The sequence below is a fragment of the Hyperolius riggenbachi genome, chromosome 5 (genome assembly GCF_040937935.1).
Source record: "Hyperolius riggenbachi isolate aHypRig1 chromosome 5, aHypRig1.pri, whole genome shotgun sequence".
NCBI classification, from domain to species: Eukaryota; Metazoa; Chordata; class Amphibia; order Anura; family Hyperoliidae; genus Hyperolius; species Hyperolius riggenbachi.
In genome coordinates, this window is record NC_090650.1 from 275,062,702 (window position 1) to 275,206,880 (window position 144,179).

Below are 144,179 nucleotides of genomic sequence, written 5' to 3' on the forward strand. Positions count from 1 at the left end.
CAAATCAAACACCAATGCTACGGAAGACACAGAGAACTGAAGCTATCACTGGAACTCACTAAAGATTTAATATATTTTTTTACATTTTTTTATTTTATTTTATTTTTACTTGCAAGAGAGGTTGTACTTCATTACCAAATAACTGAAAACTGAGGTGGAAGCCAACCACTTCAAAACAAATTTACTGATCTGATAAAATTGGTGGCAAACAGGACTTTTAGAACTAAACAAGTCTCCAGTCACAAGTCTATAAAAAGGATTATCTGTACTTATTGTCAGAAGTTTCTTCAACATGAATCAACTTTTGTATGGCTCCATTGCAAATCAGACAGATCCATGAAAAATTAATCCTTTGGTTGCCATGAAAGAAGATTAAGAAGCATATCACCTCGGCATTGAAAATCGTGGCTAAAATAATTGACTGTAGAGACTTGAAAAGAGAAGTTTCAGTCTGTCATCATCTGACTTCTCACATGGCAGTGAATGTAATGAACACATACATTGTCATTTTCGTTCAAGCCTGTGTGCATATGGTTTGCATGTTGCAGTCATCTGAGATGAATGCTGTGATAATAAAAAAACATAAGCTCGGAAGTGAGCTCAATGAAACATGTGACTGTTACCACACAGAAGGCCTTGTTTAACATAGACATTGAGCTAAGAGGCATTGCAATGAAGTGACATGCAGTCACGGTCACAGTGATGAAAGGGATATTGTGATGTGTGTGGTATGAAAATAGCTCAAAAAGCAGACACCATTTCCTACTTTAGTTCATTTTTAACCTTAAAAATGAGCTGTGTTTTTGTAAATATTATTTAAATGCTATCTAGATTGTAAGCTTATTAGAACAGAACCCTTCCCTAATGTTTTTTTTTCTTTATTTGCATTAATGTATGTACTACTGGCATATGCTGTCATGTTATTAGACTGCAGTTTTTATTTATCATTGGTGTATGTATGCATTTATACTTAGCAAGCACAAAGTATGGTATGTATCTGTGTTACAAATCAGTTTTTTATATCACGCTGTACAGTGACACAGAAGATGTTTCGGTCATGTAAATCATCAATGCTAAACTCCTTCTAGTGCTGGATGATTTGGAGAGGAGCTAGTCTATTTCTGGGTCTTTATTGCTGTCTGTGTACCTGTGGCAAGGAAAGTTTTACGGTGGATACACTTCTTCAATGTGAATATAGTTGAATACAATATTTTCCCTTTCTGCAAACCGCTATTGACTAGGAACCATACATGTGCAGGAGCTAATCTTAACGAGCCTGACTATAAATCTATTAACTTCATCGGCGGTATGATTATTTCTGGAATGTAGGGTCTAAAACTGGTGCAATGTTTTAGCAGGCTTTTAGACCCTAAAATTGGGATAGAATCATATCGCTAGAGAGCCTGCAGCAGCCCCTGTACTTACTCACCTCCCTGGGATCCAGCGCTGCAGCTCTCCCTCCATCCTCCGGGTGGCACTGTAGCCCTGTAGTGAGATTACCATCTGTCTTCATGATGACAGACAGCGATCTCACCAAAGGGATGCAGAGCCTTGGAGGACAGGAAGGAGAATGACTGCCGGTGTCTGGATTCCAGGGGAAGTGAGTTACCCTGAGTCAAACTCATGATTACCGCTCCTGGCTGCTTTTTTCCATTCCAAGCCTGATGCAGGGATACCGCCAGAGAGGTTAACTTGCAGCTGTGTAAAGGTAGTGAGTAAATTAAGGACTGACCAGTGGCCAAATTACAAGGGAGAAGCAGGGGGCCCCAGAGCTGTAAGGGGTCCCCAACTGCTACTTCACTCCCTCTGAAAGGGGCCCATCCTTCAGATCAGGTGTTTTTGTGGCTAAACTCGTAATGGGTAGGCACATTACAATTAGAGATGTTGCGAATATAGAATTTTCCATTGCGAACTTCCCCAAATGTTCGAACAGGCGAATCTGGCGAACTGCTATAAAGTTCAATGGCAAGGTTAATTTTTAGACCTACAAAGACTGTTTCTGGCCACAAAAGTAATGAAAAAATTGTTTCAAGGGATCTTACACCTGGACTGTGGCATGCCGGAGGAGGATCCATGCAAAAAGTCCCACCAAAAATTATGGAGTTGACGCAAAGTCAGGTTTTAATTCCTAAGAGGCAAGAAATCACATTATGCACAGCTCTGGGTGTCAGTGGGCTGTGGAATGTCTCACACAGAGAAATGCAATAGTACTATCAGCAATAGTACTACAGTGAAATAACAATGCACTGGAGTGGTTCTCTGACTGCAACTTAATGAGGCAACAGTAGTAGTGTGCACAAAGCTCTGGGTGTCAGTAGGCTGTGGAGTGTCACTCACAAAAAAACGCAGGAGACCGATGTGCTAGTCCTCTAAAGGGATGTTTGGAGTGCTTTCACAGCAAGTGAAGAACAATAACACAGGCCTAGCTAATGCTTTCCCTACTTATCTGCAGCAAGTCTGACCCTGCTCTCACTAACAGTCAGCAGCCAGCAAGGAATTAATCCAATATGGCCACCACAACTGCTTTTTGATAGGGGGGTAGGTGGTCCAGGAGGGGGTGCTAGCTGATTGGCTGCCATGTGTCTGCTGACTGTGAAGTAAGGAGTCAAAGTTTAGTGATAATGTATAGGGGCGAATCAAACAAGCCAAATGTTCGCTGTTCACCGCAAATGTCAACAGTGGATGTTTACAGAATACTGCTCACCGGCGAACAGTTCAGGCCATCTCTAATTACGATGTCCACACTTGTTTTATGTCTGTTGTTGTAGGAGGGGCCCCAGGCTGTGATGGTCACAAGGGGTTGGCAAGGAAAAGAATGTGAACATTTGGGGGTCCCATTAAAGTTCTGCTGAAGGCCCCATGATTTACAGTTACACCCCTGGGACTGACTATAGAAAATATTGATTCTTTGCAATTAAAGCTATCAGTTGAAAAGGAATGATTCATTCCATTACCGCATTAACAAATCAGCTTTCTAGTTGGCAAAAATGTACCACTTCTCCTGATAATGTTTCTTCTTTTTGTCAAGACTAAATGACATACATTTCTCAATACATAGTGGGAGGAGAAAAGGGAACGGAAACCCACCAACACAGTCAGTACTGGAAAGAGGAAAGATCTGCTCAACCGGTACAGTAAAAGTCTAATTTTTATTGAAAAATGGTCATGCTGGACATAGCAAAAATAGCTCACACGTATTGAAGCCTCACAATCGCTCCTTAGTCATTGCTTAAAATGCTCTCCATTTTTAGCTATGACTATGGAGCGATTGTGAGGCTCCGATACGCGTGAGGTATTTTTGCTATGTCCAGCATGACCATTTTTCAATAAAAATTGGACTTTTATTGTACCCGTTGGAGCGGATCTTTCCTCTTTCCAGTGCTGATGGTGTGGTGTGGCTGCCCGTGGTCCTGCTCCTGGCAGCAATGGTGGGGTGGTGAGCGGTGTTCACTTTTTCTCTACACCAACACAGTTACCTGATCGTGTTTCTGATCAATAAACTATCCTAAATAATTTGCTTTTAGTTAATTATATAAGTCACAGTGAAAATATTACTGCCAGATTTGAGAGAAGAGGACCACTGTGAATTGTAATACTGATAATGAAGTATATTTTAACGGTTTCCTTCTGGATTTGTGTCTATGATATGAATTTGATACTGTAATATTTATTTATTGTATTTATAAAGCGCCAACATATTACACAGCGCTTATATGTTCAGATATATTTCCAGTTTCTTTACCTACCCCACCTGCTGCTTCCTGTGCAGCTCAGGGAGGAGGTTAGGATTAGCACTGTCTTTATAACAGAAGAATGGCTGGTGCCCCCTCCCAGCTGTTCCCTGTGACCTTAAAGGGACACTGTAGGGGGGTCGGGGGAAAATGAGTTGAACTTACCTGGGGCTTCTAATGGTCCCCCACAGACATCCTGTGCCCGTGCAGCCACTCACCAATGCTCCGGCCCGCCTCTGACTCATTTCTGGAATTTCAGAATTTAAAGTCTGAAATCCACCGTGCCTGCGTTGTCGTGTCCTCGCTCCCGCTGATGTCACCAGGAGCGTACTGCGCAGGCCCAGACCAGTAGGCGTGCAGCGCAGTAGGCTCCTGGTGACATCAGCAGGAGCGAGGACACGCCAACGCAGGCGCAGTAGTTTTCAGACTTAAAAGTCTGAAATTCCAGAAGTGAACCAGAGGCGGGGCCGGAGCATCGGTGAGTGGTTGCGCGGGCACAGGATGTCTGTGGGGGACCATTAGAAGCCCCGGGTAAGTGTAACTCATTTTCCCCCCGACCCACTACAGTATTCCTTTAATGTAGGTAATGATGTGATAGGGGAGGAGTCTGGACAGCTCATACATAGCTGTTCAGTCCAGTACAGCATAACTGACATAAGGACAGGAAGTCAGAATTGCAAACCCAGTCAGCTAATTAAAAAAAATGAATTATCCAAACACTTATTTGAAACATACAAATCGTTGTGCATTATAAATTATAATATACCGAGTATACACAAATTGCATTAAAACCCTGAACCTGGACTGGATCTTTTTAACAACATTCTGTTTTAAAATAGCTTCTGTAGTGACAAATAATAAACATATATTTTAGAACTAGAGTCATCGTGTCCTTTACATTTAGAAGCTAGTTTATTCAGTCTATACAACATATGGTGCTTCTTTGCACAAAACAGTAGAAGTCTGTGGTATCACTTCTGAGAGCGCTTCAAACAGTGTCATTTCTGTACTTTCTGTCTTCTGTCTGTTCTAATGGGCATGACATGCAAAAGTAAAACAGAAGTGTATTACTATCTTGTGATAACTCCGCTGGAATGAATAATGGCCTCCCATACAAAAACAAAGACAGTTTTGTTTCCACCATAAGCCACTCCTTGCTATTGGTTGTTCGCTGTAAAATATCTTGACATAAGCCTTCCTGCCAAGTTTAGACTCCATTAATCATGCACGACTTTCCAATAACAAAAAAAAATCATAAAAATAGATTTGGGTAAACGCATTTTTGTTTAGGCATCAAAAGACTGCAGATGGCTGAAATCTGAAATTATCTGAAGCTGGGGAAAAAAAGTAAGGCGAGTAATTAGATGTATTTAATTTAGCAAACTGTAAGTCTGTGGGAAAATATGTACTGACACAAGATTGATTTAATACGTTATTTACGTGATTCATCTGTAGTTGTCTTGCTGGTGTGGACATTCCTCCTTTGTTGGATTTAGTGTAGGCTGACAGAATGAAAGCCTTTTCTCTAAGTCCCATCCTTGAGCAATTACTTTATATTAAATTATCTCCCAGCTGCATGCATTTAATGAATAGATAACTTTTATTTGCAATCGTTTCTATTCTCCATTGAATCCTGTTCATTTCTGTAGCTGTGTTTACACAAGGCCTGAACTGGGAACACGTGGCATAATAAGTATATTTATTTCTCAATATAAAAAGAGTTGTGCATTTAAAGAGGTAGTGTGTACAATACAGTGACTCACGTTGAATTCATGAGAACTATACTAAGAATAATTGTATGGTATGAAGTCCTGTATTACATCATTTGTGACATTAGGGGCCAAATCCAAATCCCCTTTTCACCTGAGTTTTTTCCAAGGTGATATTTTTACAACCTAAAATAAAATATGTCTTTTAAGCCACCAGCAAGCAAACAAATACTCAAAATAACTTTTGCATTAATTTTTGACCTACTTTTTGGTACTTTTTCCATTGCAAAGTGCTAAAAAGTTATTTTAAATTGAAGATGAAAAATTATCTCCTATGAGAAAATTCAGGTGAAAAAGTGAATTGTATATGGGCCCAACTGTCTTAATTTGCGCATTGAGTCAGAGGCGGACATAGGCCCGTGCAGGCCGTGCAGCCGCACAGGGGTCCCATGTACTCTAGGGCCCATGCAACTGCACCAGTTAGGGCTAGTGTTGGGCGAACAGTGTTCGCCACTGTTCGGGTTCTGCAGAACATCACCCTGTTCGGGTGATGTTCGGGTTCGGCCGAACACCTGATGGTGTTCGGCCAAACTGTTCGGCCATATGGCCGAACTAAGAGCGCATGGCCGAACGTTACCCGAACGTTCGGCTAGCGCTGTGATTGGCCAAACGGGTCACGTGTAGTGTTGGGCGAACATCTAGATGTTCGGGTTTGGGCCGAACATGGCCGCGATGTTCGTGTGTTCGAGCCGAACTCCGAACATAATGGAAGTCAATGGGGACCCGAACTTTCGTGCTTTGTAAAGCCTCCTTATATGCTACATACCCCAAATTTACAGGGTATATGCACCTTGGGAGTGGGTACAAGAGGAAAAAAAAATAGCAAAAAGAGCTTATAGTTTTTGAGAAAATCGATTTTAAAGTTTCAAAGGGAAAACTGTCTTTTAAATGCGGGAAATGTCTGTTTTCTTTGCACAGGTAACATGCTTTTTGTCGGCATGCAGTCATAAATGTAATACATATAAGAGGTTCCAGGAAAAGGGACCGGTAACGCTAACCCAGCAGCAGCACACGTGATGGAACAGGAGGAGGGTGGCGCAGGAGGAGAAGGCCACGCTTTGAGACACAACAACCCAGGCCTTGCATGAGGACAAGAAGCGTGCGGATAGCAATTTGTGTTTTGTCGCCATGCAGTCATAAATGTAATACAGATGAGAGGTTCAATAAACAGGGACCGGAAACGCTAACCCATCACAGATGTTCATTGTTCATGTTACTTGGTTGGGGTCCGGGAGTGTTGCGTAGTCGTTTCCAATCCAGGATTGATTCATTTTAATTTGAGTCAGACGGTCTGCATTTTCTGTGGAGAGGCGGATACGCCGATCTGTGACAATGCCTCCGGCAGCACTGAAACAGCGTTCCGACATAACGCTGGCTGCCGGGCAAGCCAGCACCTCTATTGCGTACATTGCCAGTTTGTGCCAGGTGTCTAGCTTCAATACCCAATAGTTGAAGGGTGCAGATGGATTGTTCAACACAGCTATGCCATCTGACATGTAGTCCTTGACCATCTTCTCCAGGCGATCGGTGTTGGAGGTGGATCTGCACGCTTGCTGTTCTGTGTGCTGCTGCATGGGTGTCAGAAAATTTTCCCACTCCAAGGACACTGCCGATACCTTTTGGGCACTAGCTGCGGCTTGTGTTGTTTGCTGCCCTCCTGTAAAAAATCCCCCATAGACTTTCATTGCCTCCCTATTTCACTTTCCAAAATCTCACATCTTTTCAAAGGGCAATGGCTCAGCAGTACCAAATTTTCTAGCATTGTAGGGACCCTTAGGGGGATCATGACTGGTGAGTTTTGCCACTGCTGAGCCATTGCCCTTTGAAATGGTGTGAGATTTTGGAACGGTAAATAGTAGGCCCAATGAAAGCCTATGGGGGATTTTACCAATTTTGGACCCCTGTAACTCTGGTTTGCAGAGATGTAGGGACCCCATCTTTGGAATCCAAGTCTAACAATATGTCTTCTACCTGCATGAGACATTTCGTGAAATTCAGACGTTGCTAATGGCCATAGCTGAGATTTATGTACGTCACCATCACTACCATTGAAATAGCCCAAATAAACAGGTTTTTGTGACCCTAGGCTATGACCTCTTTGGCCTAGGGGCCCAAAACTTACCAGTCATGTTCCCCCTAAGGGTCCCTACAATGCTAGAAAATTTGGTACTGCTGAGCCATTGCCCTTTGAAAAGATGTGAGATTTTGGAAAGTGAAATAGGGAGGCAATGAAAGTCTATGGGGGATTTTACCAATTTTGGACCCCTGTAACTCTAGTTTGCAGAGATGTAGGGACCCCATCTTTGGAATCCAAGTCTAACAATATGTCTTCTACCTGCATGAGACATTTCGTGAAATGCAGACGTTGCTAACGGCCATAGCTGAGATTTATGTACGTCACCATCACTACCATTGAAATAGCCCAAATAAACAGGTTTTTGTGACCCTAGGCTATGACCTCTTTGGCCTAAGGGCCCGAAACTCACCAGTCATGTTCCCCCTAAGAGTCCCTACAATGCTAGAAAATTTGGTACTGCTGAGCCATTGCCCTTTGAAAAGATGTGAGATTTTGGAAAGTGAAATAGGGAGGCAATGAAAGTCTATGGGGGATTTTACCAATTTTGGACCCCTGTAACTCTAGTTTGCAGAGATGTAGGGACCCCATCTTTGGAATCCAAGTCTAACAATGTGTCTTCAACCTGCATGAGACATTTCGTGAAATTCAGACGTTGCTAACGGCCATAGCTGAGATTTATGTACGTCACCATCACTACCATTGAAATAGCCCAAATAAACAGGTTTTTGTGACCCTAGGCTATGACCTCTTTGGCCTAGGGGCCCGAAACTCACCAGTCATGTTCCCCCTAAGGGTCCCTACAATGCTAGAAAATTTGGTACTGCTGAGCCATTGCCCTTTGAAAAGATGTGAGATTTTGGAAAGTGAAATAGGGAGGCAATGAAAGTCTATGGGGGATTTTACCAATTTTGGACCCCTGTAACTCTGGTTTGCAGAGATGTAGGGACCCCATCTTTGGAATCCAAGTCTAACAATATGTCTTCTACCTGCATGAGACATTTCGTGAAATTCAGACGTTGCTAACGGCCATGGCTGAGATTTATGTACGTCACCATCACTACCATTGAAATAGCCCAAATAAACAGGTTTTTGTGACCCTAGGCTATGACCTCTTCGGCCTAGGACTGCATTGAACGCGACCCAGGCATTGTGCGCATTCTGGACAACACCAATTACTGGGTTTATACCCTTCTGGATCCACGGTACAAACACAATGTTCCAAAACTGCTTGAAGAAAGAGTCCGACAGGTCAAAATGGAAGAATACCAGCAGGCCCTTGTGGAGACTTTAAAGAGGAGATTGACATCCTCCCCCTCCTCTAGCCAGTTGTACGCCGACAGACTGACTTCCGCAAACCCAGGACGACCAGGAGGGCAGCAAACAACACAAGCCACAGCTAGTGCCCAAAAGGGAATGGTATCGGCAGTGTCCTTGGAGTGGGAAAATTTTCTGACACCCATGCAGCAGCACACAGAACAGCAAGCGTGCAGATCCACCTCCAACACCGATCGCCTGGAGAAGATGGTCAAGGACTACATGTCAGATGGCATAGCTGTGTTGAACAATCCATCTGCACCCTTCAACTATTGGGTATCGAAGCTAGACACCTGGAACAAACTGGCAATGTACGCAATAGAGGTGCTGGCTTGCCCGGCAGCCAGCGTTATGTCGGAACGCTGTTTTAGTGCTGCCGGAGGCATCGTCACAGATCGGCGTATCCGCCTCTCCACAGAAAATGCAGACCGTCTGACTCAAATTAAAATGAATCAATCCTGGATTGGAAACGACTACGCAACACTCCCGGACCCCAACCAAGTAACATGAACAATGAACATCTGTGATGGGTTAGCGTTTCCGGTCCCTGTTTATTGAACCTCTCATCTGTATTAAATTTATGACTGCATGGCGACAAAACGCAAATTGCTATCCGCACGCTTCTTGTCCTCATGCAAGGCCTGGGTTGTTGTGTCTCAAAGCGTGGCCTTCTCCTCCTGCGCCACCCTCCTCTTGTTCCATCACGTGTGCTGCTGCTGGGTTAGCGTTACCGGTCCCTTTTCCTGGAACCTCTTATATGTATTACATTTATGACTGCATGCCGACAAAAAGCATGTTACCTGTGCAAAGAAAACAGACATTTCCCGCATTTAAAAGACAGTTTTCCCTTTGAAACTTTAAAATCGATTTTCTCAAAAACTATAAGCTCTTTTTGCTAATTTTTTTCCCTCTTGTACCCACTCCCAAGGTGCACATACCCTGTAAATTTGGGGTATGTAGCATGTAAGGAGGCTTTACAAAGCACAAAAGTTCGGGTCCCCATTGACTTCCATTATGTTCGGAGTTCGGCTCGAACACCCGAACATCGCGGCCATGTTCGGCCTGTTCGGCCCGAACCCGAACATCTAGATGTTCGCCCAACACTAGTTAGGGCCTATTATTATCCTCTAGACAAAAAAGTCCTGGATGGGAATGATCTCGCATCCAGGAACTAGAAAGGGGACAGGATTTTTTTTTGCAGAAAGACGGCGGTCTCTGATAAGAGATCGTCGCTTTTTCTGCGGGGGACTTAGATCGGTGAATGGGAACTATATTCCCATTCACTGATTGGGGGGCTAACGGCAGGCGGCAGGAGCGTGCGCAAGAGTGCGTGCAGGAGTGCGCGCGGTGCCGCTGCAGCACCACAGCCTATCTGGACGAACATGCTCGTCCAGATAGGCTGAACTGGTTAAAATAACTTTTCAGCACTCTGCAATTATAATTTAAAAAGTATCAAAAAGTAGGTACAAAAAATACTGTCAAAATTATTCTGCGTATTTCCTTGCTTGCTGGTGGCTTGAAAGGCGTTTTTATGATAGAATGTGAAAATATCACCTAGGAGAAGACATAGGAGAAAAAGTGAATTGGATCAGACTGAGGCCCATAGTGTTTTTTTATTTAGCTTAAAGCAAATCTGAAGAGAAAACAAAATTGATGAAGTAAGCAATCATACCCATCGAATAATTCCTCTTGTACATCATCTTATTATCTTTTGGGAGATACCTATGTAATTTCCCATTAAAAAGTGACTTGCTGGTTGAATAAAAGTAAATGTAATTCAACATTTGCCAGGGGTATGAATAATTATGTATATACTGTACAATGGAATTGCTGTAATTTGGAGATAATGTGCATACCAGAATTCTATTTATATTACCAAGCAGAAGAGCAGCACATCTTAGAGGCACTGAAACTTGTTTACATTGTATGTGAGGCACTTTATTGAACTGAAAAAACAGGCCAGTACCGTGAAATGCATTTTGCTTGTGTGCTCGACTGAATTTGGTTCTTCCTAAGAGGTAAGGCACATTGAGGTTAATTCATTAAGCATATCACGCTGAAACAGCACGAGTTAAATCTCCTTGAGCGCGTTAATGAAATTAGCATGACTTATTCTAGCACATGCATGCTACACGCGCTACTGGCAACAAGAGCACTGCCAGCAGTGCACGTCGCATGCACACGGTAGAATTAAGTTGCGTTCATTTCATTTATGTGCACAATAAGATTTAGTCTGTGCTGTTTCAGAGCGATACGCTTAATGAATCAAGCCCATTTTCCCTCCTAATTATAAGTTATATCAATTGCACCTTATATATCTAAGGCACCTCCACCAGTGTTTTTCAGATTTTTTTAGCAAGAGGCTTTTAGGTTCCATTTGCCCTCCCTGTACAATCCTAGGCATTAACTGGGTATTCTATAAATTACATTTATAACTAAAAGTGCACATAAAGAGTTCCACTTCTTCATAAGTTTAAATTGTTTTGCAACCAGAGTAAGTGATACCATTTCTGGAAAGACAAATAGGAGTAAAAAATGCCATTCACAGATTTACTTAGAGAGAGTGAAGCAAATAAATAAACTGAAATAGGCTCAGAATATGGAAGAACTGATTTTGATTTTGATTCCACAAATGTGAGTTTTATTACCTTTTCATTAGAACGAGTGTTTTTGCATGTGTTTTCAAGTTTCAAAGCACCCATCAAGAGAGACACTGTGATCAGCCTCTTTCTGAAGTGTAATGCAGGGCCATGTGCTCAGTGCACATGTAAATAGGGATAAGCGAGAATGCATCTGGCAGATTCGTGAACATTTTTGATGGTATCAAGAATTTTTGTTAAACCTACAGTAATTTTGACAATGTCAATGGACCAACTTAAAAGGTTAATAGCAAAGCCGCTATATTTGTTAGAACCACCAAATTTTCTAGGCATGTGTAAGAGAACAGTAGCAACAAGGGGAAAAAATTCCAAAAGACCTTTGGAAGACCACACATACCAATTTCCTTCTGGTAGCCACTGCCTACAAAACTCTAAAGGACGAAGAAACTCGAAAGGATTATGATTACATGATGGATCACCCCGAGGAATACTACAGACACTACTACCATTATTACAGTAGGAGATTGGCACCTAAGGTGGATGTGAGGATCGTTATCCTGGTTACAGTGGTTGTCATCTCAATTTTTCGGTGTTACAGCCGGAGAAGCAGCTATAATGAAGCCAATACTGTAAATACTTAGCAACAATGCCAAAGTATCAAACCCAGGCCACTGAAATTGCAAAGCAACAAGGTTTACTGAACCATGCAAAGGAGAAGGGGAGAAATAAGAGGTCTAAAGAAGAAATCAGAGAAGAAGACGATGAGATAATAAGGGACATTATTAAAAACAAAATAGACATCAAAGGAGGCTATCAAAAGCCCCAACTATATGACATTTTACTGTAAGATTCTTTCCTTGCGTTGAAAGACATCCATGGCTATAATTACTAGGTAATGCCCAGTGGTGTTGATCCAGGGATTTTATCTCATTGCCATCTGGAGTCGGGAAGAATTTTTTTTCCTTTTTGGGCTAATCGGACCATGCCTTGTAAGGGTTTTTCGCCTTCATCTGGATCAACAGGGATATGTGAGGGAGCAGGCTGGTGTTGTACTTTGTTTTCTGGTTGAACTCGATGGACGTACGTCTCTTTTCAATCCAAATAACTATATAACTATGTAAGTGTTATTGTCGATAAATATCTGTTCTATTGGATCTTCAGGCATCAATGGGGTATCTCCTGTACACACAAATCTTGACTGTGATAACTCTTAATAGCATTTTTGGCTGGGTGTCATCTAGTGTGTGTACCTAGCTTGAGCATGAAGTACAATCTACTCACAGTTAATTCTTCCAATGTAAATATTGCAGTACATAAGGCAGTATTTTCAAATCAAGCACAAGTAATATAGGTGTATTTAATTATTTTTCCGAGCCTTATATTAAGTTAATTTGAAAAGACTTAAATAGGAACTCCAGTGAAAATAATGTAATTAAAAAGTGCTTCATTTTTATAATAATTATGTATAAATGATTCAGTCAGTGTTTGCCCATTGTAAAATATTTTCTCTCCCTGATTTACATTTTGACATTTACCACATGGTGACATTTTTACTGCTAGCAGGTGATGTCAGTGGAAGTAGCTGCTGCTTGCTTTTTTGGCAGTTGGAAACAGCTGTAAACAGCTATTTCCCACAATGCAACAAGGTTCAGACAGGAAACTGACAGGACCATGGTCCTTACAGTTCCCCGTGGGAGGGGTTTCACCACAATATCAGCCATACAGAGGCCCCTGATGAACCTTTTGTGAAAAGGAATAGATTTCTCATGTAAATATCAGCTACTGATTGGGATGAAGTTCAATTCTTGGTCACAATTTCTCTTTAAGTCAAATACACTGCTAATTTTTTTACGTTTTACTCTTTGAAGAATCTTCGGATCTCAAACTATTTCACTGCTGTGCCCTGATGCTTAAATTTCTCATTCAAAGATATTTGGAAAACCTGTTTCAGTGATAAGCTAGTGCACTGGCTTTGCTTTAAAATACTAGAAAAAGAAGTGATATAAAACTCCTCACATCATCAATAGTAAATGCTGCACATTCCATTCATAATGCTAGTGGGAATACTGTAGTGAGAGGAATATGGAGGATGCTTTTTTCCTTCTTTTTTAAAGTTCCTTTGCTAAGTAAGATGCTGATCTTTTGCCTGTAGTAGTGTCTGGTCCACATGCTTCAGACAAACATGCAGCAAGTTGAACGCCTGATCTACATACTGGTTCTGGATCATGTAATTATAAAGAATTAGGGATAGTGGAACAATACAACAGGGTGACAAATAGCATTATTTTAAATGGAATTAAGATAATAACATCCATAGCCCTTTACTACAAACTTACTTAATTTTTTTATCTAAAGCTAAAAAACGTAGAAAGTTGGGAGCTACCGTATATTCCGGCGTATAAGACGACTGGGCGTATAAGACGACCCCCAACTTTTCCAGTTAAAATATAGAGTATAAGACTACCCCTCTTCCAACGCACACCAAATTAAAATTAAAATAAAAGAATTGTGTACTGGTGCTGTGTATGAACAGATACTGGTGCTGTACTGTATGTGTTACCCAGTATATAACAGTATATAGTCAATTAACTTGTTGCATTGGTCAACTCTCCTTAAGTAGACTGGTCAGCTCTCCTTGTCTACCTGTTTATCAGAGCGGTATGGAAGAATAGATTGCGCTCAGCAGGGAGATCTGAGAGGCGGTAACAGGATAGGGCGTAACACCCGGCATCAATGACACCCGGCGTATAAGACGACCCCCAACTTTTCAGAAGATTTTCAAGGGTTAAAAAGTAGTCTTATACCCAGGAATATACAGTATTTATTAAAGCTGACATTTATTTATGTTCAGATGCATAGCTGCATGTTAGTCATGCTGCTAGTCAACAATTTGCTAGTATGGGTCGCATGATGTTTAAAGGAACCCTGAGCAGCAGAAAGAAATGAAATTGGTACTTACTTGGGGCTTTCTCCAGCCCACCGTAGGTCGGGAGGTCCCCCAGCATCCTCCTGGCTCCTCTCCCGGTCCCTCCGCTGCATACAGAACTGGCGCGCATGCGCAGTATAGAGATGGCCCGAACCTCTGATTTTCAGTTCGCCGACAACGAACGCGAACTTCGGTTTTTTCCGTGAAAGACTTCAATGGGGAGGCGACCTTTGAAAACTAGAAACACTTATGCTGGCCACAAAAGTGATGAAAAAGATGTTTCAAAGGGTCTAACATCTGAGTTTTTGCATGTATGAGTGGGATAGATGCCAAAAGTCCCGGGGAAAAATCTGGATTTGATGCAAAGCAGCGTTTTAAGGGTAGAAATCACATTGAATGCTAAATTGCAGGCCTAGAGCGCTTTAAAATATATTGCATGTGTATACATCAATCAGGGAGTGTAATTAGAGTACTGTTTCACACTGACACACCAAACTAGCTGTGTAACGCACCGCAAACAGCTGTTTGTGTAGTGACGGCCATGCTGGACTGGTGCGCACCGTGGTGAGAGTGCAGGCCGTGGCGGTTTTCAAGCCCATATGGTCGCCGGGCTGGGGTAGCTCAATGATAGTACAACAGTGACTGTCCAGCTGATCAAATTTGGTCTGTCCACAATGAAGCAACAACCTTATTATCTTTGTGCCACCACCCGAGACACGCATATAGCCGGCGGTCATTGCTTCATTGTGATACGCAAGCCCCTTCACCACGGCAAGGTAATGATCACGAAGGGGAATTGGCACATATACATACGTTTTGTTTTGTTGTTGCAGCTGCAGTGCAGCCAGAAAAATTAGGCAGGCATGTACACATACCAGAAAAATTAGTATAGCGGCTGCTGCTAGCAGCCGCTATACTAATTTTTCTGGTATGTGTACATGCCTGCCTAATTTTTCTGGCTGCACTGCAGCTGCAACAACAAAACAAAACGTATGTATATGTGCCAATTCCCCTTCGTGATCATTACCTTGCCCTGCTAGCAGCAGCCTAAAAAATTCAGGAATCCGACTGGTGTCCTGGACCCTGTAGGTGGTGGCGGAGAAGGTAGTCAAGCGGCCTGCGGGCAGAGATGCTGTGTGGGGAGCGACTTAGTCTTGGGGCAGGCAGTCACACAGCATGCAGGCAGAGATGCTGTATGTGGGGACTGACTTAGTCTTCGGGCGGGCAGTAGCCCTTCGGGATTCATGCCTCATTCATTTTTGATAAAGGTGAGGTACTGAACACTTTTTTGACTTAGGCGACTTCTCTTCTCAGTGACAATGCCCCCAGCTGAGCTGAAGTTCCTTTCTGACAGGATGCTTGAAGCAGGGCAAGACAGAAGTTGGATGGCAAATTGTGACAGCTCTGGCCACAGGTCAAGCCTGCGCACCCAGTAGTCCAAGGGTTCATCGCTGCTCACAGTGTCTACATCCACACTTAAAGCCAGGTAGTCGGCTACCTGCCAGTCCAGGCATTGGTGGAGGGTGGATCTGGAAGGGCTAAGGTGAGGCGTTAAACAAAAAAATGTCCACATGTCCGACATCACCATGAGATCGCTGGAGTATCCTGTCCTTGCCTGCGTGGACATGGGAGAAGGATTACTGGCAGTGGTACCTTTGTTGCGTTGTGCTGTGACATCACCCTTAAACACATTGTAAAGCATAGTTGCCAGCTTGTTCTGCAAGTGCTGCATCCTTTCTGCCTTCTGGTGATTTGGAAATATCTCCGCCACTTTGTGCCTATACCGAGGGTCTAGTAGCGTGGCCACCCAGTACAGCTCATTCCCCTTGAGTTTTTTTTATATGGGGGTCCCTCAACAGGCTGGACAGCATGAAAGATGCCATCTGCACAAAGTTGGATGCAGACGTACTATCCATCTCCTCTTGCTCTTCCTCAGTGACGTCAGGTAAATCCTCCTCCTCCCCCCATCCACGAACAATACCACAGGAACATTGAGCAGCACAAGCCCTCTGCGCCGCCTGCTGCGGTTGTTCTTCTGATGCAGCCTCCTCCTCCTCTCCCAAAGAAACACCTTCTTCATCATCCGAGTCTGACTCCTTCTCCCCACACGACTCTTCCTCCTCCTCCTCCTCCTCCTCCCCCTCTGCGCTGCCGCAGGTGTTGAGGAAACATCTGGTTCTGATGAGAATTGATCCCACAACGCTTCCTCCTGTAACTGTTCCTGTTCACGCTCCTCCACAGCTTGATCCACCACTCTACGCACGGCACGCTTCAGGAAGTAAGCGTACGGGATCAAGTCGCTGATGGTGCCTTCACTGCTACTCACTAGGTTGGTCCCCTCCTCAAACGGCCGCATGAGCCTGCATGCATTTCGCATGAGTGTCCAGTTGTTGGGCCAGAACATCCCCATCTCCCCAGACTATGTCCTTCTACTGCAGATGTAGAGGTACTGGGTGACGGCTTTCTCCTGTTCTAGCAGGTGAGAGAACATAAGGAGGGTCGAATTGCAGCAAGCCGGGCTATCGCAAATCAGGCGTCTCACCGGCAACTTTTTTCTCCGCTGAATATCAGCAAAGTGTGCCATGGCCGTGTAAGACCTCCTGAAATGCCCACACACCTTCGTGGCCTGCTTCAGGACGTCCTCTAAGCCTGGGTACTTTGACACAAATCTTTGAATGACTAGATTCAGCACATGTGCCATGCAGGGTACATGTGTCAGCTTTCCCAAATTCAAAGCGGAAATGAGATTGCTGCCGTTGTCACACACCATGTTGCCGATTGCAGCTGGTGCGCGGTCAGCCACTGATCCACCTGTTTGTTAAGAACAGCCAGGAGAGCTGGTCCAGTGTGACTCTCCGCTTTGAGGCAAGACATGTCTTGGATGGCGTGACACTGTCGTACCTGGCATGCAGCATAGGCCATGGGGAGCTGGGGCTGTGTAGCTGGAGAGGAGTTCACAGCACCAGTAGAGTTGAACTGCCACTTAGTCAAGGAGGCGGAGGATGACGACAGCGAAGAAGATGTAGCAGGAGGAGGAGAGGAGGTGGCAGGAGGCCTGCCTGTAAGCCATGGAGGTGTCACAAGTTGGTCCGCTGCACAGCCACGTACTCCCTGCTTGTCAGCGGTCACCAGGTTGACCCAATGGGCTGTGTAAGTAATGTACCTGCCCTGACTGTGCTTGGCAGACCAGGCATCCATGGTCAGATGGACCCTTGACCCAACGCTGTGCTAGACATGACACCACTTGCCTCTCAACTTCATGGTACAGTTTGGGTATTGCCTTTTTAGAGAAAAAATTGTGGCCTGGTATCTTCCACTATGGTGTCCCAATGGCCACAAATTTACGGAAGGCCTCAGAGTCTACCAACTGGTATGGTAACAGCTGGCGAGCTAACAGTTCCGCCAAGCCAGCTGTCAGACGCCGGGCAAGAGGGTGGCTTCTTCCGCTCAAAGATTTCCCTCACGGACACCTGACTGCTGCTGTGGGCAGAGGAGCAGGAACCGCTGAAGGTCAGAGGCGGAGTGGAGGAGGGTGGCTGTGAAGGTACAAGGGAGAAAGCGGCTGAAGAAGATGATGCACCTGAAGGAGGAAGAGGACAAGGAGGGTGGCTTTTCTTTTGTGTGCTGATTTTCCTCTGGTGCTCTTCCCATTGCAGTTTGTGCCTTTTCTGCATGTGCCTTCGTAAGGCAGTTGTCCCTACGTGGGTGTTGGCCTTTCCGTGACTCAATTTTTGGAGGCAGAGAGAACAGATGGCATTGCTCTGATCTGAGGCAGACACATTAAAAAATTCCCAAACCGCTGAGCCCCCCTGGGGTGATGGCATTATGCAGCTGATGTTGAAGGGCATGGTGGCTGGCTGTCCATAGGTGGCGATACATGGCGCTGGACACTGCCACCAGCTGTTTCAGCCCACGAGTTACCCTGCTTCTTTCAGCAACTCATCTCCTTCTACTCCTCTCTGACTCCCCCTCTGAACTGCCCCCTTGGTCTTCTCGTCTCTTAGGAACCCACGTGGCATCGTATCATCGTCATCATCATAATCATCCTGCCCAGCTTCGCTTGCCTCAGACAGCTCCAAAACTGCACCAACAGTAGGTACTTCATCATCCTCCTCCTCACACGTTACGTCCATAGTGTCGCCTAACTCAGACATATCAGGTGGTGTAACTTGCTTAGCGCCTTCATCTTGTTGTAACAATAATGCAGTGATGGGTATTACAAATGTGCACCTGTCACACACACGTACCGTAAACAGGTACAGTGACTGGTGGTAATAAATATCACACTGCATGCACTCACGTAGCTAGGTGGGTGCACTGAACAACAGGTAGATATATGCAGTGATGGGCATTAAATGTGCAGCTGTCACACACACGTGCCGTGAACAGGTACAGTGACTGGTGGTATTAAATATCACACTGCGTGCGCTCACATAGGTAGGTGTGTGCACTGTGAACAACAGGTAGGTATATGCAGTGATGGGTATTATAATGTGGACCTGTCACACACAGACAGGTACCGGACAGGAACAGTGACACTGCGTGCGGTCACGTAGGTAGGTGGGTGCACTAAAGTGAACAACAGGTAGGTATATGCAGTGATGGGTATTACAATGTGCACCTGTCACACACAGACAGGTATCGGACAGGCACAGTGACACTGCTTGTGCTCGCGTAGGTAGGTGGGTGCACTGTGAACAACAGGTAGGTATATGCAGTGATGGGTATTATAATGTGCACCTTTCACACACAGACAGGTACCGGACAGGCACAGTGACACTCCGTGCACTCACGTAGATAGGTGGGTGCACTGAAGTGAAGAACAGGTAGGTATATGCAGTGATGGGTATTACAATGTGCACCTGTCACACACAGACAGGTATCGGACAGGCACAGTGACACTGCTTGTGCTCGCGTAGGTAGGTGGGTGCACTGTGAACAACAGGTAGGTATATGCAGTGATGGGTATTATAATGTGCACCTTTCACACACAGACAGGTACCGGACAGGCACAGTGACACTGCGTGCGCTCACGTAGGTAGGTGGGTGCACTGAAGTGGGCAAAAGGTAGTTATATGCAGTGATGGTTATTACAAATCTGCACCTGGCACAGTAGTAATTACAACCAAGGGCCCAAAGGCCAGCTGCGACTGACTGACAGGGCAGTATATAATGCTAGTGGGCCACAAAAAAAAAATAGATCACAAGAACAAGATTAGCTCTCAAAAGAGCTGTTGAGGGTGCTTTTTTAGCAATAAGAATCAGTAAGGAGCGAGCTAACAATCCTACAAGAGCCTAACTAAGCTTCCCCTATAGGTCTCTGCACTGCAGCTCTCCCTTCTCTAATTACTGCAGGCACACGAGTGAGTGAAAAGCCTGACGCTGCTTGCCTTTTATAAGGGGGGGGGCTCCAGGGGGGAGTGTAGCCTGATTGGCTACAATGTGCCTGCTGACTGTGATGTAGAGGGTCAAAGTTGACCCTAATGATGCACTATGGGGGCGAATCGAACTTCCGGAAAAGTTCGTGGTTCTCCGCGAACGCGAACCACGGAAGTTCGCCGGCGAACAGTTCGGGCCAATTCTAGCGCAGAGCAGGAAACATGGCAGCGCTTCCGAACAAAACTTATACCTGAATGATTTAACTGCATTGATGTGCGGACCCCAACAACACACCTAGCACTCACTACAGGCAAAAGGGGGTGAACTTATACCTGAATGATTTATCTGCATTGATGTGCAGATCCCCACTAGACTGCATTACACGCTTAGCACTCACTACAGGCAAAGGGGGGTGTTAGCTTCAGCTTCTCTAGCGCAGTACTGTCACGCCGGCCACCGTGATGACACGCAGCGGCTGGCGTGATGACGAAGAGCGTCACCAGTAGGGAAGTGGGAGCCCGACACTTGGCCCCGGGTGTCGCCGGTGCTGTATGTGGCGAAGGGACCAGGAGAGGAGCCAGGAAGATGCCGGGGGACCTCCCGACCTACTTTGGGCTGGAGAAAGCCCCAGGTAAGTACCAATTTCGTTTCTTTTTACTGCTCTGGGTCCTTTTAACCACCTAAAGACTGCTCTACGCCAATTGGCATGAATGCGGCGGTAGCCCCAGGACCGCCTAGAGCCAATCGGTGTGCAGTACTGGGGGCCAGTTTGCAGGGGATCGCACGCATCCCTGCTTCACTAGGAGATCAGTGAACAAATGTATCAGCACACCGATATGGCATAGAAGTGACATAAATGTAGCCTGGAGGGCCCATGAGAGGAGTGAGAGTCCAGATTACACCAAGCCGGTCGCAGTTCATTTCCTTGAATGTAAGCATGGAGCATGCCAGCTCAGAGGACAGGTTATCGAACAGGTCAAGGTCTCATTGAGGGGAGGAGACAGAGCCACTAAATTACTACAGAGGGAAGCCTTTTGGATTTATGAGTTGGGCACTGTACAGCCAGGAGGATTAAACAAAAATAATCCATTAACTTGTTTCATTAACCACCTTAGCGGTATGGATGAGCTCAGCTCGTCCATTACCGCCAGAGGGTGCCGCTCAGGCCCTTTGATGAAATAAAAAGCAGCACACGCAGCCGGCACTTTGCCAGCCGCGTGTGCTGCCTGATTGCCGCCGCTCTGCGGCGATCCGCCGCGAGCAGCGGCGAAGGAGGGTCCCCCCAGCCGCCCGAGCCCTGCGCAGCCGGAACAAATAGTTCCGGCCAGCGCTAAGGGCTGGATCGGAGGCGGCTGACGTCAGGACGTCGGCTGACGTCCATGACGTCACTCCGCTCGTCGCCATGGCGACGAGGAAAGCCAAACAAGGAAGGCTGCTCATTGCAGCCTTCCTTGTTACTTATGCTTGCCGGAGGCGATCGGAAGAACGCCTCCGGAGCGCCCTCTAGTGGGCTTTCATGCAGCCAACTTTCAGTTGGCTGCATGAAATAGTTTTTTTTAAATTAAAAAAAAACCCTCCCGCAGCCGCCCTGGCGATCTCAATAGAACGCCAGGGTGGTTAAGGAGAGATAGTATGGACTAATTGAAGCAACATAGAACATTATTCTAGAAACATACTCTGATATACATTGTTTATGACTGTTGTCTTCCTAGTAGGTTAATATTTATCTTCGTACACATGAACACTCTTTAATTTATCTATTTTTTGTCTTGCCGTATATGTTGAACATTGAATATGCCAATATTTTATTACCTATAAATGTGTAAATATAATAACCCCCTTTTTTGCTTTATCTTTCAGCCATCTCAGAGGTTCCCTGGTCCATCATTCATAAGATTACATCCTGGTGGGTAAGTGTGTCTCAGCGAGGGGGTGCCGGGGCGACATAATAAACAGCTTTTGGACTTATGTGCAGGGCCAGCGTGTTGAGTTGTCCATGTTACCTATGCATGCATGACTTATTGGACACACAATTTTGCAAGAGCGATCTGTTTGTTCACGTTAACTCAGAGATACGCATCAGCTCAATTTATATGGGCTATGAGCGTATCATTTATTCTATAAGTGAGCGAGTATGTGTTTACAGATGTTGCTTAGCAACAAGTAACACAGTCTTTGTGCGGTGTGACCTATACGTCACGTAGGGGCAGACGCTGTGTCTCTACATGCTAAGTATGGGCGGAAGTTGATATTCCGTCATGCAAGGGCGGATGCATTGTATATGTGGGTCGGCGCTCTTCTACAAATATGACGCAAGGGGCGGGGCCCAACAGCGTGCGGAAGCAAGTTGGGATCACGCTGAGTAGCATCTCCATAGATCTCCGCCCCTCTGCCAATAGGAAATGAGGGGTGTGACTGCACGGCGCAGCTAACGGAGGGACTACCAACCAGGGCTCTAGACAACGGCTGTTTGTCGCCAAGTACATTCAAATCGCTGGGGCAATTATCCACATATTGATCACAGGATGTGAACGGTGAACCTTCTGACAGGTATGAAAATGCAGGCACAGTAGCGCTGAGCGCACTGAACAGTATCATCATTTTGATAAGTATACTGATTGCAAGATAGGATTAATATTGAGGCATGTTTTGATGTTTAAACAATGGAGATGACATCATTGCTGAATTTCACTATGGGTGGGGTGATTAGGGATTAGGTTGGTATATAAAGTCTGTTAAATCCTAATGTGTTTGTAACCACACGCCTTGAAGAAGGGGGACCCTGCGTGGCCCTCGAAACAATTGTCGGTTTTTACCTTTGTGGGAACGCATGGCTCAATAAAAGAGCGTGAACTAAGCCATATCGGTGTGCTGATACATTTGTTCACTGATCTACTGGAGACACAGCCTATATCTCAGTATCAAGCACCCGGCTCATTTTCTTTGATGGTGTGCCCTGCAGGATTCTTTCTATTGCTTCACTAGGAGACTGTTAGATGGCGAAACTGCCATCTAATAACAGTGTATAGCGCTGCGATCTAAGACAGCGCTGTACTGGGGACAGCCGTGTGACTCGGCTGCCCCCCGGGAGACACTGCAGTGATTGGCTGTCATAGGCTGAAGCCTATGACAGCTGATCACAGTGATTGGCTGGCGGGGAGGGAGGAAGGGCTGGGGAAAAAATGTAAAAAAAAGGTAAAATTTATTTATAAAATAATGAAATAGATATTTATAAAAAAAATTAACATTGGGGGAGCGTTCAGACCCCACCAAAAGAAAGCTCGGTTGGTGGGGAGAAAAGGGAGGGGGAATCACTTGTGTGCTGAGTTGGACGGCCCTGCAGCGAGGCCTTAAAGCTGCAGTGGCCTATTTAGTGAAAAATGGCCAGTTTTTTAGGGGAGTTTAAGCCCATGGTTTTCAAGTGGTTAAAGAGAAACAATTAGCCATAATATGCCCCTCAAAAAAACACATATGTAAGTAGATAAATACTTGCACTACTTACATAACAGATGTATTCTAGTGTCCAGGTTTAGATTTCAGAGAACTTTATATAGTAAATGAGGAGAATTCTGTTCCTGGCAGGGGCCATCTTGTGTCCTCCAGCTAGATTCCCCCCACCCTGCATCCCCCTCCACCCCACACTGATTCTGAGCACAGCAGAGAGGAATACATGCAGAAGGCACAAACTCACCTACTAATAAATCCAAGCGCTGCTGATCCCATCTATTCTCTGCACTAAGACCGGCGGTAGTGCAGATAGTATCGAAGGGAACTGCAGTGCCTGGAACCATTATTAGGTGATTCTGTGTGTGCCGCCTTTATCTTTCCTCAATGTGCAGTGCATGACAGGAGACAGCCTCTGAGTGAGAGAGGTGAGTCACAGAGGCTTCAGCCAACCAGGCTGATTCAGCATGCCATATCACTTCTCTTTTCCATCTGTGCACGAAGTTAGAGCCTGGGGGCATGGGGAGAGAAAACCTATTTGAAAAAAAAAAGTACAAATGATTTTGAACTTTTGAATTGCCTGGTTAGCATCCTTTTTTACCAATGTACCAGCCTGCAATAGAGAATTGATTTTGTATTTTATGTCTGAAAGTTACTCTTTAAAGGGAGGGTCCATGGAGTTGGTTAAAAAAATAAAAATACTAATCCACCCACCTGGGGCTTCCTCCAGCCCGTGGCAGGCAGGACGAGCCCTCGACGCTGCTCCGGAGGCTCCTGGTCTTCTCCGATGGCTCACCCGACCTGGCCAGGCCGGCTTCCTGGTCGGGCTTCTCCTTGCGCTCCAACGTGCGTCTCACGCTGTCGCGCTGATGTCTTCGAACGTCCTACGGACTGTACTGCGCAGGCGTAGAACTACTGCGCCTGTGCAGTACAGCCTGGAGGACGTCCGATGACGTCAGCGCGACCGCGTGAGATGCATGTTGGAGCGCACAAGAGCCTGACCTGGAAGCCGGCCTGGCCAGGTCGGGTGAGCCACCGGAGAAGACCGGGAGCCTCCGGAGCGGCGTGGAAGGCACATCCTGCCTGCCACGGGCTGGAGGAAGCCCCAGGTAAGTGGATTAGTATTTTTATTTTTTTTAACTAACTCCGTGAACCCTTCCTTTAAAGGATCATGTCACCAAGCCAAGCAATGAGATAGATTTGAATTCCATGTGAGGCTGCAGTAAAGATGCAACTTTAGAATTAACCCAGTATAGATTTTTTTTTATTAAATATGCAAAAACATTTTTACAATATTGCCAAGCATTTCTAAAATAAAAATCAATGCTTTCCAGTGTAATTACTTGTATCATTATAGACAAGTTTAAATATAAACATTCATTAAAAATAAAATATGTAGAAGTCATTTGTAAATGTATTCAGATTTCCTACTATCCTGGAAAGGCTGTCTAACACTTAATTTTGTTTCTAAGAAGTAGGCACCATGGAGATTGTTGTTTAATGTTATTTGTAATCTTTTATATGAAGAACACTTTCATCTTGTGAGATAACAAGATTTTGTCTTATTGGCAGCGATTTTCCAGTTGGCTTACTGCCAAAGATTTCAGATCCTCTCTAGAAAAAAAATATTTCTTTTACAACTGCCAATATTTTGTCTGACTTTATTTGAATTTAATTTGCGTATTTTTTTCTTATTTTTTTCAATCCAAATACACATTTTTTAAAAATAATATTTCATCTAAGTGGTACAATAATCAGAATTTGTCTTTCATATTTTTAATCTACTACCAGTACTGCTGTTGAAATCTAATAGCTAAGAATAATTCAGAATAAAAATACAAAAACATTTATGTATGCATAATTTTACTGCATGTTTACATCTCAGTTTTTAATAATGTACTGGTTAAAGTGTAACTCCACCTTGTTAAAAAGTACTAGTAACTTGACGTATAAAAGACAAAGCCAGTAATTTCATGCTCTGTTTTAGGGCCAGTGCACACCAAAAATCGCTAGAGTAATCGCAAATGCTAAGCGTTTTTAGAAATTATTTTTTCTAAGCGATTCCAGGCATGTGCCTAGCAATTTTCTAGTTATGCCTAGCGATTTTGTGTGTGTTTTGGTGAAGATATTTTTTATTTTTTGTACAATTTGAGCTGGAAGTTAACAGCTTTTGTTAAAAAAAAACTCTTGGAAAATCGATCTGTTATAGTGTTTTTTGGATAAATTGTCCACTTTTCCTATACTTAACATTGAGGTTGAATCACCTCAGAAATGCTGCAGGACATGTGTTTGCGTTTGGGAAAAAATCACATCACTCTGGTGTGATACATCTCATACAAATACATTAGCCAAGTGTATTTTTCAAAGCGCTAGTGTTTTAAAAAGCACTCAGAAGAGCATTCGGTGTACACCAGCCCTTACTGATACAGGACTGGTGGGGTCTCAGGTTTAATTACTCACCTTAATCACCGTAATTCATTCATACTGGTGATCACTCTGGCCCCCTCAGAAATGCGGCAGTGGCATTTTTGTCTCCGATCTTTGCTGAGGCTCTAGCCACCCATCTGCATTGTGGCAGCCCACCCCCAGCTTGGCAGCCATGGCCTATTTGGTGGCTGCCAAGCTGGGGCGGGCTGTAGCAATGCAGGCAAAGGTTTCTGAAGAGCTTTGGAAGACTTTGGAAACATGGCTATGAATACATTCCTGAAGAGGAAGGCAGAGCATCACCTGTGTCCAAATTAGGGCAGATCGGGTAAGTAATTAAATCTGAGACCTCCCTCCGATCCACCATGACAGATTGTCATTTCTAGTGGAGGTGCTTTTTATGGCAACAATGCTGCATATGTCACAGAATACAGAGATCGCTCCTGGTGACCCAGAATTACCAGGAAGGTAAAAGAGGCTAAAAGAGACCTAAAAGCCCTCTTATGAAAAATCGATGCTGTATATAATTTTTCATTCTTAAAACAGAATATTAGTATAAATGAAGAAACAGTACCTGGCACCAAATGCAGCAGGGCGGAACAACCGGAGCTGGGGAAAGATGCACATTCAAGATTCTTAAGATATCCAATGGAGAGAGAAGAGTGGGGCACCACTTCTTTAAACCCCTCAGTTGTGAAGTGGTTAAAATCCCTGTTTTGCTGGCTTAACCAGCTTCTTCATTGGCAGAATGTACCATTCTGCGTCTGAAGAAGCTGATTTAGCCAGCGAAACAGCAGTCAGGCACTTGATACCCCCACTGCTCTGTATCTGCTCTTGACCAACTGGAGTAAAGGGATTTAAAGAAGTGGTGCCCCTCTGTTCTCTCTCCATTGGTTAAAACAGAATATATTTGTAATAATTCAGCTTAAATGATTAACTGTGGTTTCCCATGATGCATCACTGCATCATTTCTTTATGCCCCTGAAAGCCAGGCACATATCCAGAACTGCTAATGTTTATAGCTGATATTATATAATATATAGCTTATATATTATAATATTATATACTAGCTGAGCTAAGCACGTTTAAAAACTGGCTCTAGGTCTCCTGCCGCATACGCACCCGCCGCACGCACACCGGCGCGCACCTGTAACGCGCACGCACATGCCCCGTCTGCCCCTTGAAGCCGCACGTCACTCCCCCTCAGTGTCTCCGCGCACATGCGCAGTTTGTTTAAAGCAGGGACACACACACACAGGGACACACGCTGGATGCAGAGACAGTTGGCTTTTATTAGATAGGATTATTATTATTATATATTTATATGTCAATGATATTTTAACCTTTTTGCCATGTAATGATTTTAAAATACCCTTTTCAGTTCAGTTTCCAGACAGTTATTCTATAGGTATACTAAATTAAGCTTTACTGAACCCATTATTATTTTTTATTTATGCAGCACAATCATCTTCTCTGCTACTGTACAATATGGAAAACAGTGAGTAACAATATTTCAACTATTTATATCTAAAACAGTTGGAAAATCAAAGAATATAGGTATACAAACACATATATACTGTAAATAATAGAAAATTTAATAATGCTATTCAAGAAATAGAGCTGGCCCGAACGGTTCGCCGGCGAACGGTTCCTGGCGAACTTCCGGGGTTCGCGATTGCGGACAACCGCAAACTTTACCGGAAGTTCGATTCTCCCCCATAGTGCATTATGAGGGTCAACTTTGACCCTCTACATCACAGTCAGCAGGCACATTGTAGCCAATCAGGCTACACTCCCTCCTGGAGGCCCTTCCCCCTTATAAAAGGCAGGCAGCGTCAGGCTTTTCACTCACTCGTGTGCCTGGTAATTAGAGAAGGTGGTGGTTTATTGATGATCTATTCTGGATTTAGGAAGGTACAAGTGGTGAACTGCAGGAATATGTTGGTTGGCTCAATGACAATGACCTGGGCATCCATCTCACGGCAAAAAGCGATGCAATGGAATTGGATTTCCTTGACATCGTTATTATGAAAAAAGAAGAGACAGTGGGGACAAATTTTTTTTTTTAAAAAACAGACAGGAACTCCCACATACCTATTGGTAGTTGCCATCACCCGAAATGGTTGCAGAATATACCTAGGGGGCAATTTTGTCGGATCCGCAGGAATTGCATGAAGGATGTTGACTATATTATGCAAACAGGAATGCTAATTGAGAAATTTGTGGAGAAGGGGTATGAACGGAGGGAGTTAGAAAGAACAGCTGGAGAAGTCCTTCAATGCAGTAGAGATGGGTTTCTGGCAGAAAGGGGCACACAGAACAAACAGAATGATTTTGAACATGCCATCATCCTGGATTACAACTCCCAGTATAGGGAAGTAGAGAAAGTGATTGGAAAGCATTGGGGGCTGTTGAGAACTGATCCAGTGTTGGGGGCTGCACTGCCGGTTAAGCCACATTTCATTTACAAACGGGCAGATAACTTGCAACGGAAACTGGTTAGAACATACATAGATGGCCCAAAAGTCACTAACAGGACTGATATGTGGGGACAGGTGGGTTTTTTCCCATGCAGACAATGTACTGTATGCGAGAGAGCACAGGGAATTAAAACACAGACTGTATTAAGCCACATGACAGGTCATAGTCACAAGATACGAGAATTCATGCACTGCTGCAGCACCCATGTGGTATACCTTTTGGGGTGCCCATGCGGGCTGCAGTATGTGGGAAGAACTAAGAGATCTTTAAAGGCACGGGTGGGGGAGCATATTAATAACATTCTAAAGGGCTTCCAGGGACATAGTGTTTCCAAACACTTTGATGATAAACATTTCAGAGACCCGAGTCTACTCACTTTCCAGGGTATCCAAAAACTGACTACCAGATGGAGAGGATGTCACAAGGTGATGGAGATCTCCAAAATGGAGACTCGCTGGATATATGAGTTGAAAACACTAAGACCAGGGGGGTTGAATGTGGAATTAGACATTAATTGCTATATTTCAGATGATTGAATAAGCGGTAGAGTGGATTCTGGACTATCATTTTTTATTATCTGTTTATTGTTCAAAATATTTTACAGTTTTTTGTGATTCTGTGTATTATAACAATATATATAGGGGTTTGGATGTGGTTTATGTGGATGTGTGAAGATGATGCACACAGATTCCAATATTCAATTATAGCACCATCCAGCTGTAGTGGCTTATTGGTAGGGGATAATACTTAGGGGGAATGATTTGTTGATCTGTCACTGGATCTCATTATACTACTAGTGTGACCTTTACTGAACGGCTATGATGGCTAGTTGTTGCACAGTGTGCATATGCAGCACCATGCAGGAAGTACGCATGTGCTAGTCTCTGAGCTGTCAGCGTGTGAATATAAGGGTAGGAGAGTGTAAAAAATCACTATGGTGATGGGAACTCCCGCTGAGGGGAGGTCGACATACGCCGTCGCCAACCAATGAGAGTGCACAACATAGGAGGGGGCGGTGTTCGTTTACACGCAAGCCCCAGGAAGAGAACACTAGAAGTAGATATTAGATTTTCATCTTTAATGGTGGGTATTATATGTTGTTACATATTATGTTACTAAATAGGACTAGTGGGGGCAAGATAGGTGGCGGTATTCCGCAATATACAATGACCTCCGCTGAGGCTAATGGAGTTGGTGGGCGGCATCTTTACACGACAATGTAGAAAGGAGACTGATGGATATATAATAGGCGTCTCCTCCGGTGGTAGGCCAAGCCCCTGATGAGTCATTACGACGAAACTAGTTGGGCGGAGCCTAGCCACGGAGGGAGACGCTGAACCTCGAGGATAATTTTACATGCGCATATTTTAATGGAGATTGTAAGTGCAATTTTAAACAATTTTTTACTGGAATAAACGGTGTTACACTATTGGAGTGTCTGTCTGAGTTCAAAGGTGTTGAGATACTGGAGGGACGTGTCTGAGAAGGAATTGAATACTGCTGCAAGCGCTGATGCTGGTCTTGATTGGTCAGCCATATGATCTGGTCAGAGGCCAGCGTGTTTGTATACGGATTTGAGGTGCTGGATCACACTGGTGGAGGTCTGTGTGTCAGACACGGGGTGAAGTGTACATGTAATCAACATACTATACCATAGAAGTTCCTCTTGTTTTTTTGCATGTACGGCGGTGAGTCTACTGAAGACATAAGAAGGTTTTTACAGGCTGGGCCACATACGCTAAATGCCAAATGTAGTGATTGGCGTCTACATCTGGTGAGCATAACCGTTGTTGAATTAAGGATTCCTCTTATTGATGACAATATTGCAAGCTCGGATTTGTGACAAGTGTAAAAGGATAAGGATTGGCAATACAGTCGAGAGGAGTTTTTTAAGGATAATTGCCCAGACTATCGTTTCTGGGCCTGAGCACTAGGACTTTTGTCTAATTTTGCACATTATGAAGAGTACATGAACTATGCACTATTTCTGTGAGGATGATTGGATTTCATAATTAAGGGGGTATCATACTAGGCTCATCTGAGAGTAAAAGAAGAATTGTGTATATATGCATACTGTAGACCTGTTGAGCGCTTAGTTTCATTATAAGATAATTAGAGAAGGGAAAGCTGCTGCAGACTCCTATAGGGAAAGCTTAGTTAGGCTCTTGTAGGCTTCTTAGCTTGCTCCTTGCTGATTCTTATTGCTAAAAAAGCACCCCTCAACAGCTCTTTTGAGAGCTAATCTTGTTCTTGCGATCTATTTTTATTTTTGTGCGTGTCCCACTGACACTTGTGTTGCATAGACAGCCTTGGTAATTCCTACTGTGTGTGCCACTGCCAGGCCCAGCACATTCAGTGACTACCTGTGTGTGTGACAGGTGCACATTGTAATACCCATCACTGCATATACCTACCTACCTGTTGTTCACTGTGCACCAACCAAGCTACGTGAGCGCATGCAGTGTCACTGTGCCTGTCCGGTACCTGTCTGTGTGTGACAGGTGCACATTGTAATACCCACTGCATATACCTACCTGTTGTTCACTGTGAACCCACCCACCTACGTGAGCGCACGCAGTGTCACTGTGCCTGACCAGTACCTGTCTGTGTGTGACAGGTGCACATTGTAATACCCACTGCATATACCTACCTACCTGTTGTTCACTGTGCACCCACCCACCTACGTAAGAGCACGCAGTGTGATATACCACTCTGTGCATACCTGTTAACTGCACCTGTGTTAGTCAAGTCAGTGCATACCTTTCACTTCATCCCCCCCGATATGGACAAAACGGACAAAACAGGTAGAGGCAGAGGTAGAGGCAGACCCAGAGGGAGGCCACCCAGCAGGTCTGTGCAAGGTCATGTTGATGTGATTTCGTGCGGCCCTGGCCTAAAGTACAGTGCTCAGAAGAAGGCACATCCCATCAACTCCTAAGATTGTCAGGACGTGGTTGACTATTTAACACAGAACTCCTATTCTTCCGCAGCCACCAGCGCTACTGCAAGCACCACAGCTGCTGCATTTGACGCTTTGCAGGAGTTAATTGGTGGGGAATTAACTGATTCACAGCCATTATTGTTACAACCAGATAAGGCGCTAAGCAAGTTACACCACCTCATATGTCTGAGTTAGGCGGCGACACTATGGACATTGCATGTGAGGATGAGGATGATGAAGTACCTGCTGTTGGTGAAGTTTTGGAGGTGTCTGAGACAAGCTAAGCTGGGCAGGATGATTATGATGATGACGATGATACAGATACCACGGGGGATCCTAAGAGACGAGATGACCAAGGGGACAGTTCAGAGGGGAAGCCAGAGAGGAGTAGGAGGAGACAAGTTCATGAAAGAAGCAGGGGAGCTCGTCGTCAGAAACAGCTGGTGGCAGTGTCTGGCACCAGCCAACATGCCCTTCAACGTCAGCTGCTGATGCCACCATAGTGCCATCACCTCAGGGGGTTCAGCGGTTTGGAAATTTTTTAGCGTGTCATCCATAGATCAGAGCAATGCCATCTGTTCTCTCTGCCTCCAAAAATTGAGCCACGGAAAGGCCAACACCCACGTATGGACAACTGCCTTACGAATTCTCCTCTTCCTCCTTCAGGTGCAGCATCTTCAGCCGCTTTCTCCCTTGCACCTTCACAGCCACCCTCCTCCACCTTGCCTCTGCCCTTGAGCGGTTCCTGTTCCTTTGCCCACAGCAGCCAGGTGTCCGTAAGGGAAATCTTTGAGCGGAAGAAGCCAATTTCTACCAGTCATGGCACGCTTTGTGGACATTCAGCGGAGAAACAACTTGCTGGTGAGATGCTTGATATGCGATAGCCCGACTCGCTGGAATTCAACCCTGGTCATGTTCTCTCACCTGCTACAACAGGAGAAAGCCGTCACTCAGTCCCTGTACAATTACAGTAAAAGGACACAATCTGGGGAGATGGGGATGTTCTAGCCCAACAACTGGACACTGCTGCGAAATGCATGCAGGCTCATGCGGCGATTTGAGGAGGTGACCAACCTGGTAAGTCGCAGTGAAGGCACCATCAGCGACTTGATCCCGTACACTTACTTCCTGGAGCATGCCATGCGTAGAGTGGTGGATCAAGCTGTAGAGGAGCGTAAACAGGAACAGTTATGGGAGGAACAGTTGTGGGAGCAATTTTCATCAGAACCAGATGTTTCCTCTACACCAGCGGCAGCACAGATGGGGAAGGAGGAGGAAGAGTCATGTGGGGAACAGGAGTCAGACTCAGATGATGAGGAAGGTGTTTCTTTGGAAGAGGCGGCGGCAGAAGAACAACCGCAGCAGGCGTCGCAGGGGGCTTGTGCTGCTCGATGTTCCCATGGTATCGTTCATGGCTGGGGGGAGGAGGAGGACTTACCTGACGTGACTGAGGAAGAGCAAAAGGAGATGGATAGTACATCTGGATCCGACTTTGTGCAGATGGCGTCTTTTGTGCTGTTCAGCCTGTTGAGGGACCCCTGTATAAAAAAAAACCTCAAGGTGAATGAGCTGTACTGGGTTGCCACGCTACTACCGGTAGACCCTCGGTATAGGCACAAAGTGACGGACATGTTACCAACACATGTTACCAACAACCAGAGGGCAGAAAGGATGCAGCACTTGCAGAACAAGCTGGCAACTAAGCTTTACAATGCGTTTAAGTGTGAAGTCACAGCACAAAGGAATAAGGGTACCCATGCCAATAATCCTCCTCCCATGTCCAGGCAGGCAAGGACAGGACCTCCAGCGACCTCATGGTGATGTCGGACATGCGGACATTCTTTAGTCCAAAGCCGCGCCTTAGCCCCTTCCGGATCCACCCTCCACCAACGCCTCGACTTACAGGTAGCCGACTACCTGGCCTTAAGTGTGGATGTAGACACTGTGAACAGCGATGAACCCCTGGACTACTGGGTGTGCAGGTTTGACCTATGGCCAGAGCTGTCCCAATTTGCCATCCAACTTCTGTCTTGCCCTGCCTCAAGCGTCCTGTCAGAAAGGACCTTCAGAGCAGCTGGAGGCATTGTCACTGAGAAGAGAAGTTGCCTAAGTCAAAAAAGTGTTCAGTACCTCACCTTTATCAAAATGAATGAGGCATGGATCCTGGAGGGCTACTGCCTGCCCGAAGACTAAGTCAGTCCCCACACACAGCATTTCTGCCTGCACGCCGTGTGAGTGCCTGCCCCAAGACTAAGTCGCTCCCCACATAGCATCTCTGCCTGCAGGCCGCTTGACTGCCTTCTCTGCCACCACCAACAGGGTCCAGAACTCCAGGTGGATTCCTGAATTTTTAAGACCGCTATAATAATTTTACTGGTGCGTGTACATGCCTGCCTAATTTTTCTGGCTGCGCTGCAGCTGCAACAACAAGACAAAAGGCATGTACATGTGCCAATTCCCCTTTGTAATCATTACCTCGCCGCGGTGAAGGGGCTTGTGTATCGCAATGACCAACGGCAATATGAGTGCCTCGGGGGGGGGGTCACACCCAAGATAATAAGGTTGTTGCTTCATTGTGGACAGACCAAATTTGATCAGCTAGACAGTCACTGTTGTTCTATCATTGAGCTACCACAGCCCGGCGACCATATGGGCTTGAAAAATGCCACAGCCTGCACTCTGGCCATGGTGCGCACCAGTCCAGCACGGCCGTCACTACACGAACAGCTGTTTGTGGTGCGTTACACACTGATTGATGTATACACATGTAAGATGTTTTAACCTTCCTGGCGGTAACCCCTAACGTAGTTCGGGGTAAGCCGCGCAGGAGGTTTTCTCCGGCCCTGCTCGGGCCGATTTGCTTACTTTTTTTTTGCTGGACGCAGTTAGCACTTTGCTAGCTGTGCCAGCACACTGATCGCCGCCGCCCCGCGCCCGATCGCCGCTATCTGTCGCAGTGCGCGGGCCCCCCCCAGACCCCGTGCGCTGCCTGGTCAATCAGTGCTAGGCAGCGCCGAGGGGTGGATCGGGACTCCCAATGACGTCACAACGTCGGTGACGTCGGTGACGTCATCCCGCCCCGTCGCCATGGCGACGGGGGAAGCCCTCCAGGAAATCCCGTTCTTTGAACGGGATTTCCTGATCGGAGATCGCCGAAGGCGATCGAAGCGGGCGGGGGGATTCCCTGGGCTCGCTACATGATTTTAAAAAAAAAAAACTGCCTTGCTGCCTCCTGGCGGAATTTTTCATACCGCCAGGAGGGTTAAAGCACTTTAGGCCTGCAATTTAGCATTTCATGTGATTTCTGCCCTTAAAATGCTGCTTTGCGTCAAATTCATATTTTTCCCCGGGACTTTTGGCGTCTATCCCACTCCGCCTGCCCCCTCCAGGTTTTAGACCCCTTGAAACATCTTTTCCATCACTTTGTGGCCAGCATAAATGTTTCTAGTTTTCAACGTTTGCCTCCCCATTGAAGTCTATTGCGGTTCGTGAAAGTTCACGCGAATTAAACGTTTGGCGAAGGTTCGCGGACCCAGTTCGCGAACCTAAAATCGAAGGTTCAGGCCATCTCTATCTAAGAATGAAGGTGTATGCTTACAAGTACATCAAACACAAAAAACTGTAAATAAGGGGAGAGCCTTGCATTGTGAGCTTGCAATCCAGAGGAGAGATGGGTAGTAACAATAAATAGAGAAATAAAAAAAAAGACCACTGGTAGACATAACCACTTCATATTTAAATTTTCACATCCCCAATTCATTCTGCAGTTAATGTTTCCATTTGAACAGCCCTGTTTACATTGAGATGTGCATTGCAGTGTTAACTGTCTGTTCACTGCTCCTGTACCAATACAACAATTGTGTTACAACCAACACAATTCTTTGTGAGTATACCAGAGCAAAGGAAAGCAACAAGATGTTTTATGTAATGTTTACTGAAATTTTGTCACGTTTGTAGTTGTGCATGTTGTGCATGTTTTTTTATTGTGATGGGGTTTTTTTTCTTTAAAAATTGATGTACACTTTAAGGCTACTTTCACACTTGGTGTTGCTTTGCACTGCATTATCATGTACATAAAATACAACCTAAAAACATTTGTGGTAACATGCGAAGTAATGTACGCAAATAATTTTAAAAAAAATGTGGTACCCTAGTCCCCCATGCATTGATCCTATTGGAGCCTATCAGTGGATGCTTAGTGTGCATTGGAGTGTGCCAGTGGAAGCATAGCTACCTTTCCTTGCTCCAGTTTCCATCCTTGCATCTACTTAGCAGCTTCTGAACTGTCATGGGGCTGCCGTGAGCCTGGAACTCAGCATTAGTGAAGAAGCTCTCGGAAGATGTGATGAGAGATATCTATGCTTTTCAGTATGCTTCCAATGCATGCTCTGCATAGTGGAGCCCTACACACATAGTATATCACCCACATATAAGCTCCCCCCCCCCCTCACACACACACACACCTTACACTAAAAATTTGAGTGATCAAAAATTGGCTTATCCACAGTGATATACAGTAATTAAGAAAAAAATACACTCCTGTGTTTACAATAAAGCTTATTTATTTCTCACATTGAAATTATTAACCTTATCTTTCTTATTCCTTGATTGCAGAGGTATTACTGTAATCCTATATTTTCATTCACTTTCTGTCCCCTTGATAAAAGAATATAATGTGTATGGTAATATAACGACAATTTACAAGATCTGCTGTTTGTTGACTTTGCTACCATAGTTACCTGGTGTAAAGCAAAAAATATTGACAGAAGAAAAGTATGGTCAATGCTCAAAAAAGGGCAGAGTTTGCATATGGTATTTTATAATTTAGCAGAAAATGAAAGGGTGCTCTTCAGTAAAAGTACCGGGAAGTGTTTTTTTTCTGTTAGATGATAATTAAATATTGCAAAGTCATAGATGTTTAAATGAGTGTCATGCCAGCTAAAGACCAACCAAGCAAAGTTACAACTGTTTATAAAAAATCCTTAAATAATTTTAGTAAAATGTTCACATTTGTTAAAACACTGAGATTAAGTGAGTGCGGCTGTGTTTGTGTATTCTAAATATCATGTGCCAAGAAATGTTGCATTTTAATGAATTTCTTTCAAACGTAACAAAAGCCCAGGACCAAACTCTAGTATTAATGAGTAGTAAAAGTTATTTGAGTCAGATTTTTCATTTAAGCCCCATATTAGCTACATACCCCTACTTATAGCTCAAAACATATCCTATATATAAGCCTGCCTTACACAAGAGGCTACAAAAAAATGTTTGCACATGCCACATCATATTCCATTTTGATGACTGCAAAATCTTACTCTGTGGCCTACCAAAAAAACCTGATGTCTCTCCGATTTCTTAAGCTAAATGTTCATCACCCCATGGAGGAATCTTAATTTAAAATTGCTGCGCTGCCCTTGCTAATAATAACAATTCTCTTATAGTTTGTCCTTGACACAACTTTATATAAAATCAACTCAGTTCCATCCAGTTCCTCTAAGTGCGCTGTGGTCTCTCCTGTATAGAGTATACACAATCTTCTGGTGCTATGCACTCCACTGCGCGCTCAGTGATGACCTGTGTAAAAACGACCTCACATAGCGTAATACTGTATAAACAAAAAGTACAACACACTCCTCAGTGCAAGTGATAAGGTGCTCACACGTGATCCTAGCTCCCCTAAAGGTTGAAAGGCTCACCAGATAGTTTCCACCGAATCACAGGTGGTAATCTCACATCAGCACATATGTATCACTCAGACCTTCAGTGACCATATCCAATTGATAAAAAAGCAGCCTTTAATAAAACACATACAAATACATCATCGCGCAGTATGTCAGTTCCAATATAAAAAACACACTGCGCCTCTCGCGCACTCAGAACACTTACAGGATCCCTCTGGGGGATAGAGTAGCTTGTCACAGCGGTAAGTCCCTCGGTTCCAGACGCTTGAGAACTTGTTCCAGCCGTTCGCGGCGTCCCGCACTGCCGGTTCCCGCGCCTCCGGACTTCCGCAACTCCTGACGCAGGTCACGTGGTTGGAGTTGCGGAAGTCCGGAGGCGCGGGAACCGGCAGTGCGGGACGCCGCGAACGGCTGGAACAAGTTCTCAAGCGTCTGGAACCGAGGGACTTACTGCTGTGACAAGCTACTCTATCCCCCAGAGGGATCCTGTAAGTGTTCTGAGTGCGCGAGAGGCGCAGTGTGTTTTTTATATTGGAACTGACATACTGCGCGATGATGTATTTGTATGTGTTTTATTAAAGGCTGCTTTTTTATCAATTGGATATGGTCACTGAAGGTCTGAGTGATACATATGTGCTGATGTGAGATTACCACCTGCGATTCGGTGGAAACTATCTGGTGAGCCTTTCAACCTTTAGGGGAGCTGGGATCACGTGTGAGCACCTTATCACTTGCACTGAGGAGTGTGTTGTACTTTTTGTTTATACAGTATTACGCTATGTGAGGTCGTTTTTACACAGGTCATCACTGAGCGCACCCCATGGAGGAAGATGGATCCAGCGACGTCCCTCTGACGATGAGCGTTCCACGATACATCTTCTGCCTGATGGGTACATGTAACATCACACGATGGCACATGATGGGTGCAAAAGGGAAGTCAAGCGATCGGGGTTATCTGCACAGTTTTGCAAGGATCTTAAAGATCTTGCGTAATGGTCATTATCGCTATACATCGCTAAACATTGATCACATGATCGCACAATCGTGCGCCTGTACCCACATTGTGAGATCACAGAAATCACTTATGGCTCAAAAAATCGCTGGTCATCGAAAAAAATGGTTGAAAAATCGTGTGGTGGGCTCAGACCTATACATCTTGTAGCTAGTTTTAAGATACCGTTAAATCTGAAATCTTCACTCTACACATAAAGTCCTCCTATCCTCCACCTTGGTCAACTCCTCTCACTCACAGTAATATCTAGTCCAGAAGCTGCACCAATCTAACAATTTGTTTGGTTCAGCATTCAGCTATAACCTCAGCAGAAGATGTTGACACCATGTAAAACAATAATAATAATAATTTACATAAATCAGTATAGCAAAAAATCAAAATACATCATACAAGTACCAAATAAAATCATAATGTAAAATACACTCACAATAAATTTAAATTTAAAAATGTGTTGATTGATCTATAAATGGAACATGAAACAGCTGGTCTGTTCTGTCACTATCCCTGTGAAAGAGTCCAGGGAGTGAATTGTACACAGTGGAATTGCCACAGCTACATTAAACAATAGTTATATTACTGACTGGCTTGAAAATAAGCAACCTCACTATGTGAAATTGCTGACTTGTATCTTCTATAGGACTAAATGTCCCTAGTGTTCCACCATGTAAATCATATTTGTCATAGATCTTCATATTGCAAGGTTGGTAAGTGAAGAAGAAACCATAAACCACAGATGGATGGTTCAGGTGCAAAACTTTTTACATTTAGTGATGCAAGGTAGAAACAACTAATGATTAACTGATAAAGTAACAGAACTAGCTAAACAACAAAATGAATCACAGAGCACGGCAAGGTTCCAGTCTTAGTAAAGTGAATGCTGTAAATTGTAATATGTTGATTGTACCCTGGGTGAGCATACCTGGGTCTAGCCACTTCCTTTTCCTGGCATAAGTTATGGGTAGGGGAACAAAGACTGCCTGCTCAGCCCCTGTTCAGTGTCCTAGAAAAGACAAACTAAAGTTCCGGATGGTAAGATTACCGTATTTTTCGGACTATAAGACGCACTTTTTCTCCCCCAAAAGTGGGAGGGGAAAGTCAGTGCGTCTTATAGTCCGAATACTACGTATTGGGACCTGCGCCTCCTTCCCCTGTCCAGCCTGTCCTAGTGTCTGCGTGTCCCCGTGTATTAAATACATTCACGTAGCCGCAGGCTGTCCTGTCTTAAAAACATTTTTGTCTGTAATGTCCCCGGGTGCTACCGTCTACCGCAAGTACCACAAGTGGAAGTCCGCACAACATACCATACATGCAGCTATCCTCAGGCTGTCCCCGCTTTCATCACCGCGCTGTCCCGCTTTCATCACCGCGCTGTCCCGCTTTCATCACCGCGCTGTCCCAAGCACTTGGATGTCCGTGATGTCCCCGGCCGGTATTACCGATGCTTTCCTAATCAGGAAATGTCCCGCTCAGCGTTGTCGATAAATGGGCCAATCAGACGAGGGACGCTGGCCCCAACCGCCAATCACGCCGCACACTGCTCCTAGCAACCCTGTTAATAGGATGAGATGGCTAGAGGGCGGGACAGCCTCTCCGTCATTGGGACCAATCACTGTAGAGTGCACAGTGAAGAGTGTGCGGCGTGATTGGCAGTTGGGGCCAGCGTCCCCGTCTGATTGGCCCATTTATCGCCAAAGCTGAGCGGGACACTTCCTGATTAGGAACGCATCGGTAATACCGGCCGCGGACATCACGGACATCCAAGTGCTTGGGACAGCGCGGTGATGAAGGCGGGGACAGCGCGGTGATGAATGCGGGGACAGCGCGGTGATGAAGGTGGGGACAGCGCGGTGATGAAGGTGGGGACAGCGCGGTGATGAAGGCGGGGACAGTGCGGTGATGAAGGCGGGGACAGCCTGAGGATAGCTGCATGTATGGTATGTTGTGCGGACTTCCACTTGCTGTAAACGACTTCCACTTGCGGTAGACGGTAGTACCCAGGGACATTACAGACAAAAATGTATATAAGGCAGGACAGCCTGAGTATAGCTGCAGCTACGTGAATGTATTTAATACACGGGGACATGCAGACACTAGGACAGGCTGGACACGGAGGACAACAGACACAGGGGGACATGCAGACACTGGAACACAGAGGACAGGGATAGCAGACACTGGGTTAACAGACACTGGACATGGAGGAAACAGGACAATCGAGACAGAGGAAGGGGGACAGATGACATGGGGTCAGAGGAAGGGGGAAAGAGGATACAGGAAGACACCAGAGGGCACAGGGAGACAATGGACAGAAGGGGGACATAAAAGCAGCAGAGGGACAGAGGAGACCACAGGGAAACAAGGAAGGCACAAGGGAGACATAATAATTGTAGGGGGGAAAGTCTATAAGACGCCCCTGCAGCATGGACGCATCAGGCTTAGTATATTATTTTTTCCTTGGTTTTTGTCCTCTAAACCTAGGTGCGTCTTATGGTCCGGAGCGTCTTATAGTCCGAAAAATACGGTATATACTATCCAATTAAAAACTGATCATTTACCCAGGGTGCATTGAGGTGATGACTGAAAAAAAAGAAGATTGTCTATATTAACAGTTTGTAAGCTTTGTCAGGTTGCCAGTATGCAGTTTAAAGGGATACTTAAGCCTTAAAAAAAATCCCCTTGCAGCCGTCCCGTGCCCTCACAGTCACTCGTGGATCCTCCTGTACCACGCTGCCACCTAGTTTTGTTTCGCCAACAGGCCTGGCGACCCGTAGTTTTCTTTACGTCCTGCGCAGCATGCTATTGCAGACGGGAATGCAAAGTAGCAGACGGGTGGCCAGGCCTGCGCAGCCACAGTGAGCCTGTCGGACGAAAAACAATAATGACTGGCGGAGTGGGAGAGGAGGATCCGTGAGTGACTGTGAGGGCACGGGACAGCTGCAGGGAGCTGGTAGAAGCCCCAGGTGAGTAAAACTTTTTTTTTAAGGCTTAAGTGTCCCTTTAAATACATTTTATTTACTTAAAGAGAAACTCCGACTAAGAATTGAACTTTATCCCAATCAGTAGCTGATACCCTCTTTTACAAGAGAAATATATTCCTTTTCACAAGCAGACCATCAGGGGGCGCTGTATGACTGATATTGTGGTGAAACCCCTCCCACAAGAAGCTCTGAGTACCATGGTACTTCTGGCAGTTTCCTGTCTGTGAACCTTGTTGCATTCTGGGAAATAGCTGTTTACAGCTATTTCCAGCTGACAAAAAAAGCATGCAGCAGCTACATCACCTGCCAACAGTAAAAATGTCACCACGTGATAAATGTCAGAATGTAAATCAGGGATTTAAAAGATTTTACAATGAGCAAACACTGACTAAATCATTTATACATAATTATTGTAAAAATGAAGCACTTTTTTATTACATTATTTTCACTGGAGTTCCTCTTTAAGTTATACAAGTCTCTGTTTTGCTGTTTTAGCTAGTGTTCAGGGGCGTTTCTAGCCCCAAAGATCAGTGGCACATGCCCCGGATCTATTCTGGGGTGGTGCCCCAAATGTCCCCAAGGCAGGCTCAGGCACTGGACAGCAGTACTCACCTCTGGCCGCTTGGTCTCCCAGATTCTGTAGACATCTTCTCTTCCTGGGCTTCTCCCCCTAATGTCTGAGAATAAATCAGATGCTAGAGCTCCTAGCTGGGGACATGCAGGAAGTTGTGGTTCTTCTATGGAGGCATTCTGGGAGTTGTGGTACCGCATTGGGAGGCTCAATAGAGCATGGGAGGGGGTCTACTAGAAGGTTAGAGAATGCTATAGGGGGACTGCCAGACAACCTGTCATCAGTCCCGCCCACCCAGCAGAAATCCAGACCATCCAGCCCAGAAACCAGGTAACTCTGCCTAGTTATATTTAAATGACTGTCTATTTATGGGATATTCTACATTTTGTGTTATGTTTTTATTAATGGAGAGGGGGCTTCATCCAACATTTTGCTGGACAGGCCTACTTAGACCGCTGTTAATTGCATGTAAAATTGTCTCCACCCATTGCCACACCCACATTCTGATCCGTGGTTACACCCATTTTTGGCTGGAGTGCCCAAAAGTGCCCTGGATCTCTTAGGATACTAGCAACACCCCTGCTAGTGTTGCTCGTGGATTCAAATAAATCTGGGCACGGCAGTCTCAAAATCCAGATAAGCTGTGATTGTGACCCGGATTTGAAACTGACTTCCGAATTCAAGTCAGATTTTAGCTGTGATTGCCTGTAGAATACGTGATCACGGTCGTGATCAAGGATTAGACTTTAACGTTAATAGCAAAGCCCTCATACATGCTATGATCACCAAAATTCCATGGATTATAAAGGTGATCAATGGTTACAACTTAAAATTTTTTTTTCAAAAAGATCTTATAGTTTTTTTGAGAAAATTGAATTTAACGTTTCCAATGAAACAGTATTGGTGATTAAATACAGCCCAAACCCGCCAACTTTAGCAGTTAATAGCAAAGCCCCCTTACATGCTATAAACACCAAATTTGCAGGATACGTCAAGTAGAACAAGAGTATATTTTTTTTAAAAAAGACCTTATAGTTTATGAAATCATGGATTTAAAATGCGTAATTGAATTTCGTGATCGATTCTCGATCATGGATTCATTTCACGATGTCGGATAGTGAAGAAAATGCTTGTGAAGCACGGCTATGCCGTGATCACGGATTGTATCTGAGCAACACTGGTTTTAGCTAGGGAAATGGTTAATTGCCATTTTGTTACACACGCATGCACGCACACGCAAACATATCCAAATTACACTGTACTGTATATACTGCCAACTCTCCCACCACTACTTCAACCACCTTTCCTTACTCCCCCACCCACCCACCTCATATTGCCAAGTAAATGTATCCCTCACTCTTTCTTTGTGTGTACCTCTTAATTTCTGTCTCATTTTGCCAAATCCCTCTCTCTCTCTCTCTCTCTCTCTCTCTCTCTCTCTCTCTCTCTATATATATATATATATATATATATATACTGTATATATGTTTATATATCATATACATCACATATTCTGAAGTCCCAGAACCTGAATTATAAGGTGAGTCATGAGGTGTTTAGGTGTAAAAAACACTTGTGATTTATCTTCTTCTTGCATGGTGTCGGGCTTTCTGCCTTGCTGCTTTACAATGACCTATTAAGTGTTTGTGTGCTTTGCTTATTCTATCTAATCCATCATGTGTTGTTTCTGCAGTTGGTGAACTAAGGCAGCATATTAGTTGTGCCACTTTTCTTGAAATGCTTTCTTGCCAATATTTGCATTTAGAAAGTGACAATAAATACATCGCCACCATGCATACATGCAGCACAGTTTATGCTTCTCATCTTCAAATGATATTCAGGTGGTCGGACTTTATTATAAACGTTATATGTAAGTACATGATCTGCAACCATGGCAGCCGCAAAGTGGCTCTCTCGCTCATCGCAAGATTAGCAGGGGACGAGCATAGCGTTGAGCCGAAAGTTTTGTAATTTCGCATTTTCTTAATTACGGTTTGCAAATTTTGCTGCTACGACACAAATTAGTAATTTTGTAATTGCCATACAAACTGTAATTCAAAATTCCGTAAGCGAAATATCGGTTTCGTAATTTCGCGTTTCAGCACAAATTTGCATTTAACGCAAAATTTCGTAATTTTGTGTTTTCTGTAGAAACACAGTTATTTTAGTTACGAAAATGGATGTAATTTCTTTTCTAATAGTAATTATGCCCATTTAGGTAATGACTAAACTCAGAAAAGTCACTCATTGATTGCAATTACTGATTGAAATTACTGATAATGCAAAGGCACATGCTGTCACTTTAAACGTATTAGGTGGCTCTATCTGCAGCCACTTCTAAGACAGGTGCTCTTTGCCATGGTGCACTTAGCAGTCATGTTGAGACACTTGGTTTGGGGCCTTGCAATATCTGACAATGCAAAGGTCCCTGCACGTGCTGTCACTTTAAATGCATCAGGAGGCTCTACCTACAGCCACTTCTAAGACAGGTACTCTTTGTCAAGGTGTCAAGCGTTCATGCTTGCTAAGACACTTGGTTTTGGGCCTTGCAATAACTGATAATACAAAGGTCCCTGCATGTGCTGTCACTTTAAATTTATCAGGAGGTTTTACCTGCAGCCACTTCTAAGACAGGTGCTCTTTGTCAAGGTGCACTTAGCGGTCATGCATGCTGAGACACTTGGTTTGGGGCCTTGCAATATCTGATAATGCAAAGGTCCCTGCAAGTGCTGTAGCTTTAAATATATAAGGAGGCTCTGGACTGGAACACAATTTCGAGAACGGACGAATTTACAAGTTAAACACAAAATTCTGATTTGTTTTTGTTACTTAAAAAAATCGTAATTACGAAATTTCCCATAAACACAAAATTGCACATAATTTGTGATATTAGCAGTAATCGTAATTTCGCGCATTACGCAACATTTCACAAAATCGTACTTAGGTCATTACGCTCATCACTAGATGGGCACTCTCACGACGAGTGCGCGTTCCCTGCATGACGCCCAGGGGAGCTGAGACAACAGCTTCCAGGCCAATGATCAGCGTCGGCAAGCTGTTGATTTACGAAACTGACCAGTTAAAAGTGTATAATACACATTATTTAGTAAATTCAGTCTATTATACTGGCTGCCTCCTCCTCTGGTGGTCTTCTTTGCTCGGATCGACCACCAGAGAGGACAGGCAGCCCTGCAAGTAGCACCATCAGCACATTTAACCCCCCAATTGCCTCTGATTGCCCTCTGATCACCTCTGATTGCCCTCTGATCACCTCTGATTGCCCTCTGATCGCCTCTGATCACCTCTGATTGGCCTCTGATCGCCTCTGATTGCCTCTGATTGCCCTCTGATCACCTCTGATCACCTCTGATTGCCTCTGATCACCTCTGATTGCCCTCTTATTGGCCTTTGATTGCCCTCTGATTGCCTCTGATTGCCCTCTGATCGCCTCTGATTGCCTCTGATTGCCCTCTGATCACCTCTGATCACCTCTGATTGCCTTCTGATCACCTCTGATCACCTCTGATTGCCTTCTTATTGGCCTCTGATTGCCCTCTGATCGCCTCTGATTGGCCTCTGATCGCCTTTGAATGCTCTCTGATCACTTCTGATTGTCCCCTTATCACCCCCCTGTCACTATCCTAGTGATCTAAAAACAGTGATCAGTGAAAACTGTCACTGTTTTAGTATCGCTAGTGCTAACAGTTAGGCCAGTTAGTTCGCTAAGCCCCATTGTTAGGTAGTTAACATCAGTTAGCGCCCAGCCCACCGCACCGCAGTGACTACTTCATCACTGTCGCTAATCAGCATTGGTACTATATAGTATCTGTAAGTGATCAGTACTGATCGCAGTCAGATATATCAGCACATATGGATCACCTTAGCGTAGTCTCCACAAAAAACGCACTGTTGCGTACAGCAACTTCCCATGTGACGGTACACCATGTCTGATGTAACACTAGCACATACCTATGTTATAATGTGGCTCCTGCAGCAATCTGTGTCAGCCCAGAAGTCATCATGTTAGTCTATGGCGACGCAACGTTTTTTCACTTCCTACTTGGCCGAATGCTGACAGGAAATACCATGTACTAATGTGGTATTCCCTGAAGGCCTATTTTTGGTGATGTGGTGCGGCCGACGTAACCCACCAAATATGCCAATATGCAGTGTGAATCCAAACATGAGGTTTTGAGAGACCCTAATATACAGGGCTGCCAGAACCCTCTCCTTTCAGTTGTGACAAAGTGCATAATGTACTTCACCACATCTCTGTGCGCTTTGCGCTTTGCACATTGTTCCATGGGGGAGGAGAGGTTTATCCTCGGAAGGTAAGTAAGTAAAATGTTGGTTTAAAATGTTAATGTTCTGTTTGAAATGTCCAATAAAATTTATAAAAGTTAATGTTAATGAATGTATTGCATTGCTGCTTGCTTGCTTGTTTTTTCTTTTTTCTCAATTAACAACAACCAATACCCTTCCAGGCAGACCGAACGACCGACCAGCTGCAGCACTCATGTGCATCCTGACAGAAGCATTGTACACAAGGCGGTGCATGCAGCGCTGCAGGATGAGATTTCTCCTCCGCAGTAAAAAAGATACAATGAGCTGAGGGGCGGTGTTGGATTTCATATGCTTTGGCAAGCACTTTGTATCAAAAATGGCAATGGTTTCTTCATCCACATCGATCGATGTGAATGGAGAAATCAGGTTTGCCAGGGCATGTGAACTGAAGTGGGTTTGGATGATAGGCGGAGCTCCTTTGTCCTGGCAGTCGCTTTTCCCCTCTTTATTGCACATTTTTTGACAGATATTTTTTCATCCACATTGATTGATGCGAATGAAGGAATCTTTACCGTTCATTTTTCCTGTCAGCCCAGGGCTGAACGAAAAAAATAGTCCATTACCCGTATGCCTAATATAAGGAGTATAACAGAAACTCCTAATATTACGCACACATGTAATGATTGCAGAGACCCTAAAATGCTAGGACAGACCCCACAAATGACCCTATTTAGGAAAGAAGACACCAAAAGGTATTCGTTGAGGGGCAAGATTCAATTGAATCCCACCAAGGGGAAATTCGATTCATCAGTTTTCTAACTGCAGCAATGGTTAGGTCTGGGACCCACTGGAGATCAGGGGTGGTCTGGCCATGACGCCACCTGAACGACTTGCATCAGGCAGCATATTCCAAGGGGCAGCATCCCGTCCACAGCTTGCCTCCCCTTCCGTCCCAGCATTGTTTTCCTCCACCACATTGCTGGCCCTCGCTGCAGGAAACAGCACATATACAGCAAGTTGTTACTTCCTGCATATGCGCCATTACTAGACCACTGCTCTCACGTCTCCACTGCAGGTCACCGCTGATCTGAGGTCTCACTCTCAGACAGTGCTGCATGGTGCACCAGGCATGCAACAAGGGCTGGCGGATAATGTGGTGGAGGAGGGTGGCCGCCGACTCGATCAGGAAAATGAGCGGTGCCTGGTGGAGGGAGTGGAGCATACCTGGCTACCTATACTGGGGACCACTATGCCTAGCTACCTATACTGGGGGCATCTATGCTTAGCTACCTATACTGGGGGCACTTATGCATAGCTACATATACTGGGAGCACCTACGCCTGGCTAACTACAGTGGGTGCAGGCAGCTAGAACAGGCCTTGCTGGAGATCGCTGGTGTCACAAAAGCACTTTGTGCAGCGATCCCTAGTGTGATGCATTTGATAGCACTGTACAGTAAACTGTACAGCGTTTCCAGCTTGTGTTTTTTTTATTTAAATAAACCTGGGCAAATTAAGTTTAAAATACTTAATGGACCTCCCAAAGTTCATTTCCATTGGTTTCAGCATTAGAAAAGAGCAGAACAGTTTGCCGGCAAACAGTTTCACAGCAAACAAGGGCTCATTTGCATTCACCTCTTTAACCCCTTGTCCCCCACGCAGGTTAGGATAGCCAAAATGCGGAGTACTGGCCCAGACTCCCCAGAGTCCTGGTGTGTATTTTTTTTATTTAACCCTTTGTGGAAATGGGTAAGGGGTACCCCTATACTCATTTATCCTGGGAGAGGGGCAGGAATCTGGGGGTTCCCTTCTTAAAGGGAACTCCCAGATGCCACCATGAACACCCCCAGGGTGTCGACGGCCCCCACCTCCTCCTGGGGCACCGGAGGTGGGTAAGAGCCCCTTGTCCATGGATTGGCCAAGGGCTCTGGGGGAGAGGGGGAGGCTTGGCCGCCCCTCTCCCCCAGAGCCCCCCATACCACTGACCATACGTGCTGGTATAGCTACTGGGGCTCCGCATTCTGGCTATCCCAGCCTGTATGGGGGACAAGGGGTTAAAGAAGAGGGAGGACCCTACATCATTGTTTTCCCACACTCTTAACATAAAAAAAAATTCAAAAATAGGTAAAGTTGCCATGGATCTTTATACAGCCATATTGCAGCTGTATAGTGATCCCTGGCCAAAGTGTTGCCACTTCTACAGGGTTTCCAGGAAACATCGTCATGAAATTCATTGCTCTTTCATTTCATGTATGTAAATTTACACTATCATTAGGTTGCTACATTATCTGTCATTTACCACATTTGAATGTATTCTTTTTTCCTATTGTAACTTTAAAATTTATTTTCTCAAAAACAATGAGGCCTGCAAAGGATCATTTTGTGGGATCATTGTTGTGAGCTTCCCTCATATGCTCCATAAGTCTCGGTGATACCTTTCTTGATCCCAGAGAATTGAAATGTTCTTGAAACCTCCTACTCATTTGTCTGGTGGTTTCACCTATGTAGAACCGGCCACATGGACACCACAAGGCATAGACCAGGTACGTTGTCTTGCACGTTATGAAGGCCTTCACGGTACACCTAATGGGGCCGAGCTGATAAGACTCCTGAGTTGTCCACACAAAATGCAATGACCACACCTGTGTTTTCCCTGTGGTAGGCTTCCCTTCAACCAGTCACATTTCCCCCACAGATCTAAACTCACTCCTGCAAATCAAAGATCCAATGGTAGGTGCTTTCCTGAAGGAAAAGAGAGGGCCGTCCTCTACCAGAGGTTTCAACAAGGGATCTCTGAGTAGAATGTCCCAAATTTTCTGTATTATTTCCTTGACAGTATCTGACATTACAATGTGACCAAATGTAAATTGAATTTTCTTCTGTTTTGGTTGTCCCAGTGAACCTTTTTTCGCTCCAAAAGAGACTCCCTATTCTGAGCATTTGTCTTTTTAAAGGCCTCCTGATTAAGCCCCTCGATAGCAACCTCACACCCAGTTTCTCCGCAATGGAATTCTGAATCGCAAACGTTGTTACGATATAGCCTGAGGAACTGGTTGTTAGGAAGTGATCGGGTCACATATTTAGGGTGGACAATAGAATGATGTAGTAATGCATTAGTGGTCGTTGGTTTTCGATACCCTTTGGAGATTAGTCGGTCTCCGTGAATTTCAAACTCCAGGTCAAGGAAAACAATCTTAGTTTGACTCATTGTGTCAGTAAAAGACATATTGACATCATTGTGATGCCACAAAGTCATTGAAAGCTTCACAAGTCCCAGACCAAAACACGAGAATGTCGTCCACATACCTGGACCACAGACGGAGACTATGTTTGAAAGGATTAAGATCAGAATGAACATGTGACTCCTCCCACTATGTAAAAAAAAAATATTGACATAAGTGCAAGACACAGCTGTGCCTATGGCGGTAGCGGATGGATACCTGTTGAAACCACTTAGTGTCAAAGAGAAAACAGTTAAGTTATGTGTCAAGACAAAATGTAGGCATTCCTCCTTGATCGTAATGTACATCAGCGTTATGGAAGATGCTACGCGTAGTATGCCTCTATGGGTCTGTGTGTAGAAGCGTTGCGTGGTTTGGTACGCATGTTCTCCATGCGTCACGCATACTGGATTTCTGCATCGCCAAGGGTGTATCCATACGCTAGCCATACACCTTGAAGTCAGGCCTCCCAGCATTCTTATGTGGAAGCCCTCAGCCTGCCACTATGCCTCTGGAGAAGCGCTAAGAGCGTGAAATGGCTGTAAGGTAACACAGTGCCCTGCACCCACCACCACCATTCATTGCACCACACCTGCTATGTGCACCTATTCTATCTACAAACTTCAATGCACAGGATGAATGTTCATTTGACGTGGCAAGTCTTTGAATTAAAAGCCAATAGCAGCAGTGCCGACCTCCATTTTCATTCTTCTATGCACCTGATTGTCTACTCACTCACATGCGAGGATTACATACCGGACTTTATGTGTGTGTAGAGCCAAGCAGATCCATATCTTCCTTCAGGCACTGAGTGCCAACGCTGTTCTCTACTATTTGCATATATATTTGGGGGCAGAGTGTAACCATTAAAGTTTAGTTTAAATTAGATGACTCAGTGAAAAATAAAAAAGCAGCAGTGTATCAAACGTTTACCATTTAGTAGATTGTTTTCAGTAATGAAATGTCAGCCTTACACATCTGATTTATTTTTCATAGGGTGATATGACATGCAATTTAATACTTTTGTATTGTCAGCTCAGCAACTATGTAAAATGAGTAATCAACATATTTCTTTGAGCAACCGTATTTGGGCGTTATTTTTTTAATCCCCAAAGACGTTACGTGAGCATCCTTTTAATTAGAAGACTTACGCAATACAGCAATCATCATAGCTCCTAACACAAAGAATTTTGTTGTGAAAAATTATCTCTGTAGGTGTTTTACACATTTCAAGAAGCAATAAATTATTAATGCAATATTTACATAGATGTGCATTTCTTAACTGCTTCGGGACTGCTGATAGTTAAAACTATGCCGCACTTGTGGCTGTCTAAGCCTGATGCGGTGTAGTTTTAACACTAATAGCTCCAGAGCCACCAGCACTAAAGACAGCAGAGTTCTGTGCATTGGTCAGGAGCCATTTTCATTGGCTCCTAACCTCCTCATCACTGTGAGCCAATCACAGTGATCAGGAAGTAAAAAAAAGAAAAAAACATTTGGTCCTTAAAGGGACCAGAGACTTTGGTCTGCAAGGTGTTAAGATATAGAAATATCATTATACATTAAATTTATGTTTATGCTAGAGATAAACTTTAAAGAGAACCTGAACTGAAAATAAAAAGTCAAAATAACCATACACAGGTCATACTTACCTCCTGTGTAGTCTACTACTCAATCTCGTTATCCACTATTGTGTCCCATTTGTCCACTTTGATCAATGGAATTCTCTGTCCTCCATTTTAAAAATGGCCATTACCCCATAACAGCTTCCTGGTCAGCATACTGTTAAACTGTAATATCACGCACTTGAGAAATAGAGAAACATGGATTTTACGTTGCACATTCAGTTGTAACTGACAGCAGCTGATATATAACTGACACCAACTGGTATATTTCAGTTCTGACAAAATATTGTCAGAACTGGGAGGGATCACTGTAAGAAGAAAATGGTGAGCTTCTGGAGAAAACTGACAGTGAGGTTAGTATGTAATATTAATTTGCAGCTACGTCATGTGTTTATTTTAAATTATTTTACTCACTACAGGTTCCTTTTAAGGGAACCTGAAGTGAGAGACACATGGAGGCTGACATATATATTTAATTTTAAAAAATGCACACCCAGCTTGCTTGGCTGTCCTGCTGATTCTGTACCTCCAAAACATTTAGCCATAGACCCTGAACCAGCATGCAGATCAGATGCGTATAACAAAAATCTGACAAGATTAGCTGCGTGCTTGTTTCACGTGTTAGATTCAGACACTGCTGCAGCCAGAATGATCAGCAGGACTGCCAGACAACTGGTATTGTTTAAAAGGAAATAAGTATGTCAGCCTCCATATGCCTCTCACTCCAAGTTCACTTTAAGCGGAAAAACCAAGGTAACTGAAATATAATCAACTTTAAAAATGTTAAGGCTTCTGAAGTAAAATACACCGAAGATCTGGTGGAGTTGGGTTATGTGACTGGGAAGAATCATATATTTAAAAAAACAAATTGTACAATTACTAACTATACAGTACTCTATAAACAACTGTTAATAAAAACCATAATGAAACAGATTGATTGAGTGCTGGAAAGGCCAGGTTCTGCCCTTAGTACCCTACTTTTACTTGTGTCAGTTGTACTGCTTATTCTATCAAATGCACATTGAACTGTATTGCTGAATGTTATCATACTGTGCATTGCCTTTGTGTATGTTTTATGCTTGTGTTACTGAATGTTTCACTCTTACTGCACATGAACTGTGCATGCAGTCATGGTACCTGCTATTATCTCTATTATCTCTACATCATAGCGCTATAAAAAATAATTATCATTATTATAATGATCACCCCCTACATGTTGCAAGCTCAGAGAGTGATGTCATTTATAAGAGCCAGATACTGAGAGATTATGAAAGCCTCAATTGCTGTTTTCACTTTTAAAAAAGCGCATTAGTGAACATGTATTAAAAAAAGAAGGGTCAGTGTTCAAAAGTGTTATTGTTAAGCAGCTGTGTGTGGGCCTGCCTTAAAGTGAACCTAAAGCCAAGGACAAAAAATGAGATTAACTCACCTGGGGCTTCCCTCAGCCCCCTGCAGCCGATCGGTGTCCTCGCAGACCCGCTCCGATGGTCCAGGACCCGCCGGCGAACACTTTCGGTTTGGCCATCACCGGCCGACAGGCATGGGAACGCGAGTGATTGTCCGCGGTCCCTTGCCTGTATATCGCCCCCTATGCTGCTTTTGCGGCCTCCTGGACCATCAGAGCGGGGCTGCGAGGGCACCGATCGGCTGCAAGGGGCTGAGGGAAGCCCCAGGTGAGTTAATCTCATTTTTTGTCTTTGGCTTTAGGTTCACTTTAACTGTAGATAGTGCCGTCACTTTATTATCCATATATTTATTTCCAGCCACATCCACCTGCTTAGTTATTTCCTTCTCATCCCAGGGTCTACCGAGTTCCTGTTGTTCTATGCTATGCTATGATCTTGACTTCTACAACATTCACCATATCTCTTATCTGGTATTCACCTAACTGGCTTTCAATTCTGCAATCTAATATGAATGTTGTGACTTGAAGTATCACTATGCTTAACCAGCTGCTTCTCTCTGGAAATCTGTACCTTGACTTCTGTTTAACCCCAGAATCAAATTCACTGCCCTCCATGAGTCCATTTATCTCAATATGTGACCAAAATATTTGAGTTTTAAGAGTAGTTTCAAGCCTTCTAGTGAACACGTTAGCCTTATGTCTTTAACCCATTCAGGTTCCGTCGTTTTCACGTGAGAAATGTTCATCTCCCATTCATTAGCCTATAACTTTTGTATTGTAATGTTTTTTTTTTTTTTTTATACTAAACATTTTATTTGGGTACTTTTGGGAGGGTGGGAGGTAAACCATAGATTTATAATGTAAATGTGTGTTAATTCTTTTTTTTTTTTTTTTTTTTTCAGGTGTAGTAAACTCCGCTTTCGGTATTTCTGACTTCTGGGTGGTCATTCATAAAATGTTGCCTGTTGCGATAACAGAGCGGAGATTTCCCGCTGTAGGCTGGTGGTAGGCTGTCGGTAGCCTTGCAGAAACACAGAAGCTGGCTGAGTCCCTGCGTGCGCTGCTCTCTCTGCTGCTGCTTGGGAGGTCTGTCCCATTCACTGAAATGTATTCCGCATGCTTCTCGCTACATCCGAGGTAGCGGTAATCCCCGTCCGCATACTGCTAATTTTTATGAATGGACATTTTGGTACATTTCTTATGAGAATCACCGCACAAGGCGGTGATTTATCGCTCTGCTCGGAAATGTCAGCTTCTCATGCGGAAACAGCCTTTATGAATACGCATTTTGCTAAGTGGAATGCTTTATAAATCGAGGCCATTGAGGGGCCTGTCAGCACTGGAAATCATAAAAGAGTTGTAAAATGCTATTTCTATCCTTACGTTGTACCTTAATATTGCATGGAATTATACATTGGGTGTTTTTGTTTATTTGACATTGCACAATTATTGACCTACACTACAGCAGACATACTGAAGGTTCCCATTAGAAAGCATTGTTACAGGCCTCCTTGGCCCCTGCATGAGCTTTTACCCTCTGTAAGAGTGGCAAGGAAATAGAGGATTAGGGGATCTAAACAAACCTGCAGTGTATCTGTTGTACCATGCAGATAGAGACTGCAGTTTATTACACACACTTATCAAGGGACTGCAGCACACAAAAAAGGAAAACAAGACACAGGGGCTCTTGGTCCCGCAATGCAAATGCGTTCAAGCTTATTGGCTGTGCCAAAGTGTCCCCCATAGTCCTGATGGTGAGTCCTATGCTAACTGTGCAAAAAATGCTACTTTCTTCACATCTCTTACTATAGGAATAATCTCCAAGGTCCAAGAGTGAAACAAATAGGAATATATTACAGTTAAAATCACCTCACCTTTCTATCAGCTACCAACTGGATCCTACCAACTGGATCCTCTGGAAAAAGTGCAAACTTGCCTAATTTTATGCTTTGACTGTGCTGGAAAGGGGTGTGGTCATGCACGCTCACAGGGAATAATAACTTTAAAAACCAGGGGGTGAACATCACAAACCATTTGAAAATCGGAGAAGCTTCTGGGTCATCCAAAGGCTTCCCTCTACTGAGATGTCTAACTATTTTTTTTGTGGCAGGTTTGCTTTAACTCCAAGGCAATGTGCAAAATTCAGTCACCAAACACAGAATTACTGTTTGAAATACAGAAGACTTCCACACACGGTTGCTGTCTATCCAAAAAGTGCATTTGCAACATTAAGGGTCTCATTATAATAAAAGTAAGTCGCTAGACGGTAACTGGTTAAATTTCACAGCAATCTCGTGTTTTTCTTGCCACAGGAAGTACTGCAGAAGTGTAGTCAAGCCGAGGAAAAAAATAGCAACCTTTTAAAAGAGCTTTTCTTTCTGCTGAGAGACTACAGTCATTAAAACAATCATAACTAACACACAGTGTCATTTAGGAGCAATTTTATATATGAGTGTAGAGAGGAGCCACAGCAAAGCAGGGTCCGTCACTTTTGGATATTTTTTTTTCCATAAAGCCCAAGAAAATCATTGTGAAATGAGTAATGGAACTGCAAAGTGAACCTTCATAAATGAAGGAAATAGATCCATTTCCCTGTGTGTTGTACACAATGGGCTTCTTAGGAAGTGAATGCACCTGGCCTTGCCAGCGAAGACGATGGAACCGTTTGCTTTTATACTGTATAGGTGACTCATGATTCGGCTCGCAAATAAATCTAATAATGCAGGCAATCTTATATCCTGCCTCTTGTTTGCTTTTTACAAAACCAGTTATTGTGGCAAACATAAAGCTTTTGCACGCCAGTCAAGCTAATTACAAGTAAATTGTGCCTCTGCCCATTCCGGTAAAAAAAAAAAAGTCAAGAGTTTTGTTAATAGCCCAAGTCTAAAATGGAAGTACTTTTCTGCTTGGCAGTACTATATATCTGCTATTATTGTTGTCATTATTGATTTATATAGCACGACCATCTTCCATTGGCCTTTACAGAACAAGATATAAACATGATTGCCTAATACAGAGGTGATTTGCAACATAAATGTGACAATAACGTGATCTAAGCAAGCCATCCATCAAATAAAAGAAACAATAGGAGACTGGATCCTGCCTTTACAAGCCTAAAATCTATGACAATATAACTAAAGTGAGGAGTTACACTGCTTGTCGCTAAGAAACACAGCTGGTATTTTTAACAGAAATGGAAAACAAGTAGGATGACATTTATTTTTGCTTTTATTTAATAGTCACATAAAGGTTTGTTCACACTATGCATATGTGTTATAATGTAAATTGTAATCCCACAGCAACGTAATGCAATGGGCCCAAAGTGGGGCACCTTAGCTCAGAAGGTGTGTTGGGTTCTATTGTAAAGATGTGACCAAAGCTGTGCACTACCAGTTACAAATGACCGGTGCAAGGTATTATGGGTTGCATGTCGTGCATAGAGATGGCCCACATAGGCCTCAATTCACAGAGCTTTATCAAACACTTTATCAAACGTTTGATAATTTTCCTCATGGGTAAAATCTAATTTTGAATTCACTAAGGTGTTATAGATTTATTGAACATTTCGTCGATAAAACATACGATAAATCTATAACACCTTAGTGAATTCAAAATGAGATTTTACCCATGAGGAAAATTATCAAACGTTTGATAAAGTGTTTGATAAAGCTCTGTGAATTGAGGCCACTGTTGGAGCTAGTAAAAAAGGGCGCACAGGGATAGTGGACAAAAAGGGCGCCGCCATAGACTGCAATGCAAAATATCGGCTATTCGGCGCCCGACAGGAAAAAAGGGCGCCCGAGAAATAGCGATTACAGGGATCGTGTTAACAAACGTTTTCGTTTACAGAATAAGGTTTATAACAAATATCGTTTACAAGTACGTTTGCAGTTTGTGTTATACTTATTTTTTCGTTTTTAAATTTCACTTATATCAGTTTTTACTTATTTTTTCGTTTAAAAATTTCGCTTACAAAAGTATAACAACTAAATTTTCGTTTACACTTCTTTGATCATTTAAAAATTTGTTTTCATATGCATAATGCGTAAATACCGTTTTCTACCTTATTGTATTAGAAATACATCGCTTTTGGTATTAACTTTGTTTTTACACTTATAATGCGTTGATTATAGTTACTAAAATATCGCTTTTAATGTTACTGTTATTTTAAGATTTCTAATGCTTGTAAGGCTATCTATTGTATTGTATATATTTATTGTAACGATCGGTGTAGCACAGAGAGGATCTGATTACCGGTGATCTGCAGTATCACTGGGAATACAGATATATACCAGATTATAGATGATCTGCAGTATCACCGATAATCCGATATACAAGCTAACCTCTGGACACCTAAGCAGAGTGTTTGGTGCAAACAGTAGTAATGAGAGGACTGGGTCTCAGAGCAGTAAGGAGTACTGCCCAATTCCTTCTGGACTCTCCCGGAGGGAGGAGTCAGGCTGAGAGAAGGAACGACAGAACGAGAGGGACACTCAAGAGGGAGTGTCACTATCAGGACTGGGAACCGCCTCTAACAGTAAGGTCGGTTCTCGAGGCCGGACAAGCCAGGTCGTAAACACACGGACAGATAAAGTACAGATTCAGAAGGCAGAGGCGAAGTCTGTAGTACAGGCAGGGTATCGGCAACAGGGTATCAGAAATATCGAGGTACAAAATCAGAAGGCAGATGCAGAGTCTAAGGACGAGCCGGGATTCGGCAACAGAGTATCAGAAAGACAAAGTACAGGATCAGAATTCAGGAGAATGGTCGGGCAGGCAGAAGGTCATAACAGATAATCACAATCAAACTAGTACTTTAAACTATCAACAAATCTAGCTAAGTGTAGGATTACAGCTCCAGCTGGTCCTGGCACACTTTCGGATCTGACTCAGGTCTGCGTGCTACCATGTAATGATCGCAACGCCAGACAACCAGCACTTGAACAGCCAGCAGTATATATACACAGCCACTCTCCAGCCCCTCCCTAAGTGCTGGACCAATGAGAGGGCTCAGAACCGTCAGCTGACCAGCTTGGTCAGCTGACCTACTTCTGGCTGCTATATAAGCTTTGCCTCTGTGCGTGCGCGCGTGTCATTCTGAATCTTGGAAGACTAGCAGTCCCAGCCACACCAGTACTGCCTTGCAATGTATCCAGTGAACCAAGCGTGGGAGCCGCCTCTAACGAGGATTCCGCCGCTTCCAATGCGGATTCCGCCGTTCCCAGAGCGGATTCTGCCGTTCCCAATGCGGATTCCGCCGTTCCGCCTATGCGGCATGCGGCGGTTTTTCCGCGTTGTGACGTCATGCTGGACGCGGAAACAGCCGCCTCACCCTGAGAGACGGCGGCTTTTCCGCGTTTCCTCACAGTACCCCCCCCGAGGAGTGGACTCCGGACAACTCCTACCAGGTTTCTCGGGATGTAAGGCGTGAAACTCCTTCCTTAATTCGTCCGCATGCATGCGACTCCCAGGTACCCATTGTCTCTCCTCAATGCCATACCCTTTCCAGTGCACCAGATATTGTACTGAGTTCTGTACAATGCGTGAATCTAATATTTTCTCTACCTCATATTCAGGTCGTTCATCTACCATCACAGGAGGAGGAGGAGTGGAGCCCACATGGACTGCTGGTTTGAGCAGGGATACATGAAAGGACCTTACCCCACGCATGCTGGCGGGAAGATCAACAGAATACGTAACGTTGTTGATCTTCTTAGCTACCGGGAACGGACCCACAAACCTGGGACCTAGCTTATCTGAGGGCTGTCTCAGACTCAAGTGACGTGTGGACACCCAGACCAAGTCTCCTGGCTGGAACCTCCAAGCAAAGGGGAGAATTTGGGCGACCTCCCTGTCACAATCTGGAACGGAGAAAAACCAGAAGAAGAACTCTTTAAATTATTCTGTGCGAATTCCGCGAAGGCCAGAAATTTTACCCAGTCATCTTGTGCCTCCGCAACGTAACATCTTAAGAACTGCTCCAAAGACTGATTAATCCGTTCAGTCTGCCCATTAGTCTGTGGGTGGTAGCCTGATGAGAAAGACAACTTCATGCCCATTTGGTGGCAAAATGCCCTCCAGAATCTAGAGATGAATTGGACTCCCCGATCCGACACTATGTTTTCCGGAATGCCATGCAGCCGGAAAATGTGGATGATGAATAGGTCGGCCAATTCCTGGGCCGAGGGGAGTCCTTTCAAGGGCACGAAATGGGCCATCTTGCTGAAGCGGTCGACTACCACCCAAATGACCGACATACCTTCAGACATGGGGAGCTCACCCACAAAATCCATGGACAAGTGGGTCCATGGTTCACTCGGGGCGGGCAAAGGGTGTAAGGTACCGACAGGGGCCAGCCGGGAGGGCTTACTTTTTGCACAAATTGCACATTCCCTAACAAACTCCTTGCAATCAGCTGACAGGGAGGGCCACCAGGCACACCTGGCTACAAGATCCTGCATTCGGGCTGCTCCGGGATGTCCAGCATTTTTATGCGCATGGAACATCTCTAGGATTTGGAGACGGAAGGGCAGGGGAATGAACATAACCCCTTCAGGCTTCCCTTCTGGGATGTCCTGCTGGAAGGGGCTTAATGTCTCCTTCCAGTCCTCCCAAGTATCGGTTGCAGCCAGCACCAATTTCTGCGGAACAATAGACTCAGGGATTGAGGGATGTGCTGTCTCCAGCTCAAAGCACCTGGACAAAGCGTCTGCCTTAATGTTTTGCTGCATGGAGTGTAAGTAATTATGAATCTGAACCTTGTAAAGAATAATGACAATCGTGCCTGACGGGGACTTAATCTCTTAGCTCCCTCGATGTATTATAAATTCTTGTAGTCCGTGTAGACCGTGATAGTGTGCTCTGCTCCTTCGAGCCAGTGACGCCATTCTTCAAAGGCCAGTTTAATGGCCAGGAGCTCTCTGTTGCCTATGTCGTAGTTCTTCTCTGCCGGAGAGAACCTACGAGAAAAGTAGGCACAGGGATGTAGTCTTCCCTGTAACCCTGACCGCTGAGACAGCACAGCCCCTACCCCGACCTCCGAGGCGTCAACCTCAACAATGAAAGGATAAGAGGTGACAACATGTCTTAGGATCGGTGCGGAACAAAACAATTCCTTCAAAGTAGAGAATGCTTTCTGAGCTTCAGAAGACCAGTGGGTAGTATCTGCCCTCTTACTTGTGAGACTGGTAAGGGGTGCAATGATCGTGGAGTACCCTTTTATAAACCTCCTATAGTAATTCGCAAAACCCAGGAATCGCTGGTGGGCTTTCAGCCCCACAGGTTGCGGCCATTCCAGGACAGCTGTGACTTTAGCAGGGTCCATTGACAGACCTGAGGTAGAAATGACATACCCCAGAAACGTGACGGATGTCACCTCAAAAATAAATTTTTCCAACTTGGCGAACAGCATATTTTGTCTCAGCTTGTTCAGCACAATTTTGACATGGCTCCTGTGTTCAGAGAGATTGTCAGAGTAGATCAGTATATCATCGAGATATACCAGAACAAATCTGCCCAACACCTCTCTGAATACCTCATTAATTAATTCTTGGAAGACGGCTGGCGCATTACACAACCCGAAGGGCATCACTAAGTATTCGTAATGCCCGTCGGGTATGTTGAAGGCCGTCTTCCATTCATCGCCCTTTCTAATGCGGATCAGGTTGTATGCACCCCTCAGATCTAACTTTGAGAAGATCTTAGCGTTAGTGACCTGTGTGAACAAATCGTCTATCAATGGTAGCTGATAACTATTCTTCACCGTGATTTTATTCAGGCCTCGGTAATCGATGCAAGGTCGAAGACCTCCATCTTTTTTCTTAACAAAAAAGAAGCCGGCCCCCGCAGGCGACCGGGAGGGGCGAATGAACCCTTTGGCTAGATTGTCACGGATGTATTCCTGCATGGCCACTTTCTCCGGTCCAGACAAATTATACAGGTGACCTCGGGGGGGGCATAAAACCGGCACGGAGATCGATGGGGCAATCGAAAGGGCGATGAGGAGGTAACTTATCAGCAGCCTTGGGACAGAATACATCCGAGAATTCAGAGTATTGCTCGGGAACCCCCTCCACTTGAATCTTGGTCTGACCTAATGTCACTTTCCCTAGACACTGCTGGGAACAAAAGTCTGACCAACTGGTTAATTGTCCTGCAGCCCAATTAATCTGTGGCGAGTGAAGCTGCAGCCAGGGCATACCTAAGACAATTGTGGAGGTGGTCATGTGTAAAACAAAAAAACCTCAATCTCTCCCCATGCAGTACCCCAATAGTGACTTCCACCTCTGGTGTCTGAGACAGCGGACGGTCCCTTTGAAGCGGGGAGTCGTCCACGGCAGTAACCTGGATAGGTGGTTCTACTGGGGTGAGCGGAATGCCCAACTTCATTGCAAACTCGGAACTCATAAAATTAGCCGCTGAGCCTGAATCAACAAAGGCCTCTGTGGCTTCAGATTTGTCCCCCCATGTAATCGTACATGGAAGGAGCAAACGTTTTTCTTTTAGGGGTATAAAACGGGCGCCTAGGGTGTTACCCCCTACAACTCCTAGGCGGTAGCGTTTCCCGGCTTATTAGGACAGTTTCGTACCCTATGCCCCCCCCAGCGCAATACAGGCACAACTGTTCCGTCATCCTCCGTCTTCGCTCCACCTGGGACAATTTTGATTGACCTATCTGCATAGGCTCGGGTGGAGGTAAGACCGGAGCAGATGAGACTGAAGAAGATGATGCTACCTGAGGTGTAGCGTAAGACACTACTCTGACACGTTGACTACCCCTAGTCTGTTTTTGGTAGCGCAGCCTACGGTCAATTCGGATGGCCGCTGAGATGGCCTCATCGACTGTTTTGGGCTCGGGCTGACTTAGCATCAGGTCAGAGACCTCATCGGACAGCCCTGACAAAAAACAATCTAGCAGGGCGTAAGTGTCCCACCTGGCCGTAACTGACCACCTCCTAAATTCGGCCGCGTAATCTTCGACCGGACCCTTGCCTTGACGTAAAAACTTGAGCTTCCGCTCAGAAGTCGAGGCAAGGTCTGGGTCATCGTAAATTACCGCCATGGCTTTAAAGAATTCCTCCACCGAGGTAAGAGCTAAGTCTCCGGCAGGCAAATTGTACGCCCAGGTCTGGGAGTCACCAGATAACAAGGTTTTAATAAATATGACCCGTTGGGTCTCAGTCCCTGAGGATCGGGGTCTCAACTCGAAATATGATAACACTCTACTCTTAAAATTCCGAAAGTCAGACTTGTGGCCGGAAAAGTTATCAGGTACGGGCATACGTATGTCATCACTATGAGGGGATCGCACCGAATCAACTGACGTCTGGAGGGTTCGCACAGAGCCTTATAGGGCATCAATTAATGCTTTGTGCTGGCCCAGTGCTTGATGGATGTTATCCACCGAAGTGGCAAGCACACCCAGAGGATCAGCACGTGCGTCCATCTGTTTTTTGGGTCTGGCGTTCTATAACGATCGGTGTAGCACAGAGAGGATCTGATTACCGGTCATCTGCAGTATCACTGGGAATACAGATATATACCAGATTATAAATTATCTGCAGTATCACCGATAATCCGTTATACAAGATAACCTCTGAACACCTAAGCAGAGTGTTTGGTGCAAACAGTAGTAATGAGAGGACTGGGCCTCAGAGCAGTAAGGAGTACTGCCCAATTCCTTCTGGACTCTCCCGGAGGGAGGAGTCAGGCTGAGAGAAGGAACGACAGAACGAGAGTGACACTCAAGAGGGAGTGTCACTATCAGGACTGGGAACCGCCTCTAACAGTAAGGTCGGTTCTCGAGGTTGGACAAGCCAGGTCGTAAACACACGGACAGATAAAGTACAGATTCAGAAGGCAGAGGCGAAGTCTGAAGTACAGGCAGGGTATCGGCAGCAGGGTATCAGAAATATCGAGGTACAAAATCAGAAGGCAGATGCAGAGTCTAAGGACGAGCCGGGATTCGGCAACAGAGTATCAGAAAGACAAAGTACAGGATCAGAATTCAGGAGAATGGTCGGGCAGGCAGAAGGTCATAACAGATAATCACAATCAAACTAGTACTTTAAACTATTAACAAATCTAGCTAAGTGTAGGATTACAGCTCCAGCTGGTCCCGGCACACTTTCGGATCTGACTCAGGTCTGCGTGCTACCACATAATGATCGCAACGCCAGACAACCAGCAACTGAACAGCCAGCAGTATATTTACACAGCCACTCTCCAGCCCCTCCCTAAGTGCTGGACCAATGAGAGGGCTCAGAACCGTCAGCTGACCAGCTTGGTCAGCTGACCTACTTCTGGCTGCTATATAAGCTTTGCCTCTGTGCGTGCGCGAGTGTCATTCTGAATCTTGGAGGACTTTCAGTCCCAGCCACACCAGTACTGCCTTGCAATGTATCCAGTGAACCGAGCGTGGGAGCCGCCTCTAACGCGGATTCCGCCGCTTCCAATGCGGATTCCGCCGTTCTCAAAGCAGATTCCGCCGTTCCCAATGCGGATTCCGCCGCTCTGCCTATGCGGCATGCGGCGGTTTTTCCGCATTGTGACGTCATGCTGGACGCGGAAACAGCCACCTCACCCTGAGAGACGGCGGCTTTTCCGCGTTTCCTCACATTTATATATACTTTTCTCTATTTATAATATTAATGTATACGTGATTTTAAGGCTATTTTAAAGCTATTTATTCTATTACAAATATATATTTTATTCATGTTATTTGTAAAGAAGTATTTTAAGGATTAAATATATTATTGTTTATATGTGTTTAGGGTGTTTGTGCGGTGGGGATGGTTAGGTTTAGGCATTACCAGGGGGGTCTAGGGGTTAGGGATAGGTACAGGGAGGGTTAAGTATAGTTACAGTATAATATACGCAATCAGAGGGTGGTTAGGGTTAGGCACCACCAGGGGGGGTCTTAGGGTTAGGCACCACCAGGGGGGTCTTAGGGTTAGGCATCAACCGGGGGGTCTTAGGGTTAGGCACCACCAGGGGTTTTTTCTTATAGACGATATTTGACATTTCTTTTCAGAATTCGTTTGTTGTTATAGACGGTATTTTGCCATTTCATTTCCGTTTATTTAACCTATTTAGCACTAAATTTTCGTTTACAACCCCTTAAAAGAAAAATATGGTTTTGCATTAAAACTTAAAATTTCGGCTATACCCTGCGCCCTTTTTTCCAGGCGCCCTTTTTTGATACACGCCACATAGTTCACCGGTGGACAGTTCCCGGCGAATTTCTGCTGTTCGCGCTCTCTGCAATCTGTGAACATATGACGTGTTAAACCCGCCCCTATGTATCATCATGGAGCCAAACTTTGACCCTTTACATCACAGTCAGCAGACACATGGCAGCCAATCAGTTAGCATCCCCTCCTGGACCCCCCTATTAAAAAGCAGTTGTGGCGGCCATATTGGATTCATTCTCTGCTGGCTGCTGACTGTTAGTGAAAGCAAGTTCAGACTTGCTGCAGATAGGTAGGGAAAGCATTAGTAAGGCCTGTGTTCTTGTTCCTTACTTACTGTGAAAGTACAACACCCCAAACAGCCCTTTTGAGTTCTAGTACCTCGGTCTCCTGTGGTTTTTTTTGTGTGTGACGTTCCACAGCCCACTGACACCCAGAGCTATGTGCACACTATTGCTGATGCTACATTAAGTTGCACACACAGTACCACTCCAGTGCATAATTATTTCACTGTATTCTGATAGTACTATTGTATTTCTTTATGTGTGACACTCCACAGCCCTCTGACACCCAGAGCTGTGTGCACACGACTGCTATTGCTACATTAAGTTGCACGCACAGTACCACTCCAGTGAATTATTTGTAGGAATGTAATGTGATTTCTGCCCTTTAAGGATTAAAACCCGGCTTTGCGTTTTGAGTCCTATGGGAGAAAAGCGCTTTACAAATATTATTGTATTGGTATTGTATTGTATTGCGTCAACTAAGTAATTTTTGGTGGAGCTTTTGGCATGGATCCCCCTCCGGCATGCCACAGTCCAGGTAGACCCCTTGAAACAACTTTTCCATCACTTTTGTGGCCAGAAACAGTCTTTGTAGGCTTCACAATTCACCTGCCCATTGAAGTCTAAGTTCGCTGGGTTTGCATGTTCGCGAACATTTGCGGAAGTTTGTGTTCGCTGTTCGCCAACAGAAAATTCTATGTTTGTGACAAAATTTGTTGTGATGTGCCACATGGACATCACAATGGGATCAGTGTGAACTTATCCTAAGTATTGAGTAAATCAGGAACAACTGAATCAGGTTGTCAGGCATACCTTATAACAGAAAAGCTATAAGTATACTAAACGCCAATTGTAATTATGCACGGCATGGATGCAGCTGCGCTTGTGTGGTGAAAAGGTTTTGGTGTGTGCGCACACAAGGTTTGGGTGGAGGGGCCATGTGACAGTTGTGGTGTGTGATATTTTTCTGAAAAGTATAGCTTTACTGGTTAAATGGTAAAGGGATGACTAGTGAGAGAAGAAGGTTAGGTAAAGTGATAATAGAATATCAGTAAAATTACCTCTCTGACACACCTCTCCACCGTGAACATGTGAATGTACAGTACAGTTGATGTGCCATTGATGGACATTCTTTATATTGCTGTGCTTTGTTGTGATACAAAGAGTAAAACAATGCATGTCTGTTGCCCAAACCCTGCTAGTTTCTTGATGTTCATATACAGTATGCAGTTAAGAACTGAGACAATCAAAATGCAATTTTTGTTTCTTTTTATCCAAATCCATGCTGCATATAATCTCCATGCAATTCAAAATTATTTGCACCTCAGACCTCTTCTATACAACAGTGTAGCAAGATAAGCCCTATTTTGAACTAGTAGGAAGTTATCTAAAAAAAATGTGACAAATATTATTTTTCTGATTTAAAAAAATGAAATCAAACTTTTTGATTTTATTTTTAGGTCTAAACGTAATATTTTTTTAAAGTATTTTCTCCACTACACTCAAAATTAAAGCACACTTGAAATGGGAAAATAAATACTTTTTACTTTTTCTGGGGCTTCTTTCAGCCCCTCATAATCTTTGAGGCCTATCAGTGTCCTTTAGGTCTCTACTTCGTTGTTGAAACCTGGTCTCCCAGAAAGCTCTGAGGCAGAAGACTGGGTGACATATTACCCTAGGCTAAGCATCATTTGCAGGGCGGGGTTACCAGCCAATAAACAGTAATATATAGCTTTAGGAATATTTTCAGATAATTAAGGTAAAAATAGGTATCCTGCTTCTTGAATAATGTATTACATTTTACTAAATGTCATTACGGTTACTTCTCAAAGCAAACCCTAGGTATACCTTTGGTGAAAAACGAGTACATACTTAAGGGGAGGAAAGCTTCTTGATCCGCCAGAGGCTTCCCACGCTGTCCTCTGGACCATTGCTGCTGCCCGGGACCCTCCTGCACATGGGGGCTGTACTCGCGTGAGTGCATCTGTGCAGTACCAAAGAGCCGCTTGTGCATGAGTGGCTCCGGCTTACTGCACAGGCGTGAGTGTGCTTGAACAGGAACAGCACGGCTGTGCTTGTGACTGAAGAGGAGTACAGGCCCGATGTTAATTTTGACAACAACAGTAATTCTTGGGGCAGGTCGTGCTCAACAACGGGGGACCAGAGGATGTTGTAGGAAGCCTCTATAGTGTCAAGAGACTTCCCTCTTCTTAGGTAGGTATGAGTTTTTATTACTGAGGTTCACTTTAAATGGAGCTCATACTGAATCTGTAGTGTAAGCAATATGTTAATTAGGAACAAACTGCAGTGGAGAAATTTAGTGACTGCAATTTAAACAGAGACTCCTAAATCAAAAACAAACACTGCATGATATGGCTTGTCTTGCATACATTTAAAAATAGCGCCGCAAAGAAATGGCGCAGAGTGATGCCGATAATGGCATCTTGCTACTAAGGTTATTTAATGTTTTAGAAATATCCTAAAAAGTTAAAGAACCTTAGTAGCAAGATTTCATTAACAGCATCTATCGTACATTACCCCGTCCCGGCAACGGCAATCATGTCTCCTCCACTTCCAGGTTAGTTCGCAGAAGTCCTGGAGCCAGCCAATCGACAACTGCAAACTAGTAGAAAGGGGAGGAGACACGATCGGCCAGGACCAGGTAATGTATACCTACACCCATTCCTACTCTCACACTGAACCCTCCCTTTACCTATGCCTAAGCCTAAGACCCCCCCCCCTCAGTGCCTAACCCTAACCACTCCACCCTGCTGCCTAACACTAACCACTTCACCCCCGCTGCTTAACCCTGGAGCACTCCACCCCATGCCCAACCCTAACCCTCTTGCCTAAGTGTACCTACTCCCTGCCACCATATGGAGGAATAGAAAAAGCCACAATTAGTGACAAGGAGGTAAAATTCTGGTGCCCGCTAAGCATCCGCTATTTATCGAGTGTCATAATTAAACCTCTTTACAACTGCTCCCTGTCCCAGGTAGAGTCAATAGTAGGCATTTACACACTTTTTTAAAAACAGTTTTCTACAAAATGAATATTTCTTTATCTGTTGGACTTAGTTAAATAGTCATACTTTAAAGAAAGCCATGTGGTCATATTCTAGTACTCATATTTAAAAAATAGAAATTACATTTCATGAAAGAGAATTTGCGGTACTTTTATGCACATTTGCTTTGTTTATTTATTATACATAGTGCTAAAAATGGATGTAAAACAATGTCATCCATTAAATATGACAACTTACATATAAGTATATCATGTTTACCATCTGGATCCAACAAACCAGACTGACAACTCATTGTTGATTTATAGCCTTGATGTGAATTAAAATGAACAGGCAATGCAGACTGATGGATCCATTGTGCTAGTGCAAAAGAGCTGCCACTCAACTATAGATAATATCACCATTCTTTGACGATAATGGTCATGTTTGCATTAATGAAAGGTCACCTTTAAACTTGCATTCACTATTCAGAAAGTAAACTGTGCTCACCGACAAGTGATTAAGCTCTAAAAGCTGGTACATATTTTCAATGAAGCATCGTACACACGTATGATGACTGTCACTCACAGAGATCAAAATGCAAGTTCTGGGCTGACAAAGATTCTGTCATGTCACTGGTCTGTAGGCAAGGATCTTATTCTGTTGCTATGAAGGAAGGCAGAGGGAAAACGGCAAGATGGGCAATGGATCAGTTTTAAGCGGGAGGGGTAAGGAGGAGAACAAATGTCCCGGCCTGCTTACGGACGAGATGATCCAGCAGCCCAGATCTCTGGCCGATGCTTCATGATCACTGTACACAATAGGTTCTTGGTAGAGGTGACCCCAAATGAGAACTATCTAGCATATTTATGAAGCTTCCATGTTGCACTTAACATTTGGGACTCATTTGTCAAGGTGACATTGCAAACTATATGACTATTGCTTAGCAGCTTGTACTGTCAATGAAGGGAGGACAGGATAATGCCTATGTGAGCAACATCCAGCAAACAAGTTAGTAAAAAAACATAGGCTCATTCATCATGTTCAACCACTAAACAAGGGGGACAGCTGTACACTTGCAAGATTCTTGTCCAAAACAGTCCTGAACAAACCGTTTCAGGTAAAGAACATCTAGTGTGTGAACAAGACACACATTTGTAGCTTTGAAGGGGTAACTATCAGAGACTGGATAAGGTTTAGGGCTCAGACCCACTAGCAGCTTTTTCTAAGTGCTAGTGATTTGAAAAAGCTCTTGCTAATGCAAGGCTATGGGGGATTTTTATAAAATCACATCGCTCAAGTGGGATCACACCCATAGCATTACATTAGCAAAAGCTTTTCAAATCACAAAGCGCTAAGAAAATTGCTCCTAGTGGGTTTCAGGCCTTATTGTAAATTCACAAGTACAATCAAAGTGGTGAGGATAAAAAGGTTATTGTTGCCTAAAAGAAGAGAGAATTGTCTCAAAGTCAGAAAGCTATGATTCAGCTTTGTTAATCAAAAATCTAAATAATTAAAAAAAATATATGAAATGTATGTCTATAACATAACTGTATATACAGTGTATATATATATATATATATATATATATATATATATATATACACACCATATTTTTTGGAATATAAGACGCACTATACAGCTTGGGTCCTCCATACACGTTATGCATGACCCCACCCAGCACAATTGCACAATTGCACCTCGGGGATTACAGTAATAGAACCACTAATAAGTACAGGACCATGAAGTATGGAGGTCCTGAGCTGTATAGTGGCAGGCTGCCACATGGGAATTGTATACCTGCAGCAGCAGGAGGAGAAGAAGGAGAGTGCATGTAGAAGCAGGATGGGAGGGAGGGGGAGAGGAGTACAGTGGCAGGATCTGATGAGGGCTTGAAGTGGTAGTGTATTAAAGTGTAATGTGTAGTATAGTGTAAGTAGTGTAGTGTAGTGTGTAGTGTAGCTTAGCTGGTGGGAGCGTAGGGGGCTAGTGTAGTGAAGCAGGTCAGTGTAGTTCAAATAGAGTTGTTCAGACAGCCTGGGGGGGAGGTCCACAACAAGACCCCCCTGATATTTCCCCCTGATTTTTGGCTTCTAAACCTAGGTGCTTATAGTCCGGAGTGTCATAGTCTGGAAAATTATATATATATATATATATATATATATATATATATATATATATACATATATATTTTTTTTTTCTTTTTTCTTTCTGACCTCTTGAATGTAAGCATGTAAGCAATGTATCTTTAATCACTCTTTCTTGCTGGTAGATTTATTACTTTACTTCATATGTCAGCACCCTTAGGAAACACTGCTTTTAAGCATTTTACAGCAGTGTATTGTGGGGTGAGTGCTTTGCTGCATTGCTAATGCGTATCTCCCAAATAAAGCACACATCTCTCTCTATATTTAACAGGGAAAAGCTCTTCAGTGTTATCTGTCTGATCCACACCGTAAAGGGACTCTATATTCCATTCAACACCACTTCAAATGATGTAGCTGCTGATGAAGCTTTGAGATGGCTTTACCAAATGACACCATTAGTGGTAGAGAGGGTCTCACAATGAGCCTCGTGTCCCAGCTGAGGTACAAAAGCTCATCAATGCATGATGCTTTTTCTGAGATATCTTACTGTGCTATCAGTGATTCCCCTGAACCGCATGAGGCTTTAACAAGCCCCATTGGGAGACATGCTTATCATGCTTTGAAATAAACAATAGCTGATTATCAAGTGCAAGGAAGTGCAACGTTTGTTAAGGCTTTCTGTTTCATCATCTGATGCAGATCACCGACAAAAGTCGCATTCGGATGAATCTACAAAAGGAATAACATTTAAATCCGTGTATCTTGGCTCATGTGCCAGAAGATTTTTGCAGTTAAACAGAAAAGTGAATAATATTTACATTACATTATTTCTGTTTACAGGAGACTGAAATGTAATTTTTCCAAATGGTTCAGAATTATTTCTTGCATTTCAAGTGCCAATGTTTGCCTCTTTCTGTTCATCCAGTGTGTACTCTGTTGCTGCCTAAATGAAAACATTTTAACAGATACAAAGGACAGAAAAATAGATGTTTAATAGAAGCCTGAGTACTCCATGAAACAAAATAGAAGGCATTTCTGTCAAACCGTCACAAAGTGTCAATGTAGCAAGCTAATGAACCACAAGCATGTAAATATTTTATATGCCTTTATAAGGTCGAGTTTTTAGCAAAGCGTCTACCCATGCTTCTAACGAGAAGGAAAACAAGACTGTCTGCCTGAAATGGAGAATCTTGCTGGTGTACCAGTAAACAAATGAACTTACATATAAGGCATATTACGATGTACACTCACAATATAAAATGTGCAGCTTCTCAGTTCCTTCCCAGCTATAGTCACAGTCCCTCTGGGAGCCACAGAGGATGTAAATTGGGGGAGGGGAGTGCTATGATTGTGTGTAATACTGACGGTTGTCTTATGATTACTGCTGATGGCATGCAACCAATTCACACAACTGCTGGCATGTTCCTATATGCATTTCAATTAGAGTATCCTGTGTATAAAGAAGTCTATGTAAGCACCTACTGAAAAGACACCTCTGTGCTATACATTATGATCAGCTTTACACCTTTCTTCTTCTATCTCCAGTCTGGCCCAATTAACTTGTCTTGTCTTGCCCCAGCCTCTTGCTAATCTGGATTGCCAGACTTCAGTATTGCCTTCTGTTCCCTTTGCTGACCTTGAATTGGTTGACCTTTGCAATGATTGATATTCACCATGTAATTTGTTCATATTGTTTGATCCACAATCAGCCTGCACAAAATCATCTTTAGGCCAGAAACCCAACAGGAGCGGTTTCTAATCGATAGCGATTTGAAAAAGCTCTTGCTAATGCACTGCTATGGGGTATTTTTATAAAATCACATTGCTCAAGTGGGATTACACCCATAGCATTACATTAGCAAGATTTTTCAAATCGCAAAACACTCAGAAAATCGCTCCTAGTGGGTTTCTGGCCTTACTACTGGCAGGCATGAAAAAAATCAAACAGCACCAACTGCCATTATCTATAACCACACCCCTTAACAAAGCAATAGTCGAAAAGGTTGTTTTGTATAGTTACACATATGCACAATGGGAGATATTGGTTGCTTGGCAGCTGGAAACAGCCATTATTTCCCACAATGCAACAAGGCTCCCACAGTGTGATGGGAGGGGTTTCACAACAATATCAACCATACAGATCCCCTTGATAATCTATTTGAGAAAAGGTAAAGATTTCTCAGGGGAAAAGGGGTATCAGCTTCTGATTAGGATGAAGTTCAATTGTTAGTCACAGTTCCTCTTTAAACTACACCCAGTCTACTGCCTGCGATAGGTTCATTGATTGAATCATGTCTACTGCCTATTTCTTTCATTGCAGTGTTACCTATACTTACTGTTTGTTGTTGAAGTTTCCTGAAGCATATGAGAATACATTGGCCACAATTCACTAAGTAAGGCAAGTGAAAACCTACCACTACACATCAATCAGTATTTTAAGTGTTAATTCATTAAATAAGCATGGCTTAATAACATGTAGTGATAAGCTTTCACAGTAAGAGTGTTGTCTTATCACTCCAGTCCTTAAGTTATCACTTCTGTAGTTATTCTCACATGCAGTAGATAGGGAAAGGAGAAGCACATGCAGGCAATATAGCTCCCCCCCTCCTGCTGCAAGTATGATTACAGCTAGCTTGAGTAGGACAACAGGGAAAGAGAGAGAGTTATGCATAAACTAGTAAAAAAAATAAAGCATACAGCTCAGAATGCTTCACTTTGTGTAGTAACACTCTACTTAACAAAATCTCAGGCCAGGTGATAATTCCTCACACACTTTACAGTTGTTACCACTTGTATTCCTCTGTGTGAATTAACTTTTACTATTTTTATTTATTATCCTGTCTTTAACTTTAGAGTTATGTTGTTATTTAAAGTATTGAAATCTTAACTTTATAAATCACTTCTTAAAGTGGACCTGAACTCTTGAACAAATAGAAGGAATACATAGTAATGCACCCTGTATGTTTTTAGACAGTTTAGCCTGTCTATTTCCCCCTGATTTTTGTCTAATCACAAGTTGTAATTTGATCCCTCACCTGTGTCAGCTGACTGCTATGACAGAGAGGCAAATTTGAAAGCACAGTATGCTCACAATATGTCTGCTTCCATGAAATCAGGATGTAGATACATTGCAGATTTATTACAGGATTTGTATCAGCTGTAACAAAGTAATGTTTTTCTTTAAAGGTTATTATGCTGTTGCATATACAGTATTTTACAGCAGAGAGGATGGTCTGAGTTCAAGTCTGCTTTAACTTAAAGACAGAAGTAAATTGTTTAGGGAATACTAAATGCTTTATCACCATGGTGGTATCAGTAAAAACAGCACATAAATGTTATTAAAGACAGGAGATGAGCTTAGTGAATTGTGGCCAGTGAGGAGGGCTCACACAGAGATTTGAGTGGTCACCTTGCTGGATAGAAAAAAGATCATCTGGTGCATATCACATTCTTACATTGATTATACGGAACGTTGGTGCAGCACTCTCCTTTAGGAGTTTTAATTGAGGAATGTGCTACCCTTAGTGTTTTATTTACCCGAGGAGTTGATTTAGGACACATTATACTGGGTATTTAATTCTTTTGACATATCTTTACTGTTTTTCCATTGTTAATTCATATTGTTGTACCGATGAACACACCTTTATCATCAAATAGAGTTTGTTGTTGGAGCAGGCCTGTGAGGAAAAAAAATGGTTACAATTAAAATGTGGGCATGTAGGTTTATAAGAAACTTGCCTGCTCTTGAAGTTTCCGCCGAGACCCTGGCGGAATCCGTCGATTCCAGGTCTCTGCACTTGTTCCCCGCTGCTGACATTACAGCTGACACCTAGGTAGGCTGAACGCTGTGTGATTGGATGTGCGGAGTGTGGCCAGCTACTGATTGATTGAAAGCTGTATTTAAACCTGCAGAGTGCTCCCAGTCATCACCTGTGATAAGCATAGCTTTGGCTAGTTGCTGGGTGCGCACTCACTTATTGATATTACTAGATCTTGACCTTTGGCTTGTATTGACGATTCCTGTCTGCTGTGATTAACCCTTGCTTTGTTTCCTGGATACCCTTGCCTGCTTCCTGGACCAACCTCTGCCTTGTTTCCTGGATAACCCTTGCCTGCTGCCTGGACTGACCTCTGCCTTGTTTCTTGAATAACCCTTGTCTGTTGCCTGGACCGACCTCTGCCTTGTTTCTTGAATAACCCTTGCTTGCTGCCTGGACTGACCTTTGCTAAGTTACTGGACACTCTAAGTAAGCCTGAACTAATCCTTGCATATTGAATAACCTTACATGTGATCCTTGCTTGAAATCTCTTCTTGCCTGGAGCATTCACTGCCTGTTGAATAATGCTGCATGTGGACTTGCATGAACTCTCGCAAATCTGCCTGGATCCCTCACTGCCTGATCCTCATACATCTGTCATCACTGGCAATCGACGCAGAGGGCCTCGTCCTCCTGAATCAATGTAATTGCTGTGTGATACTTATGAACTATCTAAACTGTGTTACTAGCCTTAGTGGGGTCCTAGCAGGTTTTTGTTCTCTCTACTTCAGTTTGTATGCCTTGCACGTTAAGACCTGGGGATAACCGAAGTCAGGAGACGTATCTTGTGTCCTGTTCAAATGGGGACTTGTCTATAGGTGAAGACGTGGGCTGAGCTCAGAGCTGCGGCACTAGATTGGGGCATAGAGACTAATTAGGAACATAACCTGTCAGGCCTTACAAGGTTATAATTGGAATTTCCAAAAATCCACAGTTTTATCAAGGAAGGAAGGGAGTGACAGTATTAAAAACCAGATAGAGGTTGTTCTGCCCCTTTGCCACTCTACAAAAAAAGTGTTAATTTTATATGCTCCAGATTTACTGCACTGCTCCTTTTTACCTGCATTTGTGTATGTGATTTCAAAGCCCATCAACTACAGTGAATGCTACTGTCATCCTGCCAGTCTGTTGCACCCTCGAAATGGCCTTCTGTTAAACATGTTTAACATGACCTTTCTAAAAAAAAAAAAAGGATTGCCCACATATTATTCTGTACTCAATACTTTTAGAAGTCTTGCAAATTTCTGCAAAAATAAATTTATCTTCAAATACAGAAGTAAGTTGTGTTTTTTGGTAACTTAAATCAGTAACTTGCTTTGTGTTTTTTCATTCACCATTTCACTGGAGTCATCGGTAGAGTATGTAGACCACCGGCAAAGCTACTATAACTAGATGTGGTCAATTGAATGCTAATAATTATTAGTTGATGCAAAGTTTATGTTAATTTTATGAAGATTTATGCAGCCTGTAAGTAGAGCAATCAAATGCGGTAATTGCTGTGATTTTGATAGGTCCAACTTAAAGCTGCACCCATTGACATAAAATTAACATAAATGTGCATCACCTCAAAACTGTTAGCATCTCATTGACTATCTCTAGTTGAAGGCCCCATTCTCACTTGGTCGCTTTCAGCCTGCATTTTAGGCTTTGCTGATCGCCAGCAATTAGCAAAGCACTGCAGCACAAGTTACTCACACTGCGGCAATTCCGGCTTGACTGTAATTTCCACCAATTGCAATCACACTGCATGCAGCATTTTCCAGGCGATTGCATTGCAATTTTCATTTACTGGAATGAGAATCTCAAAACGCAACTGCGTCAAAATTCAGAAAAAATAGCAATGCAAAATCGCAATCTCAATTGCTAGGCGATCACAATCGTGTTTTGCTGTTCTGAGTGCGAATGGGACCTAAACCCTTTTAATCTTTACAAACTCAAAAAAAATTTGATTTGATGGGATATTCATGTTAAATTTCCTTTGCAACAACAATTGCTTTTCCATTCAACTTGTTCAGCCATATATCTAATTAAAACCACATTCTTAACATAATTTGTATTAGAAAAATCAACAATGAAACAGGTGGTAAATATTTTCAAGAAGCAATACATTTACAGAAAAGCCAGTGGAAATCAAGTTATACAGATTGAGCTGTTGAGCATATAACATTGATTACTCGTGGTGTCGCACTGATATTTGCAAAACTGGTTGATAATTCATAGCTAAATGGGAAAGTGGTAGCTTACCCTTGAATAAGGACTAAAACTGTGAATTCAGCTGATTACAACCAATAAAGCTCTGTTGAGGTAAGACAGGTAATTATAAATAATGAATCACCGAAGACATGGTCAGTACTAGTTCAATTACTCATAAAGTAATCATAGCAGCCAAAAACACCTGAAGGTATACTGCTGAAATTAACTGTTATTCACTGACAACAATGCCCAGTATGAGGCTCATTTCTTTCTCATAACTACTATTTTAATACTTTTTGTAGTATAAATAACATTGCAGCATAGTGATGGTTTTGCAAAAAGTTAAATTTTTGCAAGGCTGATTATTCTTAAGAAACACACACTGAGTCTTTGTGAAAATTAGAATTTTCATGAAATGTACTGATGTCAATAAAGTTACAACAAAACATATTTTTACAAAAATTCCCATATATGCAAAAATTACCAAAATTTGCAAAAACCCTCATTATGCAAACTTTATATGTATTTTTATGAAGATTTCTTGATTAAAGTTCAATTTATTTCACTAGAAGATAAAGATAAAAGAAGATAACTGATTTTGACATTTTTATTCTTTCAAGTTAAGAAAATTGCTAGAAAAGCCATTTAATGTATGGCTATTACTGTGACTATTGCCTGAGCCAGAGGTGGCCTTAGAGTATGCGGGGCCTGGGGCGAGTGTCATATGCGGGGCCTAGAGATATATGCTGTGGATTCACACACACACACACTGTGGAAGCACACACTCTGTATAGGTTAGATAGGTAGGTGCCCTGCTGTATAGATTAGATAGGTGCCTGCAGTACAGATTAGATAGATGCCCTTCAGTATAGATTAGATAGGTGCCCTGCAGTTTAGATTAGATAGGTAGGTGCCCCGCAGTATAGATTAGATAGGTGCCTTGCAGTATAGATGATATAGGTAGATGCCCTGCAGTATAGATTAGATAGGTGCCCGCAGTATAGCTTAGATAGGTGCCTGCAGTATAGATTAGATAAGAAGGTGCCTGCAGTATAGATTAGATAGGTGCCTGCAGTATAGATTAGATAGGTGCCTGCAGTATAGATTAGATAGGTAGGTGCCCCGTAATATAGATTAGATAGGTGCCCTGCAGTATAGATTAGATAAGAAGGTGCCTGCAGTACAGATTAGATAGGTGCCTGCAGTATAGATTAGATAGGTGCCTGCAGTATAGATTAGATAGGTAGGTGCCCCGTAATATAGATTAGATAGGTGCCCTGCAGTATAGATTAGATAGGTGCCCTGCAGTATATATTAGATAGGTAGGTGCCCACTGCCCTGCAGTATAAATTAGATAGGTGCTTGCAGTATAGATTAGATAGGTGCCTTGCAGTATAGATGATATAGGTAGATGCCCTGCAGTATAGATTAGATAGGTGCCCGCAGTATAGATTAGATAGGTGCCTGCAGTATAGATTAGATAGGTTCCTGCAGTATAGCTTAGATAGGTGCCTGCAGTATAGATTAGATAAGAAGGTGCCTGCAGTATAGATTAGATAGGTGCCTGCAGTACAGATTAGATAGGTGCCTGCAGTATAGATTAGATAGGTGCCTGCAGTATAGATTAGATAGGTAGGTGCCCCGCAGTACAGGTTAGATATGAAGGTGGCTGCAGGGGTGGGGAGAGGGCATAGTAGTTAAAACTCACGTGTATTCCTCCGATCCTCACAGCTACCATCTATTTCCTCTCCCAGCATCTGTGTATTGGTAACAGTGCCCTCCTGTGGTGACATGCGGTCACGTCATAATAGGGGGCGCTGTTACCAATACATAAATGCTGGAAGCGGAAATAGATGGTAGCTGTGAGGATCGGAGGAAGACACGTGAGTTTTCTCATAACTACTATTTTAATACTTTTTGTAGTATAAATAACATTGCAGCATAGTGATGGTTTTGCAAAAAGTTCAATTTTTGCAAGGCTGATTATTCTTAAGAAACACACACTGAGTCTTTGTGGAAATTAGAATTTTCATGAAATGTACTGATGTCAATAAAGTTACAACAAAACATATTTTTACAAAAATTCCCATATATGCAAAAATTACCAAAATTTGCAAAAACCCTCATTATGCAAACTTTATATGTATTTTTATGAAGATTTCTTGATTAAGGTTCAATTTATTTCACTAGAAGATAAAGGTAAAAGAAGATAACTGATTTTGACATTTTTATTATTAAGTTAAGAAAATTGCTAGAAAAGCCATTTAACGTATGGCTATTACTGTGACTATTGCCTGAGTGTAACGATTGTGGACCCTTCTCCGTGATCAGCGCACAAGGCGTGCGCTGATATGGCAGAAATCATCCACAAGCGTATAATTGCAGGAACCCAGCAAAAGGTGCTACGCACCCGTAGAGGGAAATTCCTGTCGGCAGATGGCGCTGAGGAGTGCAGAGGAACCAATCCTCTGTACCTCCACAAATGCCAGACAGGAATTGTACGAAGTGCAGAACGCAATCGCAAGGGAAGCGATTACGAATGAGAACGAGCAAAGGGACAGGTTGTATGTGTGTGCGCCAATCTAGTCGCCACCCCGCGACAGTGCACACACAACAGCAGATACGAAACAGAAACGCAACCGCAAGAAAGGCGATTGCCAAAAGTGACACAAGGCAGATCAGAACAGAATACGAGGATAGCAAAGGCACAAATCATACAATGAGGAGATACGGAAAATAACAAACGCTAACTGAACGCGAACACCGCACTCATTCGCAACAGTGCACGCGTTCATGCGCGGTCTCCACGTGATAAGCACAATAGAGACAAGCATGCCTAACTAACCATCGACAGACAAACATGTAACAGAGGACGCAAGCGCTTGCTTAACGGTTACCTCACCGAGCCTCCAGCAAGCGTTCGTAGCAGACAAGACAGACACACGAAAACAGGGACAAGCGAGAGATAGGATCCACAGCACTAGCGAAAGTGGCTAGCGCGATCCAGGAAGACAGAACAGAAGGATTCACAGTACTAGTGCAGGATGCTAGTGTGATCCAGGTACAGAGTAGCAGAACAGAAGGATCCACAGCACTAGCGCTAGGCGAGTGCGATCCAGGCAGACAGAGTAGCAGAACAGAAGGATCCACAGCACTAGTGAAAGTGGCTAGCGCGATCCAGGTACAGAGTAGCAGAACAGAAGGATCCACAGCACTAGCGGAAAGTGGCTAGCGCGATCCAAGGAGACAGAACAGAAGTATCCACAGCGCTAGCGCAAGATGCTAGTGCGATCCAAGTGAGACAGATCAGAAGAGATAGCTGGTAGCAACCGCTGCACCAGCTATACTCCAAGAACAGAGATCAGAACCATTTCCTGTCGACCACCGCTGGGACAGGACAATCGCAACAGAACAAACAAACAGATAAGCAATCCTAACTGCACTAAGGAAACCCGCCTAGTGCAGTTTTCCAGGAATTACTCTAAGCTGATCTTCAAACAGAGAGTAAGGCTGACACTCCTCCAGGAGTGTTACACAGGACTAAATCCTTATGACCAGCCCAGCATTGTGGGAAACACATAGTACTTATAGTACACACCTCCAATGAATGTGGCCAGGCAATTTGCATGACAACGTATGCAAATTCCTCAGCAAGCACAAGCTGCAAAACTGACAGAAGGTCTCCTTTCCAGAGTCCTGCAGCATGCAAACCTAAACAATAGTCAAAAAGCTGCCAGGCAGCTGAGCAGATCATTACACTGAGCCAGAGGTGGCCTTAAAGTATGCGGGGCCTGGGGCGAGTGTCATATGCGGGGCCTAGAGACATATGCTGTGGATTCACACACACACACTGTGGAAGCACACACTCTGTATAGGTTAGATAGGTAGGTGCCCTGCTGTATAGATTAGATAGGTGCCTGCAGTATAGATTAGATAGATAGGTGCCCCGCAGTGTAGATTAGGTAGGTGCCCTGCAGTATAGATTAGATAGGTGCCCTGCAGTTTAGATTAGATAGGTAGGTGCCCCGCAGTATAGATTAGATAGGTGCCTTGCAGTATAGATGATGTAGGTAGATGCCCTGCAGTATAGATTAGATAGGTGCCCGCAGTATAGATTAGATAGGTGCCTGCAGTATAGATTAGATAGGTGCCTGCAGTACATATTAGATAGGTGCCTGCAGTATAGATTAGATAGGTGCCTGCAGTATAGATTAGATAGGTAGGTGCCCCGCAGTATAGATTAGATAGGTGCCCTGCAGTATAGATTAGATAGGTAGGTGCCCACTGCCCTGCAGTATAGATTAGATAGGTGCTTGCAGTATAGATTAGATAGGTGCCTACAGTATAGATTAGATAGGTAGGTGCCCCGCAGTATAGATTAGATAGGTGCCTGCAGTATAGATTAGATTGGTGCCCTGCAGTATATATTAGATAGGTAGGTGCCCTGCAGTATAGATAAGATAGGTGCCTGCAGTATAGATTAGATAGGTGCCTGCAGTACAGATTAGATAGATAGGTGCCTGCAGTACAGATTAGATAGATAGGTGCCTGCAGTATAGATTAGATAGGTGCCTGAAGTATAGATTAGATAAGTGCCTGCAGCATAGATTAGATAGGTAGGTGCCCCGCAGTACAGGTTAGATATGAAGGTGGCTACAGGGGTGGGGAGAGGGCATAGTAGTTAAAACTCACGTGTATTCCTCCGATCCTCACAGCTACCATCTATTTCCTCTCCCAGCATCTGTGTATTGGTAACAGTGCCCCCCTGTGGTGACATGCGGTCACGTCATCATAGGGGGCGCTGTTACCAATACATAGATGCTGGGAGCGGAAATAGATGGTAGCTGTGAGGATCGGAGGAAGACATGTGAGTTTTAACTACTATGCCCACTCTCCCCACCGCTGCAGAGGATGCGGGGCCTCTCCAGGTGCGGGGCCTGGGGCGATTGCCCCACCTGCCACCCCCAAAGGTCGGCTCTGGCCTGAGCAGAATACGCTTGAAACAAAACAGAATGCTGTACTGTCCATATGTGCTTACCAAGAGATAGTGCTATAGTCAGTTGGTGATTAGCACCACCATAGAAATAAACAAGTACAACAACATTCTTCACTCTTCACATGGTGTTTTACCTAGAGAATCCAATATTAGCGTTATACGCTTCCCAATTAACTCACCACCTCAAAAGATTGAATGGTTAAAGAATATTTACATCCTTCTCTCTGCTGCGGTCTATTACCTGGTCTATCACGTAAGAGGAATCAAAAAACATCTCAAAAACCATTAATCAAAAATCATCTTTTCCTTCACAAATATCAGGGACATAACAACAAATCATGAGGCCACTTCGATGGTTGAAAAAAAAAATCATCCGTGTAGAAAGTTCATCCAGTATAAAAAGATCACTGTCCTGAGCCCGCACTTGTCCCTGTTGATCCAGAGGGAGGCAAATAACCCTTACAAGGTTTGGGTCAATAAGCCTTTAAAGGGGAAATACAGACTTAGTTTACTTTTGTCAAGTTTGGTGTTTGAAAATACAAATTTGTTTGATTTCCACTTTACTCAAATTACTAGCAACCATTCAGGACGCTCGTTGCTTGGCCGGATAAATTTCTTGCGGCACTACAATTGGCCTGAAGAAGTGGGCTCTGTCCACAAAACGCGTTACCGGTGCTTTATAAAATTCATTGTTATATGAAATTGTCATTATTGAAGCAAGCCAACTCTTTTATACACTTTAGTTGCTTTTAACTCAATTTGATATATCTCTGGATGCCTCTCCCCCCCCCCATCCTCACAAAGCACTCTGAGGGAGCAGGTATTATTTTAACTGGCTTCAGAACACTCAATATGCAAACATTCCACAGCGATTCACCTGCCAGCAAGATGTTACCCACTGTGACAAATTTCATAATGTAAATTATTTAGTCAGGCAAACACTGATTACATAATTTAAAACAGAAGTAAGTTGTGTTTTGAAAATAAGCAAATTTTATTCTTAAATTACATTTAATTTACATTATTTTCAGTACAGCTATGAGCAAGGTATGGAAATAATATTTTAGCATCTTGGACTCCTGTTTAATCCTATGCTTTTATATCAGTGACTTAGCCAAGAATTCAGAGCACTGACTTACCAGAACGTAAAGCAATAGCATTTGTGAAAACATAGCAAAACAACATTTTTTTGTGAATAGATGAATGACACAAAGCCCTTAAACTGTCCTAGTCTACAATCTCTAGTCATTACTATTGCTGATTATATTTATGTTTAATGGGTAATACTGTTTTGAATACAAAGATTTTCAAATGTTCTTTGTGTTTTGAAAGGTTTGTGAGCAGAAATCGTTCTTGATTTTCTGCTGTAGTAAATTCTATAAAAGACATGGCTGGCTAAGTGATAAACTATTACGCCACATTGTTCTCTGTGGATTTTTCCTATCCTTACCAACTATATTACAATGAAATAAAAATGACATCTTGATGGGAAACTCACCGGTCAAAGCATCAAGGAGGCCTGAGCGAAAAAATAAACATTCATGTTGACATATTTTATATTTTCCTGATTTTAAAAAAAGTGTAATAAAAGAAAAATGGAAGAACACATTTTACACTCCCCTCACATCTTCATTCCCCTTAAGAATATGCGGTACTGAAATAGGAACCCAACTAAAATTTGTTGCATTTACTATGTCAAGGGCTTATGAAAACAAACCAGGCTTACTTTTTATTTATATATATAGATTTTTTATTTTTTGCAGAGACACTTTGAAAACCATTTCCAAAAAAGTACTTTGCATGTAGACAGAAATTTAATTAGTTGGCACCGTGTGACAATAGCTAAGGTCTAAACCTCTGCCAAATAGTTGGGATTTGACATCATGAACTCCAAATAAAGAAGAAATATACTTTAATCTGTTAACTGATGTTCCTAGGCAGCTAGGTCACAGCAAGATAGTGGGGTTGATTTACTAAAGGAAAAAGGGAGCAATGAGCAGCAAAGTGAACCATTGGACTTCAAAGACATAGTCATCTGCAGAGAATGTTTTCATTTTTGACATTTTATTGAACATTAAAATATTCATTTGAAGTGAGCTCCAATTCATTTTAAAATCACACCCAAAGGAATTTTGTTTACTAAACATCTCTGGTCCAGAGACTATCGAAGACCAGGGATGCTCGAATGTAGCCAAATTCGATTCGAGTACATTCGAATTCGGGTCCAGGTCAAATTCGGATTCGGCCATGATCACGACCATAGAATTTGGTTCGAAATCGAATTCATGAAGAGTCATGATTGGTAATTGAATTGCGGTAATAGTCGTGATTATGAATTTGGATGGTCTTAAAGCACTTTTTTTTGAGGGAAATCACAATTAAATAGGTGTAATGTAAAAAAAGTTTTGATTGAAAACTTTTTTCTGCATTTCTTGTTTATTCATCTTCACCGTCGTCACCTTCTTCTTTTTCTTCTCTCCATCTTTTTCTTCACCGTCTTCTTTTTCTGTTTTACCATCTTCTTTCTCATCACCATCATCTTCATCATCTTCTTCTTCACTGGCACCTGGTTCTTCTTTTTCTTCTTCACCTGGTTCTTCTTCTTCTTCTTCTTCTGTGGATAATAGGGAGTAACAGAGGCGCCAAATTAGAGTAAAATGTTTTAAAAACAGCTTAAAAGGAGGGGGGTTGGTGGTTACCACCCTCAAGTATATAGTGACCAGCCAATGAGTCGTATATATATAAATAATGCAATTTATTTTAAAATCTCCAGGCAAGCAACGCTTTTCACGGGTCTAGAGCCCGCTTCATCAGGCAATCAATTTTGGAGATATACACGACTGTGTCAATTAGAAGCTCCAGCGCCAACTGTTGGCGCTGGAGCTTCTAATTGACAAAGTTGTGTATATCTCCAAAATTGATTGCCTGATGAAGCGGGCTCTAGACCCGTGAAACGCGTTGCTTGTCTGGAGATTTTAAAATAAATTGCATTATTTATATATATACGACTCATTGGCTGGTCACTATATACTTGAGGGTGGTAACCACCAACCCCCCTCCTTTTAAGCTGTTTTTAAAACATTTTACTCTAATTTGGCGCCTCTGTTACTCCCTATTATCCATTGATCTAGTCCACCCTTGGTGGAGGGGTGTATCCCCATTTTTTCCTGTCTACAGAGAGCGACTTCTTAAACCTGAGTGGGGTCAGGTCATAATTCTCCCCACCTGCATTTCCAGTGGTTACCTTAGGGGTAACCCAGACTTGTGAGTATATTACTCGTTGATGTTTTGTCTTATTCCACTCATTAAGACGTACTACACCATATTGGGCTCTCGGTTTCATATCTTCACATTTTTCCAATTCTTCTTCTTCTGGTTCATCTTTACTTGGTTTTTCATCTTCTTCTTCACCTGGTTCTTCTTCGTCTTCTTCTTCTTCTTCAACATCATCTGGTTCTTCTTCTTCATCATCATCTGGTTCTTCTTCATCAACTGGTTCTTCTTCTTCATCATCATCATCATCTGGTTCTTCTTCTTCTGGTTCTTCTTCTTCTTCTTCACCTGGTTCTTCTTCTTCACCTGGTTCTTCTTCTTCTTTTTCTTCACCTGGTTCTTCTTCTTATTCTTCCCCTGGTTCTTCTTCTTCCCCTGGTTCTTCTTCTTCTTCACCTGGTTATTCTTCTTCTTCACCTGGATATTCTTGTTCTTATTCTTCTTCTTCACCACCATTTTTTTGTGTTCATACTCTTCCTCTTGTACCCAACTTAATTTTTTTTCCCTTACAGAACTCAACTGTTGTAAAAAATTTTCTTCAACAGCATAGCTAAATTTGTGGCATAATAGCTAGTGGCGCATAACAGCAGTGCATAATTCTGTGGACCCTGGCGGCGGGAACACAGACGGCAGGAGGTTAAATGCAGCAGCAGGAGTAGGAGTGATATGTGGCATAAGGCAATGTAACAGGCCATGGCACCTAGCGTTGGTACCACAGCTGTAATAATAAACACCATACAGCAGGAGGTTTCAGACAGCAGTCGTGAATCCCACATTGTGTCCAATACACAAGTGGGACTGCACAGTTTTCAACCCATACACCTCAGAAATATATATATATTTTTTTTACAACAAAATGTAGCTATTGTAGTGGCGTATTAGCTAGTGGCGCATAGCAGCAGCGCATAATTCTGTGGACCCTGGAGGTGGGAACACAGACAGCAGGAGGTTAAATACAGCAGCAGCAGGAGGAGGAGGAGGAGTGACGCAAGAAGCAGGCAATGTAACGGGCCATGGCACCTAGCATTGGTACCACGGTTGTAAATAAACACCAACAGCAGGTGGTTTCAGACAGCAGTCAAGAAGCCCACATTGTGTCCAATATACAACTGGGACAGCACAGTTTTCAACCCAGACACCTCAGAAAGATATTTTTTTAAACAAAAAATGTAGCTATTGTAGTGGCATAATAGCTAGTGGCGCATGGCAGCAGCGCATAATTCTGTGGACCCTGGTGGTGGGAACACAGACAGCAGGAGGTTAAATACAGCAGCAGCAGCAGAAGGAGGAGTGACGTGTGGCAGCAGGCAATGTAACGGGCCATGGCACCAAGCGATGGTACCATGGCTGTAAATAAACACCAACAGCAGGAGGTTCCAGACAGCAGTCATGAAGCCCACATTGTGTCTAATACAGAACTGGGACAGCACAGTTTTCAACCCAGACACCTCAGAAAAAAAAATGTAAACAAAAAATGTAGCTATTATAGTGGGGTAATAGCTAGTGGCGCATGGCAGCAGCACATAATTCTTTGGACCCTGGCAGTAGGAACACAGACAGCAGGAGGTTAAATACAGCAGCAGCAGCAGGAGGAGGAGTGATGTGTGGCAGCTAGCAATGTAACGGGCCATGGCACCTACCATTGGTATCATGGCTGTAAATAAACACCAACAGCAGGAGGTTCCAGACAGCAGCCGTGAAGCCCACATTGTGTCCAATACACAACTGGGACAGCACAGTTTTCAACCCAGACACCTCAGAAAGATTTTTTTTTAAACAAAAAATGTAGCTATTGTAGTGGGGTAATAGCAAGTGGCGCATGGCAGCAGCGCATAATTCTGTGGACCCAGGCAGTGGGAACACAGGCAGCAGGAGGTTAAATACAGCAGCAGCAGGAGGAGGAGTGTCGTGTGGAAGCAGGCAATGTAATGGGCCATGGCACGTAGCATTGGTACCACGGCTGTAAATAAAATAAACACCAACAGCAGGAGGTTCCAGACAGCAGTCGTGAAGCCCACATTCTGTCCAATACACAACTGGGACAGCACAGTTTTCAACCCAGACACCTCAGAAAAAAAAATGTAAACAAAAAATGTAGCTATTATAGTGGGGTAATAGCTAGTGGCGCATGGCAGCAGCACATAATTCTTTGGACCCTGGCAGTAGGAACACAGACAGCAGGAGGTTAAATACAGCAGCAGCAGCAGGAGGAGGAGTGATGTGTGGCAGCTAGCAATGTAACGGGCCATGGCACCTACCATTGGTATCATGGCTGTAAATAAACACCAACAGCAGGAGGTTCCAGACAGCAGCCGTGAAGCCCACATTGTGACCAATACACAACTGGGACAGCACAGTTTTCAACCCAGACACCTCAGAAAGATTTTTTTTTAAACAAAAAATGTAGCTATTGTAGTGGGCGCAATAGCTAGTGGCGCATGGCAGCAGTGCATAATTCTGTGGACCCTGGCGGTGGGAACACTGACAGCAGGAGGTTAAATACAGCAGCAGCAGGAGGAGGAGGAGTGATGTGTGGCAGCAGGCAATGTAACGGGCCATGGCACCTAGCATTGGTACCATGGCTGTAAATAAACACCAACAGCAGGAGGTTCAGGACAGCAGTTGTGAAGCCCACATTGTGTCCAATACACAACTGGGACAGCACACTTTTCAACCCAGACACCTCAGAAAGATTTTTATTTTAAACACAAAATGAAGCTATTTTAGTGGCGTAATAGCTAGTGGCGCATGGCAGCAGTGCATAATTCTGTAGACCCTGGCAGTGGGAACACAGACAGCAGGAGGTTAAATACAGCAGCAGCAGGAGGAGGAGGAGGAGGTGTGACGCAAGCAGCAGGCAATGTAACGGGCCATGGCACCTAGCGTTGGTACCATGGATGTAAATAAACACCAACAGCGGGAGGTTCCAGACAGCAGTCATGAGTTTTCAACCCAGACACCTCAGAAATATATATATTTTTTTACAACAAACTGTAACTATTGTAGTGGCGTAATAGCAAGAGGCGCATGGCAGCAGCGCATAATTCTGTGGACCCTGGCAGTGGGAACACAGACAGCAGGAGGTTAAATAAAGCAGTAGCAGCAGCAGGAGGAGGAGTGCTGTGTGGCAGTAGGCAATGTAACGGACCATGGTTCCTAGCGGTGGTACCACAGCACCTACAATAATTTCCAAGCACCTCATGTCCTCCTCTCGCTGACAACAGGTGCCTGGAACGTGCCTTCAATCCAGGCCTGGTTGTTCTTCAAAAATGTGAGTCTGTCCATGGACTCTGTGGACAGACTAGAGCGCTTCTCCATGACCACGCCTCCGGCCACAATGAAGCACCTCTCAGACAGCACACTGGAAGGGGGGCAAGACAGGACTCCAGGGCGTACTGTGCCAGCTTACTCCAAATCTGCAAGCGCTCGACCCAGAACTCCAAGGGGTCCACAAGCTCCTTGCCGGTGTCAAGCCCACTGAAGGACCCCATGTAGTCGACCACCATCCGGGTCAGGCGCTGGCTGTGACTTTGAGAGGAGGATGCTGCTGCACGCACCTCCTCTCTCGGCTTCTCTACCGTCATGTAGAGTGCCTTTGTCAAGGACAGCAGGTCTCCTGGGCGCCTGATGCTGCTTCTGCTGCTGGCTGCAGGCACCGGCTGCTGTGCTGGCTGGACAGGGAAGGAGGGGGTGGAATGCTGGGGGAAGGGTTCCTCCAATCGCCGAAAACAAGGATCTCCTGCATCTCCCTTGTTCACTGCTCAGGGTCTCCAGCAGGCAGGAACTGAGCCACCTTTCCCTTCAGCTGTGGGTCCAGGATCATGCTGATGCAGGCGTCCTCCCAAAAACACATCTGCTTCACCCTGGGGTCTGTGCGCAGGGGAACAGAGTGGTCCGTCCAGCAGAGACATCAGGGTCAGCGGCCGCAACGCTCTCCTCCTCCTCCTCTGGCCCCTGAGCCTCTTACTCCTCTCTCCACCCTCGCACCACTGCAGCAGCACTCCGCTGTTCCCCCTCAACAGCAACGTCCAGGACCTCTAACATCTCTTCTAGGTATTTTTTGATGCCCATATAATTTTTATTAATATTCTCATTTGTGCAAAAATATGGCATTTTCGATAAAATGATGGTAAAACAAAAATAGCCATATTCGCTCATCACTACCGGCAAGAATTTCAAATAACCACCACTGCAGCTGCATGTCATGGCCACTGTATATGTATGATTGTTTAATCTCTTCACTGCCAGTGTGTGCTTTTATGCAGTAGCTACATCCAAAGTATATTGATCATGGATTGATCAAATCAATGGAAAATGTAAGGCGGATTGATCAGGAACTTGCGAAGAAAGGGTAAAAGTATTGCATAACTCCATTTACAATAATGTAAGGTAAGCTATAAATTGCATTAATGGTCAGTACAGATGTATGCTGTGTAAGAAAATGGTGGTACAAATATACATACAGGAAAATGCATTGCTGATAGAAAGTGCTGATTAAAATTCACTAAAACTCACAAATAATGTGTGGCTGCCAAACACTTTAATTACTTTATTCCTTTTTTATTTATACAGTTCCGCGATATAAACAAAGATAAGCCACTAGTTATATTTTACCTTCTGGCAACAAAATTGTTTCCAGTATAAAAACGAATTTACCAATTGTTATATATGTCTATGTATTGTATATGTGTGTGTTTTTTGTAACCTGTTAGTTGTCATTTTGGATTTAGGCCAATACCAGCTTTGAGTGCTTTATCATGGGTGGTGTTGGGCTTTACATTCCTAGAAGCTAAGAGTTTCCAGAAGTTCGGCTATATCTAGTTTATCTGTAAGCCGTAAATAGAGATGGCCCGAACCTCCGATTTTAGGTTCGCAAACATTCAGTTTGCACGAACTTTCGCGAACCACAATAGACTTCAATGGGGAGACGAACTTTGAAAACTAGAAACATTTATGCTGGCCACAAAAGTGATGGAAAAGATGTTTCAAGGGGTCTAACACCTGGAGGGGGGCATGGCGAAGTGGGATACACGGCAAAAGTCCCGGGGAAAAATCTGGATTTGACGCACAACAGCGTTTTAAGGGCAGAAATAACATTGCATACTAAATTGGAGGCCTAAAGTGCTTTAAAACATCTTGCATGTGTATACATCAATCAGGTAGTGTAATTAGTGTACTGCTTCACACTGACAGACCAAACACACTGTGTTTGTGTAGTGACGGCCGTTTGTGTAGTGACAGCAGTTTTGTGTAGTGACGGCTGTGCTGTACTGGTGCGCACCATGACGAGAGTGCAGGTGATGGCGGCTTTCCAGCCCATATGGTCGCTGGGCTGAAGTAGCCCAATGACAGAACAGTGACTGTCCAGCTGATCGAATTTGGTCTGTCCACAATGAAGCAACGACTCTATTATCTCGGGTGTGCCCCCCCCCCCCCGAGACACTCATAAACCCGGCCGTCATTGCTTCATTGTGATATGCAAGCCCCTTCACCGCGGCTGCAGTGCAGCCAGAAAAATTAGGCAGGCATGTACACGCACCAGAAAAATTATTATAGCGGCCGCTGCTAGCAGCAGCCTTAAAAATTCAGGAATCCTCCTGGAGTCCCTGACCCTGTTGGTGGTGGCGGAGAAGGCAGTCAAGCGGCCTACGGGCAGAGATGCTGTGTGAGGACCGACTTAGTCATGGGGCAGGCAATCACACTGCGTGCAGGCAGAGATGCTGTGTGTGGGGACTGGCTTAGTCTTCAGGCGGGCAGTAGCCCTCCGGGATCCATGCCTCATTCATTTTGATAATGGTGAGGTACTGAACACTTTTGTGACCTAGGCGACTTCTCTTCTCAGTGACAATGCCTCCAGCTGCACTGAAGGTCCTTTCTGACAGGACACTTGAGGCAAGGCAAGACAGAAGTTGGATAGCAAATTGTTACAGCTCTGGCCACAGGTCAAGCATGCGCACCCAGTAGTCCAAGGGTTCATCACTGCTCACAGTGTCTACATCCACACTTAAGGCCAGGTAGTTGGCTACCTGCAGGTCCAGGCATTGGTGGAGGCTGGATCCAAAAGGGCTAAGGTGAGACGTTGGACTAAAGAATGTCCGCATGTCCAACATCACCATGAGATCGCTGGAGCATCCTGTCCTTGCCTGCGTGGACATGGGAGGAGGAGGATTACTGGCAATGGCACCTTTATACCATTGTGCTGTGACATCACCCTTAAACGCACTGTAAAGCATAGTTGCCAGCTTGTTCTGCAAGTGCTGCATTCTTTCTGCCTTCAGGTGATTTCAAAACATCTCCGCCACTTTGTGCCTATACCTGGGGTCTAGTAGCGTGGCCACCCAGTACAGCTCATTCCCCTTGAGTTTTTTTATACGGGGGTCCCTCAACAGGCTGGGCAGCACGAAAGATGCCATCTGCACAAAGTTGGATCCAGACGTACTCTCCATCTCCTCTTGCTTTTCCTCAGTGATGTCAGATAAGTTATCCTCCTCCCCCCAGCCACGAACAATGCCATGGGAAAGTTGAGCAGCACAAACCCACTGCGACGCCTGCTGCGGTTGTTCTTTTGCCCTTCCTCAAAAAAAAAAAAAAACACCATCCTCAATTGACTCCTCTTCCCCACACGACTCTTCCTACTCCTACTCCCCCTCTGTACTGCCGCAGGTGTTGAGGAAACATCTGTTTCTGATGAGAATTGATCCCACAACTCTTCCTACTGTTCCTGTTCACGCTCCTCCACAGCTTGATCCACCACTCTACACATGGCACGCTCCAGGAAGAAAGCATATGGGATCAAGTCACTGATGGCACCTTCCCTGCGACTCACTAGGTTTGTCACCTCCTCAAACAGCCGCATGAGGCTGCAGGCATTTCGCATGAGTGTGCAGTACTTCGGCCATAACATCCCCATCTCCCCAGAGCATGTCAATTGACTGTAGTTGTAGAGATACTGTTTGATGGCTTTCTCCTGTTGTAGCAGGCAGTTGAACATCAGGAGCGTTGAATACCAGCGAGTTGGGCAAATCAAGCGTCTCACCGGCAAGTTGTTTCTCCACTGAATATCGGCAAAGCGTCCCATGGCCGTGTAAGACCGCCTGAAATGCCCACACACCTTGCTGGACTGCTTCAAGACGCCCTGTGATTCAGCACATGTGCCATGCAGGGTACATGGGTCAACTTTCCCAAATTCAAAGCCGAAATGAGATTGCTGCCATTGTCACACACCACGTTGACGATCTCCAGTTGGTGCGGGGTCAGCCACTGATCCATCTGTTTGTTAAGAGCAGCCAGGAAAGCTGCTCCAGTGGGACTCTCCGCTTTGAGGCAAGACATGTCTAAGATGGCGTGACACCGTCGTACCTGGCATGCAGCATAGGCCCTGGGGGGCTGGGGCTGTGTGTAGCTGGAGAGGAGATTGCAGCACCAGAATTGTACTGCCACTCAGCCAAGGAGGAGGAGGAGGATGACAGTGAAGAAGATGTAGCAGGAGGAGTAGGAGGAGAAGGAGAGGAGGTGGCAGCAGGCCTCCCTGCAAGCCGTGGGGGTGTCACAACTAGGTCCTCTGCACAGCCACATACTCCCTGCTTGCCAGCGGTCACCAGGTTGACCCAATGGGCTGTGTAAGTAATGTACCTGCCCTGACTGTGCTTGGCAGACCAGGCATCCGTGGTCAGATGGACCCTTGACCCAACGCTGTGTGCCAGAGATGACACCACTTGCCTTTCAACTTCCTGGTACAGTTTGGATATCGCTTTTTTGGAGAAATAATTGCGTCCTGGTATCTTCCACTGCGGTGTCCCAATGGCCACAAATTTTCGGAAGGTCTCAGAGTCCACCAGCTGGTATGGTAACAGCTGGCGAGCTAACAGTTCCGCCAAGCCAGCTGTCAGTCGACGGGCAAGGGGGTGACTGGCAAACATTGGCTTCTTCCACTCAAAGATTTCCCTCACGGACACCTGGCTGGTGCTGTGTGCAGAGGAGCAGAAACCGCTCAAGGTGAGAGGCGGAGTGGAGGAGGGTGGCTGTGATTGTGAAGGAGCAAGGGAGAAAGCGGCTGAAGATGATGCACCTGAAGGAGGAAGAGGAGAAGGAGGGTGGCTTTGCTTTTGGGTGCTGCTTTTCCTCTGGTGCTCTTCCCATTGCAGTTTGTGCCTTTTCTCCATGTGCCTTCGTAAGGTAGTTTTCCCTACGTGGCTGTTGGCCTTTCCCCGGCTCAATTTTTGGCAGCAGAGAGAACAGATGGCATTGCTCTGATCTAAGGCAGACACACAAAAAAATTCCAAACCGCTGAGCCCCCCTGGGGTGATGGCACCATGGTGACATCAGCAGCTGACGTTGAAGGGCATGTTGGCTACTGTCCATAGGTGGCGATACATGGCGCCAGACACTGCCACCAGCTGTTTCTGAAGACCAGCTCCCCCTGCTTTCATCTCCTCCTACTCCTCTCTGACTCCCCCTCTGAACTGTCATCTTGTCTCTTAGGATCCCACGTGGCATCCATATTAATATCATCATAATCATCATAATCATCCTCCCCAGCTTCGCTTGCCTTAGACACCTCATAAACTTCATCATCCTCCTCCTCACACGTTACGTCCATAGTGTCGCCTAACTCAGACATATGAGGTGGTGTAACTTGCTTAGCGCCTTCATCTTGTTGTAACAATAATGTCTGTGAATCAGTTAATTCCCCACCAAATAACTCCTGCGGCGTGTCAAATGCAGTGGATGTGGTGCTTGTAGTAGCGCTGGTGGCTGTGGAAGATGAGGTGTTCTGTGTTAAATAGTCAACCGCGTCCTGACAATCTTGGGAGTTGATGGGGCGTGCCTTCTTCTGAGCACTATACTTTGGGCCAGGGCCACACGAAATCATGTCAGCATGATCTCAAACAGACCTTCCGGGTGGCCTGCCTCTGGTTCTGCCTCTGGCTCTGCCTCAGGGATGAGCAGAAACTACACCAGTGCGAATTTACGCATCATAGTTCGCATCTACGCATCGTAGTTCATAGGTGAAGTTTCAAAAGTAAGCTTGTGAATTTACACGTAGCGAAGTACCTCTACGCGTAGCTTACGCCCACTATGTGTAGTTAACATGTGTGTTGCGTAGTGAACTATGAATGCATTACTCGCGTCTAATTTTCCGCATGCGATTGTATACTTATAAATTTACGCATTGGAAAGGGGAATGTACGCATAGAAGAGTTCCTGGTATAAGCAATTTAAAGGAATTAATGTGTAAAATTTTCTGCATACAGGCATAAGCAATCGCATACACTACGTTTCGCACTACGCGTAATTGCTTATTTTAACGCGTAGTCTCCAAAATGCATACGAAGCAATAATTTGACTTCGTAGCCGAAGTTGGCTGACTAAAACCATCCCTGCTCTGCCTGTTGTTTTGTCCATATGGGGGGGTGAAGTGAAAGGTATGCATTGACTTGACTAATACAATGTGCAGTAACACAGGTGCAGTGAAAGGTATGCAGTGACTGGTATTACAATACAATGTGCAGCTGTCACACAGGTGCTGTTACCAGGTATGCACAGACTGGTATATTAAACAGCGTGTGGTCACACTGGTACTGTGAGCAATTATGCAATGACTAGTACAAATGTGCAGCTGTCACACACACAGGTACCGTGAAAAGGTGCAGTGACTGGTATATAACACTGCTTGCGGTCACGTAGGTAGGTAGGTAGGTGCACTGAAGAGGTAGGTATGCAGTGAATGGTATTACAAATGTGCAGCTGTCACACACACAGGTACCGTGAACAAGTGCAGTGACAGTGCGTGCGCTCACGTAGGTAGGTAGGTGCACTGAACAGGTGGGTATGCAGTGATTGGTATTACAAATGTGCAGCTGTCACACACACAGGTAGTCACTGAATTTGCTGGGCCTGGCAGTGGCACAGTAGGAATTACCAAGGGCTGTATACGCAACACAAGTGTCTAAAAAAAGATTAACATTAGCTCTCAAAAGAGCTGTTGAGGACGAGGAGTGCATTGTAGCAAAAAGATCAGCAAGAAGGAGCAACCTAACAAGCCTAAAACAAGAGCCTAACTTAGCTTTCCATACATCAGAAGCCAGGTTCTCTCCCTTCTCTAATTACTGCAGCCACACGTGTGAGTGAAATGGCAGACGCTGCCTGCATTTTATAAGTGGGGTCTCCAGGAGGGAGTGTAGCCTGATTAGCTACCCTGTGCCTGCTGACTGTGATGTAGAGGGTCAAAGTTGACCCTAATGATGTAGTATGAGGGCGGGTCGAACTCGCATATAGAAATTGCTACTCTGCACAAATACTGAGCTGAAATCCAACTATTATACAGTATATTTTTAATTTGTGCAAGAAGATATTGGTTTCACATATTGAAATACATGCTGGTAGGGATGCCATGTGCATACTGTCTCATGTTCACATAACCTCTTTTGGGAGTTACTCAACGTTTTGGGAACAAGAATGTAATTTTGTGACCCTGGAGCTAGCTTCCCTGGAGAATGCCCTAGGCCTCCAGAGGGGAGCAGAGCAGGCAGCACCCCAAGTTATCTCACCACCTGGGGACATCACTTGCAGCTACACCATAATCCAAGCAGCAACTAACTTTCGTCTGCAGGAAAAGCATCTCAGACAATTTAAAGGCCATGCCACAGAGAGAACAGCTTCTGCAGCCACAAAGGTACCTGCTAATTAGTATTAACATAACCAAAATACTCAAGAAATAATAGCAATAACCAGTGTGAAATTTCCAAAGGGTTTATGAAGTACCTGCAGATAACGTACCCCCAAAAGGAACCTCTTGAGGATGAGTGGGTTACAGATCCTGAAATGTATTCAACAGTTTAAACAGCTTGTTTAAAGAAAACCTGAACTGAAAATCAAAAGTCAAAATAAGCATACACAAGTCATACTTACCTTCCATGTAGTGTACTCCTCAGTGTCTTTCTCCTGTCCCACGTCCTGTTTGTTCACTGTGATCAAGGGAATTTTCCGTCCTCCATTTTGAAAATGGCCATTACCCATAACAGCTTTCTGGTCAGCACACAGTTAAACTGCAACATCGCCCACTTGAGCCATAGGGAAACATGGACATTACCTGGTACATCAGTTTTCCTCTCCGCTATAACTGACAGCAACTGATATGTTACTGACAGCAACTGAAATATTTCAGATCTGACAAAATATTGTCAGAACTGGAAGGGATTATTGTCAGAAGAAAATGGTGAGCTTCTGAGAGGAACTGATGGCAAGGTAACTATGTAATGTTCATTTGAATTTACCTCATGTGTTTATTTTAAATATTTGTACTCAGTACAGGTTCCCTTTAAGAAATGAGCCCATTCACACTTGAGCGTTTTGCCGGCGATTTTGGCAAAATGCTCAATCGCTAGCGCTTCTCAAAGTGCTAGGGTAATAAAAGTCTATGGGCCTGTTCTCATTTGGGCGATTTGCGCTAATCGCTGCAAATCGTCCAAAAACGCTAAACGCAAATGCATAGCCTGCACCATTTTCAGGCGATTTCCCGGCGATCGCGTTTTAGTGCTATAGAAGCGCAAAGAGCAATCGCTAAAACATCGCAAGGTGTGAATGGTGATTCTTTTTTGGCCAAAAAAACGCCAAAGCAAAATGCTAACAAAATCGCTAGCGTTTTGCGATCAGCAAGTGTGAATGGGGCCTAAAAGACTGATAATTCACAGGGTGTGCTCACCAAGTACAGATGAACATGAGCTGCCAGGAATCACAATTTTGAATGCAAACTCTACATATTATCCCAGCATCAAGCTTTGATTCTAGATTGTAAGATCACAATGGCAGGGACCTCCCATTAGTGTTTCTTGTTTCTACTGTACTTTATCATAGGAACCACATTTACACAAAAGTAGAGGGAAATATATATATGTATATTTATTAGGGATGGGACGAATCCACAATTTCTTCGAATCCGAATCCGGATCCGAATCTAAAAAGGTTCTCGAATATCTCGAACCTTTCGAATCCCGAATCTAACGAATCCTGCACATACGAATTGTGCGATCCGTGGTATAGTTGCCCGCAGTATAGGTAGCGAGGTAAAGGTGCCTTCAGTATAGCTAGCTAGGTATGGGTGCCTTCAATATTGGTAGCTTTCAGTATAGGTAGCAAGGTATATGGGCCTTCAGTATAGGTAGAAAGGTATATGGGCCTTCAGAATAGGTAGCAGGGTATATAGGCCTTCAGTATAGGTAGCAGGGTATATGTGCCTTCAGTATAGGTAGCAGGGTATATGTGCCTTCAGTATAGGTAGCAGGGTATATGGGCCTTCAGTATAGGTAGCAGGGTATATGGGCCTTCAGTATAGGTAGCAGGGTATATGGGCCTTCAGTATAGGTAGCAGGGTATATGGGCCTTCAGTATAGGTAGCAGGGTATATAGGCCTTCAGTATAGGTAGCAGGGTATATGGGCCTTCAGTATAGGTAGCAGGGTATATAGAGGCCTTAAGTATAGGTAGGTATGTAGGTAGGTATAGGGGCCTTTAGGTAGGTAAAGGGACCTTCAGTATAGGTAGCAGGGTATAGGGCCTTCAGTATAGGTAACAGGGTATATAGAGGCCTTAAGTATAGGTAGGTATGTAGGTAGGTATAGGGGCCTTTAGGTAGGTAAAGGGACCTTCAGTATAGGTAGCAGGGTATAGGGCCTTAAGTATAGGTAGGTATGTAGGTAGGTAGGTATAGGGGCCTTTAGGTAGGTAGGTATAGGGGCCTTTAGGTAGGTAGGTAGGTACGTATAGGGGGCCTTTAGGTAGGTATAGTGGCCTGTAGGTAGGTAGGTAAGTATAGTGGATGGTAGGTAGGTAGGTATAGTGTCCTGAAGGTAGGTAGTTAAAGGGACCTTCAGTATATGTAGCAGGGTATAGGGCCTTAAGTATAGGTAGGTATGTAGGTAGGTAGGTATAGGGGCCTTTAGGTAGGTAGGTATAGGGGCCTTTAGGTAGGTAGGCACGTATAGGGGGCCTTTAAGTAGGTAGGTAGGTATAGAGGCCTGTAGGTAGGTTTAGGGGCCTTTAGGTAGGTAGGTAGGTAGGTAAGTATAGGGGCCTTTAGGTAGGTAGGTAGGTATAGGGGCCTTTAGGTAGGTAGGTAGGTAGGTACGTATAGGGGGCCTTTAGGTAGGTATAGTGGCCTGTAGGTAGGTAGGTAGGTATAGTGGCCGGTAGGTAGGTAGGTATAGTGTCCTGTAGGTAGGTAGGTAGTTAAAGGGACCTTCAGTATAGGTAGCAGGGTATAAGGCCTTAAGTATAGGTAGGTATGTAGGTAGGTATAGGGGCCTTTAGGTAGGTAGGTATAGGGGCCTTTAGGTAGGTAGGCACGTATAGGGGGCCTTTAGGTAGGTAGGTATAGAGGCCTTTAGGTAGGTATAGGGGCCTTTAGGTAGGTAGGTACATATAGGGGGCCTTTAGGTAGGTATAGGGGCCTGTAGGTAGGTAGGTATAGTGGTAGGTAGGTAGTAAAGGGGGCCTTTAGGTAGGTATAGGGGCCTGTAGGTAGGTAGGTATAGTGCCCGGTAGGTAGGTAGGTACGTATAGGGGGCCTTTAGGTAGGTATAGTGGCAGGTAGGTAGGTAAAGTGGTAGGTAGGTAGGTGTCGCTCCCCCCCCCCCCGTGCCTCCTCCGCTCACCCCCATGGCCTCCTCCGTCCCCCGTGCCTCCTCGCTCACCCCTGCATAAGTATCAACTCACCCGTCCAGTGGAGCGCAGAGCGGCAGACCTCGTCCTTACTTCTCGGTTCCCTCTAGTGGCCGGACCGGCTTTTACTGATGACGTCATTGTAAAAGCCGTCACTAGAGGGAACCAGGAAGTCAGCGAGAGGTCTGCCGCTCTGTCTGCGCTCCACTGGACGGGTGAGTTGATACAAAGTATGCGGGCGGCCGGGCGGAGGAGGCGCGGGGCGGTCGGAGGTGGCGCGGGTCGGAGGAGGACGAGTGCGAGCGGCGGATGCGCGGCGATGCAGCGTCGGGATTCGGCGGATTCGTAAAGTGGAAAATGGCGTCGGGATTCGAATCCACGAATCTCGAATATTTCACAATATTCGAGGGATTCGTGGATTCGCCGGATTCGTCGTCCCATCTCTAATATTTATAAATGAAATATATAATAAAAACTCAAGTTTGCCTTAGACGTACCCACAAGTTCCTATACAGTATGTTAAAGTCTATGTTCATACAAAAAATAATAATAATCAGCTCCAAAAATTTCAAGTTTGTAGTGAATATTGTTGCAGTAAGCTTGGTTCTGTGTTAATTTTTATTTATTTCTACATTTTTCATTAAAATATTTAAAATGGGGATTTATTTAATTTTATTTCAGAGATAAAAATTAGTTATGGAGAGGTACTTATTACAATGGAAAACTATGTGTGTATAATTTAATCTGGGATCTAATTTTTGAGTGTTTTTACTTTTCATCAAATAAACAATTAAAATATATTCTGGCCTATAAGAATACTTTTTAACCCAGGATAATCTTCTCAAAAGTCGGGGGTCGCCTTATACCCCGGTTGTCGTCTTAAAGGGCGGGTGCTGAAACTGCTGAGCCGGACTGGAGAATCTGCGGTTGCCACATACGGTGGGGGAGCTCAAAAACGTCCGGAGACCGTATGAAAGCAGCAAGAACGGTGATATAAAAGTATGTAGAAGCCTTGGAGACAGGGATAGCTGACCAATCCAAGATGGCTTTGCATACAACAACCAGCCAATCGCAGATAAGTAACATCGCTTGCCATGATTGGCTGGTTGTTTTATACTGGGTACCACATACAGTACAGCATCAGTATCTGTAGCTGTGTATACAGTATAGTACCAGTACATAAAGTACAGTATGCAAATGTCCAACAGTCAAGAGGGGTAGTGTTATACAGTGAGTATATCCAAAAATGTATATTTCAGCTGGAAAAGTTGGGGGTAGTCTTACATGCCCAGTCATCTTATACGCCAGAAAATACGGTACTTTTAAAACACCCCATAGAAACAAAACTGAAAAATTAGAATGCTCAAATTGTGAAAGATAATGCCTTTCCAGTGTACACCAACTATCTTTACTGTGTTGTGAGATCCATACTTCATAAACCCTTTGGAGTTTTCACACTGGTTATTGCTATTATTTCTTGAGTATGTAGATTATGTTAATACTGAGTGAAGCTGTTGGACAGTACAGCTTCCTGATACCAGCAAGGTAAGTTGTTCAGTTATGATTATAGATTATTGCAATTAGAGGGACCAGGTTACAAACATGTCTTTCCTGGAAAGCTTTCACAGAAACATTCTGGAACCAGCAATACCGGTATTGATCCTTAGTAACATTTACCAGGGGACTCAATCACCTTCTGGCAAAAGCTAATTGGACGTTGTCCAGTTGGAATATATCCTGGGCCAGCTGGAAAATAATTTTAATTGCATTGTGGCCAGTTTTACATGCAAAATTGGATAATGATAAGCACAAAAACAAAAGCCAGAAAAGCAAGCGAGAAAAAGCTAAACCCTCTTAATCTAATATGTGATTTCTGCAAAAATTTGGAATAAAACATAAATAAATCCACTTGTGGGACTAATTATTACTGTATGAAATCTAACTAACTTTAAGCTCTGGCTGTCAGATACAGTTAATAATTGGGCACCTGTATTTGGTTTGGCACTCAGCTATCCAAAAGTTGAATCCAGATGCCCAGTTCACTCACTAAAAGTCCCGGGGGAAAATCTGGATTTGACGCAAAGCAGCGTTTTAAGGACAGAAATCACATTGAATGCTAAATTGCAGGCCTAAAGTGCTTTAAAACATCTTGCATGTGTATACATCAATCAGGGAGTGTAATTAGAGTACTGCTTCACACTGACACACCAAACTCACTGTGTAACGCACCGCAAACAGTTGTTTGCGTAGTGACGGCCGTGCTGGACTGGTGCGCACCATGGCAATAGTGCATGCCGTGGCGGTTTTGAAGCCCATATGGTCGCCGGGTTGTGGTAGCTCAATCATAGAACAACAGTGACTGTCCAGCTGATCAAATTTGGTCTGTCCACAATGAAGCAATTACCTTATTATCTTTGGTGTGCCCCCCCCCCCCACACCCCAAGACACTCACATAGCCGGCAGTCATTGCTTCATTGTGATACGCAAGCCCCTTCACCGCGGCAAGGTAATGATCATGAAGGGGAATTGACACATATACATGCCTTTTGTTTTGTTGTTGCAGCTGCAGTGCAGCCAGAAAAATTAGGCAGGCATGTACACGCACCACGTGGCATCCATATCATCATAATCATCATAATCATCCTCCCTAGCTTTGCTTGCTTCAGACACCTCCAAAACTGCACCAACAGCAGGTATTTCATCCTCCTCCTCCTCACACGTTACGTCCATAGTGTCACCTAACTCAGACATATGAGGTGGTGTAACTTGCTTAGCGCCTTCATCTTGTTGTAACAATAATGGTTGTGCATCAGTGATTTCCCCACCAAATAACTCCAGCGAAGTGTCAAATGCAGTGGATGTGGTGCTTGTAGTAGCGCTAGTGGCTGTGGAAGATGAGGTGTTTTGTGTTAAATAGTCAACCACGTCCTGACAATCTTGAGAGTTGATGGGACGTGCCTTCCTCTGAGCACTGTACTTTGGTCCAGGGCCGCACGAAATCACGTCAGCACGACCTCGCACAGACCTGCCAGGTGGCCTTCCTCTGGGTCTGCCTCTACCTGTTTTGTCCGTTTTGTCCATATCGAGGGGGGGATGAAGTAAAAGGTATGCACTGACTTGACTAATACAATGTGCAGTCACACAGGTGCAGTTAACAGGTATGCATGGAGTGGTATATCACACTGCATGCACTCACGTAGGTAGGTGGGTGCACTGAACACAGCAGGTAGGTATATGCAGTGATGTGTATTACAAATGTGCACCTGTCACATACACGTACCGTGAACAGGTACAGTGACTGGTGGTATTAAATATCACACTGCGTGCGCTCACGTAGGTAGGTCGGTGCACTGAACAACAGGTAGGTATATGCAGTGATGGGTATTAAATGTGCAGCTGTCACACACACACACACACACACACTCACGTACCGTGAACAGGTACAGTGACTGGTGGTATTAAATATCACACTGCATGCGCTCATGTAGGTAGGTGGGTGCACTGAACAACAGGTAGGTATATGCAGTGATGGGTATTAAATGTGCAGCTGTCACACACACACACGCACACACACACACGTACCATGAACAGGTATGCATGGAGTGGTATATCACACTGCATGCACTCACGTAGGTAGGTGGGTGCACTGAACACAGCAGGTAGGTATATGCAGTGATGTGTATTACAAATGTGCACCTGTCACATACACGTACCGTGAACAGGTACAGTGACTGGTGGTATTAAATATCACACTGCGTGCGCTCACGTAGGTAGGTCGGTGCACTGAACAACAGGTAGGTATATGCAGTGATGGGTATTAAATGTGCAGCTGTCACACACACACACACACACACACTCACGTACCGTGAACAGGTACAGTGACTGGTGGTATTAAATATCACACTGCGTGCGCTCATGTAGGTAGGTGGGTGCACTGAACAACAGGTAGGTATATGCAGTGATGGGTATTAAATGTGCAGCTGTCACACACACACACACACACACGTACCATGAACAGGTACAGTGACTGGTGGTATTAAATATCACACTGCGTGCGCTCATGTAGTTAGGTGGGTGCACTGAACAACAGGTAGGTATATGCAGTGATGGGTATTAAATGTGCAGCTGTCACACACACACACACACACACACACACACACGTACCGTGAAAAGGTACAGTGACTGGTGGTATTAAATATCACACTGTGTGCGCTCACATAGGTAGGTGGGTGCACTGAACAACAGGTAGGTATATGCAGTGAAGGGTATTACAAATGTGCACCTGTCACACACATGTACCGTGAACAGGTACAGTGACTGGTGGTATTAAATATCACACTGCGTGCGCTCACGTAGGTAGGTGGGTGCACTGAACACAACAGGTAGGTATATGCAGTAATGAGTATTACAAATGTGCACCTGTCACACACACAGGTACTGCCATGAACAGGTGCAATGACTGGTGGTATTAACAATGAGTGCGCTCACGGAGGTAGGTAGGTAGGTAGGTAGGTAGGTAGGTAGGTGCACTGAACAGTGAACAGGTGCAGTGATTGGGATGGGATTACAAATCTGCAGCTGCCTGTCACACACACAGGTAGTCACTGAATATGCTGGGCCTGGCAGTGGCACAGTAAGAATTAAACCAAAGGCCAGCTGTGACTGACTGACAGGGCTGTATATAATGCAAGTGGGCCACAAAAAAAAAAAAAAGTAGATCACAAGAACAAGATTAGCTCTCAAACGAGCTGTTGAGGGGTGCTTTGTTAGCAATAAGATTCAGCAAGGAGCAAGCTAACAAGCCTACAAGAGCCTAACTAAGCTTTCCCTATAGGTCTTTGCACAGCAGCTCTCCCTTCTCTAATTAGTGCAGGCACACGAGTGAGTCTAATGCCTGACGCTGCCTGCCTTTTATAAGGGGTGGGGAGTGCCTCCAGGAGGGAGTGTAGTCTGATTGGCTACAATGTGCCTGTTGACTGTGATGTAGAGGGTCAAAGTTGACCCTAATGACGCACTATGGGGGTGAATCTAACTTCCGGAAAAGTTTGCGGTTCTCCGCAATCGCGAATCCTGGAAGTTCGCCTGGAACCACTCGCCGGCGAACCGTTCAGGCCATCTCTATTTATGGGAAAGTCAATGTAAACAAAGTGAGTTGGTTGACTTTGTATATTTTATATCCTACTATATGACCATGAGCGGCTCAATGCTATTGTGCAGCCACAGACATACTTGTGCAGGTGCAGCATGGCCAACGTCAAGAGGGTCCAGAGCGGTGGCAGTGGTCTAGAGGAGGACACGGGAATGTGTGGTTATAAATACATGCACACAAAGCTACTGACTTTAATTTTTTGTTTAATGCTAGCAAAAAGCCGTAATGACAAATTACATACTAAGGAACTGGCAATCATCATTTACTTATAATTGACCGATGTTCAGTAGACAGAGCTGGCTAATGAATTAATCTGGACAGTGTTTTTGTCAACTACAAAAGTAATGTGGCAAATATCACAATATAGGACTTATGTGGTTATAAGTCACTCCTGAAATGTACACATTGAGCCATATGCAATTCACATTTTCTCCTAAGTTTTCTCCATCTCTTTAATAAACTTTTCAGCATTTTGCAATTGAAAAAGTACCAAAAGTAGTAGAAAAAGTACTATCAAAATGATTTTGTGTATTTTTTTGCTTGCTGGGGGTATAAAAGGCATTTTATTGACAAGGTGTGAAATATCAACTTGGAGAAAACTAAGGAGAAAAAGTGAATTGCATATGGTCCTTTATGTTTTTTACAGCACACATAACATTTTTTCTTTTACAGTATATTATTTTTCTTTTGCAGAATTTCATTTTATGGAAGTATAAAGTACAGTAGAGAAAACAAGATAAACTGCACAAGAAATCATGGTTGCCTGGGATAAAGTAGTGTCTCCATCTCATAAAAAATATATGCCTTTTGCAAGTGCACATCAACTCTCAGATACATTTACAGTGTTAGACACTTAAACATTAGATTTTTCTGAATTGCTTCCTGTGGAGTGATGTTACAAACAAATTAAGTGCAACTTTGTTTACATTAGCAGAGCTCAGCCAGAGGTTTTGTTTTTCTCGGATTGCCTTCCTCTCTGTAAAAAAGATGCTGACTGCCTACTCAATGCCTCCTAGAGGAAGCCAGTAGAGAGAGGCTGCTGTGATATTAACAGCAGTCCACTTGGCATGCAGAATCGCACATCGCCGCAGGATTTTACGTTTTCAAAACCCTCTTTGACATTTCTTGGCGTCTTTCTTGATTTTCATGCACTTCTTTTCTGAAAAATAAAAAATTTATTTTTTCCAGAAAATGAAGAGTGGTGGCATTAGAGAAGTTTCAAATATTATATGATTTTAGTATACTACCTCCATTAATGTATGAACTATTGGTAGGTGGCAACATAAAGAATTTATTCAACATAAATAATGTATTCACTATTCATTTCACATTTTCACAGCCACTTCACCAAGTGTAGATAGTTTTACTGTACCCTGTAGCCTTAAAGGACAACTGTAATGAGAGAGATATGGGGCTGCCATATTTATTTTCTTTTAAGCAATACCAGTTGCCTGGCTATCCTGCTGATCCTCTGCCTATAATACCTTTAGCCATAAACCCTGAAAAAAATGCAGCAGGTCAGGTGTTTCTAACAGTATTGTCAGATCTGACAATATTAGCTTCATGCTTGTACCTCAGTGTTATTCATACACTACTGCAGCAGGGCTGCTAGGCAACTGATAATGTTTAAAAGGAAATAAATATAGCAGTCTCCATATCCCTCTCACCTTAGTTGTCCTTTAAGACCATTAAAAACAATGCTAATTCCAAGACATGCTTATAAACACCCATGTAAGGGAAAAGATACAACCAACCACACAGAGACACTCTAGGAGGCACCAGCTAGATTCAACAATCCCTTCCTCTAATCATGATTAAAAAGCACTGATATTTGCAAAGGGTTCTATTAACTTTCAGAAAGCTATCTCAGTTTTGATGTTGTTGACAATAACTTGGTCATCAACTAAGCTAGAGACCAATCTCCAAGGTCTGAATCCATGTGAAGTTGTTCTCAATAGTTTACACATCCTCAACCTGGTCCTGTAAGGCAAGAAATAAATCCAACCAAGAATATGTAGAATGGGCCTGGGAAAAATGTGTAGTCCTTGCTATTATGATTTTTTGCTCCAATGTTATAAATCAAAACAAGAGATTGGAATCAACACAGAAAAGGCATTTGATTTACTGTCCAGATTTTTCATATTCAGAGTACAGTATTAGACAAATTTGGATTCAGAGAAAATTTTAATAATATAATCAAGTCCTTAACTCCAACCAATGGGAGTTTATAACAGTCAATGGGTATAATACTGCACTTTTTAACTTGGCCATAGTGATATTAATGTTAGCCATTCATCAGGACCCTGCAATAAAGGGGTATGGGGAAACATAAATTAAAGCATCAGCTTATGCTAATGATCAACTCCTGATTTTGATTTTGACTGACCCCAGTAAACCCCAGTGGTGCCTCCAGGCATCAGAAGCTATTTTGATGCTGTGCATTTGTTCCGGATTCTTGATTGGAGGATTAGGGGCCCCAACAAAATCTGGGTTGGATTAGAGATGGGTTGCATGAAGGAGGGGATGATCTTTTTACCTGGAACTATGTATGGGTCAGGGAGCTGTATTTTAGGATGGACCAGGCCTTATCTCCTAGTCTTGATGAACATTATAAAGCCAGGGAAGAATAATCAGGGATCCTCACCCTTAACGACTATAAGCAGCTATACAGATTTCCCTTCAGTCCAGGACCCTGTTTGGTTTAGAAAACTTGCTTTGCAAGTACATTTTAAAATAAACTAAATCTCACAAAATGTTTCCATGGCTGTATAAGTTTACTAAAAATTTCACATCTACATCTACAGTGAAGGCAGGCAGTAACTGAGAAAGGGAATTGGGATGTGCCAACAGGGGGGTGGCCTGGAGAGAAATCCTTACAATTATCTGGCTCCCAGGATCTCCAGCTTACCGACTCTTACAATCTAAAATCATAATGAGGTGGTATCTAACAGGAAGTACTTCCGGGTCGCGGCTTAGCTTCTGATTGGAGGAAGCTGACAGAGACGGGGGAACCATGAAATGGAGGAGGCGGGGAGGAAGATTGTTGCTAGCCCGGCGCTATTTTTCAGGGGGGCAGCAGAGCCCAGGGGGGACTGGCAGCGGCAATAGAAGGACACAGGCATGTCATTGTGCAGAGAACATGCCTCTGTGTCCTATTATCTTTAGAAAATCTGCTTCAGGTTCTCTTTAAGGAAGAACTCTGGCTCTCACTGCTGGTCTGTTTGTATCGGTGTGTGTATGAATTTCTGCATCCATAAATCAGAATCAGAATAATTCAGAATAATTTATTTCGCCAAGTATAATGGAGGTTGTACCCGGAATTATTTTTAACGCATACAGGGTCGGTGATGGTACGGTAACAGCAGAAACATAGAATACACAAAGTAGTTTCAGAGATATGCAAGCAGTCATCTTGTTACGTTACATTTCACATTGCACATTACACAAAACATTTAGCTAGATGGGTCCATCTGAGTTCTATGTCGAGCGGAGCTGCCTGCTGCATTCTGTGCGGCGCTCAAATGCTCTGCAGCAATAACAGACACCCCACCGCATGTCTTGGAAAATGCAGGTGGTGAGAGAGACAGAGAAAAAAGAAGGTGCGATAGAATAGAGATAGAGTCCAAGGGTCCCCATAGGTGGAGAAAAACAGTCCATGCCATGCTTCCTCAGGATACGGCCTGGTGCAGTTCAGTGCAGAATGGTGAAAAGATTAGTCTCAGGCTTACGCCCAGATACCAGTGCAGGTGGTCTGCATGGGAATGGCTGGCTGTAGTGCAGTGCGTCCAGGGAGGGGGGGCTGCAATGGCCTTCCAGCCTGCAGTGGTGGCCTGAGAGGCCTCTGTCTGCCGCTCCGCTACCCATGCCACCATAAGGGCTGCAGGGAGAGAGGCCATGGTTGGGCAGTGGCTTGGCTCATGTGCTGCAGCCGGCGGAAGTAATTACTGACCTGTCCTGCACATATGCACAGTGGCAGCGGCCACAGCTGGCCCATCCTGCGGCAGAGGTCTCCCCTGGTGTCGATACCCCAATCAGCTGTAGAGAGAAGAGGCATGCCTAGCAGCCGACACAGAGAGGGCACCCCGGTGGATCCGATGGAGTGTGATCCAGAGGGAGCTCCCGCCATGGCCAGGGGGGCTCTGCACAGGGGAAGCGGTGGCACTACTTCTGGGTCTCCTGCTCATGCAGCGCTGACGGCGTCCCGGTCTCCCTAGCAGCGACGGCACAGCAGACCACGTGGTGCAGCTTGCGGTTGGCTGCTCTCTCTCCTCCATGTGTATGCTTCGGTGCAGTGGAAGGGCGCCGATGGTCCTGTCTGGGTTAGGGGCCCTGTTGGCCGAGCCTCAGCAACGTCCCAGCTAGTGTGGAGTCTGGATCCACTGCAGCACCACTATCAGCGACACCACGTGGGGCGAGCCAGCTGAGGGCTCCAACATGGCGAGCCTGTCCTCCTCAGAGTGAGCGCTGGGGAGCCTGAGCCCGGGAAGCAAGCGCACCGCACACTGCACCGATGGAGTGGGGGAGCTGGAACAAGCCCCTGCAGTGTGCCATGGCCAGGGGGGAACTCCAGGAAAGGTGGAGAAAAACAGTTACAGCCGGAGCCCTGTGGCCGTGGCTACTTATCCCAGCGCCAACTTGAATTACGTAATGTAAGTTAATGTTCTACCATGCAAACAACAAAGACATCATATACAAACCTAGACTAAAAAATTGTTGCCTTCTTCGGGCCCACGTTTATTTAAGACGGACTGATATGAAGTGGTGATCGGACAAATCAGAATTTTAAATTCTTTTTTGAAATCCTGAATACCATGTTTTCTTGGGTAAAAACAAGGACCATCCAGCTTACCAGTGTGCAGTGTTTGCAATTTCTGTTTGTGTGTGTGTGTGTGTGTGCGTGCGTGCGTGCGTGCGTGCGTGCGCGCGCGTGTGTGTGTGTGTGTGTGTGTGTGTGTGTGTGTGTGTGTGGTGGTGGTGGGGGGGGGGGGTAGGGAAGTATAGTAGAAGGATCAAGGGAGTAGGGAGCTTACAGAGCCCCACCATAACTGTGCTCCCCATTTTACAGCCCCCCCAAATGTCAGATAGCCTTCCCGTGCCTGTGCATTAATACTTTACTTGTGTCACCCCGCACCCCGAGTGTCCGCCGCTGTGTCCGCATTCTTCTTCCTAATTGCCCCCCCCCCCACATGGTCACCGGTATATATTGCAAGGGGGGACCATATGTGACATCACACATGCACCTTATGTTCAATACACCAGCAACCACGTGGGGCGCAAATGAGGAAGAAGAGTGCAGACACAGCGGCAGACACTCGGGGGAAAGCGGACAGGTACAGTATTATTGCACATGCACCAGGGGATCCATCTAACATTTGGGGGGAAATGGCCAGGGCCAGGATGCACCAAGGTGGTGTCACAAGGTGGTGTCACAAGGTCAATTCCCAGAAGATTTTATGCTGAAATAGATTGCAAATAGGCTTGTGATTTATGGTGGCCAACAGATCCCTCTCTGATCAGATTCCGTCAGAGAGAGCTCTGTCTCTTGGTTGAACAGCTGCCAAAACCGCTAGATGCATGGCTACCTTAACTCTTGAAGTGTACACCCCATGTGCATAGTTGTGTGTGTTTTTAACAATATTTTGTGTGCACTGTACTACATTCTTCATGATTTCATCTAAACCTAACTCTCTGCAATTATCCATGAGGAAAGAAAAACACTCTCCTTCAACTGAAGAAATCAAAGGTATACCGCTTACAATGCTTATCAGCTTCATCTCTTCAACTACAGGAAATCTCTGTGCAGCTAAGAAACTGCATACTAAGATATGAAGTACTTGTATATTTATTTGAATATGCTTATTCGATTTTTTTTTTTTTTTTGCACTAGCAGTCATCTAAAAGGAAGAAGGGAAATATATGTTATTGATATCGACTAAGCATCAGTTAAAGGAAAAAGGCTAAACATTCAAAGCAATCAAAGACTAATGAAGATCCAGGTATTAAATCAATTAAGAAGTATCAAAGCTACCTAATCATCAAGGAACAGAATTGGCACCACAATATGTAGTAAGTATTGGAAAGCCTAATTTACTAAACATACCCTGCAGTCACATAATTGCATGTAATTTTACCAGCATAATTAACTAATTTAATTACCACTTCTCAAGTGCATCAATTATTGACGTTACAGAGTTTTCAGACAGCAGAATTACTGCATGGTACATTCAGAGAATGCAAAACATAGCCTTATCTTCTGAAAAGCCAGCATCATAACAAGAGGGCAGAATGCTAACAGGGGTACATCAAGGTACTGCGTGTTTTCTCAGGGGAATGGCTCAGATTAGGGACGTTTCTAAACACTAATCTGTATTCCTAATTCAATGCAAATCACTTGCGCCAAATCTACTTGGGGGTTTATCATTGAAAAGCTTTTAGCAGTCCTGCCAAAATGTTCCTTGTAGGTCTAATTGTCAGTTGAAAAATGAATGGTTGACACAGAAAAGAAAACACAGAATGCTGGAGCATATTGATCACACTCAATGAGCTTTTACCGCATAGTGTTAATTTCCAAGTCAGGCTTACCCATAAAAGATATTAACAAAGGTTTACTTATAGGAACAGAAGCAAAAAATACATACACTTTTTATGCGCTTGAGAACTGTTCTTTCTTATAATGCCAGTATTGTATATTTAAATAGGTTTTATATTTTTGTCTACTTGCAATATTTTTTTTTCAGTTATACCACATTAAGCAAGTATTATTATTATTTATACACTCTTGCTGCCTGAAGCAAACATTGTGAGGATGCCCCCCTCCCCCCATCTTGCCCCCACATGTTTTAAATGCAATAATTACCCCACATATGAAACACAGCAATCATCCCACATATAAACTGCAACAATTGCCCCCACATATCATCACTGTTGTCAGTGGGCATTATAGATACAAAAATACCACAACATGCTGCCTATAAGCCCCCAACCAAAGTGCTGTCACTGCATCTGGCCATCATTGGTGTTCAGTGGGCAAATGTGCCTGCTCCCACATCATTCCTGCTCAGTGTGTGTGTGAGGGGGGGGGGGGGGGGGGGATGGGGGAGAGTGTCTTGAACGTACAGAAAGTCAGAAACGTTGACAGTTTAGACACTTAAGAGAACTCCATATAGAGCCCTGTTTTAAAACCAAAGGATACCCCCATCATGTTTACACATACACAGCAGTTTAGTAACCAAAGTTTCTAACAGACAGCCTCTGCTTGCTGTGTATGTACATAGTACATGTGCTGGCGTGGCACCCTGTAGTTGTTGCCACCCCAAGATATGTGAATAACCCTGTTTCATGGGAGAACCACCCTTGTTTATATAGCAAAAACATACTGATAAGTTACCAGATTACTTAACTATTCAAATTTATTTGTAGTGAGAGAGGACACTGCGGAGTCATTAAAAACTGTACAGTGATGCCTGTTTAGGTAGCCATACATCTATCAATGATGGGCAGATTCAACCAAGAGATAGATTTTACTCTGATCAGAAAGTGATCTGTCAGCTGCCCATACACCACAGGCTGATTCCTGATCAATTTCAGAATTCAATCTCTCAGGAATTGGCCTCGTGACACCACTCCCACTGCCTCTGTCACTGCCCGTCTAGTGTAAATGTGCCCCCCCCCCACGTGCATTTATATTTTACCTGTTCACTGTTGCCTGCCGAGTTGCTCATCAGTCTTTAGTTTCCTCCATTTGCGCTTCACGTGCTGCCGGTGTATAGAATGTGGCGTGTGTGTGACATCACATTCGCCACTTGCTATACACCATCAGCATGTTGGCACAAATGAAGGAAGCCGAAGATGGATGGGCACCGAGGCAGGTGCTAGCATAAAGGTAAAGTATATATGCATGCATGGGGGCAGACTTACACTAGGGGGGGCAGCACCAGAGGGTTCCGCTGTGTTCGACTATCGTCCCAATAACGCACACCGTTACCACTGTGCACCTGATTGAGCATGTTAGCTTTGTCAATCTGGCTTGCTCTTGGCAGCACCGATTCAATAATTATCAAATTGAATGGTCTATCGACCACCAAGGCGACTGATGTAATTACTACTAATTCATCAACAGTATCACATATGAGAAAGGATTTGCACATTTTGCACATAAATAAGAGTATGCACAACATTTTATGTTAGTTCAAAGAGTAATTACAACTGAATCAGTTTCTCAGCTGACAACAGTGTGCCTGCCCTGTCTCATGTCAGAAGCACATGTAGGCTTTGATATTATGTTAATTTAAGCATTACATTTATAAAAACTGCATTGGGGAACCTCAATCTATGTTGAAAGTAGGACGAGAACTGAGTGTGCTGCCATGCTCACTAGTATCTTGTAACAGCCCAAGTGGCTTTTAGCACTGGAGGATACCTCGTGAGACGGTATGAACTGGTGTGCTGTTTTGTTTTTTTCACATTTAGCATGTTCAGCATTCTGTGCGGGGTTTCTTTTTATGACTTACTTATTACTTGTATATGACTATGGTTAAACCAACTTTTACATCAAAGATAAGTTTAAAAGCGTAAGGGAATTGGCATATTTGTGAGATGAAGGTTGACATGGTCCTCATGGCAGTGCTGGGCCGAAATTACGCATGAGCGTAATTACGCATCGTAATTCAATGTAAATTTACGCGTAAGCGTTACGCGTAACTTACGGTCTTACGCGTAATTATTTACGCGTAAGACCGTAAGTGGTATCGTAATTACACTGTCTACCGTAATTGCTAGGCATGCGTAATTTTACGAACACTTACGCGTAATTTTACGCGTAATTACTAACGTAAAATCTCCCATTTTCTAAGAGTAGCCAATCAGTCAACATCCTAAGCAACCAATAGTATCTTCTCCCGCCCTTCAGTATAAGCGTACGTTTTGACGCATACGAATGATATGTACGCAATAACTGTCACATTGACGGCTATTGCGTACATATCGTCCGCATGCGTAAAAAAAATACGCATTAATGGGTATTACGGCACTACGCGTAACATTGTAGTGTAAGCGCCTTCATTACGGTATCCTTACGCGTAATTGCGTAAGTTTACGCGTAATTACAGTGATGTACCGTAGATAATTTCCTACGCCGTAACCGTAATTGCGTAATGCGTAATAGCGTAAAATTACGCGTAATGATCCGTAAGCGTAGATTTTTCCATTACGACCAGCACTGCCTCATGGAGTCCAGACTGGCCCCCCTGAAGTGCATAGTGCAAGCAGATTGATGTGCAGAGTGGTACCTCTCCAGGTTCCAGTGATAAGATCACCATACTTCTTAAAGGATACCCGAGGTGACATGATGAGATAGACATGTGTATGTACAGTGCTTAGCACACAAATAAGCTAATAACTAGGCTGTGTTCCCTTTTTTTTCTTTAAACATTAGGTATGTAAGTGGCAGTTCCAGTCTGAGTCAGGACTGGGTCAGATTACAGTGTGACCCTGACTGATAAGAAATTACAACTATAAAACACTTTCCTAGCAGAAAATGGCTTCTGAGAGCAGAAAAAGGTCAATAGTTCATAGTTTTTAGCTCTGGCATACTTCAATGAATGTGCCATTGAGCAAAAAGAATAAAACAGTAAAAACCTAAAAAGTAGATTTAACTATAAAATAACACTGCAGAATATCTAAAAATGCATTTTTATGAGAAGGAGGATAGATACAATTGTTTATTTCATTAGTTTATTTTCACCTCGGGTGTCATTTAAGCATCCCAGTCTTCTTGGCACCAGTGGCGTCTCTCATTATGTGACCCACCGGCATGTCCCCCTGGGGGGTAGTTTCTGCACCTTTGAAGACTGGGACTCTGGAAGAGGAAGGATGGTCATCTCATTGCTGGAACTTAGAGAGGTACCACTTAGCTCCACTTGCACTCTGCATAGGGATCGTCTCTGACTACCTAATTCCATCCTGGGGAGGGGTACTATAACTGACTACCTATACTGGGAAGATACCACAGAGGTGGATTACCACTGACCTCCTATAATAGGGGCACCTCTGTCTACCCATACTAGGAGAACTCCCAGAATAGGAAGGGTAAGGGAGAATGGGATAAAATAGTCACATATATGTATATAAACACTTCTTTACTGGTTGCTGCCTGAAAAGGGCATTGGTTCACAATGTCCTTGCTGCTTCCCTAAAAGTCATGGTTCAGCTGTATAGCATACTAGTTAAGGCTGATGTCTTTCATGTACGATTTGAGCCTTTGACCAAGGTTAAAATCCTGGCTCAAGTCAGTATGCAAAACAGAAAGGAGTATTTTGGCAAGGCTCCCTAATGCTCCTGGTTGCCTGAGGAGAGCACCCTAATTGGCCGCAGTTCTGAAGTCTGCCAGGAGAAAAGTGCAATGTAAATGGTATGTGTCTTGTTTTAAGACTACAAAACCAATAATCCAAAGAAGGAGTAGTTTTAGGCTGCATTTAAAGTGGGACATTGCGTTGTAATGCGACGTTAAAGTCACAACACAGCATTGCAACACGAGACAAAAAAAAGGGTGGTAACGCACATTAAAGATGCGTTACCGAAGCATACAGTAGGTACAGTAAAGCATAAAGGCAATGAAAAGTATTCTTTTCTGTACCTGGTAATGTGTGCATTTAGAGGTAATGCAATGCAAGCAGGGAGTTATCATAACGCTACACGTTACAATGCGACGCTAACTTCGCACTGTAAATGAATTAACGATTATCAAGTGCTTTTCTCGTAAGGACTCAAAATGCATAAAAAGCTACAGTGTGCAGTTATTATCTGCTACCTTGGCTATAGTTCAGGGTTATTTTCTTTAGGGGAAGTCATTCATCCTACAGTATGTTTTTTGGGACGTTGGAGGAAACCAGAGTACCCAAAAGAAATGCATTTCAAAAAGAGTTGACCAGCGCTGCAAAGTATTCATGTGTGTCACTCCCACCACCAACGCCATATGGAGAACGACTCACCAATTTAGTTGGACCACAGATTATAATGGTCAAATGCGCATTCAGGCTCCCCTCGCCTATAATCAGTACTCCGCCCTTGCTGCAGTCACCACCAATCGTTGCGTTTCCAAAAAACGCCTCCAACATATACAGTTTTCCTCAAGATAAAATAGTGAGAAACTCACATAGCGCAACACTGTATAAAATCACATCTATTTATTCCTTTTTATGCACTTACAAGTCTGGCCTCCCACCGTCTGCTTAGAAGTGCGGAAGGCGTTTTTTGGAAACGCAACGATTGGTGGTGACTGCAGCAAGGGCGGAGTACTGATTATAGGCGAGGGGAGCCTGAATGCTCCGCATGCGCATTTGACCATTATAATCTGTGGTCCAACTAAATTGGTGAGTCGCTCTCCATATGGTGTTGGTGGTGGGAGTGACACACATGAATACTTTGCAGCGCTGGTCAACTCTTTTTGAAATGCATATTTAAAATGACCTACTCGCCTACATTGATTACAGCGAAGCTTCAAAAAAGCCAGAGAGAATGTGGACTTTTTAATTTGTCTTTTTAAGAACCAGGAAAGTGTTTGTATGATATTTGGCTGGACTGGTATTTTTTAATGATATTTGGCAGATCCAAGTAACTGCCAGGGTATCAGAAAGTTTTTTAAATATATGCTAATGTATGATAATTACATATGGTGATTTAACCATTCATTTCCATATAATTTGGATCCCGGTGATCCGTGAATTCTTGAGCGCAGGGCTTAAAACAGCCTTTTGGCTGTAATTGTATACCCAAAAGAAATATATTTGCGAACATAGAGAGAAAATGCCAACTCCATGCACTGTGAGATAAGGGTAGCAGCACCCAGAGCCGCCATCATAAATTTTGGGGCCCCTAACACATTATCTGGCCTGCAACCGCCCCCCCCCCTTTAGTGGATACCTTAGTGGAAAATAAAGTGAAGAATGGGAGGAGCAGGCATTTTTAGTGGGCTCTCCTCATGCCCACCACTCCGACATTGTCTTCTGTCCCCCTCCATTAGTCAGTAGCGACCCCCCCAACTTACTTCCGGGTTGGGGTGTTCGCGGCATACTGGGCAATTGCTGCCCAACTATGCATCTCCTTGTACACAATCACACGTCCGGGAGCACTCTGCACAGGTGCCCTTCCTAGTGACTTTAAAAGTACGTAGTGTGCCTGCGCAGAACGCTCCCTACACTTTATTGGGCAGCGCCTGTGCAGTAAGCTGCGACAACCCAGAAGTAAGTTCTGGAGTCGCTGCTGAGTCTCGGAGAGGGATGGAGGAGAATGAGGGGATCGGTGGGCATGAGGAGAGCCAATTAAACATGCCTGCTCCTCCCAATTTTCATTTTATTTTTCACAAATGCCAGCACGTTGGGGTTGGGGTGGGCCCCTTGGGGGCCCCTCACTCTAGTGTTAGTTGATGGAATCCCTGGCAGCACCCACACCACCATGCTGCCCCTTGAACACTTTGCTGCCCTTCTGGACAATTGAGAAATGCAGCTTAAGGGTTCTTAAATATTTTGTTGTTCAAGTTACAACCTGAACTTGGTTTAGTTTCTAGACATATCTTTGCATGGCCAGTTTAAAATGCACTTGTAGGAAGAGCAAAATAAAATATTTTTAAGATTTGAATTATGGTCCACCATTTGATATGTAGCAGAGATGGAGTGATGAACATCAAGTTCAATCATCAGTGGTGACTCAAAATGAAGAATTTAATTTTTAGAAGGCCAGCAGGGGAACAGGGGAACAGGTCAATGTTGGGGCATGAAGGTTCTTCTGTAAACCATGGCCTATATGGAATCCACTTTTTCACCCAAGTTTTCTGCTAATAGATAATTTTTAATTTTCTGTTTAAAATAACTTTTCAGAAAGCATTTTATTGACAAGATGTAAAAATATCGGTTTGAAGAAAACTAAGGAGAAAAAGTCAATTGCATATAGCCCATAAAATAATCTTCAAAAAGAAGCTGTACCATTCACCATAGATAGGGAATGAAAGACAATTTTAATAATTTGTATGAATTCAAAATATTGATTTAATATTTCCTGTGCCTAATTCCTCAGTCCCATACACCAGATAATTCACACCAGGTCCCATGTTAAGTGTTAAAGGAATACTATCAATACTCAAGTGTTCTAAAATGGCATGTACAAATAATGTCTAAGTAGCTGTGTAAACATGTTCCTACTTTTCATGTTAAATATCAGAGGCAAAAGCTTTAACTTATTGAGCGTAGGATTTAGCTATATTGGGACAAATCAATTGCAGAAGGGGTGTCTGCTTCAATGCACAGCCAGTATTGCATATCAGACTACAGAGTATTTTTCTCTGAAAGCAAAAAACAGTATCAAAAGCTGTGACAATTACAAATGTTAACAAGTTATATTTCCTCTGCTCTCTTCACACACTTTAGTCAGAAACACAGGACACAGAAGCTGTAGCTGTTCGGAGCTTTCTCTCTCTCACACACAGAGTTACACACAGGGTAACACGCACCCCCGCCACTACCATCGCTGTCCGTTGCTCCGCTCGCTCGTGCGTGCGCTCCCGCGCTTGTTCATGTTACCGCCTGCCCAGAGATCAATGAACGGGAAAACTGTTCCCATTCGTTGATCTAAGTCCCCGCAGCAATGATCGGCTGCTTCCATGAGAAGCTGTGAGTTCATTGTGAAAAAGAAACGTTTCCCATCCTCACTACACTTCCTGTAAGTATACTTGCTACGCTTACAGGACCAGTCACAAAAATTTACTGCAGCTATCTTGTGGCTGAATAGTAAAACTACAGTCAAAAGCAGTTTTTACATACAAATACATATTTTTACATTTTAAATTAACTCCTTACCTCCCACACTCCCTAATTGTTACCATTTTCATTTTTTTGCAAAAAAATAAATAAATAAATTACAATAAAAAAAATACATAAATAGTTACCTTAGGGACTGAACTCTTTAAATATTTATGTTAAGAAGCTATAACACTGTTACTTTATAAATGATGGGCTTGTAATTAGGGATGGACGCAAAACTGAAAAAAATGCACCTTTATTTCCAAATAAAATATTGGAGCTAAACATTGTGATAGGGACATAATTTAAATGGTTTAATAACCGGTACAAATGGGCAAATAAAATACATGGATTTTAATTACAGTAGCAAGCATTATTTAAAAACTATAATGGCCGAAAACTGAAAAATAATGATTTTTTTCCAAATCTTTTCCTATTTTTCTATTAAAACACATTTAGAATAAAATAATTCTTGGCATAATGTTCCACCCAAAGAAAGCCTAATTAGTGGCGAAAAAAAACAAGATATAATTCATTTCATTGTGACAAGTAATGATAAAGTTATAGGTGAATGAATGGAGGGAGTGATGAAAGGTGAAAATTGCTCGGATGCTGAAGGGGTAAAACCCCTCAGTTGTGAAGTGGTTAAAGGATGTATTATATTTTATTTAATGATCTTATATCCTTATGTATACCTGCACCTGAAAGTATTATTCATATATCTGTATTGTGTGATATTTAATTGCCTTGATGTTAAATGACATACATTACATTATTATTTGGAAATTGCACCTTCCATGCACTTACTGTACATACAATATTGTGTTTTCTAGGGCTGTATGCTTTATATAAACTAACCTTAATGCCTAAGCTCTCTCTTTTTAATTTTTGTTTTTTGATTGTAGCCCTACAGTCTAGAACAGGGGTGTCAAACTCAAATACAAAGTGGGCCGAAATTGAACATTGGACTTAGCCGCGGGCCACCTTATAAAGATCCCTGGTGTCTAATTGCCCCCCTCCAACTCCTATACAGTTCCCTGGTGTCTGGTGGTCCTCCTTCCTTCCCTATACAGTTACCTGGTGTCTAGTGGTCCTCCCTCTCCATACAGATCCCTGGTGGCTAGTGGCGCCCATCCTCCCCTATACAGTTCCCTGGTGTCTAGTGGCCCCCACCCTCCCCTATACAGTTCCCTAGTAATTAGGGTTTTTCCCTAATTCCCCCATATGGCTTCCCTGTGTTCTTGGGCTTCACCTCCAATATAGCTTCGATGGTGGTCTAGAGTGGGCCAAATATAATGAAAAGTGGGGAAACCCATTGAGGGCCAAATTTAATGGCTCTGAGGGCCAGATTTGGCCCACGGGGCAGAGTTTGACATGCATGGTCTAGAAAAATGTAAGAATTGATGCAATAGCTGCCGATATTATTGCCGTGCACCGGCCACACACAGCAATATTACCATTACTACCATCAGCGGTGCACTGCACATTATGCTACAGGATTATGGTACATGATTAATGTGAGCTTTACTACTGTAACGTGCGTTAGTTGCAAGCATTACCATAGCAATGCTTGCATTCATCATGTACCGCGGGTCAAATTAATAGAGTAATTCATGGTACATTGCTGGCAGTAGTAACGGTAATATTGAGGTGCGCTGCTTGCGCACAGCAATATTACCAGCGGTTAGTGCATCAACCCCTATTTTATATTACTGTAACGATTGGTGTCAGCAAAACAAATTTTCTGATTATTGGTGATCTGCAGTATCACCAATAATACAGATGCTATACCTGATTATGTGGTGATCTGCAGAATCACCAATAATGCTAGTATAGCCAGACACAGGACAACCAATGTGGAATAGTGTTTGGTGCAACAGTAATGAGTCATAGGAGATCTCCTGAGGAGCGGGTGATTCAGACAGTACTGCAGTCAATGATCACCTGAGGAGCAGGTGATTCAGACTGTACTGCAGCCAATAATCACTTGAGGAGCAGGTGATTCAGACTGTACTGCAGCCAGTGGACACCTGAGGAGCAGGGACCAATGACTGTGCTGCAAGGATGATCATCTGAGGAGCAGGTGATTAAGACTACACTGCAGCCAGTGGACACCTAAGGAGCAGGGACCACTGACTGTGCTGCAAAGGCTGATCACCCGAGGAGCAGGTGATTAAGACTATACTGCAGCCAGTGGATACCTGATGAGCAGGGACCACTGACTGTGCTGCAAAGGCTGATCACCTGAGGAGCAGGTGATTAGGACTATACTGCAGCCAGTGGACTCCTAAGAAGCAGGAACCACTGACTGTGCTGCAAGGCTGATCACCTGAGGAGCAGGTGAATAAGACTATATTGCAGCTAAGCTTCACCTGAGGAGTAGGTGAAGGCTAGTACAGATCCCTCACCAGTGACTAGGCCCACTGGTGAGGACAGGAAGGTCAGATAAGCAGAGTAGGCAACATACGGACAGATACAGTACAAAGACAGAAGGCTGATTCAGTGTCAAGTTCAGGCAGAGTTTGGCAACAGGAATCAGATGGGCAGAAGTAGAGAATCACTAAGCGGGAGTATAGTCAAAGGAAGCAGAAGGTCATAACAGATAATACAATGCAATTAGTACTTTAAGCTATCAACAGAATCTGGTTAAGTGTGGATCCCCAGCTCCAGCCGGTTCTAGCACACTTTCGGATCTGACTAGGGTCTGAGCGCTAACACGATAGCATTCGCAACAGCAGACACGGAGCAACTGACATACTAGTACTATATATACAGAGATGCCCCGCAGCGCCGCCCCCACCACTCAGCCAATCCAAAGTACCGTTGGAGTCAGCTGACTAGGCAGATCAGCTGACTCCCCTTCTATTTATATAAAGGTCCTGTCGCCTGGAGCGCGCGAGTGTAGCCCTCAATCTATGTGCAATAGAAGGACCAGGCAGAGCAGCTGCATGTAACTGCGCGGCAGAGGCCGCCGGCTGATACGCGGAGATAGCCGCCATGCCGCTTGCCTCTGCGGCGGTATCTCCGCTATCTATTACAATTACTTAGGTGGAATAATATTCTATCTGTGGTGTTGAGTGGAACTGATCAGACCAGCTGGAGTAAGCAGAAAATATAGCCAGTCTTTCACAAAGTAAAATGATCAATGATCAATTAATATACCTAATGTGTACAGATCTAGCCAATGCACTGTTAATAGACATTTGTATCAGAGAGACCCACATTGGGTCCCAGAGCTACGCATGATTAACCCCAAACATTCCCAGTTCCTGTTGAACTCCACTGAGAAGAATCAAGTTAATGGTTGTATTTGGCATTCAGCCACTGAAGTATGATTTGAATTGACCTAATTCTGCCCACTCCAATACCTGCTTGTTTGTTTAAATGTAAAACATGCTGTTGAGGGCTGATCTTAGAAATCACGTGGGAATAAATGGCAGGATTGTGCAAGGAAAGTGCACTGCCCTTCCTCTAAGGGTCTGGGCACAATGTCACATTGTCCTGATTTCAACATTGCAGCTTAGTGTGCAATATGCAAAACCGTCTGATGTGTCTGATGTGCGCACTGTGCCACAATGAGTTCTGACAATGCACTACTGTGTGTACTGATGTCCCATTCAATGTGATTTAATGGGGTCAGCACTGCAATGGGGAATGCAGGTGGCATGCATTTCTGGAAATAAATTCCCCTCACTTGATCAGTTACTCTGTGTATCAAAGTTTGTCATGTAAATTCAGTATCTTCCCCATCTTACTTTGTTATGTATGACCTTGAATACATGCCACATGGTGAACTCTCTGCTTACCAAGTAAAAGGGAATTTGGATTGTTAGTTGGACGCTGTATTATGTGTACAGTTTTCAGAGGCACTGATCATTAACAGAGAGGAGAAATGTCAAAATGTATGCATGTTTTGCATGCACTAATAAAGCAGGAGTAGGAAGTATCTTTTATTTTCCTGTTTAATTGTCATTTTAACCATTTCTTTCAAATAATTAAAACCTTTAACTACTGAGAAGGCCCCCTCCCCAAATTCACCATTAAGACTTCCAAAGAAAACAGGGCTTTAGATGTTCAGCACCTATTTCTCTATTCCAGTTCCTCTGCAAATACTGACAATGAAGGGACTTAACGTGAACCAGAGGTGAGAGTTATATGGAGGCTGCCATATTTCCTTTTAAGCAATAGCAGTTGCCTGGCTGTCCTGGTGATCCTCTGCCTCTAATACTTTCAGCCATAGACCCTGAACAAGCATACAGCAGATTAGGTGTTTCTTACAATATTGTCAGAACTGACAAGATTAGTTGCACAAGGGGGAAAGAGGTGGCCTTGGGTCTCTGCCCAAAAAACGCGTTGCTTAGTGCTTAATAAAATTTGTGAATCTTATATACGAATTTGTTGTCATTTGCGGTAAGCCACCTCAACCTTTTTCTTCTTTAGCTGCTTTTAACACAGTTTTATGACCATTTGGGCGCCTCTTTCTCCCTTGTGTTACCCACTCTATTTTGGTTTGGAGTTTGGGTGTTCTCCCACCCTTACAACCAACTTGGAATCCTTTGCTAAAAGTGCGACCGCATCCAGTGCCTCTGGATACCCGAGTGGAGTCGGGTTTGTTGATCTCCACCTGCCTTCAGTGGTTGGTTGCCCAGCTGCTACCTTTGCATGTGAGTACCACTCGCTACCTAAATCAACTGACTCTTTGTTGTGATTTACTACACTATTCTCTGTTCTTTTTCTCCCAGGGTGTCCCTCTTTGATCACCCTACACAGCTGCAAGATTAGCTGCATGCTTGTTTCCGGTGTACTTCAGACACTACTGCAGCCAGATAGATCAGCAGGGCTGCCAGCTGAACAATGCACAAATCATACAGTATTCTTACAAGGAAGGAAGGGAGAGGAGAGTCGGCACTGCAAAAACGCTGTCTTTAATCCAAAGTGTAGCAAAGCAAAACATAATCCAAAATGTGACGATACAAAATGACATACCATCATACCATATCATACAGTTCAACTACCTATATGAACTTAGTCTAATGGTGCCCATACATGGTACAATTTTTTTCATCCAATCTTACCATTTCTATGTAGTATAAGGGTAAATGAAGTGAATATACTGAAAGGATAATTTAGGCAGTTCCTTTATATTACATAGAAATGGTAAGATTGAACGAAAAAAATTGTACCATGTATGGGCACCATCAGTCTGTCATTAGTGGGTTGTGGCCACATTGTAAGTACAAACTCTGCTTATTGGTTGAGTTAAAAATGCATTGTACACTCTGGGTGGGTCCATAAGCATGCACTATAACAAAATATAGATTGTACAAAAAGGAGAGGCAATTTTTCTGTTGAAAAAAACAAAAACAATATTTTGGCTGGTTTTAAGCTGTTGTATCCTTCGACGATATCAGAATAACATTGTATGGAGGCCAGTGGCATCGCGATGAGATTATATATCTCTAGTAGAGTTGGGCCGAACGGTTCGCCGGCGAACGTGGTTCGCGCGAACGTAGGTGGTTCGCGTGCGGGTACCGCACGCGAACCTTTTGCGGAAGAAGTTCGGTTCGCCCCATAATGCACTGAGGGTCAACTTTGACCCTCTACATCACAGTCAGCAGGCCCAGTGTAGCCAATTAGGCTACACTAGCCCCTGGAGCCCCACCCCCCCTTATATAAGGCAGGCAGCGGCGGCCATTACGGCCACTCGTGTGCCTGCATTAGTGAGAGTAGGGCGAGCTGCTGCAGTCTCTCATATAGGGAAAGATTAGTTAGGCTTAACTTCTTCCTGGCTGCATACCTGTTCTGTTCAGTGAGCCCTCAGCCCACTGCATACCTGTACTGTGATCCTGCCACTGCATACCTGTACTGTGATCCTGCCACTGCATACCTGTTCAGTGATCCTGCCACTGCATACCTATTCTGTTCAGTGAGCCCTCAGCCCACTGCATACCTGTACTGTGATCCTGCCACTCCATACCTGTTCAGTGATCCTGCCACTGCATACCTGTTCTGTTCAGTGAGCCCTCAGCCCACTGCATACCTGTACTGTGATCCTGCCACTGCATACCTGTTCAGTGATCCTGCCACTGCATACCTGTTCAGTGATCCTGCCACTGCATACCTGTTCTGTTCAGTGAGCCCTCAGCCCACTGCATACCTGTACTGTGATCCTGCCACTCCATACCTGTTCAGTGATCCTGCCACTGTATACCTGTTCTGTTCAGTGGACCCGCCACTGTATACCTGTCCTGTTCAGTGGACCCGCCACTGTATACCTGTTCTGTTCAGTGGACCCGCCACTGTATACCTGTTCTGTTCAGTGGACCCGCCACTGTATACCTGTTCTGTTCAGTGGACCCGCCACTGCATACCTGTTCTGTGAACCCGCCACTGTATACCTGTTCTGTTCAGTGGACCTGCCACTGTATACCTGTTTAGTGAACACGCCACTGCATACCTATTGTGTTCAGTGATCCTGCCACTGCATACCTGTTCTGTGAACCCGCCACTGTATACCTGTTCTGTTCAGTGGACCCGCCACTGTATACCTGTTCTGTTCAGTGGACCCGCCACTGTATACCTGTTCTGTTCAGTGGACCCGCCACTGTATACCTGTTCTGTTCAGTGGACCCGCCACTGCATACCTGTTCTGTGAACCCGCCACTGTATACCTGTTCTGTTCAGTGGACCCGCCACTGTATACCTGTTTAGTGAACACGCCACTGCATACCTATTGTGTTCAGTGATCCTGCCACTGCATACCTGTTCTGTGAACCCGCCACTGTATACCTGTTCTGTTCAGTGGACCCGCCACTGTATACCTGTTCTGTTCAGTGGACCCGCCACTGTATACCTGTTCTGTTCAGTGGACCCGCCACTGTATACCTGTTCTGTTCAGTGGACCCGCCACTGTATACCTGTTCTGTGAACCCGCCACTGTATACCTGTTCTGTTCAGTGGACCCGCCACTGTATACCTGTTCTGTTCAGTGGACCCGCCACTGTATACCTGTTCTGTTCAGTGGACCCGCCACTGCATACCTGTTCTGTGAACCCGCCACTGTATACCTGTTCTGTTCAGTGGACCCGCCACTGTATACCTGTTTAGTGAACACGCCACTGCATACCTATTGTGTTCAGTGATCCTGCCACTGCATACCTGTTCTGTGAACCCGCCACTGTATACCTGTTCTGTTCAGTGGACCCGCCACTGTATACCTGTTCTGTTCAGTGGACCCGCCACTGTATACCTGTTCTGTTCAGTGGACCCGCCACTGTATACCTGTTCTGTTCAGTGGACCTGCCACTGCATACCTGTTCTGTGAACCCGCCACTGTATACCTGTTCTGTTCAGTGGACCCGCCACTGTATACCTGTTTAGTGAACACGCCACTGCATACCTATTGTGTTCAGTGATCCTGCCACTGCATACCTGTTCTGTGAACCCGCCACTGTATACCTGTTCTGTTCAGTGGACCCGCCACTGTATACCTGTTCTGTTCAGTGGACCCGCCACTGTATACCTGTTCTGTTCAGTGGACCCGCCACTGTATACCTGTTCTGTTCAGTGGACCCGCCACTGTATACCTGTTCTGTGAACCCGCCACTGTATACCTGTTCTGTTCAGTGGACCCGCCACTGTATACCTGTTCTGTGAACCCGCCACTGTATACCTGTTCTGTTCAGTGGACCCGCCACTGTATACCTGTTCTGTTCAGTGGACCCGCCACTGTATACCTGTTCTGTTCAGTGGACCCGCCACTGCATACCTGTTCTGTGAACCCGCCACTGTATACCTGTTCTGTTCAGTGGACCCGCCACTGTATACCTGTTCTGTGAACCCGCCACTGTATACCTGTTCTGTTCAGTGGACCCGCCACTGTATACCTGTTCTGTGAACCCGCCACTGTATACCTGTTCTGTTCAGTGGACCCGCCACTGTATACCTGTTCTGTTCAGTGGACCCGCCACTGTATACCTGTTCTGTTCAGTGGACCCGCCACTGTATACCTGTTCTGTGAACCCGCCACTGTATACCTGTTCTGTTCAGTGGACCCGCCACTGTATACCTGTTTAGTGAACACGCCACTGCATACCTATTGTGTTCAGTGATCCTGCCACTGCATACCTGTTCTGTGAACCCGCCACTGTATACCTGTTCTGTTCAGTGAACCCACCGCATCAGTGCGCATACCTGTGCAGTTAAGTGAACCCACCTACCTACGTGAGTGCACGCAGTGTGATATACCACTCCGTGCATACCCAATATGGACAAAACAGGTAGAGGAAGAGGAAGAGGTAGTGGCAGAGGCAGAGGAAGGCCACCCGGCAGGTCTGCGCGAGGTCGTGTAAATGTAATTTCGTGTGGACCTGGCCCACAGTACAGTGCTCGGAAGAAGGCACGTCCCATCACCTCCCAAGATTGTCAGGACGTGGTTGAGTATTTAGCGACACAGAACACCTCATCTTGCTCAGCCACCAGCGCTACTACTAGCACCACTTCCGCTGCATTTGACACTTCGCAAGAATTATTTAGTGTTGAAATCACTGATGCACAGCCATTGTTGTTACAGCCAGATGAATTTTCACCAGCTAATATGTCTGAGTTACGCGGCAACACTATGGATGTAACGTGTCAGGAGGATGAAGGACCTACTGATGGTGCAAGTTTGGATTTGTCTGAGGCAAGCGAAGCTGGGCAGGATGACTACGATGATGACGGTAATAGGGATCCTCTGTATGTTCCCAATAGAGGAGATGAAGAGGGGGACAGTTCAGAGGGGGAGTCAGAGAGTAGTAGGAGGAGAGAAGTTGCTGAAAGAAGCTGGGGCAGCTCTTCGTCAGAAACAGCTGGTGGCAGAGTCCGGCACCATGTATCGCCACCTATGTACAGCCAGCCAACTTGCCCTTCAGCATCAGCTGCTGAGGTCCCCATAGTGCCCACATCCCAGGGTGGCTCAGCGGTGTGGAAATTTTTTAATGTGTGTGCCTCAGATCGGACCAAAGCCATCTGTTCGCTCTGCCAACAAAAATTGAGCCGTGGAAAGGCCAACACTCACGTAGGGACAAGTGCCTTACGAAGGCACCTGGAGAAAAGGCACAAACAGCAATGGGATGGCCACCTGAGCAAAAGCAGCAGCAGCACACAAAAGAAAAGTCACCCTCCTTCTCCTCTTCCTCCTTCAGGTGCATCATCTGCTTCTGCCGCTTTCTCCTTTGCACCTTCACAGGCACCCTCCTCCACTCCGCCTCTGCCCTTGAGCGGTTCCTGCTCCTCTGCCCACAGCAGCAGTCAGGTGTCCGTGAAGGAAATGTTTGAGCGGAAGAAGCCACTTTTGGCCAGTCACCCCCTTGCCCGGCGTCTGACAGCTGGCGTGGCGGAACTGTTAGCTCGCCAGCTGTTACCATACCGGCTGGTGGACTCTGAGGCCTTCCGTAAATTTGTGGCCATCGGAACACCGCAGTGGAAGATGCCAGGCCGCACTTATTTTTCGAGAAAGGCCATACCCCAACTGCACCGTGAAGTTGAGAGGCAAGTGGTGTCATCTCTTGCGAAGAGCGTTGGGTCAAGGGTACACCTGACCACGGATGGCTGGTCTGCCAAGCACGGGCAGGGCCGCTACATTACCTACACAGCCCATTGGGTGAACCTGGTGGTGAACGATGGCAAGCAGAAAGCGGCGGACCAAATTGTGACACCTCCACGGCTTGCAGGCAGGCCTCCTGCCACCTCCTCTCCTCCTGCTACATGCTCTTCGCTGTCCTCCTCCTCCTCCTTGGCTGAGTGGCAGTTCTCCTCTCCAGCTACACAGCCCCAGCTCCGCAGGGCCTATGCTGCATGCCAGGTACGACGGTGTCACGCCATCTTAGACATGGCTTGTCTCAAAGCGGAGAGTCACACTGGAGCAGCTCTCCTGGCTGCTCTTAAGAAACAGGTGGATGAGTGGCTGACCCCGCACCACCTGGAGATAGGCAACGTGGTGTGCGACAACGGCAGCAATCTGCTTGCCGCTTTGCATATGGGGAAGCTGACACACATACCCTGCATGGCACATGTCATGAATCTAGTGGTTCAAAGATTTGTGGCAAAGTACCCTGGCTTAGCGGATGTCCTGAAGCAGGCCAGGAAGTTCTGTGGGCATTTGAGGCGCTCTTACACAGCCATGGCACGATTTGCAGAAATTCAGCGTAAAAACAACATGCCGGTGAGACGCCTCATTTGCGATAGCCCCACTCGCTGGAACTCGACCCTGCTCATGTTCTCCCGCCTGCTAGAACAGAAGAAAGCCGTCACCCAGTACCTCTACAACTGGAGTAGAACGAAACAGTCTGGGAAGATGGGGATGTTCTGGCCCGACAACTGGACACTGATGAAAAATGCATGCAGGCTCATGCGGCCGTTTGAGGAGGTGACCAACCTGGTGAGCCGCAGTGAGGGCACCATCAGCGACTTAATTCCCTACGCGTACTTCTTGGAGCGTGCTGTGCGTAGAGTGGCGGATGAAGCTGCGAATGAGCGTGACCAGGAACCGTTACGGCAGGAACAGGCATGGGACCAATTTTCATCAGACCCAGCTGTTTCCTCAACACCTGCGGCAGCACAGAGGGGGGAGGAGGAGGAAGAAGAGAGGTCGTGTGCAGAAGACGAGTCAGACTCAGAGGATGATGAGCAAGGTGTTTCTTTGGGGGAGGAGGAGGAGGAGGAGGAGGGGACAGCGGCAGGAGAACAACCGCAGCAGGCGTCGCAGGGGGCTTGTGCTGCTCAACCTTCCCGTGGTATTGTTCGCGGCTGGGGGGAGGAGGTTGACTTACCTGACGTCACTGAGGAAGAGCAAGAGGAGATGGAGGGTACTGGATCCGACTTTGTGCAGATGTCGTCTTTTATGCTGTCCTGCCTGTTGAGGGACCCCCGTATAAAAAACCTCAAGGGGAATGAGCTGTACTGGGTGGCCACACTACTAGACCCTCGGTACAGGCACAAAGTGGCGGACCTGTTACCAACTCACCGGAAGGTGGAAAGGATGCAGCATATGCAGAACCAGCTGTCAACTATGCTTTACAATGCCTTTAAGGGTGATGTGACGGCACAAGGCCAGCAAGGTACCACTGCCACTAATCCTCCTCCCGTGTCCACGCAGTCAAAGACAGGACGCTCCAGCGATCTCATGGTGATGTCGGACATGCGGACGTTCTTTAGTCCAACGCCTCGCCGTAGCCCTTCCGGATCCACCCTCCACCAACGCCTCGACCGGCAGGTAGCCGACTACCTGGCCTTAAGTGTGGATGTAGACACTGCTGTGAACAGCGATGAGGAACCCTTGAACTACTGGGTGCGCAGGCTTGACCTGTGGCCAGAGCTGTCCCAATTTGCCATCCAACTTCTCTCCTGCCCTGCCGCAAGCGTCCTCTCAGAAAGGACCTTCAGCGCAGCTGGAGGCATTGTCACTGAGAAGAGAAGTCGCCTAAGTCACAAAAGTGTTAAGTACCTCACCTTTATCAAAATGAATGAGGCATGGATCCCGGAGGGCTGCTGCCCGCCCCAAGACTAAGTCAGTCCCCGCGCACACACAGCATCTCTGCCTGCACGCCGTGTGACTGGCTGCCTGGCCTGCCCCAAAAAGACTAAGTCGCTCCCAGTCCCTCCACACAGCATGTCTGCCTGCAGGCCGCTTCACTACCTTCTCCGCCACCACCAACAGGGTCCGGGACTCCAGGCGGATTGCTGAATTTTTTAGGCCGCTGCTAGCAGCGGCCGCTGTAATAATTTTTATGGTGCGTGTACATGACTGCCTAATTTTTCTGGCTGCACTGAGGGCAGCTGCAACAACAAAAGAAAAGGCATGTACATGCGCCCATTCCCCTTCGTGATCATTACCTTGCCGTGGTGAAGGGGCTTGCGTATCACAATGAAGCAATGACCGGCGCCTAGATGAGTGTCTCGGGGGGCACACAAAAGATAATAAGGTCGTTGCTTCATTGTGGTCAGACCAAATTTGATCAGCTGGACAGTCACTGTTCTGTCATTCAGCTACATCAGCCAGGCCGACCATATGGGCTGTAAAGCCACCAAAACCTGCACTCTCGCCATGGTGCGCACCAGTCCAGCACGGCCGTCACTAGTACAAACAGCTGTTTGCGGTGCGTTACACGGTGAGTTTGGTGTGTCAGTGTGAAGCAGTACCTTAATTACACTACCTGATTGATGTATACACATGCAAGATGTTTTAAAGCACTTTAGGCCAGTGGTGCTCAGCAGAGCTCGAATATTCGAGTAGCTCGAATATTCGAGCTCTTTTTCAGCTATCCGAGCTCGGTATTCGAGCTCCGAATAGCTGTAGCTATTCGAATGGGCTATCCGAGTACACTCGAATAGCCCATTCACTATTCGAGCTATTCGAGCAAACGGCGCTATTCGAGCTCGGTACCGAGCTCGAATAGCGTCATAGCCCAGATTGATGTCCTTAGAGCCAATCAGAGGGCTCCCAGGCCCTCTGACGGCAGCCAATCACAGAGGGGGACCCTGGCCAGCCCCTACCCTATAAATAGCGGCCGCCATGTTCCGTTTCTCCATGCTTGCCTGAGACTTGTACAGAGAGAGAGTTGCTCCTTTGTGCTTTGGCTTAGCAAGTGCTCTATTGTGATCATTTACCTAGCGTTTTTGCTCACCTACACCTGCCATATACACCTATATTGTTGTTAGTTAGATAGACATTGTATTTTAGTTAGTAGCTTGTGTGTTACATTAGAGACAGGCAGCTGCTGCAAGCTTACAGGTTTAGGCCTCAGGGGGGCCTTGCCTCTGTGGGCAGCTGTCCTCTGTTTATTTCTCTCATCTATACCAGTATTTCTGCTGTCCTTTACTAATAGTATTGTAGTTATACTGTACTAGGAGTAGGACACTCACTGACTGTCACTGTTTATAGGCTACTAGCTAGCTCCTGCGTGTGTGCACTCACTCACTGTCTGTGTGTACACACACTCTATTTCCTTCTGATTACTGATAGATTATTGTTAGTTAGTTGTACTTACTGTTACTACTTACTCTTACTGTACTAGGAGTCTAGGACACTCAGTCAGACAGTCACTGTGTTCATAGGCTACTAGCTCCTGCGTGCGGTCACTCACTGTCTGAGTGTACACACACCACCCACACTCCATTTCCTTCTGATCGCTGATTGATTATTGTAATTAGTTAGTTCTACTTACTGTTACTACTTACTCTTACTGTACTAGGAGTCTAGGACACTCAGTCACTGTGTTCATAGGCTACTAGCTCCTGCGTGCGGTCACTCACTGTCTGAGTGTACACACACCACCCACACTCCATTTCCTTCTGATCGCTGATTGATTATTGTAATTAGTTAGTTCTACTTACTGTTACTACTTACTCTTACTGTACTAGGAGTCTAGGACACTCAGTCACTGTGTTCATAGGCTACTAGCTCCTGCGTGCGGTCACTCACTGTCTGAGTGTACACACACCACCCACACTCCATTTCCTTCTGATCGCTGATTGATTATTGTAATTAGTTAGTTCTACTTACTGTTACTACTTACTCTTACTGTACTAGGAGTCTAGGACACTCAGTCACTGTGTGTTCATAGGCTACTAGCTCCTGCGTGCGGTCACTCACTGTCTGAGTGTACACACACCACCCACACTCCATTTCCTTCTGATCGCTGATTGATTATTGTAATTAGTTAGTTCTACTTACTGTTACTACTTACTCTTACTGTACTAGGAGTCTAGGACACTCAGTCACTGTGTGTTCATAGGCTACTAGCTCCTGCGTGCGGTCACTCACTGTCTGAGTGTACACACACCACCCACACTCCATTTCCTTCTGATCGCTGATTGATTATTGTAATTAGTTAGTTCTACTTACTGTTACTACTTACTCTTACTGTACTAGGAGTCTAGGACACTCAGTCACTGTGTTCATAGGCTACTAGCTCCTGCGTGCGTGCACTCACTGTCTGAGTGTACACACACCCACACTCCATTTCCTTCTGATCGCTGATTGATTATCGTAATTAGTTAGTTGTACTTACTGTTACTACTTACTCTTACTGTACTAGGAGTCTAGGACACTCAGTCACTGTGTTCATAGGCTACTAGCTCCTGCGTGCGGTCACTCACTGTCTGAGTGTACACACACCACCCACACTCCATTTCCTTCTGATCGCTGATTGATTATTGTAATTAGTTAGTTCTACTTACTGTTACTACTTACTCTTACTGTACTAGGAGTCTAGGACACTCAGTCACTGTGTTCATAGGCTACTAGCTCCTGCGTGCGGTCACTCACTGTCTGAGTGTACACACACCACCCACACTCCATTTCCTTCTGATCGCTGATTGATTATTGTAATTAGTTAGTTCTACTTACTGTTACTACTTACTCTTACTGTACTAGGAGTCTAGGACACTCAGTCACTGTGTGTTCATAGGCTACTAGCTCCTGCGTGCGGTCACTCACTGTCTGAGTGTACACACACCACCCACACTCCATTTCCTTCTGATCGCTGATTGATTATTGTAATTAGTTAGTTCTACTTACTGTTACTACTTACTCTTACTGTACTAGGAGTCTAGGACACTCAGTCACTGTGTTCATAGGCTACTAGCTCCTGCGTGCGTGCACTCACTGTCTGAGTGTACACACACCCACACTCCATTTCCTTCTGATCGCTGATTGATTATCGTAATTAGTTAGTTGTACTTACTGTTACTACTTACTCTTACTGTACTAGGAGTCTAGGACACTCAGTCACTGTGTTCATAGGCTACTAGCTCCTGCGTGCGTGCACTCACTGTCTGAGTGTACACACACCCACACTCCATTTCCTTCTGATCGCTGATTGATTATTGTAATTAGTTAGTTCTACTTACTGTTACTACTTACTCTTACTGTACTAGGAGTCTAGGACACTCAGTCACTGTGTTCATAGGCTACTAGCTCCTGCGTGCGTGCACTCACTGTCTGAGTGTACACACACCCACACTCCATTTCCTTCTGATCGCTGATTGATTATTGTAATTAGTTAGTTCTACTTACTGTTACTACTTACTCTTACTGTACTAGGAGTCTAGGACACTCAGTCACTGTGTTCATAGGCTACTAGCTCCTGCGTGCGTGCACTCACTGTCTGAGTGTACACACACTAAATTTACTTGTGATTACTACTGACTATTGTAACTGCTAGTTGTACTTCCTGACTGTTACTACTTACTTACTGTACTAGGGGACACTCACTCAGTCACCTCACCAACCAACCCACTCCATTAAAGTACCCCACTTTTCACCCGCCCTTTTACAAAACTTTTGTCTATACGCCCAAAACATTTAAGATGTCTGGAAGTGGCAGCCAGCGCGGTTTGGGCAAGGGGAAGGGCAGCAAGGGAATCAGGAGGAGAGGGAGCAGCATTGTGGCAAGCCGCGGCCGCGGGCGCGCCACCATGCACAGTTCCGCAGCAGCAGCAGCAGCGTCAGTGGCTAACATTCCTCCCATAGCCACTGGCCGTGGACGCCTTGGGCGCCGCCCAGCAGGAGCATCTGCAACTCACGCTGCAGAGACACAGCAGCAGCAGCGTGTAGCACCTGCTCCCATTTTCCTCCAGCCGGGTCGGAAACGTCCCATTGAGGAAAAGGATGCAGACACTGTGGTGCAACTCATGACGGAGGATGAGCAGCCCGCCATCAGCTCTGCATCCGAGGCCTCCACCCTCACCACCACCACCACCCCTGTTCGCATTAGCCGCCCAGCAGGGTCTGGGGAGGAGGCCAGTTCACCGTCACTCGCCGACCTGTCATTCAGCAGTCTTTTGACCCCAGGCATCATGAGTAAATTGTCTGCTGTTGTTGGCGATCTTGAGGAGGAGATGCTGATGGGCACTTTGGGGGATGAGGGATTGGACAGCAAGACTGTGGCGACAGTCAAGCAGCCCATCCGGAGAGGAGTTTGGGGGGTCCTCATCCCAGCAGGACATGTTTCAGGAGGGGGAGGATGATGATGACCCGGTGACAGACAGAGACTGGGTGCCACCACCTCCAGGGGATGTCGTCCTCAGCAGCTCTGAGGAGGAGGAGGAGGATGCTCTTGTGGGCCTTGCAAGGAGGCGCATCATTGCAAGCATTGGCAGCAGCAGTAGGCAGGTCCCACAGCCTGCTGGTGTCTCAGGCTCAGCAGCAGCAGCATCTGCCAGTACCACCACCAGCCGCACCCAAGCCCCCCAAGCCCCCCCCCCCAACCACCACAGGGAGACAGGCAGCAGCGCTTCCATGCCGTAGGGGGATGTTTAAGTCACCAATCTGGCGATATTTCACCATGCCCACTGTGTACAGCAAGTACGCCACTTGCAACCACTGTCAGCGGAAGTTGAGCAGAGGTGCAGACCCCTTAAAGTTCTGCACCAGCTCGCTCATCAACCACCTTGCGGCTAAACATTTCCACCAGCATGAGGAGTTCCAGAGGCTGAAGGCATCTGGTGCTGGCAGTGGCACCACACCCATCACTGCACAGCCTTCAGCAGCAGCAGCAGCAACAGCAGCCACCCGCCCTCCTGCTCCTCCAGCAGCACCAGCAGGAGTGCGGAAACGCACTGCTCCTCCCCCCTCTGCAACTCCTGCCGCCGACACTGAGGCCTGTTCTGGCAGCCAGTCCTCAGTGGCCTCCTCTGCTGTGTCTGCTGATTCCCGTGTCAGCAAAAGGCCACGCCAGAGCCTTTTGAGCGAGTCCTTCCAGGGGGTGGTTAGGGCTCTGCCTCCCAGCAGCCGTCGCGTGCGGCAGCTGAACGGCTTGCTGGCACGGGCCATGTGCTCCCAACTCCTGCCGTACACGCTCGTGCAGGAGGGGAGCGACATTCGTGCGCTGCTTGCTTGCGCAGCCCCAGACTGGCAGCTCCCCAGCAGACACTTCTTTGCCCGCAAGGCCATTCCTGCACTGCACCGCTTTGTGATGGCCAATGTGGAGCGAGGGCTGGAGCACGCGGTTGGTGAAAGGGTCCACGTCACCATGGACTCCTGGAGCAGCCGCTTCGGGACAGGCCGCTACCTGTCCTTCACTGTCCACTGGGTCAGCTTGGTGGAAGGGGGTGAGGATGGGAGAGCAGCAGCGGGCACAGCAGCAGCAGCAACACAGTGGGTGGTGCCACCCCGCAGGCTCAGGGGAACTGCAGCAGGTTCCTCCGATCCTCTGCCATCCTCCGGCACACCTGGCCAAACCCCCCGCCTCAGCAGCAGCGTGAAGGCCCGCCACTGCCAAGCGCTGCTGCACTTGGTCAGCCTTGGGAAGACCAAGCTGACGGCAACCCATGTGTTGGCCAAACTCCAGGAGCAGGAGAGGATTTGGCTGACCCCCAGAGGCCTCAGAGTCGGAGAGGTGGTGGCCGACAATGGGGCCAATCTGGTTGCCGCAATAGACAGGGGAAACCTGACCCACATCCCCTGTCTTGCCCACGTGCTGAACCTGGTGGTGCAGAAGTTCCTGCGCACCTACCAGGGGATGGGCGAACTGCTGGAAACGGCAAGGAATGTTGTGCGTCACTTCCGGCGCTCGGCTGCAGCCTGTGCGAGCCTGGAAGACGTGCAAAAGGAGCTGGATCTGCCACGCCATCGGCTGATCCTTGACGTTCCGACTCGCTGGAACTCCACCCTGGCGATGTTGGAGCGTCTGGTTGAACAGAGGCGCGCTGTCAAACAGTACCTTGCCCTGGCCACTGTTTCCGCAGCTCAGAGAAGGGACAAGACCAGCAACTTCCCGTCCATCGTCCCCGATGATGACTGGAGGCACATGCAGCAGGTGTGCTTAGTGCTGGCTCCCTTCCTGCAGGCCACAAACATGGTGAGCAGGGACCATGCTATGGTCTGCGAGTGGGTGCCCCTGGTTTCTCTGCTGAACAGGGCCCTCGATGCTTTGCTGGAACAGGGAGCGGCAGCCTTGGACCAGCAGGAGCGGCAACCAGCTGCGCAGTCCACCTCTGAGGGGGAGGAGGAGGAGGACTTGGTGGAGGTCCCTGACCTGGCTGCTGATGAGGGGGATCAGCACAGCGCAGCTGAGTTGGTGCGGGGGTGGAGAGAGGATGAGGCGGCAGAGGAGGAGGATGAGGACAGCACTGACGTCGATGTGCCAGCAGACGTGGCCCGCCTCTTCCCAATGGCAGCGCACATGCTGACGTGCCTGCGCAGGGACCCCAGGGTGATCCAGATGAAGCAGAGGGAGGACATCTGGATCAGCATGATGTTGGACCCACGCCTCAAGGGGAAGTTGAGCCAGTTCCTGCCGCCTGCAGGAGGAGACCCAGCGCAACAAATAAGGAGCTTGCAGCAGGCCCTTGTTGAGCGCTTGGAGGAAGCCTTCCCCCAGCCTTCCACCCCCACTGTCCAGCAGCCAGCACAGAGGCAGCAGCAGGTGCCTGCATCCAGCAGCAGCAAGCGCCCCACAGACCTGCTGTCTCTCAGCCACGAGCTCTACAGGACTGTAGAGGCTCCGGCAGCAGTGACTAGAGAGGAGATGCATGCAGCAGCATCCTCCTCCGGTCACAGCCAGCGCCTGACCCGCATGGTGGCTGACTACATGGGGTCGTACAGCGGGCTTGACAGCGATGCCCCTGTTGATCCCATGGAGTATTGGGTCAAGCGCATGGAGATCTGGAGCGAGCTGGCGCAGTACGCCCTGGAAGTGCTGTCCTGCCCCCCTTCCAGCGTGCTGTCCGAGCGCTGCTTCAGTGCAGCTGGTGGCGTGGTCACCGAGAAACGCTCACGTCTGTCTCACAAGTCTGTGGACAGACTAACGTTTCTCAAGATGAACCAGGCGTGGGTGGAAGGCGAGTTCCTGGCCCCTGTTGTCGGCGAGAGGGGGACATGAACTGGCTGCCGGAACCATCGTTAATGTGCCTTACCACCCTTTACCACCTCCTGGCTCCTGCTCACTAAGCCAGCCTGGTTCACTTTGACTATTACGTCGCCTGCAGCCACACATTTTACACCTACAGTGGGCTGCTGTGTACTGCCCTTCTGCTGTCTGTCTGTGTTTCCCACTGCCAGGGTACACAGATGATTTACCTTCTGCTGCCACTCTGCCACCAGCTATTACGTCAAACAATAGCTGCTCGCCTACTCCTCCATTCCTCCTCCTGCTGCTGCTGTCTGTCTGTGTTTCCCACTGCCAGGGTACACAGATGATTTACCTTCTGCTGCCACTCTGCCACCAGCTATTACGTCAAACAATAGCTATATTGGTTGCAAAACCAAAAAACAAAAAACCATAAAAAATAAAAAAAAGGTTTAATTTTTCTGAGGTGCCCGGGTTGAAAACTGTGTTGTCCCAGTTGTGTATTGGACACAATGTGGGCTGCACGACCGCTGTCTGGGACCTCCTGTTGTGTTTATTTACAGCCCTGGTATCACCGCTAGGTACCAGGGCTATTATGTCACGCTGCCTACCTGCTGCCACACTCACACTGCTCCTCCATACCTCCTCCTGCTGCTGCTGCTGCTGTCTGTCTGTGTTTCCCACTGCCAGGGTACACAGATGATTTACCTTCTGCTGCCACTCTGCCACCAGCTATTACGTCAAACAATAGCTGCTCGCCTACTCCTCCATTCCTCCTCCTGCTGCTGCTGTCTGTCTGTGTTTCCCACTGCCAGGGTACACAGATGATTTACCTTCTGCTGCCACTCTGCCACCAGCTATTACGTCAAACAATAGCTATATTGGTTGCAAAACCAAAACCAAACAAACCATTAAAAAAACAAAAAAAGGTTTAATTTTTCTGAGGTGCCCGGGTTGAAAACTGTGTTGTCCCAGTTGTGTATTGGACACAATGTGGGCTGCACGACCGCTGTCTGGGACCTCCTGTTGTGTTTATTTACAGCCCTGGTATCACCGCTAGGTACCAGGGCTATTATGTCACGGCGAGCTGCCTGCCTCATTGACTGCCTGCTGCCACACACTCATCCTCCTCCTCCTGCTGCTGAATTTACCTCCTGCTGTCTTTGTGTTTCCACTGCCAGGGAGCACATACAATGGCGCTTCCAACATGCGTGCGCCCACCAGCTATTTGTTACGCTCAAAAATAGCTGCATTTCTTTAAAAAAAAATTGAAAAGAGAAATACGTGAAGAAGAATAAGACTATATTGAAAAGGAAGGAGAAGATGAAGAAGAAGAAGAAGAAGAAGAAGAAGAAGAAGAAGAAGAAGAAGAAGAAGAAGAAGAAGAAGAAGAAGAAGAAGAAGAAGATATAGAAGAAGAAGATATAGAAGAAGACGATATAGAAGAAGACGATATAGAAGAAGACGATATAGAAGAAGACGATATAGAAGAAGAAGAACAAGTATATACAGTAACACTACTGAACAAAATTAAGGACACAACTTCTCTTTCCACATTTTTTTTTAAAGGAACATCCCCACATAATCACTTGCTGTTGTTACTTGGAAAAAAAGAGGTTTCTTGCATCATTCACCCTCAAAACAAGTGTTGGAAGCTATTTAAGGCCAATTTCGAATAGTCAGCTCGAATAGTGAGCTCGAATACCGACTCGAATAGTGAGCTCGAAGTCCGAGGTCGAATCGAATAGTAAAAATTATTCGACTCGAATATTCGAATGACCTCGAATAATTTACTATTCGAATTCGACCAAACTCGAATTTTAAAAAGGGGTATTTGAGCACCACTACTTTAGGCCTGTCATTTAGCATTCAATGTGATTTCTGCCCTTAAAACGCTGCTATGCGTCAAATCCAGATTTTTCCCGGGGACTTTTGGCGTGTATCCCACTCCGCCATGTCCCCCTCCAGGTGTTAGACCCCTTGAAACATCTTTTCCATCACTTTTGTGGCCAGCATAATTATTTTTTTTTTTCAAAGTTCGCATCCCCATTGAAGTCTATTGCGGTTCGCGAACTTTAACGCGAACCGAACGTTCCGCGAAAGTTCGCGAACCCGGTTCGCGAACCTAAAATCGGAGGTTCGGCCCAACTCTAATCTCTAGCCATCTAATTATATGTAGAATTTATACAGGCTCTGCCACTGTGATTCATGGGAGGCTTTTTTGCTTTTAATTAAATGTTTTAGGATGCTTTCAGCATCCAAATATTTTAATGTGTGGTTCTGAATAAAGTACTGTGTGCTTTTTTTTAATGAGATTATCTCACTGTTTTTTAAATGTCAGGCATCTCAGAGGCCCTTTACATTCACATTTACCATGATTTATAGAGCAGGTTTTGATATCATCTTTATTGTACATATACATTTTTCACCTTACTTGCTGCTTTGTTCTCATTTGTTAGCTGCTGAAACTGATTTATTAACAGCGCTCCTGAGCTGGAATCTATGCGGACATCACTGATCAAAGCAAAACTTTGTGGCAATTTCCCAGGTCATATTGGATCATAGCATAGGTTGCTAAAAGGTTACTTATATCTGGTAGTTAAAGATATGTAGGTAGAAAAAAACAAAGTCTTGTAAAAGTAATACCTTTTAATGGCTAACTGATAAAATTAAATAATGCAAGCTTTCTGGGATCTAGTCCCCTTCTTCAGGCATATTTCCAGATGTTGGCTGTAGTAAAACACTGATGCATGTAAATAGTAAACACGAAGATGGCAGTTGTGCTGGTTGCTGTTTAGCAGTTAGATGTCAGGTGATCAGCAGGCTGGAGCCAGTGAGCTCATGCAACCAAACATGAAATCTAGCAGGTTTCTGAAGATCATGAAGCCAAGTCAATCGTGTTACATAAGGAGTCATGAATCCCGTTCCACAATGTAACCCTTCTGTTAATGTCTTTTCATAAATTTGTACTCAAAAATCTTTCTTGCTTGTTCATTTTTTAAGTTACCTTTAAGAATAAGTACTTTGAGATCTTGCATGCTGTGTCCTGGTTCACAGAAGTGTTGGCCCACTGGTGTGTCCTTCGGTAGTTGAAGATAAACTTTACTGAACATACCTTAATTAATAAAATTACTTACTTTTATAGTATTACTTTATAAAGTATTTGCTCAGTGTTAGCACATTGTAAAATATTTCCTCTCCCTGAGTTACATTCTTAACCACTTGAGGACCTAGGGCTTTCTACCCCTTAAGGACCGGCCACTTTTTTTCCATTCAGACCACTGCAGCTTTCACGGTTTATTGCTCGCTCATACAACCTACCACCTAAATGAATTTTGGCTCCTTTTCTTGTCACTAATAAAGCTTTCTTTTGGTGCTATTTGATTGCTCCTGCGATTTTTACTTTTTATTATATTCATCAAAAAAGACATGAATTTTGGCAAAAAAATGATTTTTTTAACTTTCTGTGCTGACATTTTTCAAATAAAGTAAAATTTCTGTATACATGCAGCGCGAAAAATGTGGACAAACATGTTTTTGATAAAAAAAAACCCATTCAGTGTATATTTATTGGTTTGGGTAAAAGTTATAGCGTTTACAAACTATGGTGCAAAAAGTGAATTTTCCCATTTTCAAGCATCTCTGACTTTTCTGACCCCCTGTCATGTTTCATGAGGGGCTAGAATTCCAGGATAGTATAAATACCCCCCAAATGACCCCATTTTGGAAAGAAGACATCCCAAAGTATTCACTGAGAGGCATAGTGAGTTCATAGAAGATATTATTTTTTGTCGCAAGTAAGCGGAAAATGACACTTTGTGAGAGAAAAAAAAAAAAAAAAAAGTTTCCATTTCTTCTAACTTGCGACAAAAAAAATGAAATCTGCCACGGACTCACCATGCCCCTCTCTGAATACCTTGAAGGGTCTACTTTCCAAAATGGGGTCATTTGTGGGGTGTGTTTACTGTCCTGACATTTTGGGGGGTGCTAAATTGTAAGCACCCCTGTAAAGCCTAAAGGTGCTCATTGGACTTTGGACCCCTTAGCGCAGTTAGGCTGCAAAAAAGTGCCACACAGGTGGTATTGCCGTACTCTGGAGAAGTAGTATAATGTGTTTTGGGGTGTATTTTTACACATACCCATGCTGGGTGGGAGAAATATCTCTGTAAATGACAATTTGTTAATTTTTTTTACACACAATTGTCCATTTACAGAGATCTTTCTCCCACTCAGCATGGGTATGTGTAAAAATACACCCCAAAACACATTATACTACTTCTCCTGAGTACGGCGATACCACATGTGTGGCACTTTTTTGCACCCTAACTGCGCTAAAGGGTCCAAAGTCCAATGAGTACCTTTAGGATTTCACAGGTCATTTTGAGAAATTTCGTTTCAAGACTACTCCTCACGGTTTAGGGCCCCTAAAATGCCAGGGCAGTATAGGAACCCCACAAATGACCCTATTTTAGAAAGAAGACACCCCAAGGTATTCCGTTAGGAGTATGGTGAGTTCATAGAAGAAGTCAAAAGTTAGCGGAAAATGACACTTTGTGAAAAAACACAATTAAAATCAATTTCCGCTAACTTGTGACAAAAAATAAAATCTTCTATGAACTCGCCATACTACTAACGGAATACCTTGGGGTGTCTTCTTTCTAAAATGGGGTCATTTGTGGGGTTCCTATACTGCCCTGGCATTTTAGGGGCCCTAAACCGTGAGGAGTAGTCTTGAAACGAAATTTCTCAAAATGACCTGTGAAATCCTAAAGGTACTCATTGGACTTTGGGCCCTTTAGCGCAGTTAGGGTGCAAAAAAGTGCCACACATGTGGTATCGCCATACTCGGGAGAAGTAGTACAATGTGTTTTGGGGTGTATTTTTACACATACCCATGCTGGGTGGGAGAAATACCTCTGTAAATGGACAATTGTGTGTAAAAAAATCAAAAGATTGTCATTTACAGAGGTATTTCTCTCACCCAGCATGGGTATGTGTAAAAATACACCCCAAAACACATTATACTACTTCTCCCGAGTACGGCGATACCACATGTGTGGCACTTTTTTGCACCCTAACTGCACTAAGGGGCCCAAAGTCCAATGAGTACCTTTAGGATTTCACAGGTCATTTTTGTTTCAAGACTACTCCTCGCGGTTTAGGGCCCCTAAAATGCCAGGGCAGTATAGGAACCCCACTAATGACCCCATTTTAGAAAGAAGACACCCCAAGGTATTCCGTTAGGAGTATGGTGAGTTCATAGAAGTTTTTATTTTTTTGTCACAAGTTAGCGGAAATTGATTTTAATAGTTTTTTTTCACAAAGTGTCATTTTCCGCTAACTTGTGACAAAAAATAAAATCTTCTATGAACTCACCATACTCCGTACGGAATACCTTTGGGTGTCTTCTTTCTAGAATGGGGTCATTTGTGGGGTTCCTATACTGCCCTGGCATTTTAGGGGCCCTAAACCGTGAGGAGTAGTCTTGAAACCAAATGTCGCAAAATGACCTGTGAAATCCTAAAGGTACTCATTGGACTTTGGGCCCCTTAGCGTACTTAGGGTGTAAAAAAGTGCCACACATGTGGTACCGCCGTACTCAGGAGAAGTAGTATAATGCGTTTTGGGGTGTATTTTTACACATACCCATGCTAAGTGGGAGAAATATCTCTGTAAATGACAATTGTTTGATTTTTTTACACACAATTGTCCATTTACATAGAAATTTCTCTCACCCAGCATGGGTATGTGTAAAAATACACCCCAAAACACATTATACTACTTTTCCTGAGTACAGCGGTACCACATGTGTGACACTTTTTTGCAGCCTAGGTGCGCTAAGGGGCCCAACGTCCTATTCACAGGTCATTTTGAGATTTGTTTTCTAGACTACTCCTCGCGGTTTAGGGCCCCTAAAATGCCAGGGCAGTATAGGAACCCCACAAGTGACCCCATTTTAGAAAGAAGACACCCCAAGGTATTCTGTTAGGTGTATGACGAGTTCATAGAAGATTTTATTTTTAGTCAAAAGTTTGCGGAAAGTGACACTTTGAGGAAAAAAACCAATAAAAATCAATTTCCGCTAACTTTTGACAAAAAATAAAATCTTCTATGAACTCGTCATACACTTAACAGAATACCTTGGGGTGTCTTTTTTTCTAAAATGGGGACACTTGTGGGGTTCCTATACCGCCCTGGCATTTTACGGGCCCAAAACCGTGAGTAGTCTGAAAACCAAATGTCTCAAAATGACTGTTCAGGGGTATAAGCATCTGCAAATTTTGATGACAGGTGGTCTATGAGGGGGCGAATTTTGTGGAACCGGTCATAAGCAGGGTGGCCTTTTAGATGACAGGTTGTATTGGGCCTGATCTGATGGATAGGAGTGCTAGGGGGGTGACAGGAGGTGATTGATGGGTGTCTCAGGGGGTGGTTAGAGGGGAAAATAGATGCAATCAATGCACTGGGGAGGTGATCGGAAGGGGGTCTGAGGGGGATCTGAGGGTTTGGCCGAGTGATCAGGAGCCCACACGGGGCAAATTAGGGCCTGATCTGATGGGTAGGTGTGCTAGGGGGTGACAGGAGGTGATTGATGGGTGTCTCAAGGTGTGATTAGAGGGGGGAATAGATGCAAGCAATGCACTGGCGAGGTGATCAGGGCTGGGGTCTGAGGGCATTCTGAGGGTGTGGGCGGGTGATTGAGTGCCCTAGGGGCAGATAGGGGTCTAATCTGATAGGTAGCAGTGACAGGGGGTGATTGATGGGTAATTAGTGGGTGTTTAGGGTAGAGAACAGATGTAAACACTGCACTTGGGAGGTGATCGGACGTCGGATCTGCGAGCGATCTATTGGTGTGGGTGGGTGATCAGATTGCCCGCAAGGGGCAGGTTAGGGGCTGATTGATGGGTGGCAGTGACAGGGGGTGATTGATGGGTGGCAGTGACAGGGGGTGATTGATGGGTGGCAGTGACAGGGGGTGATTGATGGGTTATTGATAGGTGATTGACAGGTAATCAGTGGGTTACTACAGGGGAGAACAGATGTAAATATTGCACTGGCGAATTGATAAGGGGGGGTCTGAGGGTAATCTGAGCGTGTAGGCGGGTGATTGGGTGCCCGCAAGGGGCAGATTAGGGTCTGATCTGATGGGTAACAGTGACAGGTGGTGATAGGGGGTGATTGATGGGTGATTGATGGGTAATTAGTGGGTGTTTAGAGGAGAGTAAACGCTGCGCTTGGGTGGTGATCTGATGTCGGATCTGCGGGCGATCTATTGGTGTGGGTGGGTAATCAGATTGCCCGCAAGGGGCAGGTTAGGGGCTGATTGTTGGGTGGCAGTGACAGGGGGTGACAGGGGGTGATTGATGGGTGATAGGTGATTGGCAGGTGATTGACAGGTGATCAGTGGGTTATTACAGGGAAGGATAGATGTAAATAATGCCCTGGCGAATTGATAAGGGGGGGGTCTGAGGGTAATCTGAGCGTGTAGGCGGGTGATTGGGTGCCCGCAAGGGGCAGATTAGGGTCTGATCTGATAGGTAACAGTGATAGGGGGTGATTGATGGGTGATTGATGGGTAATTAGTGGGTGTTTAGAGAAGATAACAGATGTAAACAATACATTTGGGAGGTAATCTGACGGCGGGTTTGCGGGCGATCTAATGGTGTGGGTGGGTGATCAGATTGCCCGCAAGGGGCAGGTTAGGGGCTGATTGATGGGTGGCAGTGACAGGGGGTGATTGATGGGTGATAGGTGATTGGCAGGTGATTGACAGGTGATCAGTGGGTTATTACAGGGAAGAACAGATGTAATGAATGCACTGGTGAATTGATAAGGGGGGGTCTGAGGGCAATCTGAGCGTGTGGGCGGGTGATTGGGTGCCCGCAAGGGGCAGATTAGGGTCTGATCTGATAGGTAAAAGTGACAGGTGGTGATAGGGGGTGATTGATGGGTGATTGATGGGTAATTAGTGTGTGTTTAGAGGAGAGAATAGATGTAAACAATGGATTTGGGAGGTGATCTGATGTCGGATCTGCGGGCGATCTATTGGTGTGGGGGGGGTGATCAGATTGCCCGCAAGGGGCAGGTTAGGGGCTGATTGATGGGTGGCAGTGACAGGGGGTGATTGACGGGTGATTGACGGGTGATTGACAGGTGATTGACAGGTGATTGACAGGTGATCAGGGGGGATAGATGCATACAGTACATGGGGGGGGGGTCTGGGGGGGTCTGGGGAGAATCTGGGGGGTGGGGGGGTGATCAGGAGGGAGCAGGGGGCAGGGGGGGTATAAAAAAAAATAGCGTTGACAGATAGTGACAGGGAGTGATTGATGGGTGATTAGGGGGGTGATTGGGTGCAAACAGGGGTCTGGGGGGTGGGCAGGGGGGGGGGGGTCTGATGAGTGCTGTGGGCGATCTGGGGCGGGGGGGGGGAGAAAATCAGTGTGCTTGGTGCAGACTAGGGTGGCTGCAGCCTGCCCTGGTGGTCCCTCGGACACTGGGACCACCAGGGCAGGAGGCAGCCTGTATAATACACTTTGTAAACATTACAAAGTGTATTATACACTTTGTATGCGGCGATCGTCGGGTTAACATCCCGCCGGCGCTTCCGTATGGCCGGCGGGATGTTGCGGCGAGTGAGCGGCGACAGGCGGAGGCGGAGGATCGCGTCACGGATGACGCGATCGCTCCGCCCATGCCCAAACAAGGACCGCCGCATTTTGTCAATACGGCGGTCCTTGCGGCGTCTGCTTCCCGGCCGCCATTTGTCTATACGGCGGTCGGGAAGTAGTTAAATTTACCACAGACGATTGCATCTTTACTGCTGATAAGGTGCATCACTGTAGAATGTTTGTTTGTTGTTTGTTTTGAAGTGAGCTATAATTGACTGTGGTCTCCCAGAGTGCACTGGGCCAGAGGGCTGTGTGACATCATAGCCTAGGATAAGCAAAATTGGGAAGGTGGGGCTACATACCAATAAGAGCATGTAGCATAAATCCTAAAATTATGAATGGGGGTGATTATGAACTGAAGTAAGTAAGCTGGAGGCACGCAAGTAGGGTAAAATAATTGAAAACAATTTAAAAATGAACGAACACGTTGGCCTACCTTCATGAAGGTAGAGGCAACTAATTCAAAACACAACTTTTTTCTTGCACCAAGGACCTGCGGTGCAGAAAATGCAGTGAATCAATCACTTCTTTTGACCTGCCCAAATCAATTAATTGTACAATCAGATTACAATCAAACCATGTACAACAACCTCTTGTAAACCGGGCTTGTAATGGATATATCATACCGACAATTTGAAAAATAATTTTGGACCAAATTAAATGATAAGAAAAGCAGTTCGGAGACCTCTTTCAGATTTCTATAAAATCATTTACTGTTCTACAGCATTAGCTATTGTTTACAGCTGCGCGAGTCTCCATAAAGGAACTGCCTTTGTGACAGAGGTTGAAAAGTCAGCGATCCCATCCCACTAAGGATTTCGCTATGGGGTTCCATCATTTATATTGTTGCCTTCAGGCTTTTATATAAACCTTTTGTACACTCTTGTAAATGCATCTTACATTTGCAAATTACATGTATGCATGAGGCTGTTACAAAAGGAAACAAAGGAAAAAACAACAAAATCAAAATAACATCATCACCAACTCCTACTACATTCATGCCATTTTCCAAACCTTTATCTGACAATTGTATACATTATACAGAGTCAAGTGTATCAGTTTTCATTCTTTCTGTCGTTTTTTAAAGTTTACATTTTATAATCTTTAAATCTGAATATTGTGTGGAGGGGGCAGGTCTTGTATTTTACTAATGGGAACTGAAAGTAATGATTCTATATGGAAAAATAAGCCATCAAGACATTTCTCCTGTGTTATTAAGCCGCTGTAATTTATTGAGGCTGTTAATTGCCCCAGAGATTTCATAACACTTGAAACCTGGCACATTTACAACTCAAACAAAAAGGATTTCCTCTCTAGCTGTGATACAATTCATTTTACAATGGCTCTGCCGCTGTCCTACATGTTAATGGTCACCGA

At 44.8% G+C, this 144,179-nt stretch overlaps 1 long non-coding RNA gene across 1 annotated transcript; it reads left to right on the forward strand.

Annotated features, from left to right (window-relative positions):
* The first annotated feature begins 4,790 nt into the window (after nt 1-4,790).
* On the forward strand, nt 4,791-53,115 carry LOC137517656 (uncharacterized). Its single transcript, XR_011020610.1, has 4 exons — nt 4,791-5,078; nt 21,657-21,706; nt 27,124-27,162; nt 52,762-53,115. It is a non-coding gene; the product is annotated as an uncharacterized lncRNA (long non-coding RNA).
* The last annotated feature ends 91,064 nt before the right edge of the window (nt 53,116-144,179 follow it).